Raw genomic sequence first — 144,179 nt, 5'->3', positions numbered from 1 at the left:
TCTTCTTCCCTTTCCACCTCCTCCATTGATCCTATTTCGGAGAGCCGAGAGCCGACCCCCGAGTGGGACCCAACAGCAACCTACGAGGCGGTGGCTCCTCTGCACTGGGATGCAGAGGAGTTCGACTTTGGGGTCGCCTCCGAGGAGGACGAGCCCACAACTGAGGGAGAAGAAGACCTCCAGTTCCTATTCCCGGAGGAACTGGAGAGCAGCGAAGATGACGCCTTCTCCTGGGAAGGAGCCGACTCCTCCGAAGAGATCGGCTCTTCTTCCAGTGATGACACGGCGGCAGGAGGAAACCTCCACCCATTCCTCAAGGCTCCCTCGGAGGGGAGCGAAGAAGGAAGCAGCAGCAGCGGCGGCGGACGAAGCAGCAGCAGCGCCGATGACAGCGGCGATGGCAGCAGCGATGATGACGATGATGACGACGACGATGGCGGAGACGCACCGTCACGAAGCCCGAAGCATCGTAGGTGTTCGGACACCTATGACTGGTAGATGTAGGTAGCATCGTAGGAGTAGGATCATAAAGCCGAAGGATTGATTCCTTTGTAAAATCGGCTTTCCTTGTAATAAACTTTCCTTTAATGAAATCGAGTTTCTTTAATTTTGTGTGTCTTCGTTTACTTTCCAAAAAGCCGATGGCAACGCATCAGACTTCCATAAATATCCAAGAGCCGACGAAATTCAAACTAGAAGTAACCCGTACAAGAGTAGAATAGCGCTTCCAGCTTGAACCGAACTCGACGAACTCTCAAATTCGAGCGTAATTCGAAAACCAAGCTCTACAAATCCGAGCGAGAACTCTCCAAGCAGCCGAAATTCGAATCTGAGCCTACAGCAAGCAAACCCTAAGTCAACAGATCTGTACCATGGCAGATTCTGCAACTCGGACGACAAGCTCTGCAACCGATGATACGGCAATCTGCGGCCTGAAGGTAATATTCGGCCTAATCCTTTAGTTTTCTTCAGCTCACTAAGCTTCTAAAACTAAAACTCTGAAATATGACACCATACACACACTTCTGAATTTCTTAACTTCAGGTGTCAGACATCCTTCTGCCGCATCCCTCCAATCCAAAATCTTTCTGTCTTGGCCCACAAACCCATGAAAACCCCACAGATTTGATCTCTTGTGAAGCAAATAGGATCCCTTTTGTGAGTCAAAACATTGATCTGAACCTCTGGGCTGACTTACATGGTACAACAGAGTAGCAAAAGCTCACATGCCCTTGTGGCAAGATTTAAACATAGCCGATGCACTTAGCCTATCACTGTCACCCCTTGACAAAGATGAAAATCTTCTGAAAACCATCGGCTATTTCTGGTCTGATGCTCTGAATTGTTTCCTCTTTGGTCATGAACCCTTGACCCCTACTCTGCTGGATGTCACCATGATCACTGGACTAGACATTAGCTCTCCTAATCCTGCTGCTCACAAAATGGCAGAAGTCCCCTTCAAACTTTCTTCCAAGATTAACTGCACAAACTGGGGTACTTACATGAGTCAGCACATGAAAACGAAAGGTCCAGTGACTGAGAAGGAACACATAGCCTTCTTAAATCTTTGGCTAGAGCACTTCATCTTCTGTGGTACTTCTTTAGCTCCAACTAAGAACTATCTCCCCTTGGCCTATCACCTAGCCCATGGTAATCACACCGGCCTAGGCAAACTTTTCCTTGGAGAAACATACAGATATCTCCATTTGATGACATCTAACTTGCTTAACCACATGAAACTGAGAACTGGAGGCCCTTGGTGGTTTATTCAGTTGTGGGCACAACTGTACTTCCAGCACCATATTCCCAACTTCCAAGGCCTGACCAAGAACTCCTTTCCTGATGAGAATGGCAAACCAATTAGATGTACTAGTTATGGCCAAGCTTTATTCAGTCTCCCTGGCAGTAAACTGAATTCAGCAGATGCAGCAAACTGGTTCAGAGTCTTCTACAAAGGACTAGATAATCCCCTATATTTCCCATTTACTGAATCTGAATCCTTCGAAAACCCGGCTGCCTTCAGACTAGATAGTTTTGCTGATGACGACAGCACTCGGCATCTATATTCTTTTATGATTCGACCTGGCTCAGTTCAGTTGGCTTCCAAACGAAGACAAACTTCTGCAGTAGTTGCCCCCCGAGTCTTGACCAAGAAAAGGAAGATGATCACAAGGCGAGTGATCAAGAAACCAGTACCAACTTCTCCGAGTCCATCAGAGTCAAACACCAACCAGGTAACTCATCATTCAAAACCTTATTCTTTATTTCATACATATGTACTATGGTTGACTATAATTCTATTTTCAGGATGCAGCTGAAGAAATCCCCAATGTAGAAAGCCTGGATCAACATGAGATGACTGCAACTCCTGGTGCACTAATGGATACAAACAAGGAACAAGCTGATACAGTCGATGTTCTTGATGCTAACACCAGCTCTGATAGGATGACTGCTCCTGAACCGCCCAACACTTCTTCTTCAGAACAGGTAACATTATAGAACCAATTCTGAACCAGCTGTAACACCCTAATTTAAATTCCAGCTTTTAATAATAAATTTAATTGGCTTTATTTAAATTTCTAAGGTTTATTGTGCTAGACTTGCATTTAATCTTAATTTTTGTTCTATAAGTAATTAAAATTTATCATAGGTTTAATTTTAGTGTTGCATTCATGCTGGTGCATGGTTTTGTTTTGTTTGTTCGTATAGGAGTTTGAATTCAAATTCATTTGAATTCAAATAATTTTGAGTTGAGTGGTAGGAAATAGATTTAGAAAAAGGAAAACCAGCCAAAACGCAGAACCCGGCCCAAACCTTTCCCCGCGGCCCATCGTCCTGCCCTTCCTTCCCTGGCGGCCCAGCCCGCACACCACCTCCTCAGCCCACGCGACGCGCCAGCACGGCCCAAGCACCCGGCCCACTCCTCTCCTCCATGCGCACGCGCCCACGGCCCGCTCGCAGCGCCGCCAGCGCGCCCGCCTCTCACCCCGCACTCGCCGGGCCCGCCTGCCAGCGTGCGCCCGCTCCTCCCCAGTCAGCCCGCGCCTCGCCCCCCCTCACTGACGGGCCGACCCCACTGTCAGGCCCGTCTTCCCCCTCGCGCAACTACCGCCGAGCATCTCGCCGGAGATCTCGCCCGCGCGCCCCGTGGCACGGACGCCCAGGACCCCAGCCCCTTCCTTTAAACCCCCACGACCCCCCTGCACCCTCACCCCATGCCAAAGGCCACCCCAAAACCCTAAGCCGCGCCGCCCGTGCTCCCGGAGTCGGAACAGAGCCCCCCTCGTCGCCGGTACGTGTTTCCGCCGCCGCAATTCCACGCCACCGGGTCCGCTCTGTGTCTCCTGACCCCCGTAGCGCCTCTGTAGGGACTCCACGCGACGATCCAAGGGATCCAGGGACCCGGAGAGTACCCACAACGGCCTGTCCGCGAGCACCGAGACAAGCTCCGCCGCCGGTCCACGCCGCCGAACACCCTGCGCCACGTTTTTCCCCAATCCCGACCCTAGGTGAGCACCCCATGGTCCCTGTCCTCCTTTTGCGCTAGATTTGGACCGCCCTGGCTCACTCTAGGTGCCTAGTCCTCGCACTCCGGCGAACTCCGTGGCCGCCGAGCCGCCCTCGCCGTCGAGGAACCCCAGCCGAGCCTCCCCGAGCTCCGTTTAGAGCCCAGGTGGACTACACGTGCCCTGTAGGTCACCCCAGACCCAAGAATGGGTCGATTTGACCCCCGAACAGCCAGATTTGGCCAAGTCCGGCGAGTTTCCCGCCGCGCCGCCGCGGAACAGAGCCGCCGGCGACCTACCGCCGCCGCCCGCGCGCCCAACCCCCCTGCGCCGTCCGATCCGGTTTCAACGCGCGTGATTAGATCTTGGATCCGTTAGATCTAGACCGCCAGATCTAAATCCAACGGCCTGGATCCCTGGATACCGGTTCGGCCGGTGCCTTTTGCTAAAGAGCCCCCCGGGTTCTGAGTATTTAACCCGCAGTCCACCTCCATTGAAAACTAATTGCAGTTTGGCCCTGTTTTATTCACGGACCCCCCTGAGTTTTACCAGATTTGAACCCGCCGTCCACCCTTGGCGTTTTTGCACGCTAGACCCTGGAACTAATGTTTAATTACGTCTAGGACCTCGGTTTTAGCAGAAAACCCCCTGGAACTTCAGTTTTCTTACAAATAAGCCCCTGAACCTTGTTTTTGGCCTAGTTTATGCGTTTTAGCTCCGATTTTAGCGTTCTTTATACCCACGCGATCGTTGTAACGCGTAGAATAGTTCTAGAGTAGTTTTGTGCACTGTTTTCATGTATTGTTGTACTGTTTCTTAGTTTTTGTTAGTGTTTGCTTGTATGCTTATTATTGTGCATTGTTTTGGCCATGTGTTCGTGAGTAGACGTTGATCCATCTGAGGAGCCCCAGTACCAGTACCAGGAGCAGCCGTCTTCCGAGCAGTTTGAGCAGCAGCCAGAGCAGTACGAGGAAGGCAAGTATAACATGAACAACCTATCATCTTTAATTACATTTTCATACTGCATTTAATACTGTATGCCTATAAGGATTTCCTAGCCACTTTATATCCTTTATATATACCTTTGGGTTGCATTTTGGTTAGTTGTGCTAGGTTGCTGTGCTATAACACTCTTTGGTCCTTTTTAATTAATTTGATTAATGGTTTACTTGAACTTAAGTCTGAGAGTGACCCTCTGTGCTTCGTGCTTGAGTGGCTCACGTCTCGTTAAAATATGGTTTTTGTAGAAACATGGTTTAGGGGGCCAGCACGGTGCTTAGTGCTTGGTTGGCCACTCTCCATAAGGACCGGTTCATAGAGCGACAACCTGGGACAACAGCGCTACCACAAGGCTAGAATGGGATAGACTTGGCGTAATAATTAGATCTTTTTGGTTTGGAGTAACTTACCTGCGGGGCAGGGGCGGTAAGCTTCTATGGCCCTCGTGCTGAGTGGCCTCGTCTGTGCTTCGTGTCTTGACGCCCACTAGACCTGCTCCATAGTCGCTGATCCACCCTCGCGGTTACTCCCTACCAACGAGATTCTTTGTAAAGGCCTCATAGTGAGTCGCTAGTCATCTCACCTAAGGAAGTGTGATGAACAACTGGCGTAGCTCACGACTTGTGGGTAAAGATGTGCAACCTCTGCAGAGTGTAAAACTGGTATACTAGCCGTGCTCACGGTTATGAGCAGCCCAGATCCTCCTTTTGATTAGTGAAGTTATCTCCTTCCGACGAGGGAGGTGCTTCTCAGGGTTACCTTGGTGGCTTGGTTTTGGTTTGGTTCTCAGTAGTTTCTTAATTAATTCTGATTAATTACTATGAAACTGGGTTAATGGTAAATCATCAACTCGTAGTAAATAGTTTTAATAAAATTTTGCCAACACTTAAAAGCTAATGTAGTTGAGTCAGCCAACCTTAGAGCCTCATAGTTTGTGTTATACTTGTTGAGTAAAGTTGTGTACTCACTCTTGCCTCTTCTCTACTTTTTCCTCTTGGCTACGCTACTGCTGCTCAGTTCCTGCCGACACGAGGGAGGTCGTCCAGCGCTACCAGGACTACGAGGACTTATAGGTGTTCGTCTCCCAGTCGACGTCCCTGTGGCGCCCTGCTTCAGCTTCGGAGAGTTTTATTCGTATTTTGTACTTCGCTTCCGCTGTATCAGACATTTATGTCATTATTGTAATAAATAACATTCGTATTCGCTTTATTATATCTTTTTACGTGATATGTGCTATGATATACTGTTCATTCTGATGTATATACGTGTGACTTGATCCTGGCACGTATATGATTGCTCGGTTTATGTTCTTTTATAAACCGGGTGTTACAGAGTGGTATCAAAGCCGTATCGACTGTAGGACGAAGCCTAGATAGGACTGGTCGAGTTTTAGGACTTCTTCTCTTCAATCCTTGCCTGCTGAAACTATTTTACTATTATACCCCTTGACTTCTATGACTTTTACCCTTCTTGCCTTGATTTCTCTCTCTGAAGAATAGCTTCGTAGATTTTGGCCTGAATCAGTCATCTGACCACCATGGGTTAGCTAGGTGACCCTTTTATAATAAAACGATAGCACGTTCTGCGACGCGTTGTGTTAGTCGAGTCTATTGCTAAACTCGGCTAAGTTGTGAAAATTGTCTGCTTGTTATTATGCTACATGTTTGATTTGGATTTTTGACTGATTGTATAGCTTAGTAGTTTAAATTTGTTTAGAGAAAATCACTCAGATGTTAAAGTTAACTAATTAATAAAATGAGTTAGATCGTTGGGGGTAAAACAGTCAACTCTATCCTGTCTACTTTATCATGGCTGAGTCTTTTTACGCAAAGAGTTATCATATCCATCTGAGTTTATTCCTGCAATATCCTTACTCGTGAAATCTTTTGTTCAAATCAGATGGTGAACACCAGGAGCACCGGTTCCGGTTCTGGCCAGCAGCAGGGTCAGAACAACCAGAGTACCGGGATCCCGATGCCGCCGCCTTTGACTCCGGAGCAGTACTTCCAGCTCCAGATGTAGATGATGGCTACCCTGAACAACACCGTTCAGGCTCTTCAGCAGGCTCACACTCAGCCTCCGCCTCCTCCACCGCCGCAGCCTCGCGACAGGCGTGCTGAGTTCCTGAGGGGTCACCCACCGACTTTTTCTCACACGTCCGACCCTCTTCAGGCTGACGACTGGCTCCTTGCAGTGGAGCGTCAGCTGGACATCGCCCAGTGCGATGATCGTGAGCGAGTTCTGTACGCAGCAGGACAGCTGCGAGGGGCAGCTTTGGACTGGTGGGAGTCCCACCCAGTTCACGACCGCGAGGCTCTCACTTGGCTCCAGTTCAGGGAACGCTTCCGCAGCCACAACGTCCCCGCGGGCGTTATGAAGATGAAGCAGAAGGAGTTCCATGCACTGAAGCAGGTAAATCTTAAATATAATCATTCAGCGGTTCCTTTTGAGCTAATGTCCCTTGTTCTATCCTTATGAATCTTGAGTTAATCTTTCGATATCTATCTGTCTTTGTCAATTCAGGGGACTATGTCGGTCACGGAGTATCGTGATCGCTTTCTTCAGCTGGCTCGCTACGCCCCTGCTGATGTTGCGGATGACCGCAAGAAGCAGGAGCACTTCATGGAGGGTCTTGAGGACTACCTCTAGTACGCGCTGCTCAACCTCCGCTTCGACGACTTACCATCTGGTTGACAGCGCGCTCAACACTGAGCGTAAGCACCTGGAGATGGAGGACAAGAAGAGGAAGATTGTCCCCGTTGCTTCCGGCAGCAACACTCGTCCTCGACTCCAGCAGCCCCAGCAGTACCAACCTCAGTACCGGCCTCCTCAGCAGTACCAGCAGAGGCCACCACAGCAGTACCCGCCTCGACAGCAGCAGCAGGCGGGGCAGGGCCAGAGGTTACCGGCACCTCCGGCTCGTGCTGCTCCACCGGCACCGCAGGCTCCACGTCCGGCAGCTCCTACCGGACAGCAGGCTCAGGGACCTCCTCGCACCTGCTTTCACTGCGGCCAGCCGGGGCACTACGCCAACACTTGCCCCCGGAAGGCGCAGGCGGGACAGCAGGGGCGCCCAGCTCAGCCCAGGGCGCCAGCACAGGCTCGAGTGAACCACGTGACGGCCGAGTCAGCGGCCGAGGCTCCTAACATGGTTATTGGTACGTTCATGGTCAACTCTCACCCCGCTACAGTGCTTTTCGATACCGGTGCTACTCATTCTTTCATTTCCAAGTCATTTGCCGAGCAGCATGGTATACCGGTTTCTTGTATGAGGACAGCTATGGTAGTTACCTCACCTGGGGGTCAGATTCGTACATGTTCTATATGCTCCAGAGTTAGTATTGTCATAAAGGGGGTAGAGTTCCGCACTGGCTTGATAGTTATTGACTCCTCGGGGATAGATGTGATTCTGGGCATGGAGACTCTTACCAGATGGGGAGTCCGTATTGATTGTGCTCAGCGGACAGTTCACTTATCGGCATCTGATGGCCAAGAGGTGACAGTCAGTGCTTCAGAGCCTTCGGGATTTCTTCATCAGATGGAGGCTAGACCCACGGACCGTATTCGCGTGGTGTCTGAATTCCCGGATGTCTTTCCGGATGATCTGCCAGGTATGCCGCCTGAACGCGCCATTGAGTTTTGTATTGATCTCTTGCCTGGCACAGCTCCTATTGCAAAGCGGCCCTACCGTATGGCACCTATAGAGCATGAAGAAGTTAAGAAGACTATTGATGAGTTGCTAGCCAAGGGCTATATCCGTCGCAGCTTCTCTCCTTGGGCTTTTCCATTGTTGCTGGTAGATAAGAAGGATGGCTCGAAGAGAATGTGTGTGGATTATCGGGAGCTGAATGCAGTCACTATCAAGAACAAGCATCCACTGCCCCGTATTGAGGATCTCTTCGATCTGCTTCGAGGTGCTCGTATATTCTCGAAGATTGATCTTCGTTCGGGATATTTTCAGCTGAGGATCCGTCCTGGGGATATTCCGAAGATGGCATTCACCTGCAAGTATGGGCTATATGAGTATACAGTCATGTCCTTCGGCTTGACTAATGCCCCGGCTTACTTCATGCATCTGATGAACATGGTCTTCATGGATTATCTGGATGTCTTCGTGGTGATCTTTATTGATGATATTCTGATCTTCTCCAAGACAGAAGAAGAGCATGAGGAGCATCTGAGACTCGTATTGCAGAGATTGAGAGAGCATCAGCTGTATGCCAAGTTCAGCAAGTGCGAGTTCTGGATTGACGAGGTTCCATTCCTCGGTCATGTCATCTCTCAGGGAGGCATTGCTGTTGATCCGAGTAAGGTGAAGGATGTACTCGAGTGGGAGACACCGCAGACGGTGAAGGAAGTCAGATCATTCTTGGGCTTAGCTGGATATTATCGGAGATTCATTGAGAATTTCTCCAAGATCGCGAAGCCTTTGACTTCTTTGCTGGAGAAAAATGTGGCTTTCGTGTGGACTGATGAGCGTCAGAGAGCCTTTGATGAGCTGAAGAAGAGGTTGACTACGGCGCCAGTCCTGACTCTGCCAGACCAGACGAAGAGGTTCACGGTATATTGTGATGCTTCGAAGGATGGTCTTGGGTGTGTTCTGATGCAGGAGGGCAGAGTAATTGCTTATGCTTCACGGCAGTTACGTCGGCATGAGCTGAACTATCCCACTCATGATCTTGAGTTAGCCGCAGTTGTGCATGCTCTGAAGATTTGGAGGCACTACTTGTATGGGCAGCGTTGTGATATCTATACTGATCACAAGAGCCTCAAGTACATTTTCACGCAGAATGAGCTAAACATGCGGCAGAGGAGATGGCTAGAGTTGGTCAAGGACTATGACCTGGAGATTCACTATCATCCGGGCAAGGCCAATGTTGTAGCAGATGCTTTGAGCAGGAGAAGTTATGTCAACATGGCCGTGGCTTTCCAGATGCCTGCAGAGTTATGCGAGGAGTTCGAGCAGTTGAGTCTGGGTTTCTTGCATCATACTTCCAGTGCAGCATTTGAGGCAGTACCGACTCTAGAGTCAGAGATCAGGCAGCATCAGAAAGATGATGAGAAGCTGCAGGAGATTCGTGAGTTGCTCAGGAAGGGCAAGGCTCCTCATTTCAGAGAGGATGATCAGGGTACTTTGTGGTACAAGAACCGGATATGTGTGCCAGATGTGAAGGATCTTCGAAAGTTGATTCTGAGTGAGGCCCATGATACAGCTTATTCTATTCATCCGGGCAGCACGAAGATGTACTATGATCTGAAGGAACGTTTCTGGTGGTATGGGATGAAGCGTTCAGTGGCAGAGTACGTGGCTATTTGTGACACTTGTCAGCGTGTCAAGGCTGAGCATCAGAGGCCAGCAGGTCTGTTACAGCCTTTGAAGATTCCAGAGTGGAAATGGGAGGAAATCACTATGGACTTCATTGTTGGATTGCCTCGTACTCAGAAAGGGTACAACTCCATTTGGGTAGTAGTGGATCGACTGACGAAAGTTGCTCACTTCATTCCGGTGAACACTACTTACTCCGGTGCTAGACTTGCAGAGTTGTACATCTCTCGGATTGTCTGCTTGCATGGTGTGCCCAAGAAGATCATATCTGACAGAGGGTCTCAGTTCACTTCTCGATTCTGGGAGCAGCTCCATGATTCGTTGGATACGAAGCTGCGTTTCAGTATGGCTTATCACCCTCAGACAGATGGGCAGACAGAGAGAACCAACCAAGTGTTGGAGGATATGCTGAGAGCTTGTGCTATTCAGTACGGTACTAGTTGGGATAAGTGCCTGTCATATGCTGAGTTCTCATATAACAACAGCTATCAGGCCAGTCTGAAGAAGTCTCCCTTTGAGGCATTGTATGGCAGAAAATGCAGGACTCCTCTCTATTGGGATCAGATTGGTGAGAAACAGCTCTTTGGCCCTGAGATCATAGATGATGCAGAGCAGATGGTCCAGGCTGTGCGAGAAAATCTGAGGATTGCACAGAGAAGACAGAAGAGCTATGCAGATGGCAAACGGAGAGACCTGACTTTCAGTGTTGGTGATTATGTGTATCTTAAGGTGTCTCCGATGAGAGGAATCCGCAGATTCAATGTCAAAGGGAAGTTAGCACCTCGGTATGTGGGGCCATTCAAGGTGCTAGAGTGGAAAGGCGAAGTTGCCTATCACCTGGATTTACCTCTCAGCCTCTCAGGAGTTCATGATGTCTTTCATATATCTCAGCTGAAGAGGTGTCTGCGAGTACCCGAGGAGCAGGCACCACTGGATGGAGTCGATGTCCAGGAAGATCTGACTTATACTGAGCATCCGGTGAAAATTCTGGAGACATCAGAGAGGGTTACTCGGAACAAGCGCATCAAGACGTGCAGAGTTCAGTGGAGTCACCACAGTGAAGCTGAGGCTACATGGGAGCGAGAAGATGAGTTGAGGAAGACCTATCCAGATCTCTTTGCTAGCCAGCCCAGCTAAATCTCGGGGACGAGATTTCTTTAAGGGGGTAGGGTCTGTAACACCCTAATTTAAATTCCAGCTTTTAATAATAAATTTAATTGGCTTTATTTAAATTTCTAAGGTTTATTGTGCTAGACTTGCATTTAATCTTAATTTTTGTTCTATAAGTAATTAAAATTTATCATAGGTTTAATTTTAGTGTTGCATTCATGCTGGTGCATGGTTTTGTTTTGTTTGTTTGTATAGGAGTTTGAATTCAAATTCATTTGAATTCAAATAATTTTGAGTTGAGTGGTAGGAAATAGATTTAGAAAAAGGAAAACCAGCCAAAACGCAGAACCCGGCCCAAACCTTTCCCCGCGGCCCATCGTCCTGCCCTTCCTTCCCTGGCGGCCCAGCCCGCACACCACCTCCTCAGCCCACGCGACGCGCCAGCACGGCCCAAGCACCCGGCCCACTCCTCTCCTCCACGCGCACGCGCCCACGGCCCGCTCGCAGCACCGCCAGCGCGCCCGCCTCTCACCCCGCACTCGCCGGGCCCGCCTGCCAGCGTGCGCCCGCTCCCCCCAGTCAGCCCGCGCCTCGCCCCCCCTCACTGACGGGCCGACCCCACTGTCAGGCCCGTCTTCCCCCTCGCGCAACTACCGCCGAGCATCTCGCCGGAGATCTCGCCCGCGCGCCCCGTGGCACGGACGCCCAGGACCCCAGCCCCTTCCTTTAAACCCCCACGACCCCCCTGCACCCTCACCCCACGCCAAAGGCCACCCCAAAACCCTAAGCCGCGCCGCCCGTGCTCCCGGAGTCGGAACAGAGCCCCCCTCGTCGCCGGTACGTGTTTCCGCCGCCGCAATTCCACGCCACCGGGTCCGCTCTGTGTCTCCTGACCCCCGTAGCGCCTCTGCAGGGACTCCACGCGACGATCCAAGGGATCCAGGGACCCGGAGAGTCCCCACAACGGCCTGTCCGCGAGCACCGAGACAAGCTCCGCCGCCGGTCCACGCCGCCGAACACCCTGCGCCACGTTTTTCCCCAATCCCGACCCTAGGTGAGCACCCCATGGTCCCTGTCCTCCTTCTGCGCTAGATTTGGACCGCCCTGGCTCACTCTAGGTGCCTAGTCCTCGCACTCCGGCGAACTCCGTGGCCGCCGAGCCGCCCTCGCCGTCGAGGAACCCCAGCCGAGCCTCCCCGAGCTCCGTTTAGAGCCCAGGTGGACTACACGTGCCCTGTAGGTCACCCCTGACCCAAGAACGGGTCGATTTGACCCCCGGACAGCCAGATTTGGCCAAGTCCGGCGAGTTTCCCGCCGCGCCGCCGCGGAACAGAGCCGCCGGCGACCTACCGCCGCCGCCCGCGCGCCCAACCCCCCCTACGCCGTCCGATCCGGTTTCAACGCGCGTGATTAGATCTTGGATCCGTTAGATCTAGACTGCCAGATCTAAATCCAACGGCCTGGATCCCTGGATACCGGTTCGGCCGGTGCCTTTTGCTAAAGAGCCCCCCGGGTTCTGAGTATTTAACCCGCAGTCCACCTCCATTGAAAACTAATTGCAGTTTGGCCCTGTTTTATTCACGGACCCCCCTGAGTTTTACCAGATTTGAACCCGCCGTCCACCCTTGGCGTTTTTGCACGCTAGACCCTGGAACTAATGTTTAATTACGTCTAGGCCCTCGGTTTTAGCAGAAAACCCCCTGGAACTTCAGTTTTCTTACAAATAAGCCCCTGAACCTTGTTTTTGGCCTAGTTTATGCGTTTTAGCTCCGATTTTAGCGTTCTTTATACCCACGTGATCGTTGTAACGCGTAGAATAGTTCTAGAGTAGTTTTGTGCGCTGTTTTCATGTATTGTTGTACTGTTTCTTAGTTTTTGTTAGTGTTTGCTTGTATGCTTATTATTGTGCATTGTTTTGGCCATGTGTTCGTGAGTAGACGTTGATCCATCTGAGGAGCCCCAGTACCAGTACCAGGAGCAGCCGTCTTCCGAGCAGTTTGAGCAGCAGCCAGAGCAGTACGAGGAAGGCAAGTATAACATGAACAACCTATCATCTTTAATTACATTTTCATACTGCATTTAATACTGTATGCCTATAAGGATTTCCTAGCCACTTTATATCCTTTATATATACCTTTGGGTTGCATTTTGGTTAGTTGTGCTAGGTTGCTGTGCTATAACACTCTTTGGTCCTTTTTAATTAATTTGATTAATGGTTTACTTGAACTTAAGTCTGAGAGTGACCCTCTGTGCTTCGTGCTTGAGTGGCTCACGTCTCGTTAAAATATGGTTTTTGTAGAAACATGGTTTAGGGGGCCAGCACGGTGCTTAGTGCTTGGTTGGCCACTCTCCATAAGGACCGGTTCATAGAGCGACAACCTGGGACAACAGCGCTACCACAAGGCTAGAATGGGATAGACTTGGCGTAATAATTAGATCTTTTTGGTTTGGAGTAACTTACCTGCGGGGCAGGGGCGGTAAGCTTCTATGGCCCTCGTGCTGAGTGGCCTCGTCTGTGCTTCGTGTCTTGACGCCCACTAGACCTGCTCCATAGTCGCTGATCCACCCTCGCGGTTACTCCCTACCAACGAGATTCTTTGTAAAGGCCTCGTAGTGAGTCGCTAGTCATCTCACCTAAGGAAGTGTGATGAACAACTGGCGTAGCTCACGACTTGTGGGTAAAGATGTGCAACCTCTGCAGAGTGTAAAACTGGTATACTAGCCGTGCTCACGGTTATGAGCGGCCCAGATCCTCCTTTTGATTAGTGAAGTTATCTCCTTCCGACGAGGGAGGTGCTTCTCAGGGTTACCTTGGTGGCTTGGTTTTGGTTTGGTTCTCAGTAGTTTCTTAATTAATTCTGATTAATTACTATGAAACTGGGTTAATGGTAAATCATCAACTCGTAGTAAATAGTTTTAATAAAATTTTGCCAACACTTAAAAGCTAATGTAGTTGAGTCAGCCAACCTTAGAGCCTCATAGTTTGTGTTATACTTGTTGAGTACAAGTTGTGTACTCACTCTTGCCTCTTCTCTACTTTTTCCTCTTGGCTACGCTACTGCTGCTCAGTTCCTGCCGACACGAGGGAGTTCGTCCAGCGCTACCAGGACTACGAGGACTTCTAGGTGTTCGTCTCCCAGTCGACGTCCCTGTGGCGCCCTGCTTCAGCTTCGGAGAGTTTTATTCGTATTTTGTACTTCGCTTCCGCTGTATCAGACATTTATGTCATTATTGTAATAAATAACATTCATATTCGCTTTATTATATCTTTTTACGTGATATGTGCTATGATATACTGTTCATTCTGATGTATATACGTGTGACTTGATCCTGGCACGTATATGATTGCTCGGTTTATGTTCTTTTATAAACCGGGTGTTACACCAGCCGATAACCCCATAAATGCATCTTGCTCTAACTTCAGATACGCCCATAGAGCTTTGACATTTCAGGTTTGCTTTCTTTCGACCCGGCATCAATGGGTCTGACTGTCCCTAGAGTAGAAATATCATTTCTGCAGCAATCGGCTAACTTGGCACATCAGCTTCAACTCATCAAGGATCTTCTATCTGCCCCAATCACTGCTCTAGTTGATGATTCCAGCAATATAAAGAACATCTTCGAGCAAATAGAATCCCAACTCCCGGAGCCATTGCAAATCAAGCTCTGGCCAGCCAGCAACCTCCCATTCTTTCGGATAGAAGTCAGTAAAGCACAACAAAGGATGGAAGCACGTCGCTCTCAAGCTTCTCTGAAAGCTGACATTACCCAAAAGTGCAAGACCCTCAACCAGAAGAAGGCAACTCTAGATATCAAAGCTGATGTGTCTGCCAACATGAATCGACTAGACCTCCTGAAGAAAGAACTGGCGGAACTCGAAGAAAAGGTCCGCACTACCAAGGAACTCATCCAGGCCGAGAAAACTTCCATTGCAAACTCCAAACAAGAAACCCAGGAAATATTCGAGCAGATACAAGAAGAGTTTGCAGAGATCAGCACCTTGAGTCGGCAGATAGTTACAGGCGATGACAAGGATGACGAAGCGATTGTAGCACGAGCAGACGCCGTCCGAACTGAAGCCATCCATGCCATAGAAGAGTTCCTGAACCAGTAGATAGGCTCAAGAGACAATTAGTACTGCCTGCTAACTTGCAACTGTTTTTAAAAACATCTTAAGTCGATGGTTACACATCGGCTGTTCGCTTCTCATATATATTTTTACTAGTAGCCAACTCAAAGTGTTGGCCTGTCATGATTTTTTTTTGCTGGCCAACTCAACGTGTTGGCCTATCATGATACAGCCAGATGGATCTCATCGGCACTCGTTACTCGCCTTCCCACATGCTCGGGAAATACTTCTTGAGATGTTGACCATTGACAGCAACAGGAAACTTGACGCCGTCCAATTCCTCGAGCATGTATGCATTCCCAGGCAAAACCTGATCAACCTTGTACGGCCCATGCCAAGTTGGAGACCATTTGCCAAACCTTTTATCTTTAGTTCCCAATGTCAATACTGCCTCCCCAACCAAGTCTCCGACTTGGAAATCCTTAGGCTTGACCTTCTTGTTGTATGCACGGGCAACTTTAGCCTTATTTTCCTTGATCTTTTCCAATGACCAAAGTCTTAGCTCTGTCAGGTCCTCCACATTATCGTTCATCAAGGCCGCATACTGTTCAGCAGATAAATCATTCTGAAATTCAACACGCCTTGATCCGGCCGTGATCTCCCATGGTAGCATAGCGTCTTGGCCGTAGACTAAATGGTACGGCGATGTCTTGGTGGACCCACGACACAAAATATGATATGCCCACAAAGCTTCCAATAACACCTCATGCCAGCGCCTAGGATATTCATCGATCTTTCTCTTTATGAGCTTGATGAGCCTCTGGTTGGATGCTTCAGCCTGTCCATTAGCTTGGGCATAATACGGAGATGATCTAATCAGCTTAATCCCGATGTCATCAGCAAACTTTCTGAACTCGTCTGATATAAAGACCGATCCTCCATCGGTCGTAATGGTCTGAGGAATCCCAAATCTATGAATGATGTGCTCTTTGACAAAGCTGATCACATCTCTTGACGCTACTGACCTCATGGGCACTGCCTCCACCCACTTTGTGAAATAATCTGTGGCAGCTAAGACCCATTGGTAACCTTTACTAGATGACGGGTTGATTTGACCAATCATGTCCATGGCCCAACCTCTGAATGGCCACGGTTTAATGATAGGATTCATTACTGATGCTGGCACTATTTGAATCTTGCCAAATCTCTGGCATGCCTGACATCCCTTGTAATATTTGAAACAATCTTCAAGCATAGTGGGCCAGTAATAACCCGATCGCCTAATCAGCCACTTCATCTTATGAGCCGATTGGTGAGTACCGCAGGATCCTTCATGAACCTCATGCAAGAGCTGATTTGACTCTGAAGGTCCCAGACATTTAAGCAGTAGTCCTTCCAAGGTCCTGTAGAACATGTCATCCCCTATCAGAACATACTTCATGGCCTTGAGTCTTATCCTTCTGGGTGCCCCCCGAGCCGAATCCTTCAAGTAATTGAAGATATCGGCTCTCCAGTCTCCAGGTTCCAGAAACTGAACCTCTACATCGACTCCATTGACTGTTTCCTTGTAGCCAGAAGCCATCTGTGCCAAATCATTGGCTTCATTATTCAAAGTCCTGCGTATCCAGTGGAAATTGATGTACCTGAATCGTGACATCAACTCACGGCACTGCATCCATATCGGGAAAAGAGCCTCGCTCTCACATCTATATTCCTCCGTGAGCTGAGAAATCACCAACTTTGAATCCCCAAAAATTTCCACCGCTTCTGCTCCAGCTTCAAGGAGTAGTTCCATCCCTCTATGAACGGCTTCATATTCCACCAGATTATTGGTGCATGGGGCAGTCATTCTGATAGAAAAGGAGTAAGTCACCCCACGAGGCGACACCAACAGAATTCCCACACCGCACCCATCATCACAAGCCGATCCGTCAAAGAACATAGCCCAAGCACGAATAAATACCGTAGCAATATCAGTGCTGATCCTGTCTGCAACAAGATCCACCAGTGCTTGTCCCTTGACTACTCTTGCAGGCTGGTACCGGATATCGAACTCTGACAATACAAACATCCATTTTCCAAGTCGGCCTTTCAGGACGGGAGCCGACAGCATGTGCTTTATGACATCCGATTTGCATATGACAATTGTTTCCGCCGAGAGCAAAATATGACGAAGCTTCGTACATGTAAAGTATAAGCAAAGGCAAAGCTTCTCGATTTCAGGGTACCTGGTCTCGGCATCTAACATGCGTCTGCTGAGGTAGAAAACCACCCTCTCTTGGCCGTCATGCTTCTGGACCAACACTGAAGCAATGGAAGTGTCACCCATGGATAGGTACACGTAAAACGGCCTATCATGCTGAGGAGGAATCAACACTGGAGGCTTTGACAAATATTCTTTGATTTCATCAAAAGCTTGCTGCTGTTCTGCCCCCCAGCGAAACTCATCATCGGATTTGATCTTCACCAAACCCATGAACGGCTCAATGCGTCTAGACAGATTAGAGATAAATCGTCTGACAAAGTTAATTTTACCGATGAGCTTCTGCAATTCTTTCTTCATAGTAGGTGGTTTCATCGTCTTCACAGCTTCTTGACTCTTTAGGCCGATCTCGATTCCCCGTTCATGCACCAGGAATCCCAGAAATTGACCGGCCGATATGCCAAAGGCACACTTCTTTGGGTTCATCTTGAGCCCAAACCTTCGAGTCCGTTCCAAAACTTGGCGCAGATCTTCTAGATGCCCCCCAACTGATTTGGACTTGACCACAACATCATCAATGTAGATTTCTACCAATTTACCGATGAGATCATGAAAAATGTAATTCATGGCACGTTGGTACGTTGCACCGGCATTTTTTAGTCCAAAGGTCATAACCAAGTACTCGAACAAACCGACTACGCCTAGCACTCTGAACGCGGTCTTGTTCACATCTTCCGGGGCCATGAAGATCTGGTTGTAACCGGCATTGCCATCCATGAAACTCATCATTTTGTGACCGGCAGCTGCGTTGATCAATGTCTCTGCAATAGGCATCGGGTATTCGTCCTTCGGCGTTGCTCTGTTGAGATCTCTAAAATCGACATAGACACGCCATCGGCCGTCCTTCTTTTGCACTGGTACCACACTGGAGATCCATTCTGCATACCGGCACGGCCTAATGAACCCAGCATCCAACATCTTCTCCACTTCTTTCTTGACTTCCTCTAGGACTTCGGCCTTCATCTGACGTGCTGGTTGCTGAAACGGTCGAAACCCTTTCTTGAGCGGGAGCCGATGCTCGACGATGCTTCTATCCAGACCGGGCATCTCAGTGTAGTCCCATGCAAAACAGTCCCGATACTCTTTCAGTAATGCAATCATCTCCTCACGCAAGACCGGATCCAACTTCTTGCTGATAAATGTCGGCCGTGGCTTATCCCCTGGACCGATGTCAACCTCTTCCAAATCATCAGCTGACGTGAACCCGTATCCTAGTTTACCGTCGTCTAAAAAACCAGCTGCGAACGCAGGCGAGTCTTCATTGTCTACAAGATCAGCAGCAAACATAGGGAGATGACAAGAAAAATTATTTGGCCAACCGCACGGGCTGGCCGCTTCTGTTCTTCCATTATCTGTAACACCCTAATTTAAATTTCAGCATTTTATAATAAATCTAATGGGCTTTATTTAAATTTCTAAGGTTTATTGTGTTAGACTTGCATTTAATCTAAATTTTTGTTCTGTAAGTAATTAAAATTTTAGCATAGGTTTAAATTTTGGTGTTGCATTCATGCTGGTGCATAGTTTCAATTATTTGAATGTGGTTTGAATTCAAATTTGTATTCTAATTCAAACTTTGTTTGAATTAGAAATAGAATAAAGGGAAGGAAAAGATTTAGAAGAGAGAGCCCAACCCAAAACTCAACCCAGGCCCAGCTCTCTTTTCCCTCTCCCTGTGGCCCAGCCCCTGCCAACACTTCACTCCCCGCTCGGCCCGCACCCGACAGCCCGAGCCGGCCCAGCACTCGCCCCGCCCTCCATGCGCAGCCCAGCCAGCGCCGCAGCGCCCGTCTCTCTGACAGCCCGGGCCCGCTCGTCAGCTGCCTTCCTCTCCACCTTCCTTCTTCCACCTCTCGCCCGAACTCCTATGCTCCGCTCCGCCCGCACCCCCCCCGCTGTCCGTGGCCCCACTCCGCCCCGTGCGCACGCCCGAGGCCCACTGGCCAGCCATACCTGCGCCCTACCCTTCTAGAAGCATCAACCCCGGGCAAATCGGTTGCTCGAGATCCGCCTTGGCCGCGCTGTGCCCGCGATCCTCGCCGGACTTCTTTCCGGGAGCACGCACGCCCGTATCCACGGCCCTGTCTATAATTGGCCCCCGCGTATCTCATCTGCACTCCACTTTCCGTTCCGCGCCACCCAGAGCCCGAGATCCACCCCGCCGCTCCGCTCCGCCGCGCCGACCTCCCTGCGCCGCCACAGACCGGCCACGCCACTGCCTCCCAGGCCCTGCACCGCACCGCAGGAGAACCGCCGTGCACCCAGGGACCTCCCCAAGGTCTTTGCCCTGGCGACCAGGCCCCACCTCGCTGGAATTCGCGCGCGAATCGCTCGATGGTGAGTTGCGCCGCCCACTTGATTTCATGCCACCGGCGTCTCTCGTGCCTCGCTGACCCCCGGCCTTGCTTCGTAGAGCCGCCACGCGTCGACCCAAGGAATCTAGGCGCCTGGAGGAGCCCCGCGCCGCCCGGACCACGAACGCCGCCCCATCACCGCCGCCGGTCGAAGTCGCCGGGCCTCTACGCTGCAAGTCCGACCGCCTCGACCCCTCGGTGAGCTGCGCCCCGACCCCCTCTTGCTTCTGCGCTATTTCCCGTAGCCAAGGCGCACCCTAGGCGCCAGAACGTGCGCACGCCGGCGAGCCGGTCTGCTCAGAGCCGCCGCCTCAGTTGAATACACTGCCCTGAACCCCGCCAACCCTCGCTGTGGCCCTAGGTCGATCACACATGGTGTGATGAGCCACCCAGACCCAAGCTCGGGTCGATTTGATGCTCGGAGCACCAAGTTTGGTGAAATCCGGCGAGCTTTTCCCTAGGTCGATACCGCGGGTGAAGAATTCCGGCGCGTTCCGCCGCCGCCCCGCGCCCAAAACCGCTGGAGCCGTCCGATCCGGAACCCGTGGTCAAGATTAGATCACCCCCCATTTAGATCCAGACCGCCAGATCGCGATCCAACGGCCAATATCCTAGGATACCGGTTCGGCCTTGGATTTTTGCTAAAGAGCCCTCGGCCTTTTACTGATTCAACCCGCAGTCTAGGGGCTTTCAAAAATATTTGCAGTTGGGCCCAGCTTTTAGCAGATAACCCCCTGGTTTTTCACAGAATAGAACCCGCAGTCCACACTTGATGTTTTTGCAGGTTAGCCCCTGAAACTAAAGTTTAATTACATATAGACCCTTGGTTTTTGCAGAAAACCCCCTGGAACTTAGTTTTTCTCGCAGATAAGCCCCTAGAACTTGTTTTTAGCCTAGATTATGCATTTTAACTCTGTTTTAAGCATTCTTTATGTCCACGCGATCGTTGTAATGCGTAGAATAGTTTTAGACTAGTTTAGTGTGCTGTTTTTATGTATTGATGTACTGTTTCTTAGTTTTTGTTAGTGTTTGCTTGTATGCTTATTGTTGTGCCTCGTTTTGGCCATGTGTTCGTGAGTAGACGCCGAGCTACCGGAGGAGCCCCAGTACCAGTACCCGGAGCAGCCGTCTTCTGACCAGTTTGAGCAGCAGCAGGAGCAGTACGAGGAAGGCAAGTGTAACATGAACAACCTATCAACTTTAAATACATTTTCATACTACATTTTAATACTGTATGCCTATAAGGATTTCCTAGCCACTTTATATCCTTTATATCTAACTTTGGGTTGCATTTTGGTTAGTTGTGCTAGGTTGCTGCGCTATAACACTCTTTGGTTTTTTTTAATTAATTTGATTAATGGTATATGCAACTTAATTCTGAGAGTGGCCCTCTGTGTGGCTTGAGTGGCTCACGTCTCGTTAAAATTGGCTTTTGTTAGAAACATGGTTTAGGGGGCCAGCACGGTGCTTAGTGCTTGGTTGGCCACTCTCCATAAGGACTGGTTCATAGAGCGACAACCTGGGACAACAGCGCTACCACAAGACTGGAATGGGACGGTCTTGGCTTACTAATTAGGTCTTTTTGGTTTGGAGTAACTTACCTGCGGGGCAAAGGGTTGTAAGCTTCAATGGTCCCTGCTCCTCCGGCTTGGTCTGTGCTTGGTTTGCGCACCTGTGCTTGTACCCCCAGAGGTGGGCCCCATCGTCGCCGATCTAACTCTTCGCGGTTACGCCTTACCAACGAGATTCTTTGTAACGGCCTCGTAGTGAGTTTGCTAGTCATCTCACCTAAGGAAGTGTGATGAACAACTGGCGTAGCTCACGACTTGTGGGTAAAGATGTGCAACCTCTGCAGAGTGTAAAACTGGTATACTAGCCGTGCTCACGGTTATGAGCGGCCCAGATCCTCCTTTTGATTAGTGGGGTTATCTCCTTCCGACGAGGGAGGTGCCTCTCGGGGTTACCTTGGTGGTTTCGGTTTGGTTCCCAGTAGTAACATAATTAATTCTGATGAATTACTATGTAACTGGGTTAATGGTAATTCATCAACTCGTAGTAAATAGCTTTAATAAAATTTTGCCAAGACTTAAAAGCTAATGCAGTAGTCAGCCAACCTTAGAGCCTCATAGTTTGTGTTATACTTGTTGAGTACAAGTTGTGTACTCACTCTTGCCTCTTCTCTACTTTTTCCGCTTGGATACTCTACTGCTGCTCAGTTCCTGCCGACATGAGGGAGTTCGCTCAGCGATACCAGGACTACGAGGACTTCTAGGCGTTCGTCTCCCAGCCGACGTCCCTGTGGTGCCCTGCTCAGCTTCGGAGAGCTTTTATCGTATTTGTACTTCGCTTCCGCTGTATCAGACATTTTGTCATTAATGTAATAAATAACATTCATATTCGCTTTGTTATATCTTTTTACGTGATATGTGCTATGATATACTGTTCATTCTGTTGTATATATGTGTGACTTGATCCTGGCACATATATGATTGCTCGGTTTATGTCCTTTTATAAACCGGGTGTTACAGAGTGGTATCAGAGCTATATCGACTATAGAACGAAGCCTAGATAGAACTGGTCGAGTTTTAGGACTCCTTCTCTCCAATCCTTGCCTGCTGAAACTATTTTACTATTATACCCCTTGAATTCTGTGACTTCTGCTCATCTTGCCTTGATTTCTCTCTCTAAAGAATAGTTTTCGTAGATTTTGGCTGGAATCAGTCATCTGACCACCATGAGTATTAGATAGGCGACCCTTTTATAATAATACGATAGCACGCTCTGCGACGCGTTGTGTTAGTCGAGTCGTGTGTTAAACTCGGCTAAGTCGTGAAATTGTCTGCTTGCTATTATGCTACATGCTTGATTTGGATTTTTGAATGATTGCATAGCTTAGTAGTTTAAATTTGTTTAAAGAAAATCACTCTTATGTTAAGTTGACTAATTAATAAAATGAGTTTGATCGTTGGGGGTAAAACAGTCCACTCTATCCTATCTACTTTATCATGGCTGAGTCTTTTTCCGCAAAGAGTTATCATATCCATCTGAAATTATTCCTGCAATATCCTTACTCATGAAATCTTTTGTCCAAAATCAGATGGTGAACACCAGGCGTGGTTCTGACCAGCAGGGGCAGAACAACCAGGGTCAGAACACCCAGGGGACCGGGATCCCGATGCCTCCGCCTCTGACTCCGGAGCAGTACTTCTAGTTCTAGATGCAGATGATGGCCACCCTGAACAACACAGTTCAGGCTCTTCAGCAGGCTCACACTCAGCCTCCGCCTCCTCCACCGCCGCAGCCTCGCGACAGGTGTGCCGAGTTCCTGAGGGGTCACCCGCCGACGTTCTCTCACACGTCCGACCCTCTTCAGGCTGACGACTGGCTCCGTGTAGTGGAGCGCCAGCTGGACATCGCCCAGTGCGATGATCGTGCGCGCATCTTGTACGCAGCAGGACAGCTGCGAGGGGCAGCTTTGGACTGGTGGGAGTCCCACCCAATTCAGGACCGCGAGTCTCTCACTTGGCTCCAGTTCAGGGAGCGTTTCCGCAGCCACAACGTCCCCGCGGGCGTTATGAAGATGAAGTAGAAGGAGTTCCTTGCACTGAAGCAGGTAATCTTAGATATAATCATTCAGCGGTTTCTTTCGAGCTAATACCCCTTGTTCTATCCTTATGAATCTTGAGTTAATCTTTCGATATCTATCTGTCTTTGTCACTTCAGGGGACTATGTCGGTCACGGAGTATCGTGATCGTTTTCTGCAGCTTGCTCGCTACGCTCCTGCCGATATTGCGGATGACTGCAAGAAGCAGGAGCACTTCATGGAGGGTCTTGAGGACTACCTCCAGTACGCGCTGCTCAACCTCCGCTTCGACGACTTCAACCATCTGGTTGACAGCGCGCTCAACACTGAGCGCAAGCACTTGAAGATGGAGGACAAGAAGAGGAAGATTGTCCCCGTTGCTTCCGGCAGCAACACTCGTCCTCGCCTCCAGCCGCCTCAGCAGTACCAGCAGCAGTACCGGCCGCCCCAGCAGTACCAGCAGAGGCCGCAGCAGTACCCGCCTCGACAGCAGCAGGCAGGTCAGGGCCCGAGGTTACCGGCACCTCCGGCTCGTGCTCCACCAGCTCCGCCAGCACCTCAGGCTCCACGGCAGGCAGCTCCTCCTGCCGGACAGCAGGCTCAGGGACCCCCTCGCACCTGCTTTCACTGCGGCCAGCCAGGGCTCTACGCCAACGCTTGCCCCCGGAAGGCGCAGGCGGGACAGCAGGGGCGCCCAGCTCAGCCCAGGGCGCCACTTCAGGGCAGAGTGAACCACGTGACGGCCGAGTTAGTGGCCGAGGCTCCCAACGTGGTTATTGGTACGTTCATGGTTAATTCATATCCAGCTACAGTGCTTTTCGATACTGGTGCTACGCATTCATTCATTACTCAGTCTTTTGTCGAGCATCATGGTATTCATACTAGCACATTAAAGAGGTGCCTGTTAGTATCTTCACCGGGAGGACAGTTGAGGTCTCACACTTACTGCCCGAGAGTCAGTGTTTCCTTGAGGGGAGTAGAGTTCTGTACTGATCTGATGGTGCTAGGCACCAAGGGCATTGATGTCATACTGGGAATGGAGACTCTGGCCAAGTGGGGAGTCCGGATAGATTGTGCTTAGAGGACAGTCTTGCTATCAGCTTCCAGTGGCCAAGAGGTTGTTATCAGAGTGACTACACGCGGTACAGGTGCGTGATGACACACGCAGTGGTCTATCCAATCCTGCTCTACCCCTCCCAGATCTGCCCTTTGATTTCACTCGATTCCATGCGTGTAGATCGACTAGGGTCTCTTATATATATCTTCTTATCTTCTATGATTTTGGATGAGATTTGGGAAGGATTGTCTTCCTATTGTGTTGCTGTGCATTGTAACCCAAATTGTCAACGAAAGCCCTTGTTACTAGTATATTTGAGTCCGAACCTGTGGTACTATTGAAAACAAAGAAACTTTACACATCTACTTTACTATAGTTGCTCCATTTGACCACGTTTCTAGGAAATCATGGTCTTCTGCCTCTTGTATGTTTGTTTGCCCATGCTGTGTGTTATGAGCTAGTGACTCCTGTCATGGGTGTATGTGCCTCTTTTACTAAATAACTTTGCATGACCTGTAGGAGGTACTATTCTGCGTGACTGAGAAGGTTGTACAAGTCTCTTAAGTTCTTGCATGGCCGTGGTAAATACACCAGGAGGAATATAACCGAGTCAACAGTCACAGATGTCAGGTGTGATGACTTCTTCTGATAATATGTTATATTGGATGCTATTTCTTCCTCAATTTTTAGATGAAATATAGAAGGGAAGGGTTGTTCATGATAGGCCATGTTTCTAGAACTCTAGCATGCATCCTAGCGGACTATTTGTTGATGTTTGCTAATAGCACCACAAAAAAGTATTCGGCGCAGCTAGCATCTGGACGTCCGATGGGAAATTTTCCATCGGACGCTCCGTCACAACATTGAGAAAGTAACATCGGACATCACTTATTGCAACATATGAAATCACACGTAAAATTGACTCTAACATCTGATCCCGAGTATAAAATTCCAACCGCAACATGTACATCATGTCTCGTGCAACATCCACTCAAAATGCTAACATGCAAAAACAATGTTTGCAACATTGACGCTTACCTTTTGGAACATTCAAAATTATATGTTGGAACATCAGAAATCACAAAATGAAAACATCGTATAAAAACCGATTACCCATTGCAACAACATAAATAATCTCCTGCAACATTCAAAAAGAATCTTTGCAACATCTCAGCTCGGCGCCCTACGGTTGCAACGCGGGGTGGGTAAGTCCCGGGCGCATGGGAGCCTTCGTGCACCCCCACCCCTGATCCTCGCCACCTGTCCCAGATCCGCATCCGACGGTTCATAGCCTGTGTGCATGGGGTGATCAGGGGCTGTACGGTTGGTTAGTGGATGGAGGTAGGTATTCAATGGGGGGGGGGGGGGTAATTGGGCGCAGGGACCGTTGGATGCAGATCTAGGACTGGTGGCAAGGATCAGGGGTGGGGGCGCTCGGAAGGCCCCCATGCGCTCGGGGTCACCCCATTTTTTCTGCCCAGCCCGCGCATGGTACGACGCGCACGGGCGGTCATGGCCTCGCCGACGGTGAGGGGCAGAGGAATCATAGGGGCTGCGTGGGGACGCGGCGAGGCTCATCATGGGGGTCGCGGGGTGGGGAGACTCGGCAACGAGGATGTTGCACGGATGGCGACAATGGTGGGGAGGGCTTGCAAGGTGGCAACATGGAGGGGTGAGTATGGAGTTGCATGCACCGATAAGTTCAACCCAAAAGCTTAAGCTAATGGGGGATAGGTGGGCAATTCACTTATATTCCAACACTCCCCCTCACGTGGAGGCTCCCTCAGACCTCAGACGTGGAATAGGAGCGAGCAGCAATTATACCGTCATACTTTTGGATGTTCGTAGGCTTGAAATCCTTCGGGTACTCGATGTTGTCGAAAACCTTGCTCAGGGCTTGGAAGCGGTCGGAGTTGTCCGCAAGTTGCGCTCTGCGTCTTGCGTTGATGATGTCCCGTGCGTCAACAATGGAATCGGTTGCCTCTTCCCTGTTGTTCCCACAGTTGTTGTTGTTGTTGTGGTTTGGCTGAGGGCCAGGAGCTTGATTCGCTTGTGGTTGGCCACCTCTGGGGCGATGACTACTTGCAGCTTCCTGATCCTCTTGGTTTCTTCGGTTCTGTTGTTCATGCTGCTGTTGACGCTGGTGGCCTCCAGGGGTACGGCTTGCTTGAGGTATTACTGTTGCAGTAGCCCTTGATCGCGTACCGTGAAGCGAGGATAGGGGGTTCTATTTCTCGAGTTGTTCAACAGCATTTTTGGTGAGATTTATGACTCGTTACAACTCTGGATTCTGAGGCATCATCATGAGTCGCAGGGTTGCTTCTGTCATTGCGGCCATTGGTGTTCTGAAGATGGGATCAGCAGCATTGTTGAATTCGTTGTTGAGGTTGCGTGGCGGGAGATGAGCACGTTCGGCCGCATGAGTCCTGCGCCCTTCTTTGTGTTGATTCCTTTCTCTATGAGCTGTACGAGTGACTTCGTCTTCATCAGCTGGAGCGTTTTGGGTCAGGTTGTCTGCTGAGATCTGATCCAAGACTTCGTTTGGATCATGGTGGCTTGGAGCACCTCCGGGCTAGATGATTACCGAAACCAAACGCTCATGAGAGAAGCTTTCTAGGTCTAATTCATAATCAGCTAGGACAGTTCTATCGGAGCCAGTTTCCCTCTCGGTTTCGACGGGGGTGCTGTGTTGAAACGGGAGATCATCAATGCTGGCGACTTCTCGAAGATTGTCGAGTAGTTCTGCGAGAGTATGACCTCGGCAAGATTTGAGTTGCATCTTAGCCAGCACATTGGTGATGAAATCCAGGCTGTCTTGAGGTGACTCGACTGGATCTGAGTAAACATCAAAAACGGGTGCCTCCCGGCTAGCGGTGGCTGATTGGTTTTTGACGTGAAGTATGCGATCCAAGCTATTTTCATAGGAGGATCTAATCATCTGTTTGTAGACAGATGATGAATTGTACAAACCAAAGATGGGTTGCGCGATAAGAGTCCCAATTCGAGTGGATTTCGGTTTGAGATCAATCTGAGTCCGAGTAGAACTCGAGTTGTTTTCGAGTTCCGACTCGATCTCCTTGGCAAAGTCGGGAAGCAACATAACGCCGCGATCATGAGATCTGGCGTGCTTGTTGGAGTCTTCTGATGTGGAGCTCTTCAGCGTGGGAGAGTTGGTTAAGTGGCTATCGAAGCCGCCTGAACCATTGGCGACACAGACCCACGAACCGAAGATGAAGGTGGCGCCTCTGGGAGGCGTCATGGTGCTGAAAGAGAAAGTGGCCATCGAACTTGCCGATGAACTCGCCGAGTCCCCTACCTGGTGCGCCAGCTGTCGGTGTTTGCCGCCAAGCCTGCTCAGGGATACCCTTAGCACTAGGGTTTGTAGGTAGGGATCAACGGCTCTGGAACTCGATGGTGCAAGGAACACAAAAGATTTAGACAGGTTCGGGCCGCGAGTTGCGTAATACCCTACGTTCTGTGTGGTGTTTTGTATTGCCTTAGGTGTAGATGTGTTTCGAGGGGGTCCCTGCCCGCCCTTATATATCCGGGGGGACAGGGTTACTTGGAAAGTCCTAGCTAAGTACAGTTGGAGTCCTTTTACAACACGATCGGGTAGTTTCCTTGTACTGCAGCTAGTTCTACGCCTATTCGGGTAGTTACAAAAGAGGTAAGGTACATCCATGAGCTATCCCTTACTCTAGAACATTCTATGTTTGTAAGCAGTCCCGCTGCCCCGGGTCTGACAGTGTCCCCGACGTCGACAACCAGAACCATGGCCGCCGGGGCAACAACCCACTGCGACGACCTCGTCGCGACTATGAACCCGGCAATGACCTCGACGACTTCTCCGCCTTCTCCAACAGGCTTCGAGCCATCCAGTGTCCCGCCACCTTCAAGCCAACTGGTATCAAGAAGTATGACGGCGAGTTGGATCCCAAGACATGGCTGCGCACCTACTCCATCGCCGTTCGAGCTGCCTGTAGTGACAACGACATCATGGCTACCTACTTCCCGGTCATGATGGGTTGCCACGCCCTCAACTGGCTCGAAGCGCTCCCTGCCAGCTCCATCAACAGCTGGCAAGATATCTGCAGTGCTTTCGTCCAGTACTACCAGGCATCCTGCCCAGGTCCCAAAACTAGATGCGATCTGGCCAACGTCATCTAGCAACCCGACGAGTCCCTCCGCTACTACATCAAGAGGTACTTCGCTAACCGTAATACCATTACGGAGGTTGATGATAGGGATGTTATCCACCACTTCCACCAAGGCCTCCATAGCATCGAACTACGGAGGAAGATGCTCGAGAGCAACCCCAAGACTGTGGGCAACATGATGACGGTCGTCAACAAGCACACCGACATGGAGGATGCTGAGCGCGCCCACCGCCGGCACAGGACCAAGAACGACTCCTCTGAGCATCCCTCTCAACGGGACAACTGCCCGGAATGCTGATGCAACGATCATCCACCTCGTCATGAGATGAAGCACGACTGTGCCGAGTCGTCCAAGAACCAGGACCGCAAGCGTGGCCCCGAGAACACCATCGCCGCCACCGAAAGATCCCAGTTCCGCTCCACCGTCAACCAAGCAGACCTGGACCGGCTCCTGGATGGCAAGTGTCCTTGGCACAAGGATGCAAACCACACCGCACGGGAGTGTCGAGCCCTCTCCAACGGCGTCATCAAGGATGATAACTCCAAGCGACCCCGCTGCGACAACCGCGACAGGCTGAGTGGTTCCAGAACCACCCAGGTGCGCCCACGGAGGCGCAACTCGCCCAGGCGAGACGACGACGAGCAGAGGGAAGACTCCCCAGGGAACTTCCACGAAGAAGATAGGGCCATCAACTTCATATTCGGCAGTCCTAGCAAGCCATCATGCCGATGCAAGCTCAAGCTGGACGATCGCGAAGTCAACCTGGTGTTCAAACACCCGGTTGAACCCCTGCGATGGTCAGAGACACCGATCACCTTCGACCACCGCGACCACTGGGTCCACCTGCCCAGGCCAGGTGCCTACCCCCTCATGGTCAGCCCGGTGGTGAGCCAAGTCCGCCTGGCCAAAGTACTCATCGACGGTGGCAGCGCCCTTGACATCATCTTTGCCAGCACGTTGGAGCGCATGGGCTATGACATGACTTCCCTGGTCCCATCTGACTAGGCCTTCTACGGCATCATCCCCGGAGCCAGGTTGACTCTGGTCGGCCGGGCCACCTTGCCGGTTACCTTCGGCACCCGCGACTACTACCACATCGAGTACATCAACTTCGAGGTCGCCGAGTTCGAGACATCCTACCATGCCATCCTGGGAAGACCCTCCCTCGCCAAGTCCACGGTGATCCCCAACCACACATATTTTCTCCTGAAGATGCCAGCTCCAAAGGGGGTCCTCTCGGTCTACAGAGATCTGCAGACCTCCTATGCATGCGAGGCCAAGAATATCGAGCTCTCCGACACCCTGGAACAATCCAGGAACTCGGTCCTTGTTGCCCAGGCAGTAAAGAACCTCCCGGCGGACCAGCAGCAGATCCCCGCCAAGGAGTCGACTTCCGAGTCGCAGCTCGCGCCAGCCGTGGCGACCAAGACCATCGTCCTCCGGGACGAAGAGCCGCACAAGACTGCCGTGATCGGGGCCAGCCTCGACCTGGCATAGGAAGGTGCGCTCACCTCCTCCTTCGGGAGAATTGGGACATCTTCGCATGGAAACCATCTAACATGCTAGGAGTCCCAAGGGAGGAGGTTGAGCACTCCTTAGACCTTGACACGAAGGCAAGACCCGTCAAGCAACGGCTTCGCCGCTTTGCGCAGGATCGAAAGGAGGCTATTAGGGTGGAAGTAACCCGGCTCCTCGCCGCTAGTTTTATCAGAGAAGCCGCACACCCCGACTGGCTAGCAAACCCAGTACTTGTAAAAAAACGGTGAATGGAGAATGTGTGTTGACTATACCAATCTCAACAAACACTGCCCTAAAGACCCCTTTCCTCTACCGCGCATCGATCAAGTCGTCGACTCGGCGGCCGGGTGTGTTCTCCTCTCTTTTCTTGACTGCTACTCAGGGTACCACCAGATAGCCCTCAAGGAGTCGGATCAGGAGAAGACATCCTTCATCACCCCCTTCGGGGCCTACTACTACAACATCATGACGTTCGGCCTCAAGAATGCCGGCGCCACATACTAGAAGGCCATTCAGAGATTCCTCTAGGGGCAGATCGAGCGCAACGCCGAGGCCAATGTCGATGACATCGTCATCAAGACAAAACATAATGATCAGTTCATTACGGATCTCTCCGAGACATTTGAAAATCTCAGGAAATTCAAATGGAAGCTCAACCCGACCAAGTGTGTGTCCGGTGTCCCATCCGAAAAACTACGCAGCTTCATAGTCAATAGCCGGGGCATCGAAGCCAACCCCACCAAGGTCAATGCCATCAAGTTCAGGAAGCCTCCCAGGAGCAAAAAGGACCTAATGAAGCTCACAGGGTGCATGGCCACCTTGAGAAGGATCGTAAGCTGACTCGGCGATAGAGGCCTACCCTTCTTCAAACTTCTCCGGAAGTCCGACAAGTTCGAGTGCAACAACGATGCTTCCAAAGCATTCCAGGAGCTCAAGGATTTCCTCACCTTGCCACCTGTCCTAACAGCACCAAAAGATAGGGAAGTCCTTCTCCTATACATCGCCGCCACCACCAACGTGGTGAGTACTATCCTGGTCGTCGAGCGTGACGAGCCGGGTCATGTCTACAAGGTGCAGCGACCGGTTTACATCATCAGTGAAGTACTCGGCAAGTCCAAGGCATGCTACCCTCAAGTGCAGAAGCTGCTATATTCCATCCTCATCACATCAAGAAAGCTCCGGCACTACTTCCAGGCCCACAAGATCAAGGTGGCCTCTTCCTACCCACTCGACGACATCCTACACAATAGAGACGCCAGCGGCCGAGTCATCAAATGGTCAGTAGAACTCGGCGCCTTCACGATTGAGTCTACGCCGCACTCTACAATCAAATCTTAGGCCTTAGCCGACTTCGTCACTGAATGGACCGAGATTCAAGATCCTCCACCAGACACCAGATCCGAGCACTGGATCATGTACTTCGACGGCACCCTCAACCGAGATGGAGTTGGCGCTGGAGTCCTCTTCATCTCCCCCAAAGGTGAACAACTCAAATACGTCCTCCAGTTACTTTTCAATGCTACCAACAGCGCTGTTGAGTACGAAGCTCTTATCCATGGTCTCTGGGTCACCGCCACGCTCAGCATCAAGCGTCTGTTGGCTTATGGTGACTCCAAAGTTGTCATGCAGCAAGTCACACAAAGACTGGGAATGCACCAAGGAGAAGATGGATGCCTACTGCCAGGAGATCAGGAAGCTCGATGCTAAGTTTTACGATCTGGAGTTCCACCACGTCCCCAGGGATGACAAAGTGGTAGCGGACATCCTGTCCAAGCTCGGATTCAATCGGCCCATCGTATCACCCGGTGTATTTGTTCAAGCACTCAATAGCCCTACGGTCAAGATGGAAGAGGAACCTCCCATAAAGCCCGACTTGGTCCCGGCCATAGGGCAGCAGGTTCTGACTCTTGACACTGATTGGCGCTCCCCCATCATCGACTTCATCAAGAACAACAAAAGCTACCCGAAGGGAAAGGAGCACAAGAAGCTTGCACGATGATCCAGCAACTATGTCATCGTAGGAACCGAGCTGTTCAGGCACTCGGCATCCTCAGGAAAGCTGTGCAAATGCATTACGCAGGATGAAGGAGTCTGACTCCTTAGCGATATCTACTCCGGCATCTGTGGCAACCATGCGGGCGCCTCCACCCTCATGGGGAAGGCCTTCAGATCAGGCCTCTACTAGCCCACGGCCCTGGCCGATGCTTGAAACATCATCAGGCGATGTCTCGGGTGCCAGTTCTTCTCCAAGTAGTGGCACGCCCCGGCTCAGGCCCTGCGGACTATACCGCCTTCCTGGCCATTTGCTTGTTGGGGACTCGACTCGGTGGGGCCTCTAAAGACGGCAATCGGCGGATACAGCCACATATTCATGGCGATCGACAAGTCCACGAAGTGGATTGAGGTCAAGCCTGTGACAACCACTACAACAGCCAAGGCAGCCGGGTTCATCGAGGAGATATCACACTATTTCGGAGTGCCTAATCGGATCATCACCGATCTGGGTACTTCATTCACAGGCTCAGAGTTTTGGGACTACTGCCAAGAGAGCTGTATCGATGTCTACTAAGCCTCCGTGGCGCACCCCAAGTGCAATGGCCAAGTTGAAAGGGCCAATGGCTTGATCTTCCAGGGGCTCAAGACTAGAATTTTGGATCCGATCGAAAAGTACGGTGCAAAGTGGCTCCAAGAACTACCCAGAGTAGTCTGGGGCCTCCGCACACAGAGAAGCCGGGCTACCAATTATTCGCCATTCTTCATGGTGTACGGTTCTGAAGCAGTCTTGCCATCGGACATAGCTTTTGGTGCTCCGCGCATCCAGAACTACGACGAAAACGAAGCCGAATCGACCCAATACACTGACATCGACTCGTTAGAGGAGCACCGCCTGACGGCCTCCTTACAACACGTGAGATATGAGCAGCGGCTCTGGCGTATCATGATCACAACGTCCTTGAGCAAGACTTCAACATCGGCGACCTGGTCCTACGACGAATCCAGTCGACTACCGGCGCTCACAAGCTGTCCTCCCCATGGGAAGGGCCCTTTGTAGTCAGTGGGATAGTGGTTCCCAGAACCTACCACCTACAAAGGCCAGATGGTACAGATGTGGGCAACCCATGGAATATCGAGCACCTACGCCGCTTCTATCCGTAGAAGCCTAGACAATGCAAAGCTATGTACCCATCAACTCATTTAATAAAGTTTGTCGCATTTTATACATCACATTATACTTCCTTTCATTCTTTACCGAGTCGTTCTTAACACGCTCGAGGGCTGTGTCTCGGCCACCCAGCCAGCCCCTACTCGGAGTCCGACCAGTCGAACAAGAACAACCCGGCTAGCTCTTGATGAACACAGCCGAGTACGTTCTGGAGCCACTCTGTGTCACCCTAATTCATTGCGCACATTGATGATCAACTCTCAAGCGCCATCAAGGGCTCAGAGTCCGCCCTCCCTGCTAACTCAGCAAATTCAGAAAAGAACTCGGACTGTGGGCGCAACATAAAAGAAAATAAAAATAAGCATTATTTTACATAAATATTATTTCCATGTCGGTCCATTCTGACCAACTCTTCTTGCAGCAAAATAAACAACAAAAACTCCTGGAGACCAGCAGCCTACAGCTCGGCCACAATGCGCTCGGCGATCTCCAGGACAGCGGCGTGGTTGGTCTCCCAATCTGCCACAGAGCAGTCTTCAGGGATGCTGTCTCCCACTGGATATAGATCCACGTTCGAAAGATGGGACTTCACCAGTCCCAGTGTGTGCTGCACGACATCCCTGGCAGCTCCCTTGATGAAGGCCTCCAGTCGGCCACGGGACGCCTCCAGCCTCTCAGACAGGCTCTCGGCTGCCGCCATGCCCTCGGGCTCGAACGCCCCAAGCAGAGCCTCCAGCGGCCTACTCAGGCGATCCAGTGTCGCCCGGCCCTGTGCCGCTTCCCCCTCCACTTCTGCAGAAAAGCACTAGGCTGGGTCAGCCCAAGCCGCAAGAACAACATATAACAACCAGCAGTGTGATTTCCGAATCGTACCTCATCGAGCCTGCTGTTCCTGGTGAAGCTTCTCCTCGGTGGCGGCCTCCCGGGCCTCAGCAACCTCTCGGAGCTTCTAAAGCTCCTTGTTGGCCTTGGTGCAGGCCTCAAGCTCTAAACAAAAAGCAAGTCAGAGGCAGAATAGCACAAAAAGGACCCGGCAGGCATTGACCTGACTCCTTACCGTGCTTCTCCTTGCACAGAGCCTCCTCGGCCTTCACCCTCCTGGCCTCCAACTGGCGGCCCCGCGCCTCTAGCTGGACCACCCTGGCCTCGAGCTCCGCCACTCGGCCGACGGCGGTGCTCCCCTCGGCCAGCTCCTAGGCGGCCTGCTCTGACAGCTCCACCAAAGTCTGGAGAACAACTCTGCATAACAAGACAACTCCTACAGGAACAAGTCGGTCTCACTGAGAGCGAGGCAGGAGACTCTCCTCGACCAAGCCTTGGGCGAGCTTGGCAGATGTCACGAGCTTGCGGAGATAGTGCTGTCTCCCTCCTCGTCTTCATCCTCCTCAGCCTCCTCCTTTGCCGGCAGGGTCCTGGCCCCTTCGGAGGGCTCGGCCTGGGTCCTCTCCGCCTCAATGGCCGGGACATCCTTGGTCCTCGCCACCTCAATGGCCGGGACTTTGCGGGCCTTGACCACCACATGTGCCGCCCCTTCGTTACGGGCGGATCCTGCATCTCCATGTCTTGGAGAGGAGGGGAGACCCTGTCGCTGGCCTCCTCCTCCTCCTTCTTATTCTCCTCCTCACGGCGGGCGCGGCTCTTCGCTGGATTCGCCCGCGGCGAGGCCAATAGCGCGGCATCACTGGAGCCGCCCATGGTGGATGACCCCTCCGCCTTCCTCTTGGCACCGCTGAGTGATGCTCTCCTAGACCAACCAAAAAGGCGCTCAACACAGTTCCAGGGAAGAAAAATCAAGCAAGAATCACTATACAAATCAAGAAACTTGCCCGCCGCTCCGGTGCAGCGAGAACTTGAGCTTCAGCAGCACCGCCGGCTGAGCCCCAGGCATGGGACTCGGGGGCATAACTTCCCCGCGTAGCTGGCCCAGTCCCTGAGCTGCTTCTGTCTCGGCTTGGGGGCCGGCCGACGCCGACCCCACTACAGCAGCAGCCGGGGGCGCCAACACTCCTCGGACCTTGTTCATCCCCTTGGGAGTCGAGCTTCTCAATGACCTTTGTGCCGCCGTCAATCCAGCCATTGATAGCAGGATCTTCTTCATGGCACGGTGCATCTTCCTCCTCGGGGCGGCCGACGACGATGGCCCCGAGGCCCCGGTGATTTCCACCTCCGACTCGCTCCCCACGGAGGAGTCGGAGGAGAACTCTACCTCCTCATCCACCGGCTGGTGTAGCTCGGCGGGGGCGGTGGCATCTTTGCTAGGGTCCCCCTCAGGCAGAGGAGTGGGGGACTAGTACTGCAAGACCTTAGCCTGCAGAAATCCAGAGTTGTGTCACAACCCAACGGGTGCAGTTGCAAAAACAAAGCAAAAATAGAGGAAACAACTCGGAAATGAATGAAACAAGCTGGAAGGTTCGAGAAGACTTACGGCGTCGGTCGGCCGCTTCAGGCAGAGGGCTTTTGGGAAGCCCTAGTCCCGAATCTGCCCCGCCATGATGCGGGCGACCCGGTTCACGATCTCTTCCCGGGGGACCTTGCGCTCCTATCCCCGGGTTGGGTCCTGACAACCCCAGTACTCAAAGGCCAGGTGGCAGAATGAGAGAGCCACCGCGGCCTTGTCAGACATTGCGCTGACAAGTCGGCGATCTCCTTGAGGAGGCGCTCCACCTGGACCATCTCCTCGGTGGTGGGCGGCTCCTCCCAGCATGCCTTGTACTCTGGCGCGCGGCTGGTGCGCACCGGGAGGCAGGGCGCCGGGTTTGACACCACGAACCATTCCCGCGCCCACCCGTTGTTGGTGTCGCAGAGCTCGAAGTCAGGGTAGACGCTCCCCAGGTGCAGTGAGAAGGCGGCCCCGCCCACAACATTCCGCCGAACATTGGACGGGTGCCCCTTGAGGTGGTACAGAGCCCGCCACAAATTGAAGTGGGGAGCGATCCCCAAGCACCCCTCGCAGAGGTGGATGAAGATGGCAATTTGGGTGATCGAGTTGGGCTTGAGATGTGTTACCTCGAGCCCGTAGAAGTGAAGAAGCCCGCAGAAGAAGGCCCCCGCGGGCAGCGCGAAGCCCTTTTCATAGAAGGACTTGAACACGACCGTCTGGTCTGTGTCCTCCGATGGGAAGAACCCCCCCCCCCCCCCCGTAGCAGCACCACCACCCGGAGATCTGCTTCTTCGGGAGGATGCCACGCTCCACCATGTCCTGGATGTTGCTCTCTTGGAGCGTGCACTTCTGCCAGGATGACGACAGTGGCAGAGCTTCTTCGGCGCTCCCCGAGGTCGAGGATGACGACGCAGCAGGTGTGGCGGCCATGGCGATGGCGGCAAAGCTCAGGTGAGAGATGTAAATCGCGAGGAACGAGAAGGTCGAGAGATTTGGAAACACGTCGAGTCGGCAAGGCGGCGGAAAGCTCTGGAGTGCTCAGGAACAGGGTGGCCGCTCCACGCCGCCTTCCCTGTTTAAATATCGGAGGCTGCACAATGAGCAGATCTGAAATCAATGGCCGGATCGGATCGGGCAGGAAATCTTACGGTGGACGGGGCGGGACAAACGGTAACTTTCTTTTTACCATTGCCCTTGACAGCCCCGCTCCTCTGTCAGGCGCGTCATATCCGCATAGGGGGATAACAGTTGGATTTTTACCACAATGAGAATATGCTTCGAATATTCCTAACACCACCCGGCGTGTCTCCGTGACCCAGCCAGAGCCTCAGGACTCGGACGCCGTGACTACTCGGTGTGTCTCTGTGACTCTGCCAGTGACCTGCTCGGGGGCTGGGCCTGCTCACGACCCGGCGTGTCTCCATGACCCAGCAAGAGCCTCAGGGCTCGGATGCCATGACTACCCAGTGTGTCTCCGTGACCTAGCCAAAGCCTCATGGCTCGGACGCCGTGACTACTCGGCGCATATCCGTGAATCCGCCAGCGACCATGCTTGGGGGCTGGGCGCCTCTCACAACCCGACGTGTCTTCGTGACCCAGCCAGAGCCTCAGGGCTCGGACGCCGTGACTACCCGATGTGTCTCCGTGACCCAGCCGGCGCCTTAGGGCTCGAACGCCGTGACTTCTTGGCGCGTCTCCGTGACTCCGCCAGCGACCCTGCTCGGGGGCTGGGCGCCGCTCATGACCCGACATGTCTCCATGACCCAGCCAGAGCCTCAGGGCTCGGGCATCGTAACTACTCGGTGCATCTCTATGACTCCGCTAGCGACCCTGCACGGGGGTTGGGCGCCAGCGTGTCTCCGTGACCCAGCCAGAGCCTCAGGGCTCGGACACTGTGACTACCTAGTGTGTCTCCATGACCCAGCCAAAGCCTCAGGGCTCGAACACCATGACTACTTGGTGCATTTCCATGACTGTTCCAGCGACCCTGCACGAGGGTTGGGTGCCACTCACGACCCGGCGTGTCTTCGTGACCCAGCCAGAGCTTCAGGGCTCGGACGCCGTGACTACCCGGCATGTCTCCGTGACCCAGCCAGAGCCTCAGGGCTCGGACGCCGTGACTACCTGGTGTGTCTCTGTGACCCAGCCAGAGCCTCAGGGCTCAGACGCTGTGACTACTTGTAACACCCGGTTTATAAAAGAACATAAACCGAGCAATCATATACGTGCCAGGATCAAGTCACACGTATATACAATAGAATGAACAGTATATCATAGCACATATCACGTAAAAAGACATAATAAAGCGATTACGAATGTTATTTATTACAATAATGACAAAAATGTCTGATACAGCGGAAGCGAAGTACAAAATACGAAAAAGCTCTCCGAATCTGAAGCAGGGCGCCACAGGGACGTCGACTGGGAGACGAAGCACCTAGAAGTCCTCGTAGTCCTGGTAGCGCTGGACGAACTCCCTCGTGTCGGCAGGAACTGAGCAGCAGTAGCGTAGCCAAGAGGAAAAAGTAGAGAAGAGGCAAGGGTGAGTACACAACTTGTACTCAACAAGTATAACACAAACTATGAGGCTCTAGGCTGGCTGACTCAACTGCATTAGCTTTTAAGTGTTGGCAAGATTTTATTTAAGCTATTTACTACTAGTTGATGAATTACCATTAACCCAGTTACATAGTAATTAATCAGAATTAATCATACTACTAGTGAGAACCATACCAAAACCAAGCCACCAAGGTAACCCCGAGAAGCACCTCCCTCGTCGGAAGGAGATAACTCCACTAATCAAAAGGAGGATCTGGGCCGCTCATAACCGTGAGCACGGCTAGTATACCAGTTTTACACTCTGCAGAGGTTGCACATCTTTACCCACAAGTCGTGAGCTACGCCAGTTGTTCATCACACTTCCTTAGGTGAGATGGCCAGCGACTCACTACGAGGCCTTTACAAAGAATCTCGTTGGTAAGGCGTAACCGCGAGAGATAGGTCGGCGACGATGGGGCCCACCTCCGGGGGTACAAGCACAGGAGCGCAATCCAAGCACAGACCAAGCCGGAGGAGCAGGGACCATTGAAGCTTACTACTCTTGCCCCGCAGGTAAGTTACTCCAAACCAAAAAGATCTAATTATTACGCCAAGTCTATCCCATTCTAGCCTTGTGGTAGCGCTGTTGTCCCAGGTTGTCGCTCTATGAACCGGTCCTTATGGAGAGTGGCCAACCAAGCACTAAGCACCGTGCTGGCCCCCTAAACCATGTTTCTACAAAAATATCTTTTAACGAGACGTGAGCCACTCAAGCCACACAGAGGGCCACTCTCAGGATTAAGTTCAAGTAAACCATTAATCAATTTAATTAAAAAGGACTAGAGTGTGTTATAGCGCAGCAACCTAGCACAACTAACCAAAATGCAACCCAAAGGTATATATAAAGGATATAAAGTGGCTAGGAAATCCTTATAGGCATACAGTATTAAAATGCAGTATGAAAATGTATTTAAAAGTGATGGGTTGTTCATGTTATACTTGCCTTCCTCGTACTGCTCTGGCTGCTGCTCAAAGTGGTCAGAAGACGGGTGCTCCGGGTACTGGTACTGGGGCTCCTCAACTGGATCAGCGTCTACTCACGAACACATGGCCAAAACAATGCACAACAATAAGCATACAAGCAAACTCTAACAAAAAGCTAAAGAACAGTACATCAATACATAAAAACAGCAAGAAAAACTAAGCTAAAACTATTCTACTCGTTACAACGATCGCGTGGATATAAAGAACGCTAAAAACGGAGCTAAAACGCGTAATCTAGGCCTAAAACAAGTTCTAGGGGCTTATTTGTAAGAAAAACTAAGTTCCAGGGGGTTTTCTGCAAAAACCGAGGGCTAAAACGTAATTAAACTAAAGCTTCAGGGTCTAACTTACAAAAGAAACAGGGCTGGACGGCGGGTTCTATTTTAAAGAAGCTCAGGGGCTAAAGTGTTAAAATAGGGACCTAACAGGAATTAATTTTGAACTGGGTGGACTGCGGGTTGAATAAAGAAAAACTAAGGGCCTCTTTAACAAAAGTAACGCGCGAAGGGGTATGCTTGAATCTGGGCGCTTGGATCTGGATCGGATGGCTAAGAACAGATTGGATCTGGATCTAATCGTGGCCGTCCATCCGAGATCGGGCGGCCAGGGCGGTTTCGGGCGCGTGGGGGCGGCGGCGTGTCACCGCCGGCGACCCTGCTCGCGGCGGCGGGGCGCTAGGCTCGCCGGAGCACGCGATTCCGGCGTTCCCGGGCTCCAATTGGCACGCGGTCTGGCCTAGGATGGACTACGCGCCATGCGTAGTCCACCTGGGGTCTTCTTGGATCTCGGGAAGCCCCGGAGTGGGGAAGGCAAGGGCGACGGCGGCGGGTTTGCGTGGCGGAGCATCGCCGGCGTGAGCTCGCGCCGTCTCTGGGATGCGTTACTGACTAAAGTAGCTAGCGCAGAGGGGAGGGGTGGCTGTTGCGTGGCTCACCGAGGTTCGAATCGGGGAAAAGCGTGGCGCAGGGTGCTTGGCGTCGCGGGCCGGCGGCGAGTTTGGGCGGAGGTCGCGGTCCGGGGTGCGGGAGGCTTCTTCGAGCCTCGGATCCGTTGAGAAGGTGTGCGAACGAGCTACTAACAAGGATTGGAGATTAGCGGGGCCCGAGGCTCAAGGGTGGCGAACAATTGCCCAGAAACAGACTCACCGGCGACGATGGGGATGAGCACGATTCCGGCGATGGCGTAGCTGGACTTGTGGAACAAAGGCTCGGTGCGGTTCTAGGAGCCGAGGCGGAGCCGAGGCGGAGCTGATGCGGAGGTCCTGGAGGATTGGGTTGTGGCGGGGCAGCGAGGCCGCGGCGGCGCAACGTGCGGCGGGGCGGAGCTGCGCGGGTGTGCGGGCTAGGGTTAGGATGGCGGCTGCGTGGAGAGGTAGGGTGTGGGAGAGGGCCAGGGCGCGTTTAAAAAGGAGGGGCCGGCCCCGGCGTGCGGGTCCAGGGCTGACACGGCGCGGTGATCACGGCGGGGATCCGGCTGGTAGTTTGCGCGAGGTAGATGGAGGTCGGGGATGACAGGCGGGCCATGGCTGTCAGTGAGAATGGTTGAGCAGCGATGCGTGCGCGAGTGAACGGGCCGAGCGAGCTAGGTGCTAGGAGACCGGGCGTGTTGAGGCCGGAGTGGTTGGGCCGAGCGCGCTGGTGGGGGGGTTAGCGAGCTGGGCCAGTGGGGCATGGGTTGCTGGGCCCACGCGGAAGGGAGCGGGGCTGAGGCGAGAGGGATGGAGCTGGGCCGCGCGGGGCCGTGCGGAAGGGAAAAGGAGAGGAGGCGGCCTGGGCCGGTTTGGGCTGCTGGGTTGGGCTGGGGTTTTGGGTTTAGCTGGGTTTTGGGTTTTGCCATTCTTTTTCCATTTCTAATCTTTTCTATTTCTAGTTCAAACAAAGGTTGAATTCAAATACCAATTTGAATTCAAACCACACTCAATCAATTAAAAGCTATGCACCAGCATGAATGCAACACAAAATTTAAACCTATGGCAAAATTTTAATACTTATGAAACAAAATTAAATTAAATGCAAGGCTAAACACAATAAACCTTAGAAATAGAATAAAGCCATTTAAATTTATTACTAAATGCTGGAATTTAAAAGTTAGGGTGTTACATACCCTACCCCCTTAAAGAAATCTCGTCCTCGAGATTTAGCTGGGCTGGCTAGCAAAGAGATCTGGATATGTCTTTCTCAACTCATCTTCTCGCTCCCAAGTAGCCTCAGCTTCACTGTGATGGCTCCACTGAACTCTGCACATCTTAATGCGCTTGTTCCGAGTAATCCTCTCTGATGTCTCCAGAATCTGCACCGGATGCTCAGTATAAGTCAGATCCTCCTGCACATCGACTCCATCCAGGGGTGCCTGCTCCTCGGGTACTCGCAAACACCTCTTCATCTGAGATATATGGAAGACATCATGAACTCCCGAGAGACTGAGCGGTAACTCTATGCGATAAGCAACTTCGCCTTTCCGCTCTAGCACCTTGAATGGCCCCACATACCGAGGTGCTAACTTCCCTTTGACATTGAATCTGCGGATTCCTCTCATCGGAGACACCTTCAGATACACATAATCACCGACACTGAAAGTCAGGTCTCTCCGTTTGCCATCTGCATAGCTCTTCTGTCTGCTCTGTGCAATCCTCAGATTTTCTCGCACAGCCTGAACCATCTGCTCTGCATCATCTATGATCTCAGGGCCGAAGAGCTGCTTTTCACCAATCTGATCCCAATAGAGAGGGGTCCTGCACTTTCTGCCATACAATGCCTCAAAGGGAGACTTCTTCAGACTGGCCTGATAGCTGTTGTTATATGAGAACTCAGCATATGATAGGCACTTATCCCAACTAGTACCGTACTGAATGGCACAAGCTCTCAGCATATCTTCCAACACTTGGTTGGTTCTCTCCGTCTGCCCATCTGTCTGAGGGTGATAAGCCGTACTGAAACGCAGCTTCGTATCCAACAAATCATGAAGCTGCTCCCAGAACCGAGAAGTGAACTGAGACCCTCTGTCAGATATAATCTTCTTGGGCACACCATGCAAGCAGACAATCCGAGAGATGTACAACTCTGCAAGTCTAGCACCGGAGTAAGTAGTGTTCACCAGAATGAAGTGAGCAACTTTCGTCAGTCGATCCACTACTACCCAAATGGAGTTGTACCCTTTCTGAGTACGAGGCAATCCAACAATGAAGTCCATAGTGATTTCCTCCCATTTCCACTCTGGAATCTTCAAAGGCTGTAACAGACCTGCTGGCCTCTGATGCTCAGCCTTGACACGCTGACAGGTGTCACAAATAGCCACGTACTCTGCCACTGAACGCTTCATCCCATACCACCAGAAACGTTCCTTCAGATCATAATACATCTTCGTGCTGCCCGGATGAATGGAGTAAGCTGTATCATGGGCCTCACTCAGAATCAACTTCCGAAGATCCTTCACATCTGGCACACAGATCCGGTTCTTGTACCACAAGGTACCCTGATCATCCTCTCTGAAATGAGGAGCCTTGCCCTTCTTGAGCAACTCACGAATCTCCTGCAGCTTCTCATCATCTTTCTGATGCTGCCTGATCTCTGACTCTAGAGTCGGTACTGCCTCAAATGCTGCACTGGAAGTATGATGCAAGAAGCCCAGACTCAACTGCTCGAACTCCTCGCATAACTCTGGAGGCATCTGGAAAGCCACGGCCATGTTGACATAACTTCTCCTGCTTAGAGCATCTGCTACAACATTGGCCTTGCCCGGATGATAGTGAATCTCCAGATCATAGTCCTTAACCAACTCTAGCCATCTCCTCTGCCGCATGTTCAGCTCATTCTGCGTGAAAATGTACTTGAGGCTCTTGTGATCAGTGTAGATATCACACTGCTGCCCATACAAGTAATGCCTCCAAATCTTCAGAGCATGCACAACTGCGGCTAACTCAAGATCATGAGTAGGATAATTCAACTCATGCCGACATAACTGCCGTGAAGCATAAGCAATCACTCTGCCCTCCTGCATCAGAACACACCCAAGACCATCCTTCGAAGCATCACAATATACCGTGAACCTCTTCGTCTGGTCTGGCAGAGTCAGGACTGGCGCCGTAGTCAACCTTTTCTTCAGCTCATCAAAGGCCATCTGACGCTCATCAGTCCATACAAAAGCCACATTCTTCTCTAGCAAAGAAGTCAAAGGCTTCACGATCTTGGAGAAATTCTCAATGAACCTCCGATAATATCCAGCTAAGCCCAAGAAAGACCTGACTTCCTTCACTGTCTGCGGTGTCTCCCACTCGAGCACATCCTTCACCTTGCTCGGATCAACAGCAATGCCTCCCTGAGAGATAACATGACCGAGGAATGGAACCTCGTCAATCCAGAACTCGCACTTGCTGAACTTGGCATACAGCTGATGCTCTCTCAATCTCTGCAACACGAGCCTCAGATGCTCTTCATGCTCTTCCTCTGTCTTGGAGAAGATCAGAATATCATCAATAAAGATCACCACGAAAACATCCAGATAATCCATGAAGACCATGTTCATCAGATGCATGAAGTAAGCCGGGGCATTAGTCAAGCCGAAGGACATGACTGTATACTCATATAGCCCGTACTTGCAGGTGAATGCCGTCTTCGGAATATCCCCAGGACAGATTCTCAGCTGAAAATAACCCGAACGAAGATCAATCTTCGAGAATATACGAGCACCTCGAAGCAGATCGAAGAGATCCTCAATACGGGGCAGTGGATGCTTGTTCTTGATAGTAACTGCATTCAGCTCCCGATAATCCACACACATCCTCTTCGAGCCATCCTTCTTATCTACCAGCAATAATGGAAAAGCCCAAGGAGAGAAGCTGCGACGGATATAGCCCTTGGCTAGCAACTCATCAATAGTTTTCTTGACCTCTTCATGCTCTATAGGTGCCATACGGTAGGGCCGCTTTGCAATAGGAGCTGTGCCAGGCAAGAGATCAATACAAAACTCAATGGCGCGTTCAGGCGGCATACCTGGCAGATCATCCGGAAAGACATCCGGGAATTCAGACACCACGTGAATACCGTCCGTGGGTCTAGCCTCCATCTGATGAAGAAATCCAGAAGGCTCTACTGCACTGATAACAACCTCTTGGCCACTAGAAGCTGATAGCAAGACTGTCCTCTGAGCACAATCTATCCGAACTCCCCACTTGGCCAGAGTCTCCATTCCCAGAATGACATCAATGCCCTTGGTGTCTAGCACTATCAGATCAGTACAGAACTCTACTCCCCTCAAAGAAACACTGACTCTCGGGCAGTAAGTGTGAGACCTCAACTGTCCTCCCGGTGAAGATACTAACAGGCACCTCTTTAATGTGCTAGTATGAATACCATGATGCTCGACAAAAGACTGAGTAATGAAGGAATGCGTAGCACCAGTATCAAAAAGCACTGTAGCTGGATATGAATTAACCATGAACGTACCAATAACCACGTTGGGAGCCTCGGCCGCTGACTCGGCCGTCACGTGGTTCACTCTGCCCTGAAGTGGCGCCCTGGGCTGAGCTGGGCGCCCCTGCTGTCCCGCCTGCGCCTTCCGGGGGTAAGCGTTGGCTTAGTGCCCCGGCTGGCCGCAGTGAAAGCAGGTGCGAGGAGGTCCCTGAGCCTGCTGTCCGGTAGGAGCTGCCGGATGTGGAGCCTGTGGTGCCGGTGGAGCCGGTGGAGCACGAGCCGGAGGTGCCGGTAACCTCGGGCCCTGACCTGCCTGCTGCTGTCGAGGCGGGTACTGCTGCGGTGGCCTCTGCTGGTACTGCTGAGGAGGCCGGTACTGCTGCTGGTACTGCTGGGGCGGCTGGAGTCGAGGACGAGTGTTGCTGCCAGAAGCAACGGGGACAATCTTCCTCTTCTTGTCCTCCATCTCCAAGTGCTTGCGCTCAGTGTTGAGCGCACTGTCAACCAGATGGTTGAAGTCGTCGAAGCGGAGGTTGAGCAGCGCGTACTGGAGGTAGTCCTCAAGACCCTCCATGAAGTGCTCCTGCTTCTTGCGGTCATCCGCAACCTCGGCAGGGGCGTAGCGAGCAAGCTGCAGAAAGCGATCACGATACTCCGTGACCGACATAGTCCCCTGAATTCACAAAGACAGATAGATATCGGAAGATTAACTCAAGATTCATAAGGATAGAACAAGGGGCATTAGCTCAAAAGAAACCGCTGAATGATTATACTTAAGATTACCTGCTTCAGTGCAAGGAACTCCTTCTGCTTCATCTTCATAACGCCCGCGGGGACGTTGTGGCTGCGGAAACGCTCTCGGAACTGGAGCCAAGTAAGAGACTCGCGATCATGAACTGGGTGGGACTCCCACCAGTCCAAAGCTGCCCCTCGCAGCTGTCCTGCTGCGTACAAGACGCGCTCACGATCATCGCACTGGGCGATGTCCAGCTGACGCTCCACTGCACGAAGCCAGTCGTCAGCCTGAAGAGGGTCGGACGTGTGAGAGAACGTCGGCGGGTGACCCCTCAGGAACTCAGCACGCCTGTCGCGAGGCTGCGGCGGTGGAGGAGGCGGAGGCTGAGTGTGAGCGTGCTGAAGAGCCTGAACGGTGTTGTTCAGGGTAGCCATCATCTGCATCTGGAGCTGGAAGTACTGCTCCGGAGTCAAAGGCGGAGGCATCGGGATCCCGGTACCCTGGTTGTTCTGACCCTGCTGCTGGCCAGAACCGGAACCGGTGCTCCTGGTGTTCACCATCTGATTTGAACAAAAGATTCCAAGAGTAAGGATATTGCAGGAATAAACTCAGATGGTTATGATAACTCTTTGCGGAAAAAGACTCAGCCATGATAAAGTAGACATGATAGAGTTGACTGTTTTACCCCCAACGATCTAACTCATTTTATTAATTAGTTAACTTTAACATCTGAGTGATTTAATCAAATTTAAACTACTAGGCTATGCAACCATTCAAAAATCCAAATCAAACATGTAGCATAATAACAAGCAGACAATTTTCACAACTTAGCCGAGTTTAACAATAGACTCGACTAACACAACGCGTCGCAGAACGTGCTATCGTTTTATTATAAAAAGGTCACCTAGCTAACTCATGGTGGTCAGATGACTGATTCAGGCCAAAATCTACGAAAACTATTCTTCAGAGAGAGAAATCAAGGCAAGAAGGGTAAAAGTCATAGAAGTCAAGGGGTATAATAGTAAAATAATTTCAGCAGGCAAGGATTGGAGAGAAGAAGTCCTAAAACTCGACCAGTTCTATCTAGGCTTCGTCCTACAGTCGATACGGCTTTGATACCACTCTGTAACACCCGGTTTATAAAAGAACATAAACCGAGCAATCATATACGTGCCAGGATCAAGTCACACGTATATACAACAGAATGAACAGTATATCATAGCACATATCACGTAAAAAGACATAATAAAGCGATTACGAATGTTATTTATTACAATAATGACAAAAATGTCTGATACAGCGGAAGCGAAGTACAAAATACGAAAAAGCTCTCCGAAGCTGAAGCAGGGCGCCACAGGGACGTCGACTGGGAGACGAAGCACCTAGAAGTCCTCGTAGTCCTGGTAGCGCTGGACGAACTCCCTCGTGTCGGCAGGAACTGAGCAGCAGTAGCGTAGCCAAGAGGAAAAAGTAGAGAAGAGGCAAGGGTGAGTACACAACTTGTACTCAACAAGTATAACACAAACTATGAGGCTCTAGGCTGGCTGACTCAACTGCATTAGCTTTTAAGTGTTGGCAAGATTTTATTTAAGCTATTTACTACTAGTTGATGAATTACCATTAACCCAGTTACATAGTAATTAATCAGAATTAATCATACTACTAGTGAGAACCATACCAAAACCAAGCCACCAAGGTAACCCCGAGAAGCACCTCCCTCGTCGGAAGGAGATAACTCCACTAATCAAAAGGAGGATCTGGGCCACTCATAACCGTGAGCACGGCTAGTATACCAGTTTTACACTCTGCAGAGGTTGCACATCTTTACCCACAAGTCATGAGCTACGCCAGTTGTTCATCACACTTCCTTAGGTGAGATGGCCAGCGACTCACTACGAGGCCTTTACAAAGAATCTCGTTGGTAAGGCGTAACCGTGAGAGATAGGTCGGCGACGATGGGGCCCACCTCCGGGGGTACAAGCACAGGAGCGCAATCCAAGCACAGACCAAGCCGGAGGAGCAGGGACCATTGAAGCTTACTACTCTTGCCCTGCAGGTAAGTTACTCCAAAAAGATCTAATTATTACGCCAAGTCTATCCCATTCTAGCCTTGTGGTAGCGCTGTTGTCCCAGGTTGTCGCTCTATGAACCGGTCCTTATGGAGAGTGGCCAACCAAGCACTAAGCACCGTGCTGGCCCCCTAAACCATGTTTCTACAAACACATCTTTTAACGAGACGTGAGCCACTCAAGCCACACAGAGGGCCACTCTCAGGATTAAGTTCAAGTAAACCATTAATCAATTTAATTAAAAAGGACCAGAGTGTGTTATAGCGCAGCAACCTAGCACAACTAATCAAAATGCAACCCAAAGGTATATATAAAGGATATAAAGTGGCTAGGAAATCCTTATAGGCATACAGTATTAAAATGCAGTACGAAAATGTATTTAAAAGTGATGGGTTGTTCATGTTATACTTGCCTTCCTCGTACTGCTCTGGCTGCTGCTCAAAGTGGTCAGAAGACGGGTGCTCCGGGTACTGGTACTGGGGCTCCTCAACTGGATCAGCGTCTACTCACGAACACATGGCCAAAACAATGCTCAACAATAAGCATACAAGCAAACTCTAACAAAAAGCTAAAGAACAGTACATCAATACATAAAAACAGCAAGAAAAACTAAGCTAAAACTATTCTACTCGTTACAACAATCGCGTGGATATAAAGAACACTAAAAACAGAGCTAAAACGCGTAATCTAGGCCTAAAACAAGTTCTAGGGGCTTATTTGTAAGAAAAACTAAGTTCCAGGGGGTTTTCTGCAAAAACCGAGGGTTAAAACGTAATTAAACTAAAGCTTCAGGGTCTAACTTACAAAAGAAACAGGGCTGGACGGCGGGTTCTATTTTAAAGAAGCTCAGGGGCTAAAGTGTTAAAATAGGGACCTAACAGGAATTAATTTTGAACTGGGTGGACTGCGGGTTGAATAAAGAAAAACTGAGGGCCTCTTTAACAAAAGTAACGCGCGAAGGGGTATGCTTGAATCTGGGCGCTTGGATCTGGATCGGATGGCTAAGAACAGATTGGATCTGGATCTAATCGTGGCCGTCCATCCGAGATCGGGCGGCCAGGGCGGTTTCGGGCGCGTGGGGGCGGCGGCGTGTCACCGCCGGCGACCCTGCTCGCGGCGGCGGGGCGCTAGGCTCGCCGGAGCACGCGATTCCGGCGTTCCCGGGCTCCAATTGGCACGCGGTCTGGCCTAGGATGGACTACGCGCCATGCGTAGTCCACCTGGGGTCTTCTTGGATCTCGGGAAGCCCCGGAGTGGGGAAGGCAAGGGCGACGGCGGCGGGTTTGCGTGGCGGAGCATCGCCGGCGTGAGCTCGCGCCGTCTCTGGGATGCGTTACTGACTAAAGTAGCTAGCGCAGAGGGGAGGGGTGGCTGTTGCGTGGCTCACCGAGGTTCGAATCGGGGAAAAGCGTGGCGCAGGGTGCTTGGCGTCGCGGGCCGGCGGCGAGTTTGGGCGGAGGTCGCGGTCCGGGGTGCGGGAGGCTTCTCCGAGCCTCGGATCCGTTGAGAAGGTGTGCGAACGAGCTGCTAACAAGGATTGGAGATTAGCGGGGCCCGAGGCTCAAGGGTGGCGAACAATTGCCCAGAAACAGACTCACCGGCGACGATGGGGATGAGCACGATTCCGGCGATGGCGTAGCTGGACTTGTGGAACAAAGGCTCGGTGCGGTTCTAGGAGCCGAGGCGGAGCCGAGGCGGAGCTGATGCGGAGGTCCTGGAGGATTGGGTTGTGGCGGGGCAGCGAGGCCGCGGCGGCGCAACGTGCGGCGGGGCGGAGCTGCGCGGGTGTGCGGGCTAGGGTTAGGATGGCGGCTGCGTGGAGAGGTAGGGTGTGGGAGAGGGCCAGGGCGCGTTTAAAAGGGAGGGGCCGGCCCCGGCGTGCGGGTCCAGGGCTGACGCGGTGCGGTGATCACGGCGGGGATCCGGCTGGTAGTTTGCGCGAGGTAGACGGAGGTCGGGGATGACAGGCGGGCCATGGCTGTCAGTGAGAATGGTTGAGCAGCGATGCGTGCGCGAGTGAACGGGCCGAGCGAGCTAGGTGCTAGGAGACCGGGCGTGTTGAGGCCGGAGTGGTTGGGCCGAGCGCGCTGGTGGGGGGGTTAGCGAGCTGGGCCAGTGGGGCATGGGTTGCTGGGCCCACGCGGAAGGGAGCGGGGCAGAGGCGAGAGGGATGGAGCTGGGCCGCGCGGGGCTGTGCGGAAGGGAAAAGGAGAGGAGGCGGCCTGGGCCGGTTTGGGCTGCTGGGTTGGGCTGGGGTTTTGGGTTTAGCTGGGTTTTGGGTTTTGCCATTCTTTTTCCATTTCTAATCTTTTCTATTTCTAGTTCAAACAAAGGTTGAATTCAAATACCAATTTGAATTCAAACCACACTCAATCAATTAAAAGCTATGCACCAGCATGAATGCAACACAAAATTTAAACCTATGGCAAAATTTTAATACTTATGAAACAAAATTAAATTAAATGCAAGGCTAAACACAATAAACCTTAGAAATAGAATAAAGCCATTTAAATTTATTACTAAATGCTGGAATTTAAAAGTTAGGGTGTTACACTACTCGGCGCGTCTCCGTGACTCCGCCAGAGACCCTGCTCGGGGGCTGGGCGCCACTCACGACCCGACGTGTATCTATGACCCAGGAAGAGTCTCATGGCTCGGGCGCCATAACAACTCGGCGCGTGTCTGTGCCTCTGCCAGCGACCCTGCACAGGGGCTGGGCGCCGTTCATGACCCAGCATGTCTCCGTGACCAGCCAGAGCCTCAGGGCTCGGACGCCGTGACTACCCGGCATGTCTTCGTAACCCAGCCAGATCCTTAGGGCTCGGAGGCCGTGACTACTCGGCGCGTCTCATTCACTCTGCCAGCTACCCTGCTCTAGGGCTGGGCGCCGCTCACGACCCGGTGTGTCTTCGTGACCCAGCCAGAGCCTCAGGGCTCAGACGCCATGACTACTCGGTGTGTCTCCGTGACCCAGCCAGAGCCTCAGGGCTCGGGCGCCGTAACTACTCAGCGCGTCTCTGTGACTCCGCTAGTGAACCTACTCAGGGGCTGGGCACCGCTCACGACCCGGCGTGTCTCCGTGACCCAGCCAGAGTGTCAGGGCTCGAACACCATGATAACCCGGGGTGTCTCTGCAACCTCGTCAGGTCCTCAGAGCTTGGATGCGGGAACCACTCGGAAAGTCTCAGTGACTCAAACCAGGGCTTCAGGGTCAGGGAACCGAGGTGGATTCACATGTTGCGGCTATCTCGGGGTAGCTAAGGACTAGTACCCCCAGGGGATCGGTGTGACAAAATGTTCGCAGAGTACTCAGGCATTCAGACCAACAAGAGTTAAAGATCAGTTCTTTGACCCTCGAAATGCTTCTCCGAAACCTTCCAAGGCTCGGGGGCTACACCCAACGGGTGCGCCCAGGGGCGCATCCCATTCTGGATCTGCAAAAACGAAGGACATTCTAAATGAGCACCGAAGGACTTCGTTCAGTACGACAAGGTTCAACTCGGCCCTCCAGCGCTCGGGGGCTTGACGGATGTAGATCTATGTACCTCCCTGCCAAGTGGGGTCCTTGAACCCAGGAGACTACCCTGCTCGGTGACTCGGCTACGACTACTCAATGTGCAGGACTCAACTGTGCACAGAAAGGATCTTCAATAGATCAGGATGAGAGGCTCCAGCTAGAAGCCCGAATATCTAGGGATCCTAACCGACCTCATTCCTTGAAAAATAACCCGAGCATACCTTCCTTGTACCCCTATGGCTCCTAGCCTATATAAATGAGATGTGGGAAGAACCATAGATGGGGCTTCCTTTTCGCAGCATTCCATAAACGCTAATACAACCTCGAACACAGGACATAGGGTATTACGCTCATCGCAGCCCAAACCTATCTAAGCCCCTGCATCTTCGTGTTACCATCGAGCTCTTGGTCCTGAGATCCCCATCCTGAAAACTCTACCGTCGTTGACACCCTTGGTGGACTGGCCGGAATAGCAATCCGACAAGCGCCGTCTTCCAGGCAGCCCGGCCTTAGTAAGGCGGGCAGGCGGCTTGTCGGGTCTAATGTAGCATGCTCTGGGGGGACCCACCAGTGTCAAGAGTGTTCTAAGGTGGTCATAGACGCTGACGGGTGGACCCCCCATGCCCCAGGATGATTAGGGGTTGTCTGGCCAGTCCTCGTGCTCCGGGGTGTCCTGGGAGACACCCGAGGCGGCCGCGTGGCGGTTTTTGGGGCCGTCCCGTGGACCCTCCTGGTACGGGGTGACCTTGGTCAACCCCGGGGCGTCGCCCAGGGTGGCTCTGGTTTTACTACAACCGGGATATGCTAAACGATGGTGGGTCCCAGCCACCGTCCATCTTCAAGCAGATGTGATGGGTAGCTCTGGGATAAGCTATCCGCCGCTTGTCGTCTTATCTTCTGAGTGAACGGCATCCCCGTAATCATGATGTTCTTACGAGGAAGCCTCTCACCCCCTCGGGCTCTGCATCAAGCCCAGCGGTGAGGCGTCGTAACCACCTAGTAATGATCTCTTTACCAGCCGGGTGTATTCGAGGGGAAGGAAACGTCCCCCCGGGCTTCACGTGCCGGGTCAGGCCTGGGCCGCTCCAGTCGGGTGCCCACCTCCGTGGGTGGATGTCCCTGGTGGGGGCCATAGCCGCGCTTGGCTGACATCACCTGCTGACATGGCTGGTAGGTCCCCTCTTCTTTAATCGCACATAATTCCAAGGTCATGGGGACCCCCATTCCCATTACACTAACAGTAGCCACCGGGCCCACTGTCAACCCGCGGAGTAGGTTGGTGGTGGGGCCAAGAGCCCTTTTAACGCCGCGGCCGTCCAACTTCCGACGTTGTCGTTGTGGGAGGTCATGCCAAATCCGTCGGGGGAGTAGAGGTGCCACGGCAGCTGATCCACTTATCGATCCGCCTCCCTCCCGCCCATAAGTATATAAGTGAAGGGGAGGGCACAACTGGCTGCTAAGCTCTCCTCTTGCCCTCAGGCTCCTCTTCCTTACTCGCTCTCGCCTTAAGCTTTCCTAGCTTCCGCCATGACTCGCCGAGGTGCGCTGGCGAGCTGGCGAGTCATGTATTCTTGATTTTGTCCCCTCCGTGGTCGACGACGACCTCGCCATGCGGGTGGCAGAGAAGTTGGTGCTGGCGGGCACCTTGCTGCATCGGGCGAAGCCTTCCCAGTGCTATGCCATACACGGGAGGTGGTAAACTTCCTCCCTAACCTCCTAGTGGGGCTGGTTCCTCCATCTTGCCGTTCTTCATGGCGGTGCTAGAGGAGTTCAGCCTCCACATGGTGCATCTCACCCCCAACGCCATCCTCACCCGGCACTTTTTGCGCACATGTGTTAGGCGTTCGTGGGGGTGCGTCCGTTAGTGACGCTCTTCCACCACTTCTTCAGCCAAGTGAGATCTCCTTCCGTCTCTCTCAACGCTGGTGCCGCCCCGCAACACTGCACCGTCGGCGGGGTCTTCTTCAAGCAGCGTGGCGCTGGCTTCCTTCCCCTTGCCCGGAAGGACAAGTGGGATAATTGGGAGCGACAGTGGCTGTACATGGAAGTGGACAATGCCTCCCCCTGCCTTCATCTTTCTCAAGGTCTGCCGGTGAGCCATACCCGGTAGTCCGAGCCGCCAGTGATGGGCACGGCGTGGTCGTTGGTGCTGGAGCGGATCAATTTGGTCCGGGTAGTGGGTCTTACCGCGACCATGGTGGCCGCAGACTTCTTCCACCCCTGCATCGCTCCGCTTCAGGCTCGCCCCCACCCGGCGTGGGTCTACACCAGCGACGACGACGCCGGCCGTCTGGCGCGCAGCGTAGAATCCAACCCCGACACCGACACGGTGGTAGCATGGCTGGACCAGGTCCTGGAGAAGAGGGATCCGGCGTTGGCTTTCCTCCTAGAGGGGGTGATGCTCCTGTGCGAAGATTCGGCAGTGGTCGTCGTGATCGGCTGCCTCCCGGTGACGGACGAACGGGGACTGGCCCGGCTGCCACCGCCGCCTCCTCCCGGTGGCGGCGATGGTTGCGCCCTAGCCCTAGGAGGAGGTGGTGCCGTCGGAGCGAGAGGGGGCATGCCAGAGTCGATCCGGGGAGGGGTCAGTGAGCGCGATCCCCCCCATCACCGTGGACTCGTCATCGGTGTCGCCCTCGTCTTCGCCGTTTGCGGGGAGTACTCTCCCAGGAGGCGCTTCCTCAACTGCAGCCTTGATGAGGACATCCTCCACTATTACCCGCTGGTAAAGACGCAACAGAAATGGGCCAAAGTGGCCTAGTTGTAGTCACCTTAAAAAGGAGAGCCGCCCTTGCCCTATCGAACTAGTCTTTTGGGGTGATTGGACCTTTTCCTGAGGGGTGCATTGGAGTACGGTGCTAAGATTGCCAAGGTTCAGGTCGTTGGGCCCTAGTGGATTCCTGAGACTAGATCAGTGCGTCGTATTTTTAGCTGTCGGTGCTCAGATTGCGGGATTCGGGGAATCCGGATCAATGTGTCCTACTTTTCATCCAATCCCACCTGGGCCGAACCCATCAGGCCTCACCCTCCGCCAGGGGGAGGGCGCATGCGCCAAAGTAGCAGGCAATCCTTTCCCCGACCTTGCGGTAGGTGTGACAGACAAGCACCAGGTATGTCCTGGTTTCATACTTTCTCTTCTTTGTTTGCTTTCTTCTTGGGCAACACATTGACGTGTCTCCTTTCTCTTCGACAGGAGCGCCGCTGGCGCTGCTTCTGCCGCACCGCAGATGGGCCCTCTGGTGGGAATGCCGTCAGCACTTGTCGCATTGCCCTTGGTGCTGCCGGTCGGGGTTGACGTCGAGACTGCCAACACGGGGGCATCGGCCAATCCGGCGGCGGAGGCGATGGCAGACTTCCCTGTGCTGGCACTGGGGTTGGAGCACGCAGCGGTGGCTCCCGACGCCGACAATGGGACCTGGCCCCTGGGGGTCCGACCTAGCCTGGTGGAGCCACTTTAGCCTCCTGGGGTGTTGGAGCCAAAGGATGCGGGGGCCGTGCAACCCCAGAGTGAGGCGCCGCCAGCCCCCTCTGCCCATGGCGCAGGTCGTCGCTATCATCGAGCGGCGCTTCGGGGCCTACACGAGCTTTAGGCGAGCGGCACTATGCTCGGCGAATCCACCTGCCTAGAGGCTTGGGAGTATGACCTCCGCGAGCGCGAGGCAGAGCTCCAATGCTGCAGCTAGCAGCTGCAGCTCGCCATGATCGACGCCAACCGCTAGGAGGAGGCAGCGGCGACGTAGGAGTAGCGCCCCACGGTGGAGGTAGCCTCCTTCACCACCAGGGAGGCCGAGCTCATGAAGAAGGAGACAGAGGTTGCCTCTCGCGACACGGCCCTGGATGCACGAGCCCAAGCCTCAGCCGACCGGGAGGAGTCCGCCCATCGAGAAGCGGTTGCCACCACGGCAGCCAAGGACCGGGTCGTGCCTCGGTGGTGGCGCAGGACGCGGCCACTGAGGTGAAGTGTGACACCCTAGGTGTCTGCACAATAAAACTACATTTATTTCTTGTGCTTCATGTGTGAATTTGTTTGAGCAAGGGCTTATTTTAAAACTTTAAGGACCTTTGTGTAATTATGAATAGTTCCAAGGTCAACTTTATAGTTTTATTTGAATAGGAAGTGTGGTTATAGCTTTTGTGGAGGGTGTATTTGCAAAATGTACTATAATCATTGCTTGGCAGGAAATCTTTCATTTCAGTCTAAGTTTAAAGTGAATTTGCATTGAAAAAGACAAAAGTCCTTTGAATTCAAATCCTCTTTATGTTTTCAAAAATAACTCATTAACCTTTGATCAAATAAATTTTTGCACAACATCAAATTTGTAGATCTTGAAAAGTTGAACAACTTTCATGTTGGGCACTTTTTCATTCGAGCCCTAGATTAAAAGTTATTGCAGGTTTATAGTTGGGTCCCTAGAATTTCGGAAATTGCAAACTAGTCCTTTCTTCCACCTCCAGCCTGCCTGCCTGCCTCTCTGCTCTCTCTCACTGCCGGCAAAGCTGTAACACCCGGTTTATAAAAGGACATAAACCGAGCAATCATATACGTGCCAGGATCAAGTCACACATATATACAACAGAATGAATAGTATATCACAGCACATATCACGAATAAGACATAATAAAGCGAATACGAATGTTATTTATTACATTAATGACAAAAATGTCTGATACAGTGGAAGCGAAGTACATAATACGAATAAAACTCTCCGAAGCTGAGCAGGGCGCCACAGGGACGTCGACTGGGAGACGAACGCCTAGAAGTCCTCGTAGTCCTGGTAGCGCTGAGCGAACTCCCTCGTGTCGGCAGGAACTGAGCAGCAGTAGCATATCCAGGAGGAAAAAGTAGAGAAGAGGCAAGAGTGAGTACACAACTTGTACTCAACAAGTATAACACAAACCATGAGGCTCTAGGTTGGCTGACTGACTGCATTAGCTTTTAAGTCTTGGCAAAATTTTATTAAAGCTATTTACTACGAGTTGATGAATTACCATTAACCCAGTTACATAGTAATTAATCAGAATTAATTAAGAAACTACTGAGAACCAAACCGTAACCAACAAGGTAACCCCGAGAAGCACCTCCCTCGTCGGAAGGAGATAACTCCACTAATCAAAAGGAGGATCTGGGCCGCTCATAACCGTGAGCACGGCTAGTATACCAGTTTTACACTCTGTAGAGGTTGCACATCTTTACTCACAAATTAAATAAAGCCAATTAAATTTATTAATAATTACTGAAATTTGAATTAGGGTGTTACAAATCCTACCCCCTTACAGGAATCTCGTCCCGAGATTCTGGGCTGGCTAGCAAAGAGATCAGGATAGGTCTTCATCAACTCCTCTTCCTTCTTTTCTGGCAAGTCCTCCGAAAAGACATCCGGGCATTCAGACACCACGCGAATACCATCCGTGGGTCTAGCCTCCATCTGATGAAGAAAACCAAAAGACTCCGTAGCACTGACTGTCACCTCTTGGTCATCAGATGCTGACAAGTGAACTGTCCGCTGAGCACAATCAATACGGACTCCCCATCTGGTAAGGGTCTCCATGCCCAAAATCACATCTATCCCCGAGGAATCAATGACGATCAGACCAGTGCGGAATTCTGCCCCCCTTATGACAATACTAACTCTGGAGCATATAGAGCATGTGTGTATCTGGCCCCCAAGTGAGGTAACTACCATAGCTGACCTCAGACACGAAACTGGAATACGATGCTGCTCGGCAAATGACATGGAAATGAAAGAATGAGTAGCACCGGTATCGAAAAGCACCGTAGCTGGATAAGAGTTGACCATGAATGTACCAATAACCACGTTAGGAGCCTCAGCAGCTGACTTGGCCGTCACGTGGTTCACCTTCCCCTGTCGTGGCACCCTGGGTTGGGCTGGGCGCCCTTGCTGTCCTGCCTGCCGTGGATTCTGGGGTGCTGGACAACTTTTGGCATAATGACCTTTTTGCCCGCATTTGTAGCACATGCGGTGGTGGTGAATGGGGCTATTTGGTTGACCTCCCTGTGAATTTATCATCACATCTTGCATTATTTCTGCTGCTTGCTCTTTGGACTCCTTGTGACCGTGTGGCTGAATCACATTCATAGTGATAGTCAACCCATCAACATAATCATAGAGTGCTTGGTTCTTGACCTGTGTATCTCTAGAGCATTCATGATCCTTTCTCTTCTGGATGGTCTGTAGCTCATCGACCGATGGATTATCGAGGAAAAGGGAATTCTCTACCAGCTGCTCTTGATGAGACCTCTTTCTCTTTGTACCGAAGAACAACCTCTGGTTCCTCCTAGTTCTAGCTTCATCTTCAGTTGCACGAACTTGACGACAAGGAACGCCATAGAATTGGCAACACGGACAAGCTTTCTCACTATCACCCATTGCACTGCCTCCAAGGTCTTTTTGTTATGCCGACATCTGAGCTGGGGCAAAGAGGAAACACAGATTGGTAAGGTCAAGGAAAAGAGAAAAACTCCATTATTTAAGGTTTTATCCTATTTAGGCAACACTGCACAGGCATTACTGCTGATAATTCCAGATAGGTGTTACATAAATCCGGGAACAAGGAACTAGAGCATAACTCTTCTGTTTTGTCTGAGAGATTCTCAACTTCTCTTGTACTATCTGTAGCCCGGGGTGTCACATCCCTACCCCCTTACAGAAACCGAGGTCCTCATCGGTGACGTCCTTGCCAGTGAATCACAGGATATCATATCCTCTTCGCACTACCCTTCTTCTCAGCAAGACAGGAGAAACCCAAGGCATGATAAGATAGAGAGGATAGAGTGGATGGTTTTACCCCCAACGATCTAACTCATTTTATTGTTTAATTAAATTTAACTTAAGACTGATTTTCATTAAACAAATTTAACTTCTAAACTATGCAATCAACCAAAAATCCAAATCAAGCATGTAGCATAATAACAAGCATACAATTTCACAACTTAGCCGAGTTTAGCAAAAGACTCGACTAACACAACACGTCGCAGAACGTGCTATCGTATTATTATAAAAGGGTCACCTAGTTTATACTCATGGTGGTCAGATGATTGATTCAGGCTAAAATCTACGAAAACTATTCTTCAGAGACAGAAATCAAGGCAAGACGGGTAAAAGTCATAGAAGTCAAGGGGTATAATAGTAAAATAGTTTCAGCAGGCAAGGATTGGAGAGAAGAAGTCCTAAAACTTGACCAGTTCTATCTAGGCTTCGTCCTACAGTCGATATGGCTCTGATACCACTCTGTAACACCCAGTTTATAAAAGGACATAAACCGAGCAATCATATACGTGCCAGGATCAAGTCACACGTATATACAACAGAATGAACAGTATATCACAGCACATATCACGAATAAGACATAATAAAGCGAATACGAATGTTATTTATTACATTAATGACAAAAATGTCTGATACAGCGGAAGCGAAGTACATAATACGAATAAAACTCTCCGAAGCTGAGCAGGGCGCCACAGGGACGTCGACTGGGAGACGAACGCCTAGAAGTCCTCGTAGTCCTGGTAGCGCTGAGCGAACTCCCTCGTGTCGGCAGGAACTGAGCAGCAGTAGCATATCCAGGAGGAAAAAGTAGAGAAGAGGCAAGAGTGAGTACACAACTTGTACTCAACAAGTATAACACAAACCATGAGGCTCTAGGTTGGCTGACTGACTGCATTAGCTTTTAAGTCTTGGCAAAATTTTATTAAAGCTATTTACTACGAGTTGATGAATTACCATTAACCCAGTTACATAGTAATTAATCAGAATTAATTAAGAAACTACTGAGAACCAAACCGTAACCAACAAGGTAACCCCGAGAAGCACCTCCCTCGTCGGAAGGAGATAAATCCACTAATCAAAAGGAGGATCTGGGCCGCTCATAACCGTGAGCACGGCTAGTATACCAGTTTTACACTCTGCAGAGGTTGCACATCTTTACCCACAAGTCGTGAGCTACGCTAGAGGTTCATCACACTTCCTTAGGTGAGATGACTAACGACTCACTACGAGGCCGTTACAAAGAATCTCGTTGGTAAGGCGTAACCGCGAGAGATAGGTCAGTGACGATGGGGCCCACCTCCGGGGGTACAAGCACAGGTGCGCAAACCAAGCACAGACCAAGCCGGAGGAGCAGGGACCATGGAAGCTTACTACTCTTGCCCCGCAGGTAAGTTACTCCAAACCAAAAAGACCTAATTAGTAAGCCAAGTCTATCCCATTCTAGCCTTGTGGTAGCGCTGTTGTCCCAGGTTGTCGCTCTATGAACCGGTCCTTATGGAGAGTGGCCAACCAAGCACTAAGCACCGTGCTGGCCCCCTAAACCATGTTGCTACAAAAACCATCTTTTAACGAGACGTGAGCCACTCAAGCCACACAGAGGGCCACTCTCAGAATTAAGTTGCATATACCATTAATCAAATTAATTAAAAGGACCAATTTGTGTTATAGCGCGGCACCTAGCACAACTAACCAAAATGCAACCCAAAGGATATATATAAAGGATATAAAGTGGCTAGGAAATCCTTACAGGCATACAGTATTAAAATGCAGTATGAAATTGTATTTAAAGTGATAGGTTGTTCATGTTATACTTGCCTTCCTCAAACTGCTCAGGCTGCTGCTCAAACTGCTCCGAAGACGGCTGCTCCGGGTACTGGTACTGGGGCTCCTCAGGTAGCTCGACGTCTACTCACGAACACATGGCCAAAATAATGCACAATAATAAGCATACAAGCAAACACTAACAAAAACTAAGAAACAGTACATCAATACATAAAAATAGCACACTAAACTGGCCTAAAACTATTCTACGCGTTACAACGATCGCGTGGACATAAGGAATGCTAAAAACGGAGCTAAAACGCATATTCTAGGCCAAAACAAGGTTCAGGGGCTTATTTGCGAGAAAAACTAAGTTCCAGGGGGTTTTCTGCAAAAACTGAGGGCTAAAACGTAATTAAACTATAGATCCAGGGTCTGACTCACAAAAACACCAAGGCTAGACGACGGCCACTATTTCTGGAAAGATTAGGGGCCTAAACATTAAAACCAGGACCTATCCGTAATTACTTTTGAACAGATTTGGACCGCGGGTTGATTACCCAAAAGGACAGGGGCTCTTTAGCAAGTTTTCCAGGCTGAACCGGTACCTTCAGATCAGGACCGTTGGATCCAGATCTGGCGGCTTAGATCTATACGTGGCACGATCTAATCGCGGACGTCCGTGCGGGATCGGACGGCCAGGACTGGCTGGGCGCGCGGGACGGCGGCGCAGGACACCGGCGACCTTGCTCCGCGGCGGAGCTTCGCCGGAGCACGCCGAACTTGGCCGTCCGGGGCTAGATTCGACTCGATCTTGGCCTGGGATGGAGTACGCGGCATGCGTAATCCACCTGGGCCTCGTGCGCGGGGCGGGGAGGCCTGCAGGGGGCTCGCCACGGCGAGGCTGGGGTGTGGGCGGCGGTGGAACGTCGGCGTGAGGTGTCCCGGCCTTGGTGCGAGGCTACAGGCTATAGGGTCGAGCGCAACAGGGCGGGGAGGTCGTAGGGATACTCACCGAGCGCTGAATTGGGGAGGTGTGAGGCGAAGCGGGGTTGACGGTCGTTGGTCCGGCGGCGGCGCTCCGGGAAAATCCTATGCGCGCAAGGGTCGAAGCCGGCGGCTGCGGGCTTGGATACGTTCCTGACCGTGAGGCAAGGACGCGGCGCCGACTTGCGGAAGTGGAGCGGCAGCAGGGGAGCGTGTCCACAGCGGTGCGGCGGAGCTCTGAGCCGCGGGTCGTGGAGAAGGCGGCGCTAGGGTTCTGGGGATAGATTTGGGTGGGGATAGGGTTCGCGGGAGGTCGCGGATCCCATTTATAGGGCGGCTGCGGCCTAGGCGTTGGTGCCCGGGAAGGAAGGCACGGCGGAAACACGGCGAGAATCTCGGCCAGGCGTTGCTCTGCTCGCCGGGGACGAAGGTCCGACAGGTAGGCCAGGTCTGTCAGCGGGGGTGATGGCAGCGTCACGCGGGGGAACGGGCTGAGCGCGGGGAGCGGTTCGCGGTTGAGTCGCTGGCGCGTGGGCCTGCGCTCGCGCGTGCGGAGGGATGGCCTGCTGCGCTGGGCCTTGCGCCTCGCGGGCTGAGCGTGGAAGGAGGGAAACTGGGCCGCGCGGTGCTGGGCTGCGAGCGGGGTGAGCGGGCCGAGGAGAGAGAGGCCATGGGCTTGAGGAAAGGAGGGAGCGGGTCAGGCCGATTTCTAGGTTTGGGCTGGTTTGGGTGCTGGGTGTGGGCTGAGGTTTTCATTTCTCTTTTCTATTTGCTATTTCAAACACCACTCAAACTAAACACCATTTGAATTCAAATTCAAATTTGAATTCAAACCTAGCACTCAAACAAAAGAACAATGCACCAGCATGAATGCACAAGCATGTTGAACTTAGACAAATTTTAATTACTTGTGAAACAAAATTAGATTAAATGCGAGGCTAAACATAATAATTCTTAGAAAATTAAATAAAGCCAATTAAATTTATTAATAATTACTGAAATTTGAATTAGGGCGTTACAAATCCTACCCCCTTATAGGAATCTCATCCCGAGATTCTGGGCTGGCTAGCAAAGAGATCATGATAGGTCTTCATCAACTCCTCTTCCTTCTTTTCTGGCAAGTCCTCCGAAAAGACATCCGGGCATTCAGACACCACGCGAATACCATCCGTGGGTCTAGCCTCCATCTGATGAAGAAAACCAAAAGACTCCGTAGCACTGACTGTCACCTCTTGGTCATCAGATGCTGACAAGTGAACTGTCCGCTGAGCACAATCAATACGGACTCCCCATCTGGTAAGGGTCTCCATGCCCAAAATCACATCTATCCCCGAGGAATCAATGACGATCAAACCAGTGCAGAATTCTGCCCCCCTTATGACAATACTAACTCTGGAGCATATAGAGCATGTGTGTATCTGGCCCCTAGGTGAGGTAACTACCATAGCTAACCTCAGACACGAAACTGGAATACGATGCTGCTCGGCAAATGACTTGGAAATGAAAGAATGAGTAGCACCGATATCGAAAAGCACCGTAGCTGGATAAGAGTTGACCATGAATGTACCAATAACCACGTTAGGAGCCTCAGCAGCTGACTTGGCCGTCACGTGGTTCACCTTCCCCTGTCGTGGCGCCCTGGGTTGGGCTGGGCGCCCTTGCTGTCCTGCCTGCCGTGGATTCTGGGGTGCTGGACAACTTTTGGCATAATGACCTTTTTGCCCGCATTTGTAGCACATGCGGTGGTGGTGAATGGGGCTACTTGGTTGACCTCCCTGTGAATTTATCATCACATCTTGCATTATTTCTGCTGCTTGCTCTTTGGACTCCTTGTGACCATGTGGCTGAATCACATTCATAGTGATAGTCAACCCATCAACATAATCATAGAGTGCTTGGTTCTTGACCTGTGTATCTCTAGAGCATTCATGATCCTTTCTCTTCTGGATGGTCTGTAGCTCATCGACCGATGGATTATCGAGGAAAAGGGAATTCTCTACCAGCTGCTCTTGATGAGACCTCTTTCTCTTTGTACCGGAGAACAACCTCTGGTTCCTCCTAGTTCTAGCTTCATCTTCAGTTGCACGAACTTGACGACAAGGAACGCCATAGAATTGGCAAAACAGACAAGCTTTCTCACCATCACCCATTGCACTGCCTCCAAGGTCCTTTTGTTATGCCGACATCTGAGCTGGGGCAAAGAGGAAACACAGATTGGTAAGGTCAAGGAAAAGAGAAAAACTCCATTATTTAAGGTTTTATCATATTTAGGCAACACTGCACAGGCATTACTGCTGATAATTCCAGATAGGTGTTACATAAATCCGGGAACAAGGAACTAGAGCATAACTCTTCTGTTTTGTCTGAGAGATTCTCAACTTCTCTTGTACTATCTGTAGCCCGGGGTGTCACATCCCTACCCCCTTACAGAAACCGACGTCCTCGTCGGTGACGTCCTTGCTAGTGAATCACAGGATATCATATCCTCTTCGCACTACCCTTCTTCTCAGCAAGACAGGAGAAACCCAAGGCATGATAAGATAGAGAGGATAGAGTGGATGGTTTTACCCCCAACGATCTAACTCATTTTATTGTTTAATTAAATTTAACTTAAGACTGATTTTCATTAAACAAATTTAACTTCTAAACTATGCAATCAACCAAAAATCCAAATCAAGCATGTAGCATAATAACAAGCATACAATTTCACAACTTAGCCGAGTTTAGCAAAAGACTCGACTAACACAACACGTCGCAGAACGTGCTATCGTATTATTATAAAAGGGTCACCTAGTTTATACTCATGGTGGTCAGATGATTGATTCAGGCTAAAATCTACGAAAACTATTCTTCAGAGACAGAAATCAAGGCAAGACGGGTAAAAGTCATAGAAGTCAAGGGGTATAATAGTAAAATAGTTTCAGCAGGCAAGGATTGGAGAGAAGAAGTCCTAAAACTTGACCAGTTCTATCTAGGCTTCGTCCTACAGTCGATATGGCTCTGATACCACTCTGTAACACCCGGTTTATAAAAGGACATAAACCGAGCAATCATATACGTGCCAGGATCAAGTCACACGTATATACAATAGAATGAACAGTATATCACAGCACATATCACGAATAAGACATAATAAAGCGAATACGAATGTTATTTATTACATTAATGACAAAAATGTCTGATACAGCGGAAGCGAAGTACATAATACGAATAAAACTCTCCGAAGCTGAGCAGGGCGCCACAGGGACGTCGACTGGGAGACGAACGCCTAGAAGTCCTCGTAGTCCTGGTAGCGCTGAGCGAACTCCCTTGTGTCGGCAGGAACTGAGCAGCAGTAGCATATCCAGGAGGAAAAAGTAGAGAAGAGGCAAGAGTGAGTACACAACTTGTACTCAACAAGTATAACACAAACCATGAGGCTCTAGGTTGGCTGACTGACTGCATTAGCTTTTAAGTCTTGGCAAAATTTTATTAAAGCTATTTACTACGAGTTGATGAATTACCATTAACCCAGTTACATAGTAATTAATCAGAATTAATTAAGAAACTACTGAGAACCAAACCGTAACCAACAAGGTAACCCCAAGAAGCACCTCCCTCGTCGGAAGGAGATAACTCCACTAATCAAAAGGAGGATATGGGCCGCTCATAACCGTGAGCACGGCTAGTATACCAGTTTTACACTCTGCAGAGGTTGCACATCTTTACCCACAAGTCATGAGCTACGCTAGAGGTTCATCACACTTCCTTAGGTGAGATGACTAGCGACTCACCACGAGGCCGTTACAAAGAATCTCGTTGGTAAGGCGTAACCGCGAGAGATAGGTCAGCAACGATGGGGCCCACCTCCGGGGGTACAAGCACAGGTGCGCAAACCAAGCACAGACCAAGCCGGAGGAGCAGGGACCATTGAAGCTTACTACTCTTGCCCCGCAGGTAAGTAATGGGGACGTGGGTTCCCGATCTTCCGTCAGGTTCTGGATAACTCTCGTTGTAGGCGGAGCGAGACACACCGATCCGGCTTCAGATCCTAAAACCCGAATCCAGCAATCTTAGCACCAAAACTCCTCTGGTTATCAACCGTGTCACAACCCGGTTGACCTCGCCAAGAAGGCTAATCCCTGCAAGCGTAACGAAGAACACAAGTAAGAACTCGAAAGAAACGCAGCTCAAATAGAGTGACTCTGCAGATGAATGATTAATCTCACAAGTTGGGGTTTCACAAACCGATGAACGGCGACAACTGTTCTTGACAGAATGAATCTAAGCAAAACCCAAGTCTCACGATGGTGGCGGCGGCTATTAATAATGGTTTAGGTCGCGCAAGACCTCCTGGACGCGCCCCTATTGGGCTCCAACACGATACACGGGCCATCGGCCCAAAAACAGTGACGCAGCACCGGAACAGATTCTGGACGCCAACTTCCACAGACGATTCCCGTCGACTCCGGATGAATTTGAGCCTGAAACCAGAGCCATTGGAAGCGTCTTGAAATTATCTTTCCATCCATATCAAGTGCGCCCAAATCCGACTCCGTATGCAACCTGGGCGTCCGTTTTAGTGTGGCCTGTTCCTGGAGTCCGAAACTGAAACGAAGTCGAATCGGTTTGGGCCTCCATCTTGATCCGGACGTCCTTGCTGGTCCTCCACGCCTCCAAGGCCTTCTCCACACCCTTGCTGGTCCTCTCCTTTGTTCCTAAGTACAATTAAGTCATTAGGTAGCAATCTATTCTCAGATTCACAATAAACATTACTTAGGAACGAACTCACCTGTAAGTTCAATTGTCGAGCACGTGCGCGAGTAATAGGACCTTGTATATCATCTTGAGGAGTGTCGTTTGTATCCGTAGGAGTGATGTCCTCATCATCCTCCCCCTCTTGAATTGGAGTCGTCCTCGACTCAAGCTCATCTTCTTCTCCAAAATATGGCTTCAAATCTGAAATGTTAAAAGTGGAACTAACCCCAAACTCTGGGGGCAACTGAAGTTTATATGCGTTATCATTAATCTTTTCCAAAATTTTATATGGTCCAGCAGCACGTGGCATCAATTTAGACTTTCTCAAATCTGGAAATCTTTCTTTTCTCAAATGCAACCAAACTAAATCACCCGGTTCAAGTTTAACTTCCTTTCTACCTTGACTACCAGCAATTCTATATTTCTCAGTCATCTTTTCAATGTTCTCTTTGGTTGAAGCATGCAATTTTAAAATAAAATCAGCACGCTCTTTAGCATCACTATGTACACGCTCAGTAGTAGGTAGAGGCAAAAGATCAATGGGAGCACGAGGGTTAAAACCGTACACTACCTGAAAAGGACTTACCTTGGTGGTGGAGTGTTCCGCCCGATTATATGCAAACTCCACATGCGGCAAACACTCTTCCCACATCTTCAAATTTTGCTTCAATATTGCTCGCAGCATCGTAGACAATGTTCTATTCACCACCTCTGTTTGTCCATCAGTTTGGGGATGACATGTTGTAGAAAACAGCAACTTTGTCCCCAATTTGTTCCATAGCGTGCGCCAAAAATGACTCAAAAATTTTGCATCACGATCTGAAACAATAGTAGAAGGCATACCGTGCAAGCGAACAATCTCTTTGAAAAAGAGGTTAGCAATATGAATGGCATCATCTGTTTTATGACAAGGTATAAAATGTGCCATCTTGGAAAAACGATCGACCACAACAAAAACGCTATCACTCCCCCTCTTCGTCCGAGGCAATCCCAAAACAAAGTCCATAGAAATATCCGCCCACGGAATCGAAGGAATAGGAAGAGGCATATACAAACCATGTGGGTTCAAGCGCGACTTAGCTTTTTGACATGTATTACAGCGAGCCACGAACCGCTCAACGTCTCTCCTCATCCTTGGCCAAAAGAAGTGTGTGGCCAGAACATCCTCTGTCTTCTTCGCACCAAAATGTCCCATCAAACCTCCACCATGCGCTTCCTGCATCAACAAATGACGAACAGAACCAACTGGAATGCATATGCGGTTAGCTCTAAACACAAATCCATCATTTATCACAAACTTGTTCCATGTACGTCCCTCTTTACAATTTAGCAACACCTCTTTAAAATCAGGGTCTAGCGCATATTGTTCTTTAATCGATTCAAACCCAAAAATCCGACAACCAAGTTGGGACAGCATAGTATAACGTCTAGACAAAGCATCGGCAATCACATTATCCTTCCCTTTCTTGTGTTTGATAATATAAGGAAAAGATTCAATGAATTCAACCCACTTAGCATGTCTACGATTCAGATTATTTTGAGAATGAAGATACTTAAGCGATTCATGATCGGAGTGAATAACAAATTCCTTAGGCCATAAATAACATTACCATTCGATATCGCCATCCTATTCCTAGACTTGATGATATGCTTTGATACCAAATAATGGGGACGTGGGTTCCCGATCTTCCGTCAGGTTCTGGATAACTCTCGTTGTAGGCGGAGCGAGACACACCGATCCGGCTTCAGATCCTAAAACCCGAATCCAGCAATCTTAGCACCAAAACTCCTCTGGTTATCAACCGTGTCACAACCCGGTTGACCTCGCCAAGAAGGCTAATCCCTGCAAGCGCAACGAAGAACACAAGCAAGAACTCGAAAGAAACGCAGCTCAAATAGAGTGACTCTGCAGATGAATGATTAATCTCACAAGTTGGGGTTTCACAAACCGATGAACGGCGACAACTGTTCTTGACAGAATGAATCTAAGCAAAACCCAAGTCTCACGATGGTGGCGGCGGCTATTAATAAGGGTTTAGGTCGCGCAAGACCTCCTGGACGCGCCCCTATTGGGCTCCAACACGATACACGGGCCATCGGCCCAAAAACAGTGACGCAGCACCGGAACAGATTCTGGACGCCAACTTCCACAGACGATTCCCGTCGACTCCTGATGAATTTGAGCCTGAAAAGAGAGCCATTGGAAGCGTCTTGAAATTATCTTTCCATCCATATCAAGTGCGCCCAAATCCGACTCCGTATGCAACCTGGGCGTCCGTTTTAGTGTGGCCTGTTCCTGGAGTCCGAAACTGAAACGAAGTCGAATCGGTTTGGGCCTCCATCTTGATCCGGACGTCCTTGCTGGTCCTCCACGCCTCCAAGGCCTTCTCCACACCCTTGCTGGTCCTCTCCTTTGTTCCTAAGTACAATTAAGTCATTAGGTAGCAATCTATTCTCAGATTCACAATAAACATTACTTAGGAACGAACTCACCTGTAAGTTCAATTGTCGAGCACGTGCGCGAGTAATAGGACCTTGTATATCATCTTGAGGAGTGTCGTTTGTATCCGTAGGAGTGATGTCCTCATCATCCTCCCCCTCTTGAATTGGAGTCGTCCTCGACTCAAGCTCATCTTCTTCTCCAAAATATGGCTTCAAATCTGAAATGTTAAAAGTGGAACTAACCCCAAACTCTGGGGGCAACTGAAGTTTATATGCGTTATCATTAATCTTTTCCAAAATTTTATATGGTCCAGCAGCACGTGGCATCAATTTAGACTTTCTCAAATCTGGAAATCTTTCTTTTCTCAAATGCAACCAAACTAAATCACCCGGTTCAAGTTTAACTTCCTTTCTACCTTGACTACCAGCAATTCTATATTTCTCAGTCATCTTTTCAATGTTCTCTTTGGTTGAAGCATGCAATTTTAAAATAAAATCAGCACGCTCTTTAGCATCACTATGTACACGCTCAGTAGTAGGTAGAGGCAAAAGATCAATGGGAGCACGAGGGTTAAAACCGTACACTACCTGAAAAGGACTTACCTTGGTGGTGGAGTGTTCCGCCCGATTATATGCAAACTCCACATGCGGCAAACACTCTTCCCACATCTTCAAATTTTGCTTCAATATTGCTCGCAGCATCGTAGACAATGTTCTATTCACCACCTCTGTTTGTCCATCAGTTTGGGGATGACATGTTGTAGAAAACAGCAACTTTGTCCCCAATTTGTTCCATAGCGTGCGCCAAAAATGACTCAAAAATTTTGCATCACGATCTGAAACAATAGTAGAAGGCATACCGTGCAAGCGAACAATCTCTTTGAAAAAGAGGTTAGCAATATGAATGGCATCATCTGTTTTATGACAAGGTATAAAATGTGCCATCTTGGAAAAACGATCGACCACAACAAAAACGCTATCACTCCCCCTCTTCGTCCGAGGCAATCCCAAAACAAAGTCCATAGAAATATCCGCCCACGGAATCGAAGGAATAGGAAGAGGCATATACAAACCATGTGGGTTCAAGCGCGACTTAGCTTTTTGACATGTATTACAGCGAGCCACGAACCGCTCAACGTCTCTCCTCATCCTTGGCCAAAAGAAGTGTGTGGCCAGAACATCCTCTGTCTTCTTCGCACCAAAATGTCCCATCAAACCTCCACCATGCGCTTCCTGCATCAACAAATGACGAACAGAACCAACTGGAATGCATATGCGGTTAGCTCTAAACACAAATCCATCATTTATCACAAACTTGTTCCATGTACGTCCCTCTTTACAATTTAGCAACACCTCTTTAAAATCAGGGTCTAGCGCATATTGTTCTTTAATCGATTCAAACCCAAAAATCCGACAACCAAGTTGGGACAGCATAGTATAACGTCTAGACAAAGCATCGGCAATCACATTATCCTTCCCTTTCTTGTGTTTGATAATATAAGGAAAAGATTCAATGAATTCAACCCACTTAGCATGTCTACGATTCAGATTATTTTGAGAATGAAGATACTTAAGCGATTCATGATCGGAGTGAATAACAAATTCCTTAGGCCATAAATAACATTACCATTCGATATCGCCATCCTATTCCTAGACTTGATGATATGCTTTGATACCAAATAATGGGGACGTGGGTTCCCGATCTTCCGTCAGGTTCTGGATAACTCTCGTTGTAGGCGGAGCGAGACACACCGATCCGGCTTCAGATCCTAAAACCCGAATCCAGCAATCTTAGCACCAAAACTCCTCTGGTTATCAACCGTGTCACAACCCGGTTGACCTCGCCAAGAAGGCTAATCCCTGCAAGCGCAACGAAGAACACAAGCAAGAACTCGAAAGAAACGCAGCTCAAATAGAGTGACTCTGCAGATGAATGATTAATCTCACAAGTTGGGGTTTCACAAACCGATGAACGGCGACAACTGTTCTTGACAGAATGAATCTAAGCAAAACCCAAGTCTCACGATGGTGGCGGCGGCTATTAATAAGGGTTTAGGTCGCGCAAGACCTCCTGGACGCGCCCCTATTGGGCTCCAACACGATACACGGGCCATCGGCCCAAAAACAGTGACGCAGCACCGGAACAGATTCTGGACGCCAACTTCCACAGACGATTCCCGTCGACTCCTGATGAATTTGAGCCTGAAAACAGAGCCATTGGAAGCGTCTTGAAATTATCTTTCCATCCATATCAAGTGCGCCCAAATCCGACTCCGTATGCAACCTGGGCGTCCGTTTTAGTGCGGCCTGTTCCTGGAGTCCGAAACTGAAACGAAGTCGAATCGGTTTGGGCCTCCATCTTGATCCGGACGTCCTTGCTGGTCCTCCACGCCTCCAAGGCCTTCTCCACACCCTTGATGGTCCTCTCCTTTGTTCCTAAGTACAATTCAGTCATTAGGTAGCAATCTATTCTCAGATTCACAATAAACATTACTTAGGAACGAACTCCCCTGTAAGTTCAATTGTCGAGCACGTGCGCGAGTAATAGGACCTTGTATATCATCTTGAGGAGTGTCGTTTGTATCCGTAGGAGTGATGTCCTCATCAGTAAGTTACTCCAAACCAAATAGACCTAATTAGTAAGCCAAGTCTATCCCATTCTAGCCTTGTGGTAGCGCTGTTGTCCCAGGTTGTCGCTCTATGAACCGGTCCTTATGGAGAGTGGCCAACCAAGCACTAAGCACCGTGCTGGCCCCCTAAACCATGTTGCTACAAAAACCATCTTTTAACGAGACGTGAGCCACTCAAGCCACACAGAGGGCCACTCTCAGAATTAAGTTGCATATACCATTAATCAAATTAATTAAAAGGACCAATTTGTGTTATAGCGCGGCACCTAGCACAACTAACCAAAATGCAACCCAAAGGATATATATAAAGGATATAAAGTGGCTAGGAAATCCTTACAGGCATACAGTATTAAAATGCAGTATGAAATTGTATTTAAAGTGATAGGTTGTTCATGTTATACTTGCCTTCCTCAAACTGCTCAGGCTGCTGCTCAAACTGCTCTGAAGACGGCTGCTCCGGGTACTGGTACTGGGGCTCCTCAGGTAGCTCGACGTCTATTCACGAACACATGGCCAAAACAATGCACAATAATAAGCATACAAGCAAACACTAACAAAAACTAAGAAATAGTACATCAATACATAAAAACAGCACACTAAACTGGCCTAAAACTATTCTACGCATTACAACGATCGCGTGGACATAAGGAACGCTAAAAACGGAGCTAAAACGCATATTCTAGGCCAAAAACAAGGTTCAGGGGCTTATTTGCGAGAAAAACTAAGTTCTAGGGGGTTTTCTGCAAAAACTGAGGGCTAAAACGTAATTAAACTATAGATCCAGGGTCTGACTCACAAAAACACCAAGGCTGGACGGCGGCCACTATTTCTGGAAAGATTAGGGGCCTAAACATTAAAACCAGGACCTATCCGTAATTACTTTTGAACAGATTTGGACGGCGGTTTGATTACCAAAAAGGAGAGGGGCTCTTTAGCAAGTTTTCCAGGCCGAACCGGTACCTTCAGATCAGGACCGTTGGATCCAGACAAATTTTAATTGCTTGTGAAACAAAATTAGATTAAATGCGAGGCTAAACATAATAATTCTTAGAAAATTAAATAAAGCCAATTAAATTTATTATTAATTACTGAAATTTGAATTAGGGTGTTACAAAAGTGGCACTGCTGCCGCCGCTCAGGGCCGTCCCCGGGCCACCTCCTGCTTGTGCTGGCCGCCCACGCGTCGCGCCGAAGCTCCCCACCGCTTCTATCCCTCGCGCTACGCCCTCCTCGCCTTGCCACGCAGCAGCAGACCACCGCCGGCCGCCACCTCGCCGCCTCCATGGATGGCTCGCTGCAGTACCCCAGAGCCCTATCTTTCGCGCGCACTAGAACTACAAGAACTCCCGCAAATCGTTCCCCTCGTTCTTTTGCCATTTCCCCAACCCCAGACCCCAGAACGCCGCCGCCGCTCCGCCCGAACGCCGGCAAGCTCTACGCCGCCGTGAACCCGCCTCTCCGTAGCCTCTCCGCCCACGCTGACCCCTCCATCAGCTGCGCCTCGACCTCGCGCAGCTCACCCACCCCTCCTCCTCGCACAGAACTCACCGGAGCGCCACCGCCGACCCGCCTGCTCTCGTCGCGCTACTACTACAGGCCACCCCGACCTCAACCCCGGCCATCTACAGGTGCGCAAGGGCCTGGTGAACCTCCCACGTCCCTCCACCCTTGCCGGCGGTGATCAGCGTCACCGGATTTGGCCGGTCAAACCCGCGCCCTTCCTCTGACCATGGCCAGGGACCTCGGGTTGAAAGAAACAAAAACCCAGGGGGCTGTCTGCGAAGCCCGTGACTCAAGTGAATAGTGTCTTCAGGGACTTTTTTGTTATTTTGGCTGTAAACTTTGAAATTCCATAGAAATTCAGAGACAAATTAGAAAAATGCAAATCTAGATGGTTTCGAATCCTCTTGAAGAGATCTTTGCCGTAGAATTATAATATGTTGGGTGTTAGTTGAAAGTTTTTGCTGTAAAAATAGATTTGTGTTACTAGTGTTTAAATGCTAGTTGTTTTTATCTTTTTCTTAACTGATGATTGAAACCATGTCTTGCTGTGAAATTTTTATAGTAAGATGCTCATGTGACCCTAGTGTTGCTATAAAAATTTCGTGGTCATTCCTTCTGTTTAACTATTTCTTTGATTTAATAATTGTTAAGTGAGCTTTAATCATGTTAAATAGTTTTCTTGCTTTGAAAATCCTGGTAATTTTTGTAGAGACTTGTTTTAGTCATATGTTACTCTCTGTAAAATTTGAGCACTAGTCCATGACTAGAACAGAAGATACAAATGAATCTTGTTAGTTTTCTGTCAGTATTATTTATTTTCTCAGAATAAATTCTATGTAGATTAAATCTTGAAAAATTTACAGTTGCTAAGTTAGCTCTGTGTCGACCTACTGTTAAATTTCTAGCTTCTAGGTTGCTCTGATCTTACCTGTATAATTCAATCTTGTTCTAGGAGTTGTCTAAATAAATGAATTGTTCTGATTAAATGGCTGCATGTTTTGGTATGAAATTTGCAGGGTAGATCACTCTGTTTACCTCCTGTTTGATGTAATTTTTTATGAATTTACTAATGAATGTGTGCTGAGTTAGGTGTTTATTAGCAAACCATAACTTGCATGCTATAGGTACCACTACAACTTGTCTTATGAAGTTAGTAAGCTTCTTTTGTGCTGTTGATCATGATGCCTTGTGTAGTTAGAAATGTTAGTTATCTACTCTATAAATGATTGCCCATATGCTAAGTTGTGTTGCTATTTGTAGACTACAACTTTATCGTGAAATGAGTGTGTTTGTAATTTCACCTTCTGCATCACATATAGATACGACTGCTCTAGTGGACGGGACGTACGAGCTGATCCCGGATTCCGAAGGAGGTGATCCCGAAGCTCAAGTGAACGCTGCTGTACTAACTGAAGCCCCGGACCAAAGTTCGGAAGAGCCCCAGTCTGAAATAGTTAGCGACTACCGAGAAGGCAAGCCCCGGACATAAGCTATATTTCAATTTATTACCATTTTCATTATTACTTACTTGTGCATTTATAGTTCTTAGGATTTGAATTGAAACCCTAGATGCATGATCCTAGGAACCTATGTACTGAACACTAGAACTGAGTTCGAATAATTGCTAAGCTTATAGGACCGGTAAAAGTCGAGTGATTGCCTGTCACTCGCGAGCTCTATAGGAATTGCTTGTTTACTTTCTGTTATCAATATAAGGATGACAGACGGGATTGTGTTCGATATCATGACCTTGTGTGAGACCCCGTCTGTGTTGATGAACTTGCTAAGGTCGCGGTGTGTGGTAGTGCTGGTTAAGTTTTTGAACGTACTAGCCACATGCCGTAAATATGGTACGCGGTAAGCCTAGTAACTGATTGGACCGGGGAGTGGATATATTGACACTCTCTCTTAGAGATAGGTTTTTAATTATGTTTATGTTGATCAACACCACGGGTGTAGGGAGGAAGTTGGTGCCCTATAGTCGGGGAGAGTGTTCCTATCCACAAGCCGGAAAGAAAGGCAAACAGTTGTTTGGGAACGACCCGATGTTGTTCCAAACGTGTGTGTTAGGTCTGCCTGGCCAGGTTAACAAATTCGATTCGAATCGTCCGCTTCTCACGGTTTGAGACTGCTTGATCTCTTTGCCACACAGAGTAATAAGAGCAACATTATTATGATCAATCTTGATGTTTGCTTAAAGTTCTACCATGGTTGAATAGTAGTTGCTTACATAGAATGGTTAATCAACTAGAATCTTAGAAGCTAAAATGTGAGTATTGCTTTTCATCAAAAGAAAAACCAGAGCCTCACAAAACCCTGCATAGTCTAGTTAGGTGGGCTATGTATACCCATTGACGGTTAAGTCTTGCTGAGTATTAGAATACTCAGCCTTGCTGTTGAAACCCTTTTTCAGGTATGAATTTTGAGGAACAGATCGCTAGTTTGTCTTGGCCCTGCTCTTTGCCTCCTGGCTGGTCCGTAGAGTGGGATCCGTCTTCGGCCGGCAATGACCCTGACGAGTGATACCTTGCTTGGGCTAGCTTGGTATATTTTTGCGACGTGTTGTAGCCGTCGTTTTCTCTTTCCGCTGTTTTTCAAACTCTGAACTTACAGTTATGGTTTGTACAACTATTTTACTAAGTTTGGTTTTGTAATAATATCTTGAACTGGTTGTCATCACTACTGAGCTTGTGTTGTAAAACATGTGGTTGTAATATCTCTGGACTCACCTTCGTAAGGGGTATGCTTGTTCGATCTGAGAACCGGTGGTTGTATCAGGACGTTACCCGACAGACCAAGACTTGTTCCGTTTGAAGTGCGTTTGAGCCGATGTTGCCTTTATGGTGATGGCCTGCGCACTTGTGCCGGGATAATTCAGATGGTTCTGCCACAGCTGGTATCAGAGCTATAAGTGTACACCAGAGGTGTTGGAACCTTAAAAATCGATTTCCGTATAAAAATTTGACCAACAAGGTATTTTTGAAACCAATGTAATTTCGTTAGGGGTTATGCATAGAATGTAAAGTCTTAGGGAATTTACGGGAATTACTAGGTGGCTATCTATGTATGGTTTATTTTATCTGATTTCCAGCACTTTACATTTTTGTCAAACCATACTCACAAGCAACCCTTGATTTTTGTAACGACGCATCTACGTTAAGGTAAGAAGGTAAGGATCCTTAGTCAGCTGAGGGAGTCTGACCTTCCCGTTGGTGATGCGAGCCGAACGCTGCCCTCAAGCAGTGGCTTACTTGAGGTACTCCCAATATACCAACTATTAGTTGACTATATTGGAAGTAAAATGTACTCAGTCAGTTGAGGGAGTCTGACCTTCCCATCGGCGATGCGAACCGAACGCTGCGCTCAAGCAGTGACCTACTTGAGCTGCTGCCAATATACTGACCCTCGGTCGATTATATTGGGAGTAAAGGAACTCGTGAATATGCTATCTCAGTGGTGTATGTTAATGTTGGCCATACGGCGGAAATTGTATGGTTGCCGCTTCTATAGTGAGCGGTAATGTATGGCAACGCTTTCATGAGTGCTGGCATGAAAGGTTCAATGGTTATATATATGTTCTGTCAATCTTCTGCAGGTACACTAACCGCGATTCGATAAGTTAAGAACGGTTAGAATTTATCGACTAGCTATATAGGGAGAGCCATATCTGTGTTATGCCACCGTGCTAACCACGTAAGCCCAACAATAGTTGGCAATTTTTTATCTTGTGAGGAATGAACAGGACGTGCATGCATATTTGGTTGATGTTTGCTTTGATTCCTAGAATTGGAAAATGTTACATGAGTCTTCTTAAGGAATCTCTAGAGTTTGTTTTCTTGAATATGTTTTAGTGTGGTTAAACAACGAGTTGAATGAAAACTTGGTTTGAGAGAGGGAGATTGAGTCATGTCTTTATCCATAGTTCCATCTTGATGTCTTGATAATCTTTTCGTTCCATAGAATCTCAAATGATGAACCAGTACCAATTGTGGTTTGTTTACTTCCTGAGCCTTGTAAACTTTTGAGTTAGAATCACATTTTTTCCGCAGTCTTCTTAAAGTTATATTTGAGAAGTCTTGAGATAATCATATTACTCACATTTGAATCCTTTTTGATTCAGATGGCGGACTGTCACAATGTCTTTTGGGATGAGAAGGGATGTGCTCATACTGATTGCTTATACTAGGAGGGCTTTCAGAGGATTTTGTGGGATACACTCCGTATTTGTCACTACCCAGACCCACCCCGGTACAAGGGACGCCAGTTTTCTGAGGATGGAATTCAGAAGAGCAGAGTTACCATGACCATTCCTCAGCACCCCACCTTGGAGTGGCCGCCTATTGAGATTGATGTGATTGGGTATCGTCTTGTGGACGCTTTTGAGACAGCAGCTCTCAAAGTTGTCACTACTTTTTGTGAGCACCATCCCGAGGAAGTAGCTGCTTATCCTATTGGTTTGTTTCCGGCAGTCAATGCTGGCAACGCAGAGTGGCTTTTCAGGACCACCCACTTTGGACACCTAGTTGGAGATGTAGTGGAGGAGACTATTCAGGCTGTGACCAGGTATATGAATGCTCAGTCCCACTATCAGATTCTCCAGCAGAGGCACATGGAGCAGGTGATAGACTTGGCCCAGACTTTTTAGCGAGGTCTTCGTTTGAGAGACACTCAGATTCAGGGGCTTAATGAGACTGTTGCTAGGAGAGATCAGACTATTGCACAGTTTGAGCTTCAAGTTCTGGAGCATGGTGCTGAGATAGTGCAGCGCAATACAGTGATTGTTTTTCTTCAGGGGCAGGTTCATGAGCTCCAAATAGATCTGGATGATGCTATGGCCTGTATTGGTATGCTCCATGAGCAGCCAATACCCCCAGTTGTTCCAGCCGAGCCTGCAGCAGCAGAAGACCCAGAGGAGATTGAAGGAGTTTCTGATATAGATTCAGAGCATGCGCTTGCCGAGCCTAACCCTCAGCCGGACGACTCTTCCTCCAACAGTGCTTCCACTGTGGGCAACCTCGACGACTTCTAGGCACCTTAGGCTTGTCCTAGATAGCATGTGTTTTTCCTGTTGTAGTATATGTACATAGGGAAGAAGATGTTGTAAAATAGCCCTAGGAAGGAGTACCACTTGTTGTAACATATGTGGTAAGGGTGTGTGATGCTAGGTTGTAAGAAAAAGGCTACTTTGGATGTAATATAAGTAGCGACTACCAGTTAGAAATCATGATCTTTCTACTTGCCAAATCTCTTTCATTTGTGCATTTCTAGGCTGTTTGATGAATACTAATGATGTTGCAAATTTTGTGGCATGGGTGCTCATCAAATTTTAGCCTATTGAATCTGTGAGACTATATTTATAGTCCAATCACTACTATGATCTTTGATGATTAGCAGCATAGCACAAAATGATGAAAAGTGATTTTTTAGGTTAAACATCCCGATGGTGATATGTGATGTCCAGCCCTGTTTGTGAAGAAGGACAACAGTTTGAGGCTATGTGTTGATTATCGACCACTCAATGCGGTTACTATTAAAAATAAGTATCATTTTCCCCGCATTGATATCCTATTTGATCAGTTAGCTGGAGCCAAGGTTTTCTCTAACATCGATCTTCGTTCTGGCTACCATCAAATAAAAATCAAGCCCTGTGATATTCCGAAAACAGCTTTCTCGACCAGATATGGACTTTATGAGTATCTGGTTATGTCTTTTGGTATTACCAATGCCCCGGCATATTTTATGTACCTGATGAATTCAGTCTTCATGCCGGAGCTGGATAAATTTGTTGTGGTATTCATCGATGATATTTTGATCTACTCCAAGAATGAAGAAGAGCACGAGCAGCATTTACGCATTGTTCTTCAGCGATTACGAGATCATCATCTTTATGCCAAATTCTCCAATTGTGAATTTTGGCTGGATAGTGTGAAATTTTTAGGCCATACTATCACTAGTGATGGTATATCAGTTGATCCAACTAAAGTACAAGAAGTGATGGATTGGGAATCTCCTACTCCAGTTCATCAAATTCGCAGTTTTCTTGGTTTAGCTGGATACTATCGTCGATTAATTCCTGATTTCTCCAGAATAGCCAAGCCTATGATGGAGTTATTAAAGAAATGAGTGAAGTTTGTTTGGGATGATAAATGTGAAGAAGCCTTTCAAACTCTCAAAGCACGATTGGCTACTGCTCCAGTGTTGGCTACACCGGACAGTACCAAACCTTTTGATGTCTATTGTGGTGCTTCTGGTACGGGACTTGGTTGTGTTCTTATGCAAGATAACCGAATTATTGCTTATGCATCAAGAGCTCTCCGGAATCATGAAAAGAATTATCCAACACATGATCTGGAGTTAGTAGCTGTTATACACGCTCTTAAGCTCTGGAGACATCATCTTATGGGAACTCATTGTAATATTTACACTGACCATAAGAGTCTCAAGTATATCTTCACCCAAGCTGATCTCAATATGAGACAGAGACGCTAGCTAGAGTTGATAAAGGATTATGATCTAGAAGTGCACTATCATCCAGGAAAGGCTAATGTGGTTGCGGATGCACTCAGCCGCAAATCACAATGCCATTGTCTATTTGTGGAGCCATTCAACGAAACTCTATGCCAGGAAATGATGAAACTAAATCTTGAAATAGTACCTCAAGGAAGTCTGAACCATATAGCTGTCGGGCCTACACTTCATGATAGCATTATCATGGCACAATTACATGATGAAGGTATCAAAATCATCAAGGAAAAATTATCCCAAGGAGAAGCAAAATACAAGTGTTTCTGTGTGGATCATAGAGGAGTTTTATGGTTTGAATCTCGACTTGTTGTTCCCAAGAATCATCAGCTTAGAAAACAAATCCTTGATGAAGCACATCTATCAAAGTTTTCTATTCATCCAGGTAGTACAAAGATGTACCAACATCTTAAACAAAATTTCTAGTGGACTCGAATGAAAAGAGAGATCGCCATATATGTTTCTGAGTGTGATGTCTGTCAAAGAGTTAAAGCTAGTCACTTGAAAGTAGCTGGTACTCTTCAACCTTTACCCATTCCATCCGGTGAATACAACTTATTCTGCCAAGAGGTATGCAGAGATTTATCTCGATTAGATTGTCCGTTTGCATGGAGTTCCAAAGACGATCATTTCTGATCGTGGGGCGCAGTTCATTGCATGTTTCTGGGAGCAATTGCAAGAATCCCTTGGAACCAAATTGATTCGTAGTTCAGCTTATCATCCACAAACTGATGGGCAAACTGAATGAATCAATCAAATCCTTGAAGACATATTGAGGGCATGTACTATTCAATATAGCAAGAACTGGGATAAGTGCCTAGCACTGGCAGAGTTCTCATATAATAACAGTTATCAATCCAGCTTGCAAATGTCACCATTTGAAGCGTTATACGGTCGAAGGTGTCGAACTCCTTTGAGTTGGTGTTGTCGGTCGAAACCCACCGGTGAGTAGCGACGGGCAACACGAAGAGCCGGGAGGTTCCTGGGGCGCTGGCAGGCACTACTCCCATGTCGACGGCCCGCAATTCCATCACGCGCCCGGAGGTTTTGTGGAAAACCGGGCGTGCCACCTGACCTATACCCGATCAGGAGGGTGCAGACGTGCTCCGAACAGTTTCCTGCATACAAAGACACATGTAAACGTAAGTCCGAGACGTGGTCGGCTCCCCGGGATGACTCTTGCATCTGCTTTAAAGAGCCGATTGAGTCCCGGTGTCAGGTTGGATCTGCATCTATCCAGATATTGATGAATAAAGCGAATAACTGTAAAGCTGCTTCAATTAGGTCTAGCTAATCTAATCCACGATGGTAAAAGCTTCACTGCTAGATCGGAACATCCTACACGTGACTAGGCCTAATGCACGTAATAGACAACTGAACCAAAACCCAAAACAGAGGCCTAAGAACCAGCAAGAGCCGATTCCCGGAACAATCCCTATCAAGGCCAAGATAAAGCATCTACTACGCCACTGGATCATCCAATCCGTTTGCAAGGCCTAACCTAGCAGATATTACACCAACTCTTAAGATAAGAGCAAACCATAACAGATTAGATCTACTGGACATAAAAGAAACAGGGTGTTGCCTCTGTGCAACTAATTCTATGCGACAAGAACTAGCATAAGATTGAAACGTGACAGCACAGAGACAACGTGATGTTCGTAGATGATAAGCAACGAAGCATAACAGATCTACCAAAAGCCATGCTACGAACATCAGGATAACTAGCATTACTCACCATAAAAAATGCTTCAGTACGAGTAATACCAAGGTAAAAGCCGAGAGTTGTTGTTTGCGAGACGTGATGACGCTCTCCTTTACGAATAACAAAGGGTACATATTTATAGTCCGGAGACTTGGGAAACAATCTAAACTAATCTTTTCCCGATTGGACTCTATCTCTAATCTTGAACTAAATCTAAGGATACATGGCCAATGTGGCCCAGATGCTCACGCAGGAGCCGATTTACAAGCCTTCCTCATCTTCTGCTTTAAGCCCATCTTGCTTTCGGCCCATAAATTAATCATGTTAATTTATGGCGATAACACATGCTCCCCTGGTTTTGGCAATGATAATTCTAAAACCAATCCGTCGCTTCATCTTCCCGTTAATGCTCATTAATCATACTGTAACCACCAAGGAAGACGCAACGTCTCTGCAACTGGCTCCTTGTAGAATGTGAAACTGCCGATCCGTCTCCCATCTTTTTACTATTTAACTTCGCTCCGCATCGGCTCTTCTTCACGGCAAAACTCCTTCTTCATCCCAAAGCCAGTAGTGCAGAAACCCCAATCCTTCACCAGTCATGGCCATCTCTTCTTCCTCCGGCTCAAACTCTTTTGGAGACTCCTCTTCTTCCTCTTCTCCCTCTTCTTCTTCTTCCCTTTCCACCTCCTCCATTGATCCTATTTCGGAGAGCCGAGAGCCGACCCCCGAATGGGACCCAACAGTAGCCTATGAGGCGGTGGCTCCTCTGCACTGGGATGTAGAGGAGTTTGACTTTGGGGTCGCCTCCGAGGAGGACGAGCCCACAACTGAGGGAGAAGAAGACCTCCAGTTCCTATTCCCGGAGGAACTGGAGAGCAGCGAAGATGACACCTTCTCCTGGGAAGGAGCCGACTCCTCCGAAGAGATCGGCTCTTCTTCCAGTGACGACACGGCGGCAGGAGGAAACCTCCACCAATTCCTTAAGGCTCCCTCGGAGGGGAGCGAAGAAGGAAGCAGCAGCGGCGGCAGACGAAGCAGCAGCAGCGCCGATGACAGCGTCGATGGCAGCAGCGACGATGACGATGATGATGACGACGATGGCGGAGACGCACCGTCACGAAGCCCGAAGCATCGTAGGTGTTCAGACACCTACGACTGGTAGATGTAGGTAGCATCGTAGGAGTAGGATCATAAAGCCGAAGGATTGATTCCTTTGTAAAATCGGCTTTCCCTTTAATAAACTTTCCTTTAATGAAATCGAGTTTCTTTAATTTTGTGTGTCTTCGTTTACTTTCCAAAAAGCCGATGGCAACGCATCAGGCTTCCATAAATATCCAAGAGCCAACGAAATTCAAACTAGAAGTAACCCGCACAAGAGTAGAATAGCGCTTCCAACTTGAACCGAACTCGACGAACTCTCAAATTCGAGCGTAATTCAAAAACCAAGCTCTACAAATCCGAGCGAGAACTCTCCAAGCAGCCGAAATTCGAATCAGAGCCTACAACAAGCAAACCCTAAGTCAACAGATCTGTACCATGGCAGATTCTGCAACTTGGACGACAAGCTCTGCAACCGATGATACGGCAATCTGCGGCCTGAAGGTAATATTCGGCCTAATACTTTAGTTTTCTTCAGCTCACTAAGCTTCTGAAACTAAAACTCTGAAATATGACACCATACACACACTTCTGAATTTCTGAACTTCAGGTGTCAGACATCCTTCTGCCGCATCCCTCCAATCCAAAATCTTTCTGTCTTGGCCCACAAACCCATGAAAACCCCACAGATTTGATCTCTTGTGAAGCAAATAGGATCCCTTTTGTGAGTCAAAACATTGATCTGAACCTCTGGGCTGACTGCTTAAGAGCCTAGCCTAATCCACCTGAGAGCTGGATTACATGGTACAACAGAGTAGCAAAAGCTCACATGCCCTTGTGGCAAGATTTAAACATAGCCGATGCACTTAGCCTATCACTGTCACCCCTTGACAAAGATGAAAATCTTCTGAAAACCATCGGCTATTTCTGGTCTGATGCTCTGAATTGTTTCCTCTTTGGTCATGAACCCATGACCCTTACTCTGCTGGATGTCACCATGATCACTGGACTAGACATTAACTCTCCTAATCCTGCTGCTCACAAAATGGCAGAAGTCCCCTTCAAACTTTCTTCCAAGATTAACTGCACAAACTGGGATACTTACATGAGTCAGCACATGAAAACGAAAGGTCCAGTGACTGAGAAGGAACACATAGCCTTCTTAAATCTTTGGCTAGAGCACTTCATCTTCTGTGGTACTTCTTTAGCTCCAACTAAGAACTATCTCCCCTTGGCCTATCACCTGGCCCATGGTAATCACACCGGCCTAGGCAAACTTTTCCTTGGAGAAACATACAGATATCTCCATTTGATGACATCTAACTTGCTTAACCACAAGAAACTGAGAACTGGAGGCCCTTGGTGGTTTATTCAGTTGTGGGCACAACTATACTTCCAGCACCATATTCCCAACTTCCAAGGCCTGACCAAGAACTCCTTTCCTGATGAGAATGGCAAACCAATTAGATGTACTAGTTATGGCCAAGCTTTATTCAGTCTCCCTGGCAGTAAACTGAATTCAGCAGATGCAGCAAACTGGTTCAGAGTCTTCTACAAAGGACAAGATAATCCCCTATATTTCCCATTTACTGAATCTGAATCCTTCGAAAACCCGGCTGCCTTCAGACTAGACAGTTTTGCTGATGACGACAGCACTCGGCATCTGTATTCTTTGATGATTCGACCTGGCTCAGTTCAGTTGGCTTCCAAACGAAGATAAACTTCTACAGTAGTTGCCCCCCGAGTCTTGACCAAGAAAAGGAAGATGATCACAAGGCGAGCGATCAAGAAACCAGTACCAACTTCTCCGAGTCCATCAGAGTCCAACACCAACCAGGTAACTCATCATTCAAAACCTTCTTCTTTATTTCATACATATGTACTATGGTTGACTATAATTCTATTTTCAGGATGCAGCTGAAGAAATCCCCAATGTAGAAAGCCTGGATCAACATGAGATGACTGCAACTCCTGGTGCACTGATGGATACAAACAAGGAACAAGCTAATACAGTCGATGTTCTTGATGCTAACACCAGCTCTGATAGGATGACTGCTCCTGAACCGCCCAACACTTCTTCTGAAGAAGAGGTAACATTACAGAACCAATTCTGAACCAGCCGATAACCCCATAAATGCATCTTGCTCTAACTTCAGATACGCCCATAGAGCTTTGACATTTCAGGTTTGCTTTCTTTCGACCCGGCATCAATGGGTCTGACTGTCCCTAGAGCAGAAACATCATTTCTGCAGCAATCGGCTAACTTGGCACATCAGCTTCAACTCATCAAGGATCTTCTATCTGCCCCAATCACTACTCTAGTTGATGATTCCAGCAATATAAAGAACATCTTCGAGCAAATAGAATCCCAACTCCCGGAGCCATTGCAAATCAAGCTCTGGCCAGCCAGCAACCTCCCATTCTTTCGGATAGAAGTCAGTAAAGCACAACAAAGGATGGAAGCACGTCGCTCTCAAGCTTCTCTGAAAGCTGACATTACCCAGAAGCTGATGTGTCTGCCAACATGAATCGACTCGACCTCCTGAAGAAAGAACTGGCGGAACTCGAAGAAAAGGTCCGCACTACCAAGGAACTCATCCAGGCCGAGAAAACTTCCATTGCAAACTCCAAACAAGAAACCCGGGAAATATCCGAGCAGATACAAGCAGAGTTTGCAGAGATCAGCACCTTGAGTCGGCAGATAGTTATAGGCGATAACAAGGATGACGAAGCGATTGTAGCACGAGCAGACGCCGTCCGAACTGAAGCCATCCATGCCATAGAAGAGTTCCTGAACCAGTAGATAGGCTCAAGAGACAATTAGTACTGCCTGTTAACTTGCAACTGTTTTTAAAAACATCTTAAGTCGATGGTTACACATCGGCTGTTCGCTTCTCATATATATTTTACTAGTAGCCAACTCAAAGTGTTGGCCTGTCATGATTTTTTTTTACTAGCCAACTCAACGTGTTGGCCTCTTCTCTTTCTTTTTTTTTGCTGGCCAACTCAACGTGTTGGCCTATCATGATACAGCCAGATGGATCTCATCGGCACTCGTTACTCGCCTTCCCACATGCTCGGGAAATACTTCTTGAGATGTTGACCATTGACAGCAACAGGAAACTTGACGCCGTCCAATTCCTCGAGCATGTATGCATTCCCAGGCAAAACCTAATCAACCTTGTACGGCCCATGCCAAGTTGGAGACCATTTGCCAAACCTTTTATCTTTAGTTCCCAATGGCAATACTGCCTCCCAAACCAAGTCTCCGACTTGGAAATCCTTAGGCTTGACCTTCTTGTTGTATGCACGGGCAACTTTAGCCTTATTTTCATTGATCTTTTCCAACGACCAAAGTCTTAGCTCTGTCAGGTCCTCCACATTATCGTTCATCAAGGCCGCATACTGTTCAGCAGTTAAATCATTCTGAAATTCAACACGCCTTGATCCGGCCGTGATCTCCCATGGTAGCACAGCGTCTTGGCCGTAGACTAAATGGTACAGCGACGTCTAGGTGGACCCATGACACGAAATATGATATGCCCACAAAACTTCCGATAACACCTCATGCCAGCGCCTAGGATATTCATCGATCTTTCTCTTTATGAGCTTGATGAGGCTCTGGTTGGATGCTTCAGCCTGTCCATTAGCTTGGGCATAATACGGAGATGATCTAATCAGCTTAATCCCCATGTCATCAGCAAACTTTCTGAATTCCTCCGATATAAAGACCGATCCTCCATCGGTCGTAGTGGTCTGAGGAATCCCAAATCTATGAATGATGTGCTCTTTGACAAAGCTGATCACATCTCTTGATGCTACTGACCTCATGGGCACTGCCTTCACCCACTTTGTGAAATAATCTGTGGCAGCTAAGACCCATTGGTGACCTTTACTAGATGACGGGTTGATTTGACCAATCATGTCCATGGCCCAACCTCTGAATGGCCACGGTTTAATGATAGGATTCATTACTAATGCTGGCACTATTTGAATCTTGCCAAATCTCTGGCATGCCTGACATCCCTTGTAATATTTGAAAAATCTTCAAGCATAGTGGGCCAGTAATAACCCGATCGCCTAATCAGCCACTTCATCTTATGAGCCGATTGGTGAGTACCGCAGGCTCCTTCATGAACCTCATGCAAGAGCCGATTTGACTCTGAAGGTCCCAGACATTTAAGCAGTAGTCCTTCCAAGGTCCTGTAGAACATGTCATCCCCTATCAGAACATACTTCATGGCCTTGAGTCTTATCCTTCTGGGTGCCCCCCGAGCCGAATCCTTCAAGTAATTGAAGATATCGGCTCTCCAATCTCCAGGTTCCAGAAACTGAACCTCTACATCGACTCCATCGACTGTTTCCTTATAGCCAGAAGCCATCTATGCCAAATCATTGGCTTCATTATTCAGAGTCCTGCGTATCCAGTGGAAATTGATGTACCTGAATCGTGACATCAACTCACGGCACTGCATCCATATCGGGAAAAGAGCCTCGCTCTCACATCTATATTCCTCCGTGAGCAGAGAAATCACCAACTTTGAATCCCCAAAAATTTCCACCGCTTCTGCTCCAGCTTCAAGGAGTAGTTCCATCCCTCTACGAACGGCTTCATATTCCACCAGATTATTGGTGCATGGGGCAGTCATTCTGATAGAAAAGGAGTAAGTCGCCCCACGAGGTGACACCAACAGAATTCCCACACCGCACCCATCATCACAAGCCGATCCGTCAAAGAACATAGCCCAAGCATGAATAAATACCACAGCAATATCAGTGCTGATCCTGTCTGCAACAAGATCCACCAGTGCTTGTCCCTTGACTGCTCTTGCAGGCTGGTACCGGATATCGAACTCTAACAATGCAAACATCCATTTTCCAAGTCGGCCTTTCAGGACGGGAGCCGACAGCATGTGCTTTATGACATCCGATTTGCATATGACAATTGTTTCCGCCGAGAGAAAAATATGACGAAGCTTCGTACATGTAAAGTATAAGCAAAGGCAAAGCTTCTCGATTTCAGGGCACCTGGTCTCGACATCTAACATGCGTTTGCTGAGGTAGAAAACCACCCTCTCCTGGCCGCCATGCTTCTGGACCAACACTGAAGCAATGGAAGTGTCACCCACGGATAGGTACACGTAAAACGGCCTATCATGCTAAGGAGGAACCAACACTGGAGGCTTTGACAAATATTCTTTGATTTCATCGAAAGCTTGCTACTGTTCTGCCCCCCAGCGAAACTCATCATCGGATTTGATCTTCACCAAACCCATGAATGGCTCAATGCGTCCAGACATATTAGAGATAAATCGTCTGACAAAGCTAATTTTACCGATGAGCTTCTGCAATTCTTTCTTCGTAGTAGGTGGTTTCATCGTCTTCACAGCTTCTTGACTCTTTAGGCCGATCTCGATTCCCCATTCATGCACCAGGAATCCCAGAAATTGACCGGCCGATACGCCAAAGGCACACTTCTTTGGGTTCATCTTGAGCCCAAACCTTCGAGTTCGTTCCAAAACTTGGCGCAGATCTTCTAGATGCCCGCCAACTGATTTGGACTTGACCACAACATCATCAATGTAGATTTCTACCAATTTGCCGATGAGATCATGAAAAATGTAATTCATGGCACGTTGGTACGTTGCACTGGCATTTTTCAGTCCAAAGGTCATAACCAAGTACTCGAACAAACCGACTGCGCCTAGCACTCTGAACGCGGTCTTGTTCACATCTTCCGGGGCCATGAAGATCATGTTGTAACCGGCATTGCCGTCCATGAAACTCATCATTTTGTGACCGGCAGCTACGTTGATCAATGTCTCTGCAACAGGCATCGGGTATTCATCCTTCGGCGTTGCTCTGTTGAGATCTCTAAAATCGACGTAGACACGCCATCGGCCGTCCTTCTTTTGCACCGGTACCACACTGGAGATCCATTCTGCATACCGGCACGGCCTGATGAACCTAGCATCCAACATCTTCTCCACTTCTTTCTTGACTTCCTCTAGGACTTCGGCCTTCATCTGACGTGCTGGTTGCTGAAACGGTCGAAACCCCTTCTTGAGCGGGAGCCGATGCTCGACGATGCTTCTATCCAGACCGGGCATCTCAGTGTAGTCCCAGGCAAAACAGTCCCGGTACTCTTTCAGTAATGCAATCATCTCCTCACGCAAGACCGGATCCAACTTCTTGCTGATAAATGTCGGCCGTGGCTTATCCCCAGGACCGATGTCAACCTCTTCCAAATCGTCAGCTGACGTGAACCCGTATCCTAGTTTACCGTCGTCTAAAAAACCAGCTGCGAACGCAGGCGAGTCTTCGTTGTCTACAAGATCAGCGGCAAACATAGGGAGATGACAAGAAAAATTATTTGGCCAACCGCACGGGCTGGCCGCTTCTGTTCTTCCATTATTTGTAACACCCTAATTTAAATTTCAGCATTTTATAATAAATTTAATTGGCTTTATTTAAATTTCTAAGGTTTATTGTGTTAGACTTGCATTTAATCTAAATTTTTGTTCTGTAAGTAATTAAAATTTTATCATAGGTTTAAATTTTGGTGTTGCATTCATGCTGGTGCATAGTTTCAATTATTTGAGTGTGGTTTGAATTCAAATTTGTATTTGAATTCAAACTTTGTTTGAATTAGAAATAGAATAAAGGGAAGGAAAAGATTTAGAAGAGAGAGCCCAACCCAAAACTCAACCCAGGCCCAGCTCTTTTTTCCCTCTCCCTGCGGCCCAGCCCCAGCCAGCGCTTCACTCCCCGCTCGGCCTGCACCCGACAGCCCGAGCAGGCCCAGCACTCGCCCGCCCTCCACGTGCAGCCCAGCCAGCGCCACAGCGCCCGTCTCTCTGACCGCCCGGGCCCGCTCGTCAGCGGCCTCCTCTCCACCTTCCTTCTTCCACCTCTCGCCCAAACTCCTCTGCTCCGCTCCGCCTGCACTCCCCCGCTATCCATGGCCCCGCTCCGCCCCGTGCGCACGCCCGTGGCCACTGGCCAGCCGTACCTGCGCCCCACCCTTCTAGAAGCGTCAACCCCGGGCAAATCGGTTGCTCGAGATCCGCCTTCGCCGCGCTGTGCCCGCGATCCTCGCCGGACTACTTTCCGGGAGCACGCACGCCCGTATCCATGGCCCTGTCTATAATTGGCCCCCGCGTATCTCATCTTCACTCCACTTTCCGTTCCGCGCCACCCAGAGCCCGAGATCCACCCCGCCGCTCCACTCCGCTGCGCCGACCTCCCTGCGCCGCCGCAGACCGGCCACGCCACCGCCTCCCAGGCCCTGCACCGCACCGCAGGAGAACCGCCGTGCACCCAGGGACCTCCCCAAGGTCTTTGCCCCGGCAACCAGGCCCCACCTCGCCGGAATTCACGCGCGAATCGCTCGATGGTGAGTTGCGCCGCCCGCTTGATTTCACGCCGCCGGCGTCTCCCGTGCCTCGCTGACCCCCGGCCTTGCTTCGTAGAGCCGCCACGCATCGACCCAAGGAATCCAGGCGCCTGGAGGAGCCCCGCACCGCCCGGACCACGAATGCCGCCCCATCACCGCCGCCGGTCGAAGTCGCCGGGCCTCTACGCTGCAAGTCCGACCGCCTCGACCCCTCGGTGAGCTGCGCGCCCGACCCCCTCTTGCTTCTGCGCTATTTCCCGTAGCCAAGGCGCACCCTAGGTGCCAGAACGCACGCACGCCGGCGAGCCGGTCCACTCAGAGCCGCCGCCTCAGTTGAATACACCGCCCTGAACCCCGCCAACCCTCGCTGTGGCCCTAGGTCGATCACGCATGGCGTGATGAGCCGCCCAGACCCAAGCTCGGGTCAATTTAATGCTCGGAGCACCAAGTTTGGTGAAATCTGGCGAGCTTTTCCCCACGCGCCGCCGCGGGAGAAGAATTCCGGCGCGTTCCGCCGCCGCCCCGCGCCCAAAACCGCTGTAGCCGTCCGATCCGGAACCCGTGGTCAAGATTAGATCACCCCCAATTAGATCCAGACCGCCAGATCGCGATCCAACGGCCAATATCCTAGGATACCGGTTCGGCCTTGGATTTTTGCTAAAGAGCCCTCGGCCTTTTACTGATTCAACCCGCAGTCCAGGGGCTTTCAAAAATATTTGCAGTTGGGCCCAGCTTTTAGCAGATAACCCCTTGGTTTTTCACAGAATAGAACCCGCAGTCCACACTTGATGTTTTTGCAGGTTAGCCCCTGAAACTAAAGTTTAATTATGTATAGACCCTCGGTTTTTGCAGAAAACCCACTGGAACTTAGTTTATCTCGCAGATAAGCCCCTAGAACTTGTTTTTAGCCTAGATTATGCATTTTAACTCCGTTTTAAGCGTTCTTTATGTCCACGTGGTCGTTGTAACGCGTAGAATAATTTTAGACTAGTTTAGTGTGCTATTTTTATGTATTGATGTACTGTTTCTTAGTTTTTGTTAGTGTTTGCTTGTATGCTTATTGTTGTGCCTCGTTTTGGCCATGTGTTCGTGAGTAGACGCCGAGCTACCGGAGGAGCCCCAGTACCAGTACCCGGAGCAGCCGTCTTCTGACCAGTTTGAGCAGCAGCAGGAGCAGTACGAGGAAGGCAAGTGTAACATGAACAACCTATCACCTTTAAATACATTTTCATACTGCACTTTAATACTGTATGCCTATAAGGATTTCCTAGCCACTTGATATCCTTTATATCTACCTTTGGGTTGCATTTTGGTTAGTTGTGCTAGGTTGCTGTGCTATAACACTCTTTGGTTTTTTTTAGTTAATTTGATTAATGGTATATGCAACTTAATTCTGAGAGTGGCCCTCTGTGTGGCTTGAGTGGCTCACGTCTCGTTAAAATTGGCTTTTGTTAGAAACATGGTTTAGGGGGCCAGCACGGTGCTTAGTGCTTGGTTGGCCACTCTCCATAAGGACCGGTTCATAGAGCGACAACCTGGGACAACAGCGCTACCACAAGACTGGAATGGGATGGTCTTGGCTTACTAATTAGGTCTTTTTGGTTTGGAGTAACTTACCTGCGGGGCAAAGGGTGGTAAGCTTCAATGGTCCCTGCTCCTCCGGCTTGGTCTGTGCTTGGTTTGCGCACCTGTGCTTGTACCCCCGGAGGTGGGCCCATCGTCACCGATCTAACACTTCGCGGTTACGCCTTACCAACGAGATTCTTTGTAACGGCCTCGTAGTGAGTTTGCTAGTCATCTCACCTAAGGAAGTGTGATGAACAACTGGCGTAGCTCACGACTTGTGGGTAAAGATGTGCAACCTCTACAGAGTGTAAAACTGGTATACTAGCCGTGCTCCCGGTTATGAGCGGCCCAGATCCTCCTTTTGATTAGTGGGGTTATCTCCTTCCGACGAGGGAGGTGCCTCTCGGGGTTACCTTGGTGGTTTCGGTTTGGTTCCTAGTAGTAACATAATTAATTCTGATTAATTACTATATAATTGAGTTAATGGTCATTCATCAACAAGTAGTAAATAGCTTTAATAAAATTTTGCCAAGACTTAAAAGCTAATGCAATAGTCAGCCAACCTTAGAGCCTCATAGTTTGTGTTATACTTGTTGAGTACAAGTTGTGTACTCACTCTTGCCTCTTCTCTACTTTTTCCTCTTGGATACTCTACTGCTGCTCAGTTCCTGCCGACACGAGGGAGTTCGCTCAGTGCTACCAGGACTACGAGGACTTCTAGGCGTTCATCTCCCAGCCGACGTCCCTGTGGCGCCCTGCTCAGCTTTGGAGAGCTTTTATCGTATTTGTACTTCGCTTTCGCTGTATCAGACATTTTGTCATTAATGTAATAAATAACATTCGTATTCGCTTTATTATATCTTTTTACGTGATATGTGCTATGATATACTATTCATTCTGTTGTATAAATGTGTGACTTGATCCTGGCACGTATATGATTGCTCGGTTTATGTCCTCTAATAAACCGGGTGTTACATTATCATTCGGAACCAAATAGTCGATGAGTGGCCAACTGCCAGAGCAGGCCATCGTATGTACATGATGTAAGGATTCCGAACACAAACAGGATTTTTCTATTTTTTGGGGCCGGTCGCTGGGACCGGCCTCTCTATCAGCATGCCAGGATGCGTCTACTCTATGAGGATAGTGGATAAGACCAGCCTCAGCCCGCTTTTTGTCGCTTCAATCCGATCACAATCTTCCAGGGCGATCCCTGAGATCGGCTCTTGCCCATCCGAATCCCAAGCGTTCATGTCTGCGAGGAAAACCTCGCTGGAATCATCTGCACGGACTACCTCCACTTCATCGCCATCCCATTGAACGAGATACTGATGCATTGTGGAAGGGATACAACAGTTGGCGTGGATCCAATCCCTCCCAAGCAATACCGTATATGTACTTTTGCTGTTGACGATGAAGAACGAAGTCGGGATCGTCTTGCGGCCAACTATCAGCTCCACATTAAGAACCCCCATTGCTTCTGATGGTTGTCCATTGAAGTCATTGAGCATCACATTGGTCTTGATCAGATCAGCAGAAGAACGACCCAATCGGCGTAGCACCGAGTACGGCATCAGGTTGACTACAACGCTAGTGTCGACCAACATCCTGTTTACAGGCTTGCCGTTGATGAAGCCCTTGAGATACAATCCCTTCAGGTGCTTGTAGCTTTTCTCCTTGGGCTTCTCGAAGATGATTGGCCACGGGCCGAGATCTAGCTGCGCGATGGCCAATTCTTCCGGTTGGGGTGCCCGAAAATCCGATGGGAGCACGGACACCATGTTCACATCAGCCGATGGCTTCTCATCGGCTTTTGTCTGCTTGGGGCGCCACTCCTTCCTTGAAGGGCGCCTCTCCTCCCTTCGCGGTCGCCTGACTTGCTCCGCGAGATCCGGACGCGCCTTCCTCAGCACGTCGAGGTACTTCGCTTCTGCCTCTTCCAGGTTGCGCAAACGCTGCACTCTGCGCTTCTGTGAGCGATTAAGCCCGTCAGGACACCACCGTGGGCGATGGTACCTATCTTCTTCTTCTGGCTCGGAAACACCCCTGGATGGGCGCCTCACATGATCGTCTTGACATGTTCTGGGCCCTAAGCGCCGAAACACCGATGTCTCGTCCCGCTGGCGCCCTCGAGGCCTGCACTCCAAGCAATCATCTATAGTAGGCAATCGGCTCATGCCGGAGTTCCAGCAATACCTGAAGAATGGGCAATGCCAGTGGTCGCGTATAGCCTGGCGTCTCCCCAGTGTCCTTCCTATGCGGTGCTCATACTCGTCTTCTTCCGATTCGTATCGGCGGCGCAGCTTGTACTGGTACGGGTACTTTTCCAGAAGCCGATTAGAAGCTGGAAGCTGGTTGCGGATGTGACGCACTTGTTCTTCAGTCACATGTTGCTGCTCCAGCTCGTGCTCATCCTGCGGCCGTTTGCCAGAAGCGGCCTCTCTCCTCTGCTTGTCATGGCGGCACATAGGTCCCACCATGTTGATCTGGAATGCGAGATCCTGGCCCTCGAATCCAAAGTCTGACAGCTCCACGACATTAACTTGCGGGAAGGGCCTCGTGTCAACCTTCATTGTGTGTTGAGCCAGGATTAATCGGCCTTGCTCGATAGCCGATTGGATCTGACAACGCAGCTCCTTGCATTCACCCGTGGCATGAGTGAACGAGTGGTGCCATTTGCAGTACAGCCTCCCCTGCAGCTCTTGTGCCGTCGGTAGCTTGTGGTTTATTTGAGAGCTTCAGCTGTTTTTCTTTGAGGAGTAGGTCAAATATCTGCTCTGCTTTGGTCACGTCGAAGTCGAAGCCCTTCATAAGCCCTTGCTATTTGATCCACTTGCATGGGACAGGGTTTGGCCCCCGAGTCCACTCTGCTACGGCTACTTCTTGCTCCTCGCCAGAGTCGTCAGATTCATCCGCTTGGGCCATGTTTACATGGCGCTTGAACTTGTCTTGGTACAGCTCAGGATGATAATGCTCATATGCTGTAAGCTTCTGCACCAGGTGCGCCAGAGACGTGAACTCCAACTAAAAAGCCAGATCTTTGATCGGCTTAGCGAGTCCCAGAACAGCCAAATCGACTGCCTCCTTCTCTGTGATGCGCGATGAGTAGCATCGGTTCTTGACCTCCCTGAAGCACTGTATGTACTCCGACACAGTCTCTCCTCGCTTTTGACTGACTTGGGCGAGGTCGGCAATTCCAGCTTCGGCAGCCTCTGAATGGTACTGGGTGTAGAACTGTTAATCGAGCTGCCTCCAAGTTTGAATCGAATCCGGAGCCAATGACGTGTACCATCCGAAAGCTGGGCCTGTAAGGGACTGGCCGAAGAACCGGACCCTCAGAGGATCCGACACTGAGATCATCCCAAGCTGCGTTAAGTATCGGCTCACATGCTCTATGGAGCTGGCTCCTTCTGACCCGTTGAACTTGGTGAACTCAGGAAGTCGATACTTGGGTGGCAACGGGATCAAGTCATAATCACTTGGATACGGCTTATAATAGCCGATCGCTTTCCTCTTGGGCAGGATGCCAAACTGGTCTCTCAGTATTGCGCTAACCATGCGCTCAAGCTCATTCATCAGGCTCTAAGAGTGTCGATGAAGCGAATGGGCCACCATGTAGTTCATCTCCTGACGCAGGGCCCTGGTACGCTCCTCTGATGGTACAGATATATCCACGTTGTCGAGAGCGCCTTCTGGCGAGAACCCCTTCCATCTGATGCCATGGTTGCGGGTCCTCTCAAAAGAGCCGATGAGATTGGCTTCCAGCAGAACTTTGATCTCATCATATTTCTTCTTGTGTTCAGGAGAGAGCTCTTCATACGTGACGGGCTTGGGAGCGGGTTCTTGATCTTGAGCTCCAGACATTGTTGCCGAAAAGGGTCCCACCGGGCGTGCCAGAATGTGTTGTCGGTCGAAACCCACCGGCGAGTAGCGACGGGCAACACGAAGAGCCGGGAGGTTGCTGGGGCGCTGGCAGGCACTGCTCCCTCGTCGACGGCCCGCAATTCTGTCACGCGCCCGAAGGTTTTGTGGAAAACCGGGCGTGCCACCTGACCTATACCCGATCAGGAGGGTGCAGACGTGCTCCGAACAGTTTCCTGCATACAAAGACACGTGTAAACGTAAGTCCGAGCCATGGTCGGCTCCCCAGGATGACTCTTGCATCGGTTTTAAAGAGCCGATCGAGTCCCGGTGTCAGGTTGGATCTGCATCTATCCAGATATTGATGGATAAAGCGAATAACTGTAAAGCTGCTTCAATTAGGTCTAGCTAATCTAATCCACGATTGTAAAAGCTTCACTGCTAGATCGGAACATCCTACACGTGACTAGGCCTAATGCACGTAATAGACAACTGAACCAAAACCCAAAACAGAGGCCTAAGAACTAGCAAGAGCCGATTCCCAGAACAATCCCTATCAAGGACCAAGATAAAGCATCTACTACGCCACCGGATCATCCAATCCGTTTGCAAGGCCTAACCTAGCAGATATTACACCAACTCTTAAGATAAGAGCAAACCATAACAGATTAGATCTACTGGACATAAAAGAAACAGGGTGTTGCCTCTGTGCAACTAATTCTATGCGACAAGAACTAGCATAAGATTGAAACGTGACAGCACAAAGACAATGTGATGTTCGTAGATGATAAGCAACGAAGCATAACAGATCTACCAAAAGCCATGCTACGAACATCAGGATAACTAGCATTACTCGCCATCAAAAATGCTTCAGTACGAGTAATACCAAGGTAAAAGCAAGAACAATGTTGCCCTGATCGCAAGAAGCGATCAGGGCAGCATGGCGCTTACTTGGATGAAACCCTAGGATTAGGGGTGGAGATGCGCCGAGAGTTGTTGTTTGCGAGACGTGATGATGCTCTCCTTTACGAATAACAAAGGGTACATATTTATAGTCCGGAGACTTGGGAAACAATCTAAACTAATCTTGTCCCGATTGGACTCTATCTCTAATCTTGAACTAAATCTAAGGATACATGGCCAATGTGGCCCAGATGCTCACGCAGGAGCCGATTTACAAGCCTTCCTCATCTTCTGCTTTAAGCCCATCTTGCTTTCGGCCCATAAATTAATCCTGTTAATTTATGGTGATAACACATGCCCCCCTGGTTTTGGCAATGATAATTCCAAAACCAATCCGTCGCTTCATCTTCCCGTTAATGCTCATTAATCATACTGTAACCACCAAGGAAGACGCAACGTCTCTGCAACTGGCTCCACGTAGAATGTGAAACTGCCAATCCGTCTCCCATCTTTTTACTATTTAACTTCGCTCTGCATCGGCTCTTCTTCACGGCAAAACTCCTTCTTCATCCCAAAGCCAGTAGCGCAGAAACCCCAATCCTTCACCAGCCATGGCCATCTCTTCTTCCTCCGGCTCAAACTCTTTTGGAGACTCCTCTTCTTCCTCTTCTCCCTCTTCTTCTTCTTCTTCCCTTTCCACCTCCTCCATTGATCCTATTTCGGAGAGCCGAGAGCCGACCCCCAAGTGGGACCCAACAGCAGCCTACGAGGCACTGGCTCCTCTGCACTGGGAAGCAGAGGAGTTTGACTTCGGGGTCGCCTCCGAGGAGGACGAGCCCACAACTGAGGGAGAAGAAGACCTCCAGTTCCTATTCCCGGAGGACGCCTTCTCCTAGGAAGGAGCCGACTGCTCCGAAGAGTTCGGCTCTTCTTCCAGTGACGACACGGCGGCAGGAGGAAACCTCCACCAATTCCTCAAGGCCCCCTCGGAGGGGAGAGAAGAAGGAAGCAGCAGCAGCGGCGGCGGACGAAGCAGCAGCAGCAGCGCCGATGATAGCGGCGATGGCAGCAGCGACGACGACGACGATGACGACGACGACGGCGGAGACGCACCGTCACGAAGCCCGAAGCGTCGTAGGTGTTCAGACACCTACGACTGGTAGATGTAGGTAGCATCGTAGGAGTAGGATCATAAAGCCGAAGGATCGATTCCTTTGTAAAATCGGCTTTCCTTGTAATAAACTTTCCTTTAATGAAATCGAGTTTCTTTAATTTTGTGTGTCTTCGTTTACTTTCGAAAAAGCCGATGGCAACGCATCAGGCTTCCATAAATATCCAAGAGCCGACGAAATTCAAACTAGAAGTAACCCGCACAAGAGTAGAATAGCGCTTCCAGCTTGAACCGAACTCGACGAACTCTCAAATTTGAGCGTAATTCGAAAACCAAGCTCTACAAATCCGAGCGAGAACTCTCCAAGCAGCCGGAATTCGAATCAGAGCCTACAGCAAGCAAACCCTAAGTCAACAGATCTATACCATGGCAGATTCTGCAACTCGGACGACAAGCTCTGCAACCGATGATACGGCAATCTGCGGCCTGAAGGTAATATTCGGCCTAATCCTTTAGTTTTCTTCAGCTCACTAAGCTTCTGAAACTAAAACTCTAAAATATGATACCATACACATACTTCTGAATTTTTGAACTTTAGGTGTCAGACAACCTTCTGCCGCATCCCTCCAATCCAAAATCTTTCTGTCTTGGCCCACAAACCCATGAAAACCCCACAGATTTGATCTCTTGTGAAGCAAATAGGATCCCTTTTGTGAGTCAAAACATTGATCTGAACCTCTGGGCCGACTGCTTAAGAGCTTGGCCTAATCCACCTGAGAGCTGGATTACATGGTACAACAGAGTAGCAGAAGCTCACATGCCCTTGTGGCAAGATTTAAACATAGCCGATGCACTTAGCCTATCACTGTCACCCCTTGACAAAGATGAAAATCTTCTGAAAACCATCGGCTATTTCTGGTCTGATGCTCTGAATTGTTTCCTCTTTGGTCATGAACCCATGACCCCTACTTTGCTGGATGTCACCATGATCATTGGACTAGACATTAGCTCTCCTAATCCTGCTGCTCAAAAAATGGCAGAAGTCCCCTTCAAACTTTCTTCCAAGGTTAACTGCACAAACTGGGGTACTTACATGAGTCAGCACATGAAAACGAAAGGTCCAGTGACTGAGAAGGAACACACAGCCTTCTTAAATCTTTGGCTAGAGCACTTCATCTTCTATGGTTCTTCTTTAGCTCCAACAAAGAACTATCTCCCCTTGGCCTATCACCTGGGCCATGGTAATCACACCGGCCTAGGCAAACTTTTCCTTGGAGAAATATACAGATATCTCCATTTGCTGACATCTAACTTGCTTAACCACAAGAAACTGAGAACTGGAGGCCCTTGGTGGTTTATTCAGTTGTGGGCACAACTGTACTTCCAGCACCATATTCCCAACTTCCAAGGCCTGACCAAGAACTCCTTTCCTGATAAGAATGGCAAACCAATTAGATGTACTAGTTATGGCCAAGCTTTATTCAGTCTCCCTGGCAGTAAACAGAATTCAGCAGATGCAGCAAACTGGTTCAGAGTCTTCTACAAATGACTAGATAATCCCCTATATTTCCCATTTACTGAATCTGAATCCTTCGAAAACCCGGCTGCCTTCAGACTAGACAGTTTTGCTGATGACGACAGCACTCGGCATCTGTATTCTTTGATGATTCGACCTGGCTTCCTTCCTGTTGGCATCAGCACTTCTAAGAGAATTATCAAGCCAATCTATGAATCTAACCAGCCAGTCATAGCAGCTCGGCAATTTGGCCTAGGACAGGTCCCTCCCCACTTCCATATTCTCCACTTGGTGGAGAGCAGAGCCGATCTGCCTGATGGTCTCACTAGCTCGAGATGCTATAACATGTTTGATAACCTCCACATTCCAATACCAGCCGATCTGTCCTTCACATTCTCATCAATCGGCTTCAGCACTTGGTGGGGAATGTGGAAAACACATGTATTCAGGAAAGCTCTAGGTCCTCAGCTGCAGCAAATCGATCCTGAATACATAATCCCCGAGGAAGAGGTACTTAATTTATGAATTTTATTCCTCCCAAATCTTCTATTCCTTTCTCTTGTCTAAATCGGCTCATCCTGTTAGCAGCAACAAGATGATCCAGAACCCATGACCAGCACTGGGGAGCCATTTCACTTCCTTCCAACTGCTCCTAATGTACTCTTCTGCAAAGGATCACCACCAATGAAGAAAGTGATAATGACTGTTCAGCCAGACTCACTTCAGTTGGCTTCCAAACAAAGACAAACTTCTGCAGTAGTTGCCCCCCGAGTCTTGACCAAGAAAAGGAAGATGATCACAAGGCGAGTGATCAAGAAACCAGTACCAACTTCTCCGAGTCCATCAGAGTCCAACACCAACAAGGTAACTCATCATTCAAAACCTTCTTCTTTATTTCATACATATGTACTATGGTTGACTATAATTCTATTTCCAGGATGCAGCTGAAGAAATCCCCAATGTAGAAAGCCTGGATCAACATGAGATGACTGCAACTCCTGGTGCACTGATGGATACAAACAAGGAACAAGCTGATACAGTCGATGTTCTTGATGCTAACACCAGCTCTGATAGGATGATTGCTCCTGAACCGCCCAACACTTCTTCTTCAGAACAGGTAACATTACAAAACCAATTCTGAACCAGCCGATAACCCCATAAATGCATCTTGCTCTAACTTCAGATACGCCCATAGAGCTTTGACATTTCAGGTTTGCTTTCTTTCGACCCGGCATCAATGGGTCTGACTGTTCCTAGAGCAGAAACATCATTTCTGCAGCAATCGGCTAACTTGGCACATCAGCTTCAACTCATCAAGGATCTTCTATCTGCCCCAATCACTGCTCTAGTTGATGATTCCAGCAATATAAAGAATATCTTCGAGCAAATAGAATCCCAACTCCCGGAGCCATTGCAAATCAAGCTCTGGCCAGCCAGCAACCTCCCATTCTTTCGGATAGAAGTCAGTAAAGCACAACAAAGGATGGAAGCACGTCGCTCTCAAGCTTCTCTGAAAGCTGACATTACCCAAAAGTGCAAGGCCCTCAACCAGAAGAAGGCAACTCTAGATATCAAAGCTGATGTGTCTGCCAACATGAATCGACTCGACCTCCTGAAGAAAGAACTGGCGAAACTCGAAGAAAAGGTCCGCACTACTAAGGAACTCATCCAGGCCGAGAAAACTTCCATTGCAAACTCCAAACAAGAAACCCAGGAAATATCCGAGCAGATACAAGCAGAGTTTGCAGAGATCAGCACCTTGAGTCGGCAGATAGTTACAGGCGATGACAAGGATGACGAAGCGATTGTAGCACGAGCAGACGCCGTCCGAACTGAAGCCATCCATGCCATAGAAGAGTTCCTGAACTAGTAGATAGGCTCAAGAGACAATTAGTACTGCTTGTTAACTTGCAACTGTTTTTTAAAAACATCTTAAGTCGATGGTTACACATCGGCTGTTCGCTTCTCATATATATTTTTACTAGTAGCCAACTCAAAGTGTTGGCCTGTCATGATTTTTTTTTACTGGCCAACTCAACGTGTTGGCCTCTTCTCTTTCTTTTTTTTTTGCTGGCCAACTCAACGTGTTGGCCTATCATGATACAGCCAGATGGATCTCATCGGCACTCGTTACTCGCCTTCCCACATGCTCGGGAAATACTTCTTGAGATGTTGACCATTGACAGCAACAGGAAACTTGACGCCTTCCAATTCCTCGAGCCTGTATGCATTCCCAGGCAAAACCTGATCAACCTTGTACGGCCCATGCCAAGTTGGAGACCATTTGCCAAACCTTTTATCTTTAGTTCCCAATGGCAATACTGCCTCCCAAACCAAGTCTCCGACTTGGAAATCCTTAGGCTTGACCCTCTTGTTGTATGCACGGGCAACTTTAGCCTTATTTTCCTTGATCTTTTCCAACGACCAAAGTCTTAGCTCTGTCAGGTCCTCCACATTATCGTTCATCAAGGCCGCATACTGTTCAGCAGATAAATCATTCTGAAATTCAACACGCCTTGATCCGGCCGTGATCTCCCATGGTAGCACAGCGTCTTGGCCATAGACTAAATGGTACGGTGACGTCTTGGTGGACCCATGACACGAAATATGATATGCCCACAAAGCTTCCGATAACACCTCATGCCAGCGCCTAGGATATTCATCGATCTTTCTCTTTGTGAGCTTGATGAGGCTCTGGTTGGATACTTCAGCCTGTCCATTAGCTTGGGCATAATATGGAGATGATCTAATCAGCTTAATCCCCATGTCATCAGCAAACTTTCTGAACTCCTCCGATATAAAGACCGATCCTCCATTGGTCGTAATGGTCTGAGGAATCCCAAATCTGTGAATGATGTGCTCTTTGACAAAGCTGATCACATCTCTTGACGCTACTGACCTCATGGGCACTGTCTCCACCCACTTTGTGAAATAATCTGTGGCAGCTAAGACCCATTGGTGACCTTTACTAGATGACGGGTTGATCTGACCAATCATGTCCATGGCCCAACCTCTGAATGGCCACAGTTTAATGATATGATTCATTACTGATGCTGGCACTATTTGAATCTTGCCAAATCTCTGGCATGCCTGACATCCCTTGTAATATTTGAAACAATCTTCAAGCATAGTGGGCCAGTAATAACCCGATCGCCTAATCAGCCACTTCATCATATGAGCCGATTGGTGAGTACCGCAGGCTCCTTCATGAACCTCATGCAAGAGCCGATTTGACTCTGAAGGTCCCAGACATTTAAGCAGTAGTCCTTCCAAAGTCCTGTAGAACATGTCATCCCCTATCAGAACATACTTCATGGCCTTGAGTCTTATCCTTCTGGGTGCCCCCCGAGCCGAATCCTTCAAGTAATTGAAGATATCGGCTCTCCAGTCTCCAGGTTCCAGAAACTGAACCTCTACATCGACTCCATCGACTGTTTCCTTGTAGCCAGAAGCCATCTGTGCCAAATCATTGGCTTCATTATTCAGAGTCATGCGTATCCAGTGGAAAATGATGTACCTGAATCGTGACATCAACTCACGGCACTGCATCCATATCGGGAAAAGAGCCTCGCTCTCACATCTATATTCCTCCGTGAGCTGAGAAATCACCAACTTTGAATCCCCAAAAATTTCCACCGCTTCTGCTCCAGCTTCAAGGAGTAGTACCATCCCTCTACGAACGGCTTCATATTCCACCAGATTATTGGTGCATGGGGCAGTCATTCTGATAGAAAAGGAGTAAGTCGCCCCACGAGGCGACACCAACAGAATTCCCACACCGCACCCATCATCACAAGCCGATCCGTCAAAGAACATAGCCCAAGCACGAATAAATACCGCAGCAATATCAGTGCTGATCCTGTCTGCAACAAGATCCGCCAGTGCTTGTCCCTTGACTGCCCTTGCAGGCTGGTATCGGATATCGAACTCTGACAATGCAAACATCCATTTTCCAAGTCAGCCTTTCAGGACGGGAGCCGACAGCATGTGCTTTATGACATCTGATTTGCATATGACAATTTTTTTCGCTGAGAGCAAAATATGATGAAGCTTCGTACATGTAAAGTATAAGCAAAGGCAAAGCTTCTTGATTTCAGGGTACCTGGTCTCGGCGTCTAACATGCATCTACTGAGGTAGAAAACCACCCTCTCCTGGCCGTCATGCTTCTGGACCAACACTGAAGCAATGGAAGTGTCACCCACAGATAGGTACACATAAAACGGCCTATCATGCTGAGGAGGAACCAACACTGGAGGCTTTGACAAATATTCTTTGATTTCATCGAAAGCTTGCTGCTGTTCTGCCCCCCAGCGAAACTCATCATCGGATTTGATCTTCACCAAACCCATGAACGGCTCAATGCGTCCAGACAGATTAGAGATAAATCGTCTGACAAAGTTAATTTTACCGATGAGCTTCTGCAATTCTTTCTTCGTAGTAGGTGGTTTCATCGTCTTCACAGCTTCTTGACTCTTTAGGCCGATCTCGATTCCCCGTTCATGCACCAGGAATCCCAAAAATTGACCGGCCGATACGCCAAGGGCACACTTCTTTGGGTTCATCTTGAGCCCGAACCTTCGAGTCCGTTCCAAAACTTGGCGCAGATCTTCTAGATGCCCCCCAACTGATTTGGACTTGACCACAACATCATCAATGTAGATTTCTACCAATTTGCTGATGAGATCATGAAAAATGTAATTCATGGCACGTTGGTATGTTGCACCGGCATTTTTCAGTCCAAAGGTCATAACCAAGTACTCGAACAAACCGACTGTGCCTGGCACTCTGAACGCGGTCTTGTTCACGTCTTCCGGGGCCATGAAGATCTAGTTGTAACCGGCATTGCCGTCCATGAAACTCATCATTTTGTGACCGGCAGCTGCATTGATCAATGTCTCTGCAACAGGCATCGGGTATTCGTCCTTCGGCGTTGCTCTGTTGAGATCTCTAAAATCGACGCAGACATGCCATCGGCCGTCCTTCTTTTGCACCGGTACCACACTGGAGATCCATTCTGCATACCGGCACGGCCTGATGAACCCAGCATCCAACATCTTCTCCACTTCTTTCTTGACTTCTAGGACTTCGGCCTTCATCTGACGATGGTTGCTGAAATGGCCGAAACCCCTTCTTGAGCGGGAGCCGATGCTCGACGATGCTTCTATCCAGACCGGGCATCTCAGTGTAGTCCTATGCAAAACAGTCCCGGTACTCTTTCAGTAATGCAATCATCTCCTCACGCAAGACCGGATCCAACTTCTTGCTGATAAATGTCGGCCGTGGCTTATCCCCAGGACCGATGTCAACCTCTTCCAAATCATCAGCTGACGTGAACCCGTATCCTAGTTTACTGTCGTCTGAAAAACCAGCTGCGAACGTAGGCGAGTCTTCGTTGTCTACAAGATCAGTGGCAAACACAGGGAGATGACAAGAAAAATTATTTGGCCAACCGCACAGGCTAGCTGCTTCTATTCTTCCATTATCATTCGGAACCAAATAGTCGATGAGTGGCCAACTGCCAGAGCAGGCCACCGTATGTACATGATGTAAGGATTCCGAACACAAACAGGATTTTTCTATTTTTTGGGGCCGATCGCTGGGACCGGCCTCTCTATCAGCATGCCAGGATGCGTCTACTCTATGAGGCCAGTGGATAAGACCAGCCTCAGCCCGTTTTTTGTCGCTTCGATCCGATCACAATCTTCCAGGGCGATCCCTGAGATCGGCTCTTGCCCATCCGCATCCCAAGCATTCATGTCTGCGAGGGAAACCTCGCTGGAATCATCTGCACGGACTACCTCCACTTCATCGCCATCCCATTGAACGAGATATTGATGCATTGTGGAAGGGATACAACAGTTGGCGTGGATCCAATCCCTCCCAAGCAATACCGTATATGTACTTTTGCTGTTGACAATGAAGAACGAAGTCGGGATCGTCTTGCGGCCAACTGTCAGCTCCACATTAAGAACCCCCATTGCTTCTGATGGTTGTCCATTGAAGTCATTGAGCATCACATTGGTCTTGATCAGATCAGCAGAAGAACGACCCAATCGGCGCAGCACCAAGTATGGCATCAGGTTGACTGCAGCGCTAGTGTCGACCAACATCCTGTTTACAGGCTTGCCGTTGATGAAGCCCTTGAGATACAATCCCTTCAGGTGCTTGTAGCTTTTCTCCTTGTGCTTCTCGAAGATGATTGGCCGCGGGCCGAGATCTAGCTGCGCGATGGCCAATTCTTCCGATTGGGGTGCCCGAAACTCCGATGGGAGCACGAACACCATGTTCACATCAGCCGATGGCTTCTCATCGGCTTTTGTCTACTTGGGGCGCCACTCCTTCCTTGAAGGGCGCCTCTCCTCCCTTCGTGGTCGCCTGACTTGCTCCGCGAGATCTGGACGCGCCTTCCTCAGCACGTCGAGGTACTTTGCTTCTGCCTCTTCCAAGTTGCGCAAACGCTGCACTCTGCGCTTCTGCGAGCGATTATGCCCGTCAGGACACCACCATGGGCGATGGTACCTGTCTTCTTCTGGCTCGGAAACACCCCTGGATGGGCGCCTCACATGATCGTCTTGACGTGTTCTGGGCCCTAAGCACCGGAACACCGATGTCTCGTCCCGCTGGCGCCCTCGAGGCCTGCACTCCATGCAATCATCTATAGTAGGCAATCGGGTCATGCCGGAGTTCTAGCAATACCTGAAGAACAAGCAATGCCAGTGGTCGCGTATAGCCTGGCATCTCCCCAGTGTCCTTCCTGTGCGGTGCTCGTACTCGTCTTCTTCCGATTCGTATCGGCGGCGCAGCTTGTACTGGTACTGGTACTTTTCCAGAAGCCGATTAGAAGCTAGAAGCTGGTTGTGGATGTGACGCACTTGTTCTTCAGTCACATGTTGCTGCTCTAGCTCGTGCTCATCCTGCGGTCGTTTGCCAGAAGCGGCCTCTCTCCTCTGCATGTCATGGCGGCGCATAGGTCCCACCATGTTGATCTGGAATGCGAGATCCTGGCCCTCGAATCCGAAGTCTGACAGCTCCACGACATTAACTTGCGGGAAGGGCCTCGTGTCAACCTTCATTGTGTGTTGAGCCAGGATTAATCGGCCTTGCTCGATAGCCGATTGGATCTGACGACGCAGCTCCTTGCATTCACCCGTGGCATGAGTGAACGAGTGGTGCCATTTGCAGTACAGCCTCCCCTGCAGCTCTTGTGCCGTCGGTAGCTTGTGGTTCTCTGGGAGCTTCAGCTGTTTTTCTTTGAGGAGCAGGTCAAATATCTGCTCTGCTTTGGTCACGTCGAAGTCGAAGCCCTTCACAAGCCCTTACTGTTTGATCCACTTGCACGGGACAGGGTTTGCCCCCTGAGTCCACTCTGCTACGGCTACTTCTTGCTCCTCACCAGAGTCGTCAGATTCATCCGCCTGGGCCATGTTTACATGGCACTTGAACTTGTCTTGGTACAGCTCAGGATGATAATGCTCATATGCCGTAAGCTTCTGCACCAGGTGCGCCAGAGACGTGAACTCCAACTGAAAAGCCAGATCCTTGATCGGCTTAGCGAGTCCCAGAACAGCCAAATCGACTGCCTCCTTCTCTGTGATGCGCGATGAGTAGCATCGGTTCTTGACCTCCCTGAAGCGCTGTATGTACTCCGACACGGTCTCTCCTCGCTTTTGCCTGACTTGGGCGAGGTCGGCAATTCCAGCTTCGGCAGCCCCTGAATGGTACTAGGTGTGGAACTGATCTTCGAGCTGCCTCCAAGTTCGAATCGAATCCGGAGCCAATGACGCGTACCATCCGAAAGCTGGGCCTGTAAGGGACTGGCCGAAGAACCGGACCCTCAGAGGATCCGACACTGAGATCATCCCAAGCTGCGTTAAGTATCGGCTCACATGCTCTATGGAGCTGGCTCCTTCTGACCCGTTGAACTTGGTGAACTCAGGAAGCCGATACTTGGGTGGCAACGGGATCAAGTCATAATCACTTGGATACGGCTTGTAATAGCCGATCGCTTTCCTCTTGGGCAGGATGCCAAACTAGTCTCTCAATATTGAGCTGACCTGCTCCACACTAAGAACTCCTGGGGCCGATGGCTCAGCACTCGGCCCAGTAGCGTACTTTGCCAGCCACGCTTGTTTCTCTGCGTCTACTCCAGAAGCTCCTGGGTTTACCATCTGCCCCGAGCGCGTTGGATTGACGCTGTCAGGGATGTAGGCGCACGTGTAACCGTGCGGGATCTCCTTGGGTGGCTCGGTGAGGAATTGGCCTTCTCTAGGATCGCCGCCGATCTTGTGGACGATGTAGATCGACGAATTTTGTGGTCTTGGGGCCGCAAATGAGAATGGCAATTGCGGCCTAGAATGTAGTGCAGCTTCCTCTGTGTGACTCCCTAGGGTTGGTCCCGATGGAGAGTACTGGTTCTTGATTATTTCCTGGATGACATGGTGCGCCATGCGCTCAAGCTCGTTCATCAGGCTCTGAGAGTGCCGATGAAGCGAATGGGCCACCATGTAGTTCATCTCCTGACGCAGGGCCCTGGTGCGCTCCTCTGATGGTACAGACTGATCCACGTTGTCGAGAGCGCCTTCTGGCGAGAACCCCTTCCATCTGATGCCATGGTTGCGGGTCCTCCCAAAAGAGCCGATGAGATCGGCTTCCAGCAGAGCTTTGATCTCATCATATTTCTTCTTGTGTTCAGGAGAGAGCTCTTCATACGTGACGGGCTTGGGAGCGGGTTCTTGATCTTGAGCTCCAGACATTGTTGCCGAAAAGGGTCCCACCGGGCGTGCCAGAATGTGTTGTCGGTCGAAACCCACCGGCGAGTAGCGACGGGCAACACGAAGAGCCGGGAGGTTGCTGGGGCGCTGGCAGGCACTGCTCCCTCGTCGACGGCCCGCAATTCCGTCATGCGCCCGGAGGTTTTGTGGAAAACCGGGCGTGCCACCTGACCTATACCCGATCAGGAGGGTGCAGACGTGCTCCGAACAGTTTCCTGCATATAAAGACACGTGTAAACGTAAGTCCGAGCCATGGTCGGCTCCCCAGGACGACTCTTGCATCGGCTTTAAAGAGCCGATCGAGTCCCGGTGTCAGGTTGGATCTGCATCTATCCAGATATTGATGAATAAAGCAAATAACTGTAAAGCTGCTTCAATTAGGTCTAGCTAATCTAATCCACGATGGTAAAAGCTTCACTGCTAGATCGGAACATCCTACACGTGACTAGGCCTAATGCACGTAATAGACAACTGAACCAAAACCCAAAACAGAGGCCTAAGAACTAGCAAGAGCCGATTCCCGGAACAATCCCTATCAAGGCCAAGATAAAGCATCTACTACGCCACCGGATCATCCAATCCGTTTGCAAGGCCTAACCTAGCAGATATTACACCAACTCTTAAGATAAGAGCAAACCATAACAGATTAGATCTACTGGACATAAAAGAAACAGGGTGTTGCCTCTGTGCAACTAATTCTATGCGACAAGAACTAGCATAAGATTGAAACATGACAGCACAGAGACAACGTGATGTTCGTAGATGATAAGCAACGAAGCATAACAGATCTACCAAAAGCCATGCTACGAACATCAGGATAACTAGCATTACTCGCCATCAAAAACGCTTCAGTACGAGTAATACCAAGGTAAAAGCAAGAACAACGCTGCCCTGATCGCAAGAAGCGATCAGGGCAACATGGCGCTTACTTGGATGAAACCCTTGGATTAGGGGTGGCGATGCGCCGAGAGTTGTTGTTTGCGAGACGTGATGACACTCTCCTTTACGAATAACAAAGGGTACATATTTGTAGTCTGGAGACTTGGGAAACAATCTAAACTAATTTTGTCCCGATTGGACTCTATCTCTAATCTCGAACTAAATCTAAGGATACATGGCCAATGTGGCCCAGATGCTCACACAGGAGCCGATTTACAAGCTTTCCTCATCTTCTGCTTTAAGCCCATCTTGCTTTCGGCCCATAAATTAATCCTGTTAATTTATGGCGATAATAGTTGGTCACAAGTTGGAGAACACAAAGTATTTGGGCCAGATCTAGTTACTGAGGTAGAAGAGAAAGTCAAAGTTATCTAGGCTAATCTTAAGGTAGCCCAATCAAGACAGAAAAGTTATGCAGACAAAAGAAGAGATCCTTTACAGTTCAAGGTAGGGGATTTCGTATATTTGCAAGTATCTCCTACTAGAGGTGTTCAACGCTTCGGTATCAAAGGGAAATTAGCACCCCGTTACATCGGACCATTTGAAATCATCGAAACTTGTGGACCCATTGCTTACCGGATTCGTCTTTCTTCTCAGTTGGCCGCCATTCATGATGTTTTTCATGTATCTCAACTTAAGAAATGCATCAAGGTACCCACTGAGATCCTTGAACCACAAGATATCGAGATTGAATCCGATCTATCTTATGCGGAGTATCCAATCAAAGTTCTTGACACCAAAGAGAGAAGTACTAGAAGGGAGAAAGTTAAAATGTACAAAATCCAATGGAATCATCATACTGAGGAAGAAGCCACTTGGGAGACTGAAAATTTTCTCCAAAGAAACTTTCCCGACTTTCTTAGAACAAATTCAGGTATCAAACGTTTCCATTCCTTTTCTTCCTGTAATCTCGGGGCGAGATTCCTTTTAGGGGGGAAGGCTGTGACACCCTAGGTGTCTGCACAATAAAACTATATTTATTTCTTGTGCTTCATGTGTGAATTTGTTTGAGCAAGGGCTTATTTTAAAACTTTAAGGACCTTTGTGTAATTATGAATAGTACCAAGGTCAACTTTATATTTTTATTTGAATAGGAGGTGTGGTTATAGCTTTTGTGGAGGGTGTATTTGCAAAATGTAGTGTAATCATTGTTTGGCAGGAAATCTTTCATTTCAGTCTAAGTTTAAAGTGAATTTGCATTGAAAAAGACAAAAGTCCTTTGAATTTAAATCCTCTTTATGTTTTCAAAAATAACTCTTTAACCTTTGATCAAATAAATTTTTGCACAACATCAAAGTTGTAGATCTTGAAAAGTTGAACAACTTTCATGTTGGGCACTTTTTCATTCGAGCCCTAGATTAAAAGTTATTGCTGGTTTACAGTTGGATCCCTGGAATTTTGGAAATTCCAAACTAGTCCTTTCTTCCACATCCAGCCAGCCTGCCTACCTATCTGCTCTCTCTCACTGCCAGCAAAGCGGCGCTGCTGCCGGCGCTCAGGGCCATCCCTAGGCCACCTCCTACTTGCGCTGGCCGCCCACGCATCGTGCCGAAGCTCCCCACCACTTCTATCCCTCGCGCTGTGCCCTCCTCGCCTTGCCACGCAGCAGCAGACCACCGCCGGCCGCCACCTCGCCGCCGCTGTGGATGGCTCGCTGCAGCACCCCAGAGCCCTATCTTTCACGCGCACTAGCACTACTAGAACCACCGCAAACCGTTCCCCTCGTTCTTTTGCGATTTCCCCAACCCCAGACCCCAGAATGCCGCCGCCGCTCCGCCCGAACGCTGGCGAGCTCGACGCCGCCGTGAACCCACCTCTCCGCAGCCTCTCCGCCCACGCTGACCTCGCGCAGCTCACCCACCCCTCCTCCTCTCCCAGAACTCACCGGAGCGCCGCCACCGCCGTTCTCCTCCGCCGCCGACCCGCCTGCTCTCGTCGCGCCGCCGCTACAGGCCACCCCGACCTCAATCCCGGCCATCTACAGGTGCGCAAGGGCCTGGTGAACCTCCCACGCCCCTCCACCCTCGCCGCCGGAGATCACCGTCGCGGGATTTGGCCGGTCAAACCCGCACCCTTCCTCTGATCATGGCCAGGGACCTCGGGTTGAAAGAAACAAAAACCCAGGGGGCTGTCTGCGAAGCCCGTGACTCAAATGAATAGTGTCTTCAGGGACTTCTTTGTTATTTTGTCTGTAAATTTTGAAATTCCATAGAAATTCAGAGAAAAATCAGAAAAATGTTAATCTTGATGTTTTGGAATCCTCTTGAAGTGATCTTTGCAGTAGAATCATAATATGTTGGGTGTTAGTTGAAAGCTTTTGCTGTAAAAATAGATTTGTTTTACTAGTGTTTAAATGCGTTATTTTTATCTTTTTCTTAACTGATGATTGAAACCATGTTTTGCTGTTAAATTTTTATGGTGAGATGTTCATGTGACCTTAGTGTTGCTATAGAAATTTTGTGGTCATTCCTTCTGTTTAACTATTTCCTTGATTTAATACTTGTTATGTGAGCTTTAATCATGTTAAATAGTTTTCTTGCTTTGAAAATCCTGGTAATTTTTGTAGAGACTTGTTTTAGTCATATGTTACTTTCTGTAAAGTTTGAGCACCAGTTCATGAATAGAACAGAAGCTACAAATGAATCTTGTTAGTTTGCTGTCAGTTTTGTTTATTTTCTCAGAATAAATTCAGTCTATATTAAATCTTGAAAATTTACAGTAGCTAAGTTAGCTCTATGTCGACCTCCTATTAAATTTCTAGCTTCTAGGTTGCTATGGTATTACCTGTATAATTCAATCTTTTTCTAGGAGTTGTCTGAATAAATGAATTTTTCTGATTAAATGGCTGCATGTTTTGGTATGAAATTTGCAGGGTAGATCACTCTATTTACTTCCTGTTTGATGTAATTTTTTTTATGAATTTACTACTGAATGTGTGCTGAGTTAGTGTTTATTAGCAAACCATGACTTGCATGCTATAGGTACCACTACAACTTGTCTTATGAAGTTAGTAAGCTTCTTTTGTGCTGTTGATCATGATGCCTTGTGTAGTTAGAAATGTTAGTTATTGTAACACCCGGTTTATAAAAGAACATAAACCGAGCAATCATATACGTGCCAGGATCAAGTCACACGTATATACAACAGAATGAACAGTATATCACAGCACATATCACGAATAAGACATAATAAAGCGAATACGAATGTAACTTATTACATTAATGACAAAAATGTCTGATACAGCGGAAGCGAAGTACAAAATATGATAAAACTCTCCGAAGCTGAGCAGGGCGCCACAGGGACGTCGACTGGGAGACGAACACCTAGGAGTCCTCGTAGTCCTGGTAGCGCTGGACGAACTCCCTCGTGTCGGCAGGAACTGAGCAGCAGTAGCGTAGCCAAGAGGAAAAAGTAGAGAAGAGGCAAGGGTGAGTACACAACTTGTACTCAACAAGTATAACACAAACTATGAGGCTCTAAGGTTGGCTGACTCAACTGCATTAGCTTTTAAGTGTTGGCAAAATTTTATTAAAGCTATTTACTACGAGTTGATGAATTACCATTAACCCAGTTACATAGTAATTAATCAGAATTAATTATGTAACTACCAAGAACCATACCAAGACCAAACCACCAAGGTAACCCCGAGAAGTGTAACACCCGGTTTATAAAAGAACATAAACCGAGCAATCATATACGTGCCAGGATCAAGTCACACGTATATACAACAGAATGAACAGTATATCATAGCACATATCACGTAAAAAGACATAATAAAGCGAATACGAATGTTATTTATTACAATAATGACATAAATGTCTGATACAGCGGAAGCGAAGTACAAAATACGAATAAAGCTCTCTGAAGCTGAAGCAGGGCGCCACAGGGACGTCGACTGGGAGACGAACACCTAGAAGTCCTCGTAGTCCTGGTAGCGCTGGACGAACTCCCTCGTGTCGGCAGGAACTGAGCAGCAGTAGCGTAACCAAGAGGAAAAAGTAGAGAAGAGGCAAGGGTGAGTACACAACTTGTACTCAACAAGTATAACACAAACTATGAGTCTCTAAGGTTGGCTGACTCAACTGCATTAGCTTTTAAGTGTTGGCAAAATTTTATTTAAGCTATTTACTACTAGTTGATGAATTACCATTATCCCAGTTACATAGTAATTAATCAGAATTAATTATAAGACTACTGAGAACCAAACCAAGACCAAGCCACCAAGGTAAACCCCGAGAAGCACCCCCCTCGTCGGAAGGAGATAACTTCACTAATCAAAAGGAGGATCTGGGCCGCTCATAACCGTGAGTACGGCTAGTATACCAGTTTTACACTCTGCAGAGGTTGCACATCTTTACCCACAAGTCGTGAGCTACGCCAGTTGTTCATCACACTTCCTTAGGTGAGATGGCCAGCGACTCACTACGAGGCCTTTAAAAAGAATCTCGTTGGTAAGGCGTAACCGCGAGAGTTAGGTCGGCGACGATGGGGCCCACCTCCGGGGGTACAAGCACAGGAGCGCAATCCAAGCACAGACCAAGCCGGAGGAGCAGGGACCATTGAAGCTTACTACTCTTGCCCCGCAGGTAAGTTACTCCAAACCAAAAAGATCTAACTATTACGCCAAGTCTATCCCATTCTAGCCTTTGTGGTAGCGCTGTTGTCCCAGGTTGTCGCTCTATGAACCGGTCCTTATGGAGAGTGGCCAACCAGGCAGTAAGCACCGTGCTGGCCCCCTAAACCATGTTTCTAAAAAAAACATCTTTTAACGAGAAGTGAGCCACTCAAGCCACACAGAGTGCCACTCTCAGAATTAAGTTCAAGTAAACCATTAATCAAATTAATTAAAAAGGACCAGAGTGTGTTATAGCGCAGCAACCTAGCACAACTAACCAAAATGCAACCCAAAGGTATATATAAAGGATATAAAGTGGCTAGGAAATCCTTATAGGCATATAGTATTAAAATGCAGTATGAAAATGTATTTAAAGGTGATAGGTTGTTCATGTTATACTTGCCTTCCTCGTACTGCTCCTGCTGCTGCTCAAACTGATCCGAAGACGGCTGCTCCGGGTACTGGTACTGGGGCTCCTCAGGTAGCTCAGCGTCTACTCACGAACACATGGCCAAAACAATGCACAAAAATAAGCATACAAGCAAACACTAACAAAAACTAAAGAACAATACATCAATACATAAAAACAGCGCACAAAACTACTCTAGAACTATTCTACGCGTCACAACGATCGCGTGGATATAAAGAACGCTAAAAACGGAGCTAAAACGTATTTTCTGGGCTAAAAACAAGTTCTAGGGGCTTAATTGTAAGAAAACTAAGGTTCCAGGGGCTTTTCTGCTAAAACCGAGGACTAAAACGTAAATAAACATTAAATCTAAGGGCTAACGTGCAAAACCAACGGCTCTGGACGGCGGGTTTGAAAACCAGGAAGCTCAGGGTGTTAAGTGCTAAAAACCGGACCTGGATCTAATTGTTTTTGAACTACCAGGGACGGCGGGTTTATTTCTGGAAAGTTGGGGGGTTCTTTAGAAAGATTGCCAGGCCGAACCGTTATCTAAGGATATGGGCCGCTGGATCACGATCTGATGGATCAGATCGAAAGGGTACGCGCTTCTAATCCTGGGCGTCCAAAGCGGATCGGGCGGTCAGGGGTGCGGGGTGGCGGCGCTGCTCGCCGGCGGCGTTCTCCGCGGCGGGGGATCGCCGGAATCGGCCAAATTGGCCGCTACGGGGCACGATTAGGCCTGCGGTTTGATCGTGGGGGTGTACGCGATGTGCGTTGTCCACCTGGGGGGTTATTTGGGCCCGGGGAGGCTCAGAGCACTGAGTTCGGCGGTCATGGCGGATCTAGACGGCGGGGAACGCCGGAGCACGGGGTTCGGGCCGCTAGAGGGGCTACAGACTACACTAACAGGCCAAAAAAAAGAAGCGCGGCCGGAGGTATTCTTACCGGGTCTTGGGACAGCGGGGCGTCGTGGAAGAGGGGGTCGCCGGCGAGGTCGAGCGGAGCCGGCCGGTCGGGGGTGGTGACGCGGTCGAAGACGGGCGGTTTCCTGCGTCCTGGTCCCACAGGCTGACTCCGGGGGATGCTGCAAAGGTGCCACGGGTCAGGGGAGGTTCAGGAGTCGCCGGCGGCGAGGAATTCGGGCTGCGGGCCACTCACCCGCGGGGATGACTTCGGGTGAAATTCCGGCGGGGTGGGGCCTGGGCTTCGGGGCAGAGAGCTTGGGAAGCTCCCCGGGGCTACGGCGAGTCTACTTCGGGGCTTGCGGAGGTTCGCGGTGCAGCGGAGCGGTGGGCTCACGGCGGAGCAGGGGCGCGGCGAAACAGAGCAGCGTGGAGGCGGCGGCGCTAGGGTTTGTGGGGAGGCGGCTGCGGATGGGGGAGCAGGGGGGTGCGGCGCGGGCTACTTATAGGGCGGCGGAGGCCTTGGCGTGCGCGCACGCGGTTGGGAAGCCGGCGAAAACTGCGGCGAGGATCTCGGCAGCGCGGCGGGGAAGAAGGGGGCTGGCGTGTGGGGCCACGGCGTCAGCGGCAGCGGGCGCGTGCGGGCGTTGCGGGGGAAGCAGGCCGCTGGGCTGAGGGAGGCGGGCGTGGCGTGCGGGTGACGCGGGCCGTTGCGGGGCTCGGCTGGGCCGGGTGGAGAGCTGGGCCGCGCGGGGTTCGCCTGGGCCGAGCGAACCGGGCCGGGGGAGTGTGGGTTTGGGCCGGACTAGGGTTTTGGGTCTTGGGTTTTGGGCTTCCTTTCCTATTTCCTATTCTTCTCATTTCTTAATCTAATTCAAACAAAGTTTGAATTCAAATTTGTATTTGAATTCAAACCACACTCAAATAAAATTATGCACCAGCATGAATGCAACAAAAATTTAAACCTATGATAAATTTTAATTAATTAGGAACAAAAATTAGATTAAATGCCAACTAAACACAATAAACCTTAGAAAATTTAACTAAAGCCAATTAATTTATTAATAAATACCGAAATTTAAATTAGGGTGTTACATACCCTACCCCCTTAAAGAAATCTCGTCCCGAGATTTAGCTGGGCTGGCTAGCAAAGAGATCTGGATAGGTTTTCTTCAACTCATCTTCTCGCTCCCATGTAGCCTCAGCTTCACTGTGATGACTCCACTGAACTCTGCACATCTTGATGCGCTTGTTCCGAGTAACCCTCTCTGATGTCTCCAGAATCTTCACCGGATGCTCGGTATAAGTCAGGTCCTCCTGGACATCTACTCCATCCAGGGGTGCCTGCTCCTCGGGTACTCGCAGACACCTCTTCAGCTGAGATATATGGAAGACATCATGAACTCCCGAGAGACTGAGAGGTAACCCCAGGCGATAAGCAACTTCGCCTTTCCGCTCTAGCACCTTGAATGGCCCCACATAACGAGGTGCTAACTTCCCTTTGACATTAAATCTGCGGATTCCTCTCATCGGAGACACCTTCAGATACACATAATCACCGACACTGAAAGTCAGGTCTCTCCGTTTGCCATCAGCATAGCTCTTCTGTCTGCTCTGTGCAACCCTTAGATTCTCTCGCACAGCCTGAACCATCTGCTCTGCATCATCTATGATCTCAGGACCGAAGAGCTGCTTTTCACCAATCTGATCCCAATAGAGAGGAGTTCTACACTTTCTGCCATACAATGCCTCAAAGGGTGACTTCTTCAGACTGGCCTGATAGCTGTTGTTATATGAAAACTCAGCATAAGACAGGCACTTATCCCAACTAGTGCCGTACTGAATGGCACAAGCTCTCAGCATATCCTCCAACACTTGGTTGGTTCTCTCTGTCTGCCCATCCGTCTGAGGGTGATAAGCTGTACTGAAACGCAGCTTCGTATCCAACGAGTCATGGAGCTGCTCCCAGAACCGAGAAGTGAACTGAGACCCTCTGTCAGATATGATCTTCTTGGGCACACCATGTAAGCAGACAATCCGAGAGATGTACAACTCTGCAAGTCTAGCACCGGAGTAAGTAGTGTTCACTGGAATGAAGTGAGCAACCTTCGTCAATCGATCCACTACTACCCATATAGAGTTGTACCCTTTCTGAGTACGAGGCAATCCAACAATGAAGTCCATAGTGATTTCTTCCCATTTCCACTCTGGAATCTTCAAAGGCTGCAATAGACCTGCTGGCCTCTGATGCTCTGCCTTGACACGCTGGCAGGTGTCACAAATAGCCATGTACTCTGCCACTGAACGCTTCATCCCATACCACCAGAAACGTTCCTTCAGATCATAATACATCTTGGTGCTGCCCGGATGAATAGAGTAAGCTGTATCATGGGCCTCACTCAGAATCAACTTCCGGAGATCATGCACATCTGGCACACAGATCCGGTTCTTGTACCACAAGGTACCCTGATCGTCCTCTCTGAAATGAGGAGCCTTGCCCTTTCTGAGCAACTCACGAATCTCCTGCAGCTTCTCATCATCTTTCTGATGCTGCCGGATCTCTGCCTCTAGAGTCGGTACTGCCTCAAATGCTGCACTAGAAGTATGATGCAAGAAGCCCAGACTCAACTGCTCGAACTCCTCGCATAACTCTGGAGGCATCTGGAAAGCAACGGCCATGTTGACATAACTCCTTCTGCTCAAAGCATCTGCTACAACATTGGCCTTGCCCGGATGATAGTGAATCTCCAGATCATAGTCCTTGACCAACTCTAGCCATCTTCTCTGCCGCATGTTCAGCTCATTCTGCGTGAAAATGTACTTGAGGCTCTTGTGATCAGTGTAGATATCACACCGCTGCCCATACAAGTAATGCCTCCAAATCTTCAGAGCATGCACAACTGCGGCTAACTCAAGATCATGAGTAGGATAATTCAGCTCATGCCGGCGTAGCTGCCGTGAAGCATAAGCTATCACTCTGCCCTCCTGCATCAGAACACACCCAAGACCATCCTTCGAAGCATCACAATATACCGTGAACCTCTTCGTCTGGTCTGGCAGAGTCAGGACTGGCGCCGTAGTCAACCTCTTCTTCAGCTCATCAAAGGCCCTCTGACGCTCATCAGTCCATACAAAAGCCACATTCTTCTCCAGCAAAGAAGTCAAAGGCTTCGCGATCTTGGAGAAATTCTCAATGAACCTCCGATAATATCCTGCTAAGCCCAAGAAAGATCTGACTTCCTTCACTGTCTGCGGTGTCTCCCACTCGAGCACATCCTTCACCTTGCTCGGATCAACAGCAATGCCTCCCTGAGAGATAACATGACCGAGGAATGGAACCTCGTCAATCCAGAACTCGCACTTGCTGAACTTGGCATACAGCTGATGCTCTCTCAATCTCTGCAACACGAGCCTCAGATGCTCCTCGTGCTCTTCTTCTGTCTTGGAGAAGATCAGAATATCATCAATGAAAATCACCACAAAGACATCCAGATAATCCATGAAGACCATGTTCATCAGATGCATGAAGAAAGCCGGGGCATTAGTCAAGCCGAAGGACATGACTGTATACTCATATAGCCCGTACTTGCAGGTGAATGCCGTCTTCGGAATATCCCCAGGACGGATCCTCAGCTGAAAATATCCCGAACGAAGATCAATCTTCGAGAATATACGAGCACCTCGAAGCAAATCGAAGAGATCCTCAATACGGGGCAGCGGATGCTTGTTCTTGATAGTAACTGCATTCAGCTCCCGATAATCCACACACATCCTCTTCGAGCCATCCTTCTTATCTACTAGCAGCAATGGAAAAGCCCAAGGAGAGAAGCTGCGACGGATATAGCCCTTGGCTAGCAACTCATCAATAGTCTTCTTAACTTCTTCATGCTCTATAGGTGCCATACGGTAGGGCCGCTTTGCAATAGGAGCTGTGCCAGGCAAGAGATCAATACAAAACTCAATGGCGCGTTCAGGCGGCATACCTGGCAGATCATCCGGAAAGACATCCGGGAATTCAGACACCACGCGAATACCGTCCGTGGGTCTAGCCTCCATCTGATGAAGAAATCCAGAAGGCTCTACTGCACTGATAACAACCTCTTGGCCACTGGAAGCTGATAGCAAGACTGTCCTCTGAGCACAATCTATCCGAACTCCCCATTTGGCCAGAGTCTCCATTCCCAGAATGACATCAATGCCCTTGGTGTCTAGCACCATCAGATCAGTATAGAACTCTACTCCCCTCAAAGAAACACTGACTCTCGGGCAGTAAGTGTGAGACCTCAACTGTCCTCCCGGTGAAGATACTAACAGGCACCTCTTTAATGTGCTAGTATGAATACCATGATGCTCGACAAAAGACTGAGTAATGAAGGAATGCGTAGCACCAGTATCAAAAAGCACTGTAGCTGGATATGAATTAACCATGAACGTACCAATAACCACGTTGGGAGCCTCGGCCGCTGACTCGGCCGTCACGTGGTTCACCCTGCCCTGTGCTGGCGCCCTGGGCTGAGCTGGGCGCCCCTGCTGTCCCGCCTGCGCCTTCCGGGGGCAAGCGTTGGCGTAGTGCCCCGGCTGGCCGCAGTGAAAGCAGGTGCGAGGAGGTCCCTGAGCCTGCTGTCCGGTAGGAGCTGCCGGACGTGGAGCCTGCGGTGCCGGTGGAGCTGGTGGAGCACGAGCCGGAGGTGCCGGTAACCTCGGGCCCTGACCTGCCTGCTGCTGTCGAGGCGGGTACTGCTGCGGTGGCCTCTGCTGGTACTGCTGAGGAGGCCGGTACTGAAGCTGGTACTGCTGGGGCGGCTGGAGTCGAGGACGAGTGTTGCTGCCGGAAGCAACGGGGACAACCTTCCTCTTCTTGTCCTCCATCTCCAGGTGCTTGCGCTCAGTGTTGAGCGCACTGTCAACCAGATGGTTGAAGTCGTCGAAGCGGAGGTTGAGCAGCGCGTACTGGAGGTAGTCCTCAAGACCCTCCATGAAGTGCTCCTGCTTCTTGCGGTCATCCGCAACCTCGGCAGGGGCGTAGCGTGCCAGCTGAAGAAAGCGATCACGATACTCCGTGACCGACATAGTCCCCTGAATTCACAAAGACAGATAGATATCGGAAGATTAACTCAAGATTCATAAGGATAGATCAAGGGGCATTAGTTCAAAAGAAACCGCTGAATGATTATATTTAAGATTACCTGCTTCAGTGCAAGGAACTCCTTCTGTTTCATCTTCATAACGCCCGCGGGGACGTTGTGGCTGCGGAAGCGCTCCCTGAACTGGAGCCAGGTGAGAGACTCGCGGTCATGGACCGGGTGGGACTCCCACCAGTCCAAAGCTGCCCCTCGCAGCTGTCCTGCTGCGTACAAGACGCGCTCACGGTCATCGCACTGGGCGATGTCCAGCTGACGCTCCACTGCATGGAGCCAGTCGTCGGCCTGAAGAGGGTCAGACGTGTGAGAGAACGTCGGCGGGTGACCCCTCAGGAACTCAGCACGCCTGTCACGAGGCTGCGGCGGTGGAGGAGGCGGAGGCTGAGTGTGAGCGTGCTGAAGAGCCTGAACGGTGTTGTTCAGGGTAGCCATCATCTGCATTTGGAGCTGGAAGTACTGCTCCGGAGTCAAGGGCGGAGGCATCGGGATCCCAGTACCCTGGTTGTTCTGACCCTGCTGCTGGCCAGAACCTGAACCGGTGCTCCTGGTGTTCACCATCTGATTTGACCAAAAGATTTCACGAGTAAGGATATTGCAGGAATAAACTCAGATGGATATGATAACTCTTTGCGGAAAAAGACTCAGCCATGATAAAGTAGACAGGATAGAGTGGACTGTTTTACCCCCAACGATCTAACTCATTTTATTAATTAGTTAACTTTAACATCTGAGTGATTTTCTTTAAACAAATTTAAGCTACTAAGCTATGCAATCACTCAAAAATCCAAATCAAACATGTAGCATAATAACAAGCATACAATTTTCACGACTTAGCCGAGTTTAGCAAAAGACTCGACTAACACAACGCGTCGCAGAACGTGCTATCGTATTATTATTAAAAAGGTCACCTAGCTATGCTTATGGTGGTCAGATGACTGATTCAGGCCAAAATCTACGAAACTATTCTTCAGAGAGAGAAATCAAGGCAAGAAGGGTAAAAAGTCATAGAAGTCAAGGGGTATAATAGTAAAATAGTTTCAGCAGACAAGGATTGGTGAGGAGAAGTCCTAAAACTCGACCAGTTCTATCTAGGCTTCGTCCTACAGTCGATATGGCTTTGATACCACTCTGTAACACCCGGTTTATAAAAGAACATAAACCGAGCAATCATATACGTGCCAGGATCAAGTCACACGTATATACAACAGAATGAACAGTATATCATAGCACATATCACGTAAAAAGACATAATAAAGCGAATACGAATGTTATTTATTACAATAATGACATAAATGTCTGATACAGCGGAAGCGAAGTACAAAATACGAATAAAGCTCTCTGAAGCTGAAGCAGGGCGCCACAGGGACGTCGACTGGGAGACGAACACCTAGAAGTCCTCGTAGTCCTGGTAGCGCTGGACGAACTCCCTCGTGTCGGCAGGAACTGAGCAGCAGTAGCGTAACCAAGAGGAAAAAGTAGAGAAGAGGCAAGGGTGAGTACACAACTTGTACTCAACAAGTATAACACAAACTATGAGTCTCTAAGGTTGGCTGACTCAACTGCATTAGCTTTTAAGTGTTGGCAAAATTTTATTTAAGCTATTTACTACTAGTTGATGAATTACCATTATCCCAGTTACATAGTAATTAATCAGAATTAATTATAAGACTACTGAGAACCAAACCAAGACCAAGCCACCAAGGTAAACCCCGAGAAGCACCCCCCTCGTCGGAAGGAGATAACTTCACTAATCAAAAGGAGGATCTGGGCCGCTCATAACCGTGAGCACGGCTAGTATACCAGTTTTACACTCTGCAGAGGTTGCACATCTTTACCCACAAGTCGTGAGCTACGCCAGTTGTTCATCACACTTCCTTAGGTGAGATGGCCAGCGACTCACTACGAGGCCTTTAAAAAGAATCTCGTTGGTAAGGCGTAACCGTAACCGCGAGAGTTAGGTCGGCGACGATGGGGCCCACCTCCGGGGGTACAAGCACAGGAGCGCAATCCAAGCACAGACCAAGCCGGAGGAGCAGGGACCATTGAAGCTTACTACTCTTGCCCCGCAGGTAAGTTACTCCAAACCAAAAAGATCTAACTATTACGCCAAGTCTATCCCATTCTAGCCTTGTGGTAGCGCTGTTGTCCCAGGTTGTCGCTCTATGAACCGGTCCTTATGGAGAGTGGCCAACCAGGCAGTAAGCACCGTGCTGGCCCCCTAAACCATGTTTCTAAAAAAAACATCTTTTAACGAGAAGTGAGCCACTCAAGCCACACAGAGTGCCACTCTCAGAATTAAGTTCAAGTAAACCATTAATCAAATTAATTAAAAAGGACCAGAGTGTGTTATAGCGCAGCAACCTAGCACAACTAACCAAAATGCAACCCAAAGGTATATATAAAGGATATAAAGTGGCTAGGAAATCCTTATAGGCATATAGTATTAAAATGCAGTATGAAAATGTATTTAAAGGTGATAGGTTGTTCATGTTATACTTGCCTTCCTCGTACTGCTCCTGCTGCTGCTCAAACTGATCCGAAGACGGCTGCTCCGGGTACTGGTACTGGGGCTCCTCAGGTAGCTCAGCGTCTACTCACGAACACATGGCCAAAACAATGCACAAAAATAAGCATACAAGCAAACACTAACAAAAACTAAAGAACAATACATCAATACATAAAAACAGCGCACAAAACTACTCTAGAACTATTCTACGCGTCACAACGATCGCGTGGATATAAAGAACGCTAAAAACGGAGCTAAAACGTATTTTCTGGGCTAAAAACAAGTTCTAGGGGCTTAATTGTAAGAAAACTAAGGTTCCAGGGGCTTTTCTGCTAAAACCGAGGACTAAAACGTAAATAAACATTAAATCTAAGGGCTAACGTGCAAAACCAACGGCTCTGGACGGCGGGTTTGAAAACCAGGAAGCTCAGGGTGTTAAGTGCTAAAAACCGGACCTGGATCTAATTGTTTTTGAACTACCAGGGACGGCGGGTTTATTTCTGGAAAGTTGGGGGGTTCTTTAGAAAGATTGCCAGGCCGAACCGTTATCTAAGGATATGGGCCGCTGGATCACGATCTGATGGATCAGATCGAAAGGGTACGCGCTTCTAATCCTGGGCGTCCAAAGCGGATCGGGCGGTCAGGGGTGCGGGGTGGCGGCGCTGCTCGCCGGCGGCGTTCTCCGCGGCGGGGGATCGCCGGAATCGGCCAAATTGGCCGCTACGGGGCACGATTAGGCCTGCGGTTTGATCGTGGGGGTGTACGCGATGTGCGTTGTCCACCTGGGGGGTTATTTGGGCCCGGGGAGGCTCAGAGCACTGAGTTCGGCGGTCATGGCGGATCTAGACGGCGGGGAACGCCGGAGCACGGGGTTCGGGCCGCTAGAGGGGCTACAGACTACACTAACAGGCCAAAAAAAAGAAGCGCGGCCGGAGGTATTCTTACCGGGTCTTGGGACAGCGGGGCGTCGTGGAAGAGGGGGTCGCCGGCGAGGTCGAGCGGAGCCGGCCGGTCGGGGGTGGTGACGCGGTCGAAGACGGGCGGTTTCCTGCGTCCTGGTCCCACAGGCTGACTCCGGGGGATGCTGCAAAGGTGCCACGGGTCAGGGGAGGTTCAGGAGTCGCCGGCGGCGAGGAATTCGGGCTGCGGGCCACTCACCCGCGGGGATGACTTCGGGTGAAATTCCGGCGGGGTGGGGCCTGGGCTTCGGGGCAGAGAGCTTGGGAAGCTCCCCGGGGCTACGGCGAGTCTACTTCGGGGCTTGCGGAGGTTCGCGGTGCAGCGGAGCGGTGGGCTCACGGCGGAGCAGGGGCGCGGCGAAACAGAGCAGCGCGGAGGCGGCGGCGCTAGGGTTTGTGGGGAGGCGGCTGCGGATGGGGGAGCAGGGGGGTGCGGCGCGGGCTACTTATAGGGCGGCGGAGGCCTTGGCGTGCGCGCACGCGGTTGGGAAGCCGGCGAAAACTGCGGCGAGGATCTCGGCAGCGCGGCGGGGAAGAAGGGGGCTGGCGTGTGGGGCCACGGCGTCAGCGGCAGCGGGCGCGTGCGGGCGTTGCGGGGGAAGCAGGCCGCTGGGCTGAGGGAGGCGGGCGTGGCGTGCGGGTGACGCGGGCCGTTGCGGGGCTCGGCTGGGCCGGGTGGAGAGCTGGGCCGCGCGGGGTTCGCCTGGGCCGAGCGAACCGGGCCGGGGGAGTGTGGGTTTGGGCCGGACTAGGGTTTTGGGTCTTGGGTTTTGGGCTTCCTTTCCTATTTCCTATTCTTCTCATTTCTTAATCTAATTCAAACAAAGTTTGAATTCAAATTTGTATTTGAATTCAAACCACACTCAAATAAAATTATGCACCAGCATGAATGCAACAAAAATTTAAACCTATGATAAATTTTAATTAATTAGGAACAAAAATTAGATTAAATGCCAACTAAACACAATAAACCTTAGAAAATTTAACTAAAGCCAATTAATTTATTAATAAATACCGAAATTTAAATTAGGGTGTTACAAGAAGCACCTCCCTCGTCGGAAGGAGATAACTCCACTAATCAAAAGGAGGATCTGGGCCGCTCATAACCGTGAGCACGGCTAGTATACCAGTTTTACACTCTGCAGAGGTTGCACATCTTTACCCACAAGTCGTGAGCTACGCTAGTTGTTCATCACACTTCCTTAGGTGAGATGGCTAGCGACTCACTACGAGGCCTTTACAAAGAATCTCGTTAGTAAGGAGTAACCGCGAGGGTGGATCGGCGACTATGGAGCAGGTCTAGTGGGCGTCAAGACACAGGTACGCAGACCAAGCACAGACGAGGCCACTCAGCACGAGGGCCATAGAAGCTTACCGCCCCTGCCCCGCAGGTAAGTTACTCCAAACCAAAAAGACCTAATTATTACGCCAAGTCTATCCCATTCTAGCCTTGTGGTAGCGCTGTTGTCCCAGGTTGTCGCTCTATGAACCGGTCCTTATGGAGAGTGGCCAACCCAGCAGTAAGCACTGTGCTGGCCCCCTAAACCATGTTTCTAACAAAGAATATTTTAACGGGACGTGAGCCACCCAAGCACGAAGCACAGAGGGCCACTCCCAGAATTAAGTTGCATAAATCATTAATCAAATTAATTAAAAAGGACCATTATGTGTTATAGCGCGGCACCTAGCACAACTAACCAGAATGCAACCCAAGGGATATATATATAAAGGATATAAAGTGGCTAGGAAAATTCTTATAGGTATACAGTATTAAGATGCAGTATGAAATTGTATTTAAAGTGATGGGTGGTGTTCATGTTATACTTGCCTTCCTCAAAAGTCCTCCTGCTGCTCAAACTGCTCAGAAGATGGCTCCTGGTACTGGTACTGATGCTTCTCCGGTAGCTCAACGTCTACTCACGAACACGTGGCCAAAAACAAGTCCAGCACAATACATACAAGCAAACAAAGGCAAACACTAAGAAACAGTACAACAATACATGAAAACAGCAAACAAAACTAGTCTAGAACTATTCTACGCGTTACAACGATCGCGTGGACATAAAGAACGCCTAAAACGGAGTTAAAACGCATTATCTATGCTAAAAACAAGTTCTAGGGGCTTAACTGCGAGAAAAACTAAGTTCCAGGAGGTTTTCTGCTAAAACCGAGGGCCTAAACGTAATTAAACCTTAGATTCAAGGGCTGTCTCGCAAAAACATCAAGGGTGGACTGCGGGTTCTATTTTGGGGAAACTCAGGGGCTAAAACATAAAAGCAGGGGCGGTTTTGGAATTTCTTTTCAACTGACAGGGACTGCGGGTTCATTCTAGAAAAACTGAGGGTCTCTTTAGCAAATTGTACAAGCCGAACCGGTACGGTTGGATCTCAACCGCTGGATCACCATCCGTGGGCTCAGATCTGCCATGGGTGCGATCTAATCAAGGGCGTCCAAAACGGATCGGATGGCAAGGGTTGTTTGCGGGCGACGGCGGCGGCGGAACTCATGGAGCGCGGCGGCGCGCGGCCGCAGAGTCGCCGGAGTTCACCCACCCGGCGCTCCGGGGGTCAATCCGACCCGGGCTTGGGTCGGGGAGCCTGCCCGCGGTATGCGCAAGGCACTGGTGGCGAGGGGGGGCTGCTTGGGGGCTCAGACGGGCTTGTGGCGGAGCGAGGCGGCGCTAGCTCGCCGGCGAGCGGCGTTGTGCGGGCGGGGATGCGCCACGGCTACGTTATCTCGCGCAAAAGGACCAGGAGGCTGAGGAGGCGCTTACCGAGCTTGGAATCGGACGGGGAGGTGGCGCAGGGAAGAAAATCGGGGCGGGCCGGCGACGGAGCTCGACGCGGCGGTCGCGGGGGGGGGAGGGGGGGAAGATTCGGCACGGCCGTGGACCAGGGTTGGAGATGGTGGCCTCCAGGTCGTTGCTGGGCCCGAGGCGGAGCCGGTGCGATGCTTGGCCGGGCTCTGGTGCGGCGGGGAGGTGAGACCACGACGGCGGGGTGCTCTGCTTCGAGCAGAGACAAGGCGACGATTGCGGCTAGGTTTTGAGGGGGGGGGCAGTGAGGTGGACTAGGGTCCCAGGGGGTGCGGTGCGGCGTTTAAGAAGGCGAGGGTCCAGGGGAACCTTGGCGTGCGGGTCGTTGAAGGCGCGGCGAGATTCCCGGCGAGACTCGGGCGGGCGCTGCGCGCTGGAGAAGGAAGGGAGCGGGGAAGGGGATGACAGGCGGGGCCTCTCGGTCAGACACAGCGGCGAAAACGCGGCTGACGCGCGGGCCCGTCTGTCAGTCAAAGGGGGACCGCGCGGGCGAGTGGGAACGCGGGGGGGGGGGGGGGTGCGAGCGCTGGGCTACGGGAGCGCGTGTCGCGGCTGTGAGTGGGGAGGCTGGCAGGTGGGCCGGCCGAGGTTTGGGCGCGCCTCTGCGGTGAGCGGGGGAGCGCTGGGCCAAGCCGGGACGGCAACCCGCGAGCGAAGCTGGGCTGAAGCGGAGGAGGGAGATTGGGCCGCGGTGCTGGGCCTCAGGGCGAGCAGGTGCGCTGGGCTGCTGCACTTCGCTAGCTGGGCCACTGGGCTGGGGAAAAGAGGTCGCGGGAAGGGACTGGGCCTGGGCGTGGAGCTTTGCCTGGGCTGACGGTTTGGGCTGGGAGGAGAGTTTGCGGGTTGGGCTGCTCACGGGTTTGGGCTGGGTTGGCTATTGGGCTGTTTCTTTCCTCTTTTCTTTTGCAAACCTCACTCAAACTATTTGAATCCAAACTCAAATTTGAATCCAACCCTACAACACTCAAACAAGTAAAACTATGCAACCGCATGAATGCACAAACAGTTAGCCCTAAAATAAATTTTAATTACTTATGCAACAAAATTAGATTAAATGCAAGCTAAGCAATTTAAATCCTTAGAAAATTTAAATAAACCAATTAATTTTATTATTAACTAGGAAAGTTAAATTAGGGTGTTACAAATCCTACCCCCTTACAGGAATCTCGTCCCGAGATTCTGGGCTGACTAGCAAAGAGATTAGGATATGTCTTCATCGACTCCTCTTCCTTCTTCTGGCATGTCCTCCGAAAAGACATTCGGGAATTTAGACACCACGCGCCTCCATCTGATGAAGAAATCCAGAAGGCTCTGTAGCACTAACTGTCACCTCTTGGCCATTAGATGCTAACAAGTGAACTGACCGCTGAGCACAATCAATTCTGACTCCCCACTGGGCAAGAGTATCCATTCCCAGAATTACATCAATACCCTTGGTGTCTATCGCCATCAGATTTGCACTGAACTTTACTCTCCCTATGGAAACACTGACTCTGGGGCATGAGATATGAGACCTCAATTGTCCTTCAGGTGAAGATACTAACATGCACTTCTTTAATGTGTTAGTACGAATACCATGATGCTCGACAAACGACTGTGAAATAAAGGAATGCGTAGCACCAGTATCGAAAAGTACCATAGCTGGATATGAGTTAGCTAGAAGCATACTAAGAATGACTGGACTATCATCTCGAATGGTTTCTGCTGACACATGGTGTACTTTACCCTGGAGGTATTCTTTTGGTCCTCTCTTGGATTGCTCACGCTTTGTACGATTACTGCACACTGGTATCACCTGCCGCTGATCCTGATCATTCTGAGCATCTTGCTTGGAGCAGTTCCCGGGAATGAGGTCGGTCTCGTCACCACTGGTATGTGAGATTGGTGAAGGGTCCTGGACTGGTGTTACCGGTGACTGCTGATCCTGAGGACAATTTTTAGCATAATGACCTTCTTGCCTGCATTGGTAGCACAGGCGGCGGCGGTGAAAGGCGCTACTTGGTTGACCTCCCTGTGAACTTAACATCACATCTTGCATTATTTCTGTTGCTTGCTCTTTGGACTCCTTGTGACTCCGTGGCTGAATCACCTTCATAGTGATAGTCAACCCATCAACATAATCATAGAGTGCTTGGTTCTTGACCTGTGTATCTCTAGAGCACTCAAGATCCTTTCTCTTCTGGATAGTCTGTAGCTCATCGACCGATGGACCGTCGAGGAAAAGGGAATCCTCTGTCAGCTGCTCATGATGAGACCTCTTTCTCCTTGTACCGGAGAACAACCTCTGGTTCCTCCTAATTGTAGCTTCATCTTCAGTCGCACGAGCTTGACGACAAGGAACGCCATAGAATTGACAACACGGGCAAGCTTTCTCACCATCACCCATTGCACTGACTCCATGGTCTTTTTGTTCTGCCGACATCTAAGCTGGGATAACAGGAAAATACAGATTGGTAAGGTCAAGGAAGAGAGAAAAGCTCCATTATTTAAGGTTCTATCCCATTTAGACAACACTGCACAGGCATTACTGCTGATAACTCCAGATAAATGTCACATAAATCTGGGAAAAAGGAACTAGAGCATAACTCTTCTGTTTCATCTGAGAGATTCTCAAATTCTCCAGTGCTATCTGTAGGCCGGGGTGTCACATCCCTACCCCCTTACAGAAACCGACGTCCTCGTCGGTGACGTCCTTGCCAGTGGATCCCCAGATATCATCTCTTCTTCGTGTTATCCTTCTTCTCAACAAGATAGAAACCCAAGGTATGATAAGGTAGAGGGAGCAGAGTGGATGGTTTTACCCCCAACGATCTAACTCATTTTATTAATTAATTTACTTTAACTTAAGACTGATTTTCATTAAACAAATGTAACTACTAAACTATGCAATCATTCAAAAATCCAAATAAAACATGTAGCATAATAACAAGCAGACAATTTTCACAACCTAGACGAGTTTAACACACGACTCGACTAACACACCGCGTCGCAGAGCGTGCTATCGTATTATTATAAAAGGGTCACTTAGCTAATACTCATGGTGGTCAGATGACTGATTCGGGCCAAAATCTACGAAAACTATTCTTCAGAGAGAGAAATCAAGGCAAGACGGGTAAAAAGTCAAAGAAGTCAAGGGGTATAATAGTAAAATAATTTCAGCAGGCAAGGATTGGAGAGAAGAAGTCCTAAAACACGACCAGTTCTATCTAGGCTTCGTCCTACAGTCGATACGGCTCTGATACCACTCTGTAACACCCGGTTTATAAAAGAACATAAACCGAGCAATCATATACGTGCCAGGATCAAGTCACACGTATATACAACAGAATGAACAGTATATCACAGCACATATCACGAATAAGACATAATAAAGCGAATACGAATGTAACTTATTACATTAATGACAAAAATGTCTGATACAGCGGAAGCGAAGTACAAAATACGATAAAACTCTCCGAAGCTGAGCAGGGCGCCACAGGGACGTCGACTGGGAGACGAACACCTAGGAGTCCTTGTAGTCCTGGTAGCGCTGGACGAACTCCCTCGTGTCGGCAGGAACTGAGCAGCAGTAGCGTAGCCAAGAGGAAAAAGTAGAGAAGAGGCAAGGGTGAGTACACAACTTGTACTCAACAAGTATAACACAAACTATGAGGCTCTAAGGTTGGCTGACTCAACTGCATTAGCTTTTAAGTGTTGGCAAAATTTTATTAAAGATATTTACTACGAGTTGATGAATTACCATTAACCCAGTTACATAGTAATTAATCAGAATTAATTATGTAACTACCAAGAACCATACCAAGACCAAACCACCAAGGTAACCCCGAGAAGCACCTCCCTCGTCGGAAGGAGATAACTCCACTAATCAAAAGGAGGATCTGGGCCGCTCATAACCGTGAGCACGGCTAGTATACCAGTTTTACACTCTGCAGAGGTTGCACATCTTTACCCACAAGTCGTGAGCTACGCTAGTTGTTCATCACACTTCCTTAGGTGAGATGGCTAGCGACTCACTACGAGGCCTTTACAAAGAATCTCGTTAGTAAGGAGTAACCGCGAGGGTGGATCGGCGACTATGGAGCAGGTCTAGTGGGCGTCAAGACACAGGTACGCAGACCAAGCACAGACGAGGCCACTCAGCACGAGGGCCATAGAAGCTTACCGCCCCTGCCCCGCAGGTAAGTTACTCCAAACCAAAAAGACCTAATTATTACGCCAAGTCTATCCCATTCTAGCCTTGTGGTAGCGCTGTTGTCCCAGGTTGTCGCTCTATGAACCGGTCCTTATGGAGAGTGGCCAACCCAGCAGTAAGCACCGTGCTGGCCCCCTAAACCATGTTTCTAACAAAGAATATTTTAACGGGACGTGAGCCACCCAAGCACGAAGCACAGAGGGCCACTCCCAGAATTAAGTTGCATAATTCATTAATCAAATTAATTAAAAAGGACCATTATGTGTTATAGCGCGGCACCTAGCACAACTAACCAGAATGCAACCCAAGGGATATATATATAAAGGATATAAAGTGGCTAGGAAAATCCTTATAGGTATACAGTATTAAGATGCAGTATGAAATTGTATTTAAAGTGATGGGTGGTGTTCATGTTATACTTGCCTTCCTCAAAAGTCCTCCTGCTGCTCAAACTGCTCAGAAGATGGCTCCTGGTACTGGTACTGATGCTTCTCCGGTAGCTCAACGTCTACTCACGAACACGTGGCCAAAAACAAGTCCAGCACAATACATACAAGCAAACAAAGGCAAACACTAAGAAACAGTACAACAATACATGAAAACATCAAACAAAACTAGTCTAGAACTATTCTACGCGTTACAATGATCGCGTGGACATAAAGAACGCCTAAAACGGAGTTAAAACGCATTATCTATGCTAAAAACAAGTTCTAGGGGCTTAACTGCGAGAAAAACTAAGTTCCAGGGGGTTTTCTGCTAAAACCGAGGGCCTAAACGTAATTAAACCTTAGATTCAAGGGCTATCTCGCAAAAACGTCAAGGGTGGACTGCGGGTTCTATTTTGGGGAAACTCAGGGGCTAAAACATAAAAGCAGGGGCGGTTTTGGAATTTCTTTTCAACTGACAGGGACTGCGGGTTCATTCTAGAAAAACTGAGGGTCTCTTTAGCAAATTGTACAAGCCGAACCGGTACGGTTGGATCTCAACCGCTGGATCACCATCCGTGGGCTCAGATCTGCCATGGGTGCGATCTAATCAAGGGCGTCCAAAACGGATCGGATGGCCAGGGTTGTTTGCAGCCGACGGCGGCGGCGGAACTCACGGAGCGCGGCGGCGCGCGGCCGCAGAGTCGCCGGAGTTCACCCACCCGGCGCTCCGGGGGTCAATCCGACCCGGGCTTGGGTCGGGGAGCCTGCCCGCGGTATGCGCAAGGCACTGGTGGCGAGGGGGGGCTGCTTGGGGGCTCGGATGGGCTTGTGGCGGAGCGAGGCGGCGCTAGCTCACCGGCGAGCGGCGTTGTGCGGGCGGGGATGCGCCACGGCTACGTTATCTCGCGCAAAAGGACCAGGAGGCTGAGGAGGCACTTACCGAGCTTGGAATCGGACGGGGAGGTGGCGCAGGGCAGAAAATCGGGGCGGACCGGTGGCGGAGCTCGACGCGGCGGTCGCGGGGGGGGGGGGGGGGGGGGAGATTCGGCACGGCCGTGGACCGGGGTTGGAGATGGTGGCCTCCGGGTCGTTGCTGGGCCCGAGGCGGAGCCGGTGCGATGCTTGGCCGGGCTCTGGTGCGGCGGGGAGGTGAGACCACGGCGGCGGGGTGCTCTGCTTCGAGCAGAGACAAGGCGACGATTGCGGCTAGGTTTTGAGGGGGGGGCAGTGAGGTGGACTAGGGTCCCAGGGGGGTGCGGTGCGGCGTTTAAGAAGGCGAGGGTCTAGGGGAACCTTGGCGTGCGGGTCGTTGAAGGCGCGGCGAGATTCCCGGCGAGACTCGGGCGGGCGCTGCGCGCTGGAGAAGGAAGGGAGCGGGGAAGGGGATGACAGGCGGGGCCTCTCGGTCAGACACAGCGGCGAAAACGTGGCTGACGCGCGGGCCCGTCAGTCAGTCAAAGGGGGACCGCGCGGGCGAGTGGGAACGCGGGGGGGGGGGGGTGCGAGCGCTGGGCTACGGGAGCGTGTGTCGCGGCCGTGAGTGGGGAGGCTGGCAGGTGGGCCGGCCGGGGTTTGGGCGCGCCTCTGCGGTGAGCGGGGGAGCGCTGGGCCAAGCGGGGACGGCAACCCGCGAGCGAAGCTGGGCTGAAGCGGAGGAGGGAGATTGGGCCGCGGTGCTGGGCCTCAGGGCGAGCAGGTGCGCTGGGCTGCTGCACTTCGCTAGCTGGGCCACTGGGCTGGGGAAAAGAGGTCGCGGGAAGGGACTGGGCCTGGGTGTGGAGCTTTGCCTGGGCTGACGGTTTGGGCTGGGAGGAGAGTTTGCGGGTTGGGCTGCTCACGGGTTTGGGCTGGGTTGGCTATTGGGCTGTTTCTTTCCTCTTTTCTTTTGCAAACCTCACTCAAACTATTTGAATCCAAACTCAAATTTGAATCCAACCCTACAACACTCAAACAAGTAAAACTATGCAACGGCATGAATGCACAAACAGTTAGCCCTAAAATAAATTTTAATTACTTATGCAACAAAATTAGATTAAATGCAAGCTAAGCAATTTAAATCCTTAGAAAATTTAAATAAACCAATTAATTTTATTATTAACTAGGAAAGTTAAATTAGGGTGTTACAGTTATCTACTCTATAAACGATTGCCCATATGCTAAGTTGTGTTGCTATTTGTAGACTACAACTTTATCGTGAAATGAGTGTGTTTGTAATTTCACCTTCTGCATCACATATAGATACGACTGCTCTAGCGGACGGGACATACGAGCTGATCCCGGATTCCGAAGGAGGTGATCCCGAAGCTCAAGTGAATGCTACTGTACTAATTGAAGCCCCGGACCAAAGTTCGGAAGAGCCCCATGCTGAAATAGTTAGCGACTACCGAGAAGGCAAGCCCCGGACATAACCTATATTTCAATTTATTACCATTTATCATTATTACTTACTTGTGCATTTACAGTTCTTAGGATTTGAATTGAAACCCTAGATGCATGATCCTAGGAACCTATGTACTGAACACTAGAACTGAGTTCGAATAATTGCTAAGCTTATAGGACCAGTAAAAGTCGAGTGATTGCCTGTCACTCGCGAGATCTATAGGAATTGCTTGTTTACTTTCTGTTATCAATATACGGACGACGGACGGGGTTGTGTTCGATATCATGACCTTGTGTGAGACCCCGTCTGTGTTGATGAACTTGCTAAGGTCGTGGTGTGTGGTAGTGCTGGTTAGGTTTTTGAACGTACTAGATACATGTCGTAAATATGGTACGCGGTAAGCCTAGTAACTGATCGGACCGGGGAGTGGATATACTGACACTCTCTCTTAGAGATAGGTTTTTAATTATGTTTATGTTGATCAACACCACGGGTGCAGGGAGGAAGTTGGTGCCCTGTAGTCGGGGAGAGTGTTCCTATCCACAAGCCGGAAAGAATGGCAAACGGTTGTTTGGGAACGACTCGATGTTGTTCCAAATGTGTGTGTTAGGTCTGCCTGGCCAGGTTAACAAATTCGATTCGAATCGTCCGCTTCTCATGGTTTGAGACTGCTTGATCTCTTTGCCACACAGAGTAATAAGAGCAACATTATTATGATCAATCTTGATGTTTGCTTAAAGTTCTACCATGGTTGAATAGTAGTTGCTTACATAGAATGGTTAATCAACTAGAATCTTAGAAGCTAAAATGTGAAAGTAAGGACCTACTCTTTATTGCTTTTCAGCAAAAGAAAATCCAGAGCCTCACAGAACCCTGCATAGTCTAGTTAGGTGGGCTATGTATACCCGTTGACGGTTAAATCTTGCTGAGTATTAGAATACTCAGCCTTGCTGTTGAAACCCTTTTTCAGGTATGAATTTTGTGGAACAGATCGCTAGTTTGTCTTGGCCCTGCTCTTTGCCTCCTAGCTGGTCCATAGAGTGGGATCCGTCTTCGGCCGGTAATGACCCTGACGAGTGATACCTTGCTTGGGCTAGCTTAGAATACTTTTGCGACGTGTTGTAGCTGTCGTTTTCTCTTTCCGCTGCTTTTCAAACTCTGAACTTACAGTTATGGTTTGTACAACTGTTTTACTAAGTTTGGTTTTGTAATAATGTCTTGAACTGGTTGTCATCACTATTGAGCTTGTGTTGTAAAACATGTGGTTGTAATATCTCTGGACTCGCCTTCGTGCGGGGTATGCTTGTTCGATCCGAGAACCGGTGGTTGTATCGGGACGTTACCCGACAGACCAAGAATTGTTCCGTTTGAAGTGCATTTGAGTCGGTGTTGCCTTTATGGTGATGGCCTGTGCACTTGAGCCGGGATAATTCAGGTGGTTCTGCCACATGAAGAAGGCCCGGAACCTCCTCGACGCCGATCTACGGAGGCCACCCGCCGCGTCGCGGATGCGGAGGCGGTGGCCACTGATGCCATGGCACGCACTGCGGCCGCCAAGGAGAAGGTCGCCCTCCTGGAGGCGGAGGCGCAGGAGGCCATCCGTGCCAGCCAGCAGGCGGATGCGTCCATGCCCATAGGTTAGCTCCGCCGGCTTGCCGACGGGGTGCACGCTCGGGAGCGCCCCTTCAGGGAGGTCTGGGAGCTGACCGGCCTGGGCGAGGTCGAACTCCCTCCTCCCGGAGTGCCTTCCCTCCAAATGAGCTCTATCTCCTCCCATGGATAGAGATTCTGAGCGATCGGCTGGGGGCGCTCGATGGCGTACTACGACGGGCCATCGAGGACAACTCCCGAGCGCTGGCCACTGAAGGGGTGCAGTTCGCTCTGCCGAGCATTTGGTCCCGCGTTCCTGACCTCCCCCTGGAGGAGGTGCTGGAGGTCATCGTCCCAGGATACGAGCATGAGGTGCGCCCATACCCATGTTGTGGTGGAGGGCGTAGTGGACACCTTTGCACCAGCAGCCGTCGGCGATCCTTCCGTCGGAGGTGACGTTGACTCGGCGGCCCAGCCTGCGGACCCGGCAGAGGGGGCCGACGCCAGCAAGTAGGGCTTCTTAGTCTTTTTGCGTCTGTTGGATGTTCAGCACCTGTGAGCACTTGTAATGAAGTTCCTTGCATCAAAGTACTTCCTTTTGTGATGAGCAGCATGGCCGGCTCGACTAACTCCATTGTCATTGATTGTTTGTCGACATGCTTTTTGGGAGATGCTTGCATGTCGCACCTCCCCCACCGCGCCAGGGCACTTGGGTGCTTAGCGGCGGGGTCTACACCGCTTACCTTGACTTGACGAGAGAGTTGGGTCCGGAAGACGGCCATCATGGTGCGCATGCCTTGGGCCTGACCAGATGCTTGGTCCCCCATGGCGCCCATGCCCCGCTACCAGTCCTGTTAATCGGTGTGTGTGGCGGGGTCGGAGCAGTTGTCATGCTCGTCTTGCCCTGCCACTGCGCCACCCGAGGAACTAAGCGAGGTAGAGAGCACACCAGAGTGGGGGGGGCTTCCTCGAGACCAGTAGATCCTTCCAGGGTCCCTCCAAAAGACATGATTGGACCACCCGTGACCACTGCCGGGCTATAAATAGCCGGGCAGGGGGCTTCTTCTTGCTCAAGCTCTCCAGATCCAGCCTAAAAATGGCCAAGCCGCCGGACTTGAACTTCACGGCGGGACCCCGGAGCTCCTCCCCAGAGCCGCCCTTGCAGTTGTGCTCTCCGCCACCGGTGGAAAGCCTTGGGGGCTGCTGCCCCCATCCCTCCGGTGTAGTGGAGTTGGGTTGAAACAGCGCCGTGGGCCTGGGCACCCATGGCGCTCTCGAAACATGAAGGAGGCGGTACTCCGAGCTCTCCGGTGGCAACTTGGGAGGCTCCCCCTTGTATACGCCCCCTCTAACTTGAGTGTAGTCGAGGTGGGTTGAAGGGGAGCTTGTTTCTCAGGAAGAGGAGGAAGTACGGCTACGAGCACTCTACCTCAGAGAACTTGTGCCTGCTGCATCTGCCTCTGTTGGCTACTGCTGGTGCCGTCACTTGGGCTGGGCTAGTTTATGTTGCTGGCTCGGATGAGGGGCTCTGAGCCTTTCCCATCCTCCCTAGTGCGGCATTTCCTCCAACTACACCCTGTGGGAGGGCGTAGCTTGCTTCGTCGGCTGCACAGAGGTCATCAACTTCCTCCGACAGCAGCGGCCACTGCTTTGCAGCAGTTGCTCCAATCTGCTAGCTTGGGATGCGCATGTTGGAGAAAGTGGTTGTGCTTATCTCCTCCCATGTCCCGAAGCTGCAGATTGGCCCCGCAGCCCATCCTGCTCGCAGTCCTAGCGGGCGAGGCCTCCTTTGCCTCACTGTAGTCCCGCTCTAGCCTCCGCGTGGTGCTCCTGGTGGACCAGGAAGTTCTTCGCGGCAGCTATATGTATCCGGATCCAACACCCGTACTGTATATATGCTGAAAAAGCAATAAAGTTCTCCTTTTTTGGGATCCTAAGATCCTGGTCTTGTTTCGACCTTTTTGTTTGTGGAAAACTTTACTTATTGTTGTTGTTCTTTATATGGAAAAATTTGTGTCCCGGTGTGGTTGCCTGTTCACTACTCCGGAGCTTATCAGCGTGAGGTAGAGTGGTGGGGGCGTAGGGTTCACAACGGGCAACTGATCCCAGAGTTCGGAGACCAAGCAGGGAGTCAGAGTTGGCCGGGAAGAGCCTATGAGCCCCGCAGCCGATGTGCCGACCCGGCCGAGAGTGTCCTTCTTTCATGACGCCGGGCGTCCCACTCGCCGAGACAAAAGAGTTTTTGAATTTGCTACGAATTCAAAACATGCTTATCATGAATGGAAAAGCAAGGTGGTACATAGGTAGGAGGGAGCCCCCGGGCCAAGCTTCCCGAGGTGACCTCGGGTTGCTTGGTCCTTATGCCGGAGCATAGAGACTCTCCCCTATCTACAAGTAGAACTTACAGAGATGATCGATGTTCTAGACATTGGGTACCAGCTGTTGACGGTCACTAACGACCAATTTTGACCGTCAACTCCTGCACCACATTCAACCATAATGTGGAATAAATGTTAGGATAGGTTTATTTGTTAACGAATTCCACAGATGGTGCTTGAGAATGTGTGCAAGTGATTTTGAGCCAATTTCACAGGGTGCAAGCACACTTTGGCCCGACAGAAAATCACAGGAAATATCCGAGCGCAGAATCAGGCTCAAATGGATCAAGTGTAGCCCAAGAACCAGAGCAAATCCAGTTAAGACAGGTCGTGCCACAACTTTTGGACAAGAGGAAGCCCAGACAAGCCCAACCCACAGCAGTTGCGTTGGAGCCATGGGTAGGCCGCCCATCAGCCGACCTGGCCCATGGGCCCCATTGCCTCAACTTTGCCATGTGGTGCTTCCTCACTGCCTCTCAAAGTCGGTTTTGCAAGGAAGAGATGCATTCCCGGGGTGGCTCCCTCCTATAAATACAAGGGGAGGGGGTGAGAATTATAACACACCACACCACACAACACACACTCACACATCACTCACCTCCAACTGTAGAGCCTCTCTAGCTTGTGTTTAGTAGGAGTTTAGGAGTAGAGGTACTCGGGAGGGGCGCCGGTAACGGCACTCTTCTCCAAATTGTACCTCTACAAGAGTGAGGGAGATAGTCGGGGGATGTGCCGGGCTTGACAGCGCTCTTCTCCGCTTGTACCTCGACGGATGCTTATTCGGTTGTAAGTGTTCGAGACTTTCTTTGCTTATTTAGAATTAGAGTCTAGATCGCAAGTTATCATCTCTGCCTTATATTAGTTGATGTCTATGCTAGCGAGTAGCATTTGACTCTAGAGTTGGGCTCCAGATAGAAAAGGATAACCCTATACGCCTCTAGAGTTAGTAGGGAAAGGCGTAGACGTGGTGTCTAGGCTGGACTATACCACTCAGTTGTCTAATTGTCCCACAGTTTGTAGAGGTAGCTGGCAGGTGGTGATAGCCCTGTTCGAGCCTTTTAGTAATCCTCCACGTTCGGATATTGGATAGAGCACATATTGGAACTATCGGCTTGTATAAGCCGGTCGATACCTTTAGCTCGAAGTATAACGACGACGTGATTTCTTCTTCTAAACATTGATTCTAGATCTTAGAAAGTCCTCTCTTTCCTATCCTCCTACACCAGTGTGTGTGTGTCCTTGAACAGTCTGAACCCGTAGGTAGTGTACTCACGTTCCCTAGTGGATACGATACCCTAGAATACTCTTGGGTGAAAGCTACAGCGGTATCCGTGTGCTTGCGGATTTTATTCGTGACGTTACAAAATACCAACAAGCTTTCTAGCGCCGTTGCCGGGGAACGGCAGCTACATTATCTTCGGACTCAGTCGTCCTCGTATTTTTTTTTCCTTTTCTTTCCTTCTACCTTTACCCCCACTACCCTTGGAGCAACTATCCTTTTCCTAGCTCTCTATCCCAATGGGCGAGTTCTTTGAGTCATCACTATCTACCTCATCTGACCATGAACTCGACCCTGGCTTTATAGCCATGGTTTAGAAGCGACCCTTCTCCGGAGAAATTCATGAAGATCCCTATGAGCATTTGCTAGAATTCGAGAAATTGTGTTCGAGTTTGGTAATTCCAGGCATGACACAGGAAGTCTTGCGGTGGAAATTGTTTCCTTTCTCTCTCATTAGGAGGGCGGAACAATGGTACACCCTCACGATAGGAAGTATGAACGGTGATTGGGAAGAGCTTCGAGCTGACTTTTGTCACTCGTTCTCTCTCATTAAACGCATAAACTCCATACCGATTGACATCATCGACTTCGAGCAATTAGAGAAGGAGTCTATAGGTGCAGCTTGGGCCAGATTTTTACGCCTTTTGGCATCTAGCCCAGACTTATCTATACCCAATGATGTATCATTGAATATCTTTTGTTCGGGTTTAGACATGGAGTCTGCTCTAAAACTCGACTTCGCCGCCGGAGGTTCGTTTGCACAAACAACTCCAACGGAAGGAAGAGGAATCTTGGATAGTTTCTTAGAAAACTCTTCTTTTCCCACCTACGAAGGAGAACCCCACCAGAAGGAATCCGCGTCGAGCCATGAGAGTCTCTCAACAATCGAATCTGAGCTTTCATCTTTCACATCCCAATATTCATCTGTTGAGCCCTCTCCCGAACCACGAACACCGAAGGAAGAAGAAATTCAACCTTCATAGTTCTCTTCCCGATTCGAGGACGATCCTTTAGGAAACATCCAGAACACCTCGAATCTCCATGACGCCCAATTAAGGGAGGAACTTTCTTCTATCAGTATCGATCCATTACACAATCTCGTGACAGAACCTTCCCTTAGTCCTACGGTCCCTCCTTCTTCTCCCGATTCTCTTCACGAACAATTTCTCGAGGAGGTCGTAGAGGTGGAACAGTCAGATGGAGCGAGATGCTTTTCCGAAGACGTTTGGACGAGTATATCCTCTACGATCCTTCCATACTCTATAGGAGGAATTACCGTAGAAGCCCATGTTAACCCCATTATGGAGGTTAACATCATGCCATGACACTTAGCGTATACTTTGTTGGGCGATGTTACGCTAAGACCATCCGACAAGCTACTCAAATGTTGTCCCTTTGGACACATTATTGAATGTCGGGGGGTTGCAAGTGCTGTGTTGCTAACCTTAGACAAAATCGAGGTGCACTTAGACTTTCATATCTTCGATGTCCTTGATTTTGATCTTCTTATAGGCTACCCACTTGAAATTTCACTCACATCTCATCAAGGGAGCCTAACTAGACTGCTTAGGGAAACTGCTTTTGCCACTGCTACTCCTTGTTTAGAAAATTCTCTGGCAAAGCTTCTTCCCGAGCAAAACCCACTCAAGGAGATGATGCATACATCTCCATTCATATCATCCGAGCATGTTCTCTTGGGAGTTCTAGAATCCTCTGAAGAATATGACTCGGAAGATAGCCTTCACTTTTGTGAAGAAGAACATCCATCATCACTCTTGATCGAGTTTGAGCCTCTTCCCGATGCCCTAGAATCTGTTGTTCTCGACCTTGATCGGGGTACAACTATGATCTTTCACGATGAATCTCTTGAGATGGAGAAATCATGGGCCAAGGAATTTTGTGAGGCACCGACTCTGGAGTCCAATGAAAAGGATTCCTCAAATGAGCATGGGAATTTTGCTTTTGACATACCACGTAAACCATGCTCATTCAATGCAACTCCAGAGTCAGGCATGCTTAGTGCACCGTGCACACACGAGGGCTACAACCAACTCAAGGTTCTCTTTTGCAAAATTTTCAGAAGGTTGGTTGTAGATGTATATGTTTATAGTAAATATTGCAGATTTCGTGCGTTAACCGTGGCACTAACCTTGTAGCTAGTTTCAACAATTGGTGGTGAAACAATGACCCATCACCAATGATGGCTACAAGAGTTAACATGGTCGAGCTTATGACTAGAAACAAAGCACTGCTGGGAGATAGCCTGGACTATCATTTATTTATTTACTTATTTATTTCCCTTTCAATAAAAGCAAGAGCATGTTCTAGGATATAGTTTTCCTTTGGGTATTTTTGGTCGCTAACCTTTCTAGGGGAAGATCAAGAAGAATGATGGACAAACAACACCTACGAACATGAGAGCTACACCGACTACAACACCTCGATATGCCTTGATGAAGAACAACAACAGAAGGAGATTTGAACTCCATACACTTGAAGTTTGGCAAACTCCAAGTGTGGGGGAGGTATGTAAGTATTCCGATGTAAGTTCTTTTTCTCAGTTCATATCTTGTCTTGGAATTGGTGTATGTCCTCGCATCTTGCTCAATAAAAAAAGGGAGGAATTGCCATGTTGACAATATTGAGTCTTCATCAACAAAACGCCATGGTAAGTACTCTCAATGTCCTACTTTTGACATTAAACAAAGCCCTGCCAGGAGGTCGCCCGAGGATCACCAGGTTCGTACTCATACTTATCCCGTCTTTGAATAAAACTCAATCATGCGTCATGCTCCCTTTATCTATCCTTGTATGCTCTAGTTTGAATGTGTGTCGCGAAACACATTCATAGTCCTTTTGAATCAAGCATGGTGTTTGGGTTAAAATGTCCTCTTCAGTCAACTAGACCTTGTATCTAGTTTGATTGACGTTCTCGGAGTTAATACTTGTATAGATATTGGATGCATATATGGACTAACCCCTGCAGGAAAATCAAATCCAATTGGGTGAGTCATTGAGCTGAATTCAAATGGAAAGGTAAGCCAAGATTTTGGATTAATGTTGCACAGCATACTCATGCTGATGCAACCTTGATCCAGCCTTGCTTGAGTAAGTATCATGATGAGATTAAATTTTAGTTTTAATAAATTTTAGGAGCTCCCTGGTTCTGAAAACCAGTAGAGCCGTTAGTTTGTTTCCATGTTTTTGCTTCCGAATAAGCACCAGGTATAAGAACAAGTGTGGGGGAGATCTCTTGGAAATTTCAGGCATATACACTTGAGATCTCCCACAACACGTGCACAACACTGAACGAACCAGCACGCAAAAGGCCAAGATGAACTGGTGCTAGCAAGGTTTGGCCAACCGATACTACTACCATTCATTCTTCATCGCGACGGTTTGCGCACTATAACCCTCACTCTCCCCAGCCTATGAGTTTAAATGAAAAACATTTGATTAATTATTAAAAATTAAACTCAAGGATATCCTCTGGTTCTATGCTTCTCAATGATTGGCTTGCATACTTTTTATGCTTTGCTAAACCTGAGCTTGTGAGTCATATCATTTGAGAACACATAATTGTTAAGTTGTTAGCTAGTGAGATATGGTTTGATGGAAGGATCCTTGCCTTCTCTGCTTATATATCTGGGAAATTTTTATCAAAAGAAAACCTCCATAGCCTTACAACTCCACGTGTTTGTCCTACCAAAGCCATATGCTGACCTTCATAATACAAATCTTACACATATGTGTTGCATTGAGTTTTTACAAACCTTATGACCCTAGTGAGATGTCTTTCATACTTGCTTGATCAAGATCATGTGCACTCCATAAGCTAAAGTTCTACACTAGAAGTTAGCTACCATATTCCATCCATCCACAAAATAAAACTCCATGTTTAACGGTCTCTCTCTCATATCTTTCAATTGAGGCATGGGCTATAGAAAAGAAAAGAGAGAAAAGATGGCATGCCCAAGAAGCATGACAAAAAAAAATATAGTCATATTGCCATGTCCTCATGTTATCCAAATAAAAGGGAGAGAGATTCATAAAAAATATAGTCATATTGCCATGTCCTCATGTTATCCATTTCCACCATCCACCTTTCACACATGTGCACAATCTTGATCAACATGTTTGATTTGTCATCTCCATGGATCCTTTGTTTGATTTTGCAATATATGTGACACAAGTGCATGCTTCCACTTTTCCTACCATGAGCTCCACATAAGTCATCTTTAGAAGTAGGGTGAAAACAAGCAATGCATTGGTGAGGATATGTATACACAAGGAGCGACATGAGAGATCCTATGGAGAAGTAAAGCTATGGTTGGTCTTTGCAAAAATATTTCCAAAACCCCAGATATAGGCAGGAAAGTGGAGGAGACTGAAGTCAACACCGATCCACTCTTCAACTACCCAAACAATTCATGGTAGACACATCAAAATTCACATACAAAGGTAAGGCTTCGAATAATCTATATGCAGGTGCCATATCATATGAAGTCGGGTCCGCCTTAGTTCATGCCTTTACTCGAGGATGAGCAAAGAACTAAGTGTGGGGGATCTTGTTGACGATCACTAACGACCCATTTTGACCGTCAACTCCTACACCAAATTCAACCTTAATATGGAATAAATGTTAGGATAGGTTTATTTATTAATGAATTCCACAGATGGTGCTTGAGAAAGTGTGCAGGTGATTTTGAGCCAATTTCCCAGGGTGCAAGCACACTTTGGCCCGACAGAAAATCACAGAAAATATCCGAGCGCTGAATCAAGCTCAAATGGATCAAGTGTAGCCCAAGAACCAGAGCAAATCTAGTTAAGACAGGTCATGCCACAACTTTTGGACAAGAGGAAGCCCAGACAAGCCCAACCCGCAGCAGTTGGGGGCGGTTGGAGTCATGGGCAGGCCGGCCGACCTCCTGGTCGGCCGACCTGGCCCATGGGCCCCACCGCCTCAACTTTGCCACGTGGTGCTTCCTCACTGGCTCCCAAAGTTGGTTCTGCAAGGAAGAGCTGCAATCCCGGGGTGGCTCCCTCCTATAAATACAAGGGGAGGGGGTGAGAATTACAGCACACCACACCACACACCACACACTCACACATCACTCACCTCCAAGTGTAGAGCCTCTCTAGCTTGTGTTTAGTAGGAGTTTAGGAGTAGAGGTACTCAGGAGGGGTGCCGGTAATGGCGCTCTTCTCCAAATTGTACATCTACGAGAGTGAGGGAGATAGTCGGGGGATGTGCCGGGCTTGTCGGCGCTCTTCTCCGCTTGTACCTCGACGGATGCTTATTCAGTTGTAAGTGTTCGAGACTTTCTTTGCTTATTTAGAATTAGAGTCTAGATCGCAAGTTATCATCTCTGCTTTATATTAGTTGATGTGTATGCTAGCGAGTAGCATTTTACTCTAGAGTTGGGATCCGGATAGAAAAGGATAACCCTGTATGCCTCTAGAGTTAGTAGGGAAAGGCGTAGACGTGATGTCTAGGCTGGACTATACCACTCAGTTGTCTGATAGTCCCACGGTTTGTAAAGGTAGACGACAGGTGCTGACAGCCCTGTTCGAGCCTTTTAGTAATCCTCCATGTTCGGATATTGGATAGAGCACATATTGGAACTATCGGCTAGTATATGCCGGTCGATACCTTTAGCTCGAAGTATAACGGCGTTGTGATTTCTTCTTCTAAACATAGATTCTAGATCTTAGAAAGTCCTCTCTTTCCTATCCTCCTACACCAGTGTGTGTGTCCTTGGACAATCTGAACCCGTAGGTAGTGTACTCACGTTCCCTAGTGGATACAATACCCTAGAATACTCTTGGGTGAAAGTTACAGCGGTATCCGTGCGCTTGCGGATTTTATTCGTGACGTTACAAAATACCAACACTAGCATCACGTCCTTGTCAGTGAGACGAAACACACCGGGCCGGCATTCTTCCATCACACGGAAGGGACCTTCACATGTGGGTGAGAGTTTATTCATCCCTTCTCGTGATTTGAATTGGCGCAGTGCTAGGTCTCCGACTTGGAGGGATCTTGGTTGTTCATTGCGCTGGTAGTGTCGGCGGAGGGCTTGCTGATAACGAGCTACTTTTAGCGTCGTTCGGCAATGAACTTCCTCCAGATAGAGCACATCTTGTTGGCGTCATTGATCCTGATCTTCTTCCTAGTAAACCCGTATGCGAGGCCTTCCAAGGCTCACTTCGGCAGGGTGGACTGCTTCGGAGCCATACACAAGAAAGAACGGCGTTTCCCCGATTGTTCAGTTCGGGGTGGTGCGATTTGCCTAGACCACCATGAGGAGTTCATCTATCCATCCGGACCCATGTTTTTTGAGCTCGTTGTATCTCTGGGTCTTTAACCCTTTTAGGATTTCTGCGTTGGCTCACTCTGCCCATCCATTGCTACGAGGATGAGTAACGGAGGTGAAGCATAACTTGATGCCCATGTCGTCGCAGTAACCCCCAAAAAGGTTGCTGGTGAATTGGGTCCCGTTATCGGTGATGATCCGATTCAGAATGCCAAAGCGGGCCACCAGATCCTTGATAAACTTGAGCGCCAAGTTCTTGTTGGCTTCCATGACTACAGTTGCCCGGACCACTTCGTGAAATTGTCGATCGCCACATACAACCATTCATAACCCCCGATGGCTCTTGGGAAAGGTCCCAAGACATCGAGCCCCCAGACCGCGAACGACCTTGACAGGGGTTTGGTATGGAGTGCCTGTGCTGGTTGGTGTATCTGCCTCATGTGGAACTGGCATGCCTTGCAACGCCTAACCAGTTTGGCTGCATCCTGGAGAGCTGTTAGCCAGTAGAAGCCGTGCCGAAAGGCCTTCCCGACCAGCGTGCGGGAGGATGAGTGACTCCCACACTCAGCCTCATGGATGTCGGCCAGTAGCTCGCTACCTTCTTCCTGAGAGATGCACCGGAGAAAGATCCCGTCCGTGCCTCGCCGATATAGATCCCCATCTACCATGGCATAGCATTTGGACCGTCGTGCGATCCGTTCCACAGTGGCATCATTGTCGGGAAGGAACTTTTCTTTCAGGTAGTCACAGATGTCATCCATCCATGACCGGACCTGAGGACATGATGATGCCAAGAGGTTGGCTTCAGCGGGTGGCAAGGCTTGAGTCCCCCAGCTCGATGGCGGGCTTCCCCTTTGTCACATTCACCAGTGGTGACGGTAGGTCAGCGTAACTTCTCATCGAACACTGCGGGGGGTAATGGAGCTCATGAGGAAGCGAGCCGGAACAGCTCATCAGCCTTAGTGTTCTCTTTCCTTGGAACGTATTGAAGCTCTAGTCCGTCAGTGTGTCGTTCCATGCGCTGGACCTCGGCTATGTAAGTAGCCATCTGAGGGTCAACGCATTGATACTCCTTGCAGACCAAGTTTATGACAAGCTGGGAGTCGCCCTATACAAGCAGGCGGCAGACTCCCAACCCAACGGCGGCTCGCAACCCAGCGAGGTGACCCTCATATTCTGCCATGTTGTTCGTGTCTCGGAAGTCCAGCTGAACGGCGTACTTGAGGGTG

At 49.5% G+C, this 144,179-nt stretch overlaps 1 protein-coding gene across 1 annotated transcript; it reads right to left on the bottom strand.

Annotated features, from left to right (window-relative positions):
- Window positions 1–54,514: 54,514 nt before the first annotated feature.
- LOC120684917 lies at window positions 54,515–133,163 on the bottom strand. The gene is made up of 4 exons (XM_039966779.1): window positions 132,872–133,163; window positions 67,726–68,776; window positions 65,267–66,340; window positions 54,515–54,749 (listed from the first exon to the last, which is right to left on the bottom strand). Exons 1-4 carry the CDS (start codon window positions 133,161–133,163, stop codon window positions 54,515–54,517), a joined length of 2,652 nt encoding a protein of 883 aa, XP_039822713.1.
- Window positions 133,164–144,179: the final 11,016 nt, after the last annotated feature.

Source organism: Panicum virgatum, chromosome 8N (genome assembly GCF_016808335.1).
Source record: "Panicum virgatum strain AP13 chromosome 8N, P.virgatum_v5, whole genome shotgun sequence".
NCBI lineage: Eukaryota > Viridiplantae > Streptophyta > Magnoliopsida > Poales > Poaceae > Panicum > Panicum virgatum.
Note: the sequence above shows the minus strand (reverse complement) of the source record. Positions and strands in the feature narration are given on the sequence as shown.

Excerpts from the sequence above, each read along its gene's own strand:
- LOC120684917 (XM_039966779.1), bottom strand. The coding sequence starts at position 133,163 with ATGGGAGGAGATAGAGCTCATTTGGAGGGAAGGCACTCCGGGAGGAGG. Across the intron at positions 68,777-132,871 it reads CGACGCGGCGGGTGGCCTCC|TTGGTTCTGTTCGTCATTTG; the intron begins GTAGATCGGCGT and ends TATGCATTCCAG. Across the intron at positions 54,750-65,266 it reads TTTAACATTTCAGATTTGAA|TGGCCGCGTCCTGCGCCACC; the intron begins GCCATATTTTGG and ends ACTTCACCTCAG.